The 144,179-nt window shown below is 38.4% G+C and overlaps 1 protein-coding gene across 1 annotated transcript; it reads left to right on the forward strand.

The window, feature by feature from the left end:
- Positions 1 to 398: 398 nt before the first annotated feature.
- Positions 399 to 75,999, forward strand: LOC145981042 (sortilin-related receptor-like). Its single transcript, XM_083114138.1, has 14 exons — positions 399 to 530; positions 3,496 to 3,700; positions 6,152 to 6,364; positions 22,824 to 22,969; positions 27,072 to 27,357; positions 29,169 to 29,383; positions 34,959 to 35,193; positions 36,525 to 36,638; positions 48,776 to 48,931; positions 52,094 to 52,350; positions 60,857 to 61,131; positions 64,836 to 65,026; positions 66,307 to 66,504; positions 73,846 to 75,999. Exons 2-14 carry the CDS (start codon positions 3,514 to 3,516, stop codon positions 73,905 to 73,907), a joined length of 2,535 nt encoding a protein of 844 aa, XP_082970264.1. The 5' UTR covers positions 399 to 530; positions 3,496 to 3,513; the 3' UTR covers positions 73,908 to 75,999.
- The last annotated feature ends 68,180 nt before the right edge of the window (positions 76,000 to 144,179 follow it).

Raw genomic sequence — 144,179 nt, forward strand, 5'->3', positions numbered from 1 at the left:
TCAAAACAAAGAAAAATTAATGTAAGCACTGTAAATGGAAATTATTTATGTAGCAATTTTGATTATTAAACTTTGCATTACATTAATTGTTTTATTTATATACACATTTCAAAACCGTCAGCTTTTTCTGCCAGTCCCTGTATTTAAAGAACATACTCACCACATGATGATGTAAAAAATAACTGAAATTATAATTTTTAGGATATTAAGACTCCACAAGAGTGTCACATGACATTTTTTGCTGCCTCTGTGAGACATTGATTCTTGAAAAATATCACCTGCTATCAGTGATTTAATTCCAGCCGATATTTTCTGATTGGTATTAGATCAGCCCTAATCGAAACCTTCCTAGAATCTGCATTTAAAATTCATGTGTTTTTTTTATGTTACAGTGTGACAACAAGAAATGCATCTTCAGTTCCTGGTTGTGTGATGGAGATGAGGATTGCACGGATGGTTCAGATGAAAAGAATTGCAGTTCAACCCATGCAACCACCACACAGGCCCCACCACCTGGGTATAAGCCAACTGTAAGTGCAATTAACCTCATTTAGATTTTTTATTACATCTAAGTTTTACTGGCTTGGTGGTCAGCTTTCAATCTTGCAACCTAATGTTCCTAGATTCGAGACTCAACCTGAGCATGGGTGCTCTTTATGAGTATCCTTTTAACTTCATATAATCACACTCAGTCTCATTATCATGATAAACCGTAAGTGGTAGAAAATACATATTTGATAAGTTCCAAGGATTCTTCTGCTGCTACTGATAACGATCTTGTTGAACAGCGCTTCTGGCAAGTATTTTGTTCATTCTATATAAGTATTGTAAATATTACACAATAAAAGAGTGTAATATTGATGTTTTTAATACATAGTCACCAACATTTTTAGAAAAACACATATTTTTCATTTTAAAGGAAGTTCCTTATTTACATCGCATAGTCCACGGATGTTGTTACTCTGTGTTAAAATCAAACAAATATTAGATTAAAAATACCCAGTATGTAATATAAATATCAGCTACAACAAAATAATTACTCAGGGTAGGTATTGCTGTGCAATATTGGTGCCTTTGAATATGTTGTTGAAACTGAAATAATTTGTTCATTTATAATTGGGAAAAGAGACACGGTAGTATATAAATATGGAGAAACTAGTACTCACTTTATCCATGAAACTGTTTTTTCTTCTTGGTTCTATTAGAATTGGTACAATAGAATTGTGAGAAATGCAGTGAAATCTAGTTTTATACTAAGTGAAAAAGACCACAAATCACAAATTCCTTCTCACCCTTCACCTGCCATTGCCTATGGCATTCCCAAGACTCATAGACCTGGAATGGGCATTCCGCTTTCATCTCCCTTAGCCAACATTGTGATGCACCTGGCTGAAAAAGAGATACTTTACACTCCAGAACTGCAATACATCCGATATGGAAGGTTGAGGACGACATAATAGTCATATATAAAAAGGCAGAAGAACTCAACCTTCTAGTGAACAAGCTAAATAGCATCCATCCCAGACTCAGCTTCACCGTAGAACAAGAGGAACATGGTAACATCAACTTCCTGGACATCACAATCAGCCGTGCACTTAACAAATTCATAATCACTGTCTACAGAAAACCAAATGCAGGCAACCAGTACATACATGCTCTCTCTCTAGCCACCCCCCCCCCAAACAAAAAACTATCATGTGGCTGAACATTTATTGAACAGCCTTCTCCTACTGTTGCAGAGAAGAAAATCTACGAGAAGAGATAGCCACCCGCCATTTACTGAAATAGCCCTGAAACATGGCTACACAGAGGCACAACTTTCCACTTGGTGAAGTAAAGCAGAAATACAGGTCAGGCACCCTAACCAGCCACAAGCAACCTAGCCAGAATCAACCTCCAACAACCAATATAAATGGTTTTCCTTCCCCTACCATACCACCACATCCTACCGCATATCCAAAGCCCTTCTCCCATGTGGCATCAAAGTAGCGCACAAACCCAATGCCAAAATAGCTGATAAACTAAACAAACACAAACGGTACTTCCTCTCCCCCCTTGATAACCCAGGTGCATAAGATGCAGAGTGCGAGTGCAAGGCACATTACATTGGCAGATCCATCAGATCTGTCAATGAAAGAATCCAACAGCACGTAACAGATGCAAAAAAAGTCCAACCCACTACTGGTCTTGCCAAACATCAAATACCATAGCCATAAAATTCAAAAAGTACAAGTCAAACACACTGCCCACACACTTGTAGACACCAAAATCAAGGAAACACATGCCATAATGCACTACCTGCACGAGCTAAACATCGATAGCGGACAGGGACACCACACTTGGATTCCCCTACTACAACAGCTAACACCAGGAAATAGCAGACGACAGTTAACAACAGCGCACCTAGCGGCAGCCGGAGAGCTACAAACAAAAGACACACACCAAGCAACAGTACAGCAAGTTCCAATGAGGATGGTGACAGTGGCCACTGAAATTAATAGAACCAAGAAGAAAAAACAGTTTCGTGGGTACTAGTTTCTCCGTATTTATGAAATAATTTGATGTGAATATTAAGCGATTAAATGGCACACTCTAGGGGAACCAGAAGGCCTTGTCACCGACCTCCATAATGGAGTGGTTATCACAGCATGCTACGATGCCAGGGAACCTGGGTTTCAATCTTCGCCTGGTTTTTTTTTGTGAGTGTCTCTTCAATTTGATCACTCATTCTTATCATCGCACTTAGCCAAAAGTGGCAGAAAAGTAAAGTAAAATAAACCAAATCAATCAATCAGAAGACCTTGTCAATGGCAGTGTATGTTTAGTCATCTTAAGAAGAAAATGGTGTTGTGGCTCAAGCAATTTTATTTGAATTATCGTAACTCTCTGAATCAGATTCTCAACATTTTATGTGTACATTACGTTGCTAGTACAGTGCTTGCCAACCAGAGCATCATAAAAGATAAGAGCATATAGATGTTCAACATTTCTACATTCGTGAATAATTTCTGAATTATGACATTGAACATGAGTACATCAGCGAAAAGGACCAGTTAGCTGAAAAAAATCACTTCAACATGTCCAATTTTATTTGTGGCCACTGCTCTTTATCATACACTGTTTTGAAGGAGGTGTTTAGAAGAAAACACTGCCTCTTATGGATATGAGTGATGCTACCATCTGGAGGGTAACAATACAGTCTCATATAGTTGGTGGTTTTTTGTTATGTATGGGTGTTTGTCTTTAGAATAGAGCATGGAAGTAAACAACTTTAGATGTGGAACAGTACTGCTCTTGTGTATGATGTCAGTCTTTTAGCTTCTGAAAATATGGACTCCCTAATTTTAGTTAACAGTTTTTAATACATCAGCAACCAATACCTCAACTTTTCAAACTAGGCTTTATCTAGATCATTGGTCACATGTAGTAATGACGATATTGACAGGCAGCATTATTTACGTCATTTAATTTTGGTATGCATTCCTTTCTTTCTAGAATACCTGCAACGAGTGGATGTTCATGTGCAGCAACAAGAAATGTATCCCATACTGGTGGAAATGTGACACAGTTGATGATTGTGAAGATGGTAGCGATGAAATAGGATGTGGTGATTTGCCTGTAACACCCTCAACAGCACCCCACTCGACAACTGCAGCCCCTCGGGAGACATGTCCAGAAGATCAGTTCCGGTGTTACACAGGTAGGAATAGAATTGAAAATTCGTAAGTGCAATAAACTTCTGTGTAATAATATACCATTATACCGGGTGTTTGATAAATATTTGAGGGGTTACAATAATTTATTGCAAGTAAAGTATTAAACTTATGTTAATGAAACCAGTTCAGAATGAACCAGGAACTCAAGCATTTTTTTGCACACCTACAAATGTTCAATGTGTGCACTACGGTGACACGGCACACATCGACACGATAATCTACTTCGTGCCACACTCGCATCAACTTGGGCCTGTCGATAGTGTCTATCGCTGCGATGATACGCTCCCTTAGGGCTTCGATATGACACAGCATCGGTGAGACAAATACCCTGTCTTTGATGAAACGCCACAAAAAGAAGTCACGCGGTGTAAGGTTTGGTGATCTAGGGGACCAAAACATTGCACAAAACACTGTGAGTGATGTGGGTGATTTAAGTGTCATCTAGCGGCAGGAATGTGAACTCAGATTAACAAAGCATACACGCACAGACTGTGTGCATTCCTCGATAGTTCTGGAGTGGTTTCATTGCAATAAATTTTGTAGCCCCTCAGTTATTTATGAAACACCTGGTTCTTATTTGTGAAACCTTCTGAAATTTATTAGTTTGATAATTAAACATGAAGTCCGCATATTTTTTTCATTACATTCTTGAATATATAGAAACATATCAAATGTACAAACCAAAGAGTGGAATTTACCATTTAGACAGGGCACAAAGTATAGATTCGTTAGAAATAGTTTTCAGATATATGGACCACATGAATTTTGTTACAAAAAATACAATAAATATTTGTTTTTAATCTTGTAGCGACATTTCATTCTACCTCCACATGTATGAGGGATATTTGGGAAAAAAGTTTCCCTAGTCTACCATGTGCAGAGAGTTTTATACATTCAGACACTTTTTGTACAACTTAACAAGTTTCAAGAAACCCTGTTCGTAAAACTGCTTGTCCTGTTTACGGATGAAGTTGCATACAACATCTTCCACTTCTGCTGTTGTGCTGAAACTCTTTCCTCCTAGAGCCCCCAACTGATTGTGACAAGAAGGTTGAATGTTGCTGCCGCCGTGTAGGGTGTCACATTGTCATCCAAGAGCAGAATGCCTGATGTCATAAGGCCAGGTCTCTTTCTTCGAATGGCGGTCTTCAGTCATGTGACCATCTTATACTACCTTTCAGCATTTTCATCCCTCTTGCATAGTCCACCACCCATTTGTCCTCTTCTGTTTACCTCTTCATCTACTCTTCCACTTCTCTCAATTATGCTTCCTAAATATTTGGAACTTTCCACTACTCTCAACTTTTCCATTTTCACCTTTATTCTTGGTTCATTTCTGGCTCTGGAATACATTTTTTAAAAAAGATAAGTAATTTATAAATTTTCATCTTGATTACTTCAAGTGTCCTTCCTGGCATTTTACATCCAAAAACAGGTCTTAACACAGACCACAAGATGAGATAGAGCCTTGGCCACTGATAAATAATACTCTCATTCACTCTGTTTATGTCGCACCTTTCACTATAACCACATATCTTGACGGATGCATTCCCCAAACACATGCTGCACAAAACACATGCAGATGACAGCATAGAAATGATTTTTAGTGCAACGCTAATATTGTGTTTGAATGTGAAAGAAAGGTTAATAACACTGGTCGACATTTTGAGAAAAAAGTTCCGATGTTTTCAAATCAATGGGTGTTTCTGGAAGTATTTTGAATGCTGATCACAGAATAACATCCATTTGTTCCCATCACGTCAGAATTTTTTACAATTTTACAATAAAATTCTCTTATAAAGTACTCACTTTATCCGCGAAACTGTTTTTCTTCTTCATTCTATTAATTTGAGTGGCAACTGCCACCACCCTCGTTGGAACTTGGTGTACCAATATTTCTCTTTTGTTGCGTTATGTAATAAATGTATTGTAATGGCAAATACCATAATTTGATTGTGAAAAATTCTGAAGTGATGGGAGAAAATGGATTTCATTTCTGGAAACAGCATGCTGAAATTATTCAGACACAATAGTCACCTGCAAGACATCGAAACCCATGTCGACCAGTGTAATATTTATCAAACATTATTCTTGTAGTTTGCATGAAGAACTATACTTTGTACTTACAGAAATACATAAATATACGCAAAATATGCTCCTATAGTGTGAATCTTGAACATCTAATTAGAAATCAAGGTGCTGCTTCAAAAAGAGAAATAATCTAGATTTGCATGCTATCAATAAATTGGAAAGTGGTACCGAACCAGTACTGGTAATATTTCCATGTTGTTTTTTGTTCTTACATGGTGTAAATTCAATTTTCTAAATAAATTACTATAACTACTGTTAATAAAACAGAAAATGCTTTTTTTTTCGGCACAATTAGCTATTACCAGCTGTCATAAATCTTAAATACCTCTTTTGTTTTTATATAGGAGTTTGCATCTTGGGTTCATGGGTGTGTGATGGTGTAAAGGACTGTGACGCCGGTGAAGATGAAGAAAATTGTAAGGAGTCTGTATGGTGTAACGCCGACCAATTCATGTGTCGAGAGGATGGCATTTGCATCAAATGGAACCAAGTATGTGATGGCATTAAACAGTGCCCAGATGGTTCGGATGAAGTTTCATGCAGCGTTGTCACAACAAGTAAGTAGATATGTGATGATTAACTATTAAATTTTGCTTCAGTGAAAAAGTTTATAAGCATATGGATGGCGATTGAATTTAAGAAATGTTTAGGATGCAGCTGTACAGTAAACAAATCCCTGTTCGGGATACTGCTATTTATGAAGATAAGGGGGGGTTCAAACCAGGTTTGAATCAAGTTTATAGCAGGCATGGATGTTGGTTAATTAATAGAACAGAAAAAAAAACCTGAAAGATAAATGTACCGAGATACACCAACATGGGTGAGGCAATGTTTTTGAACTCTATGACATATTTCCTACAGATCTTAGAGCAAAGTCAGGGTTCAAAATTTTCCAATTTTTCTGCTGTCACCAATGCGTCAAGGGATGTAGACTTGCTGGCATGACTGGTAATTATGATGTCTGCTCTGGTCCTCTAATGTGCCTAGATGCTGTTTTGTTTACGTCTGGGGCAGCTGCATTCCCTCTTGAGAACAGGGAATCATTGTTCTTTGTGTCCACATGGACATGTTCTGGCAGAAAGTGTTGGGACATTTAAACATTAAATTTCTGGAACGCTGTGATTAGTGATCCTCCCCTGCTCACCATCTGTATATCCAATCTTCTACCATCTGCCGAGTATGAATTTATGGTGACAAGAGCCGAATGTAGACTGGATGAATATCAGAGTTCATTGCGGGACCCCACTGTTTTCCATGTCAGAGAGTGGATTCATTAATTAATCGTATGCCTGGCTTCGTGGGAAAGAGACACGGCTGTGTCATTTTTCGGAGAGCAAAAAAAAATCTTGGGGAAGTTTGAAGCAAGACCTAGATGGTAATGGTAAATCGGTCATAAGTTTGACAATAGATTTTATTCTTCATTGTTTGGCACAGTGAACACACATAAAGTATTGTGTAGGTGAAGTTGTAGTTGCAGATTTTAGTGATTGATTAATTTCAAAGGAACACATCTTCATTAACACAGGTTATATGCATCTAGGATGGAGATGCAAGGAGCTGTAACCTATGTTAATGAAGACAGTTGTTCTTTGATAATAAATGGACCATCATTAACTCCTTAAGTGTGGAATTTGTTGAACAAGTTGCTACTGGAAAATGTAGGTTTTTCTTCTTCTTCTTTATTTTCATCTTCTTCTATTTTGTAGCAAGAGAGGAAAAAGATGAAAAAGAAGAAGATGAAAAGAAAGAAGAAGGGAAAAATTAGTTTCGTCTTGTTCACACGTCCATTGGTGCTCAATAGCAACGAGTTTTGGTCTACTTGGAATGGACATTTTAAACTTACATAGAGATCCAACACTGGTTATATGCATCTACGATGGAAATTGTGTTGAAAACCAGCTTCATAGCTCAGTGGTAGATCATTTGAATAAAATATTAAGAACCCAGGTTTAGCTGCAATTTTCACTTAAGAACCCGTATCAGCGTCACTCGAAAAAAGCATCGGACAGATGTCAAATTTTCTTCCTAGTCTTACCAATATTGATTCCATTTCCCCCTTCGAATGCAAATCCATTGCATGGTAGACCGTTTGAGACTTTACTGGTGGGAGGGTTGCTTTGTCGAAAGAAACAGAAGACAAGGTTCCCTGTCCGCTACCCCCCCCCCCCCCTACCCGCCTGGAAGGTCAGGCTCTGACCATAAAAGATCTTTCTTTTGAGCCCGCACGTTTATAACTCTGAGCCGAGAGGGTTTCTGTGACAGGACAACACTTTTTCCGAGTGTCTGAAAGAAGAAAAACACACTTTTACGAACATCGCAATACAACTTACATGTAATAGAGCCAAGGACTATTTAGGGGATTCGGGGTGTCCAGGGAGTCCGAATCTTCCGCGAGAGACTTACGAAGTACTAAAATTAAATTATGTAAATATGCTTGTTTTGTTTAGCATCTGTCGTATAATCGAGAGAGGTGTATTTCCGTCAAACTTATTGTAAGGGAAGGATTACATTGGGGTCATACAACTTTGGATGACTGTATCAAAGAAGATTTATACACACCACTAAGTAATATGCTTAAATATTAAATTAAGAGCTTTACTTTTCGTCAAATGGATCTAACATCCTTTTTTGTTATTCAATAAATATTCAATTCCTTATCTGTTTCACAATTACCTTGCCAGGTCAGTTGTTTTTATACAAATTGAAGCGATCTTAACTATTCATGAGCTAGATAATGAATACGTGCTGTTATATTCCTATTCTTATGCCATCTTTTCCCATTCATGTGATAACAATATTAATTAATATTTTAATATTATTAATTTAATATTACTGTTACTTTAACTTGTTTTTTTTTTTATTATTAGAAGAAGGTACCAACATCATAGGGGTTCGCAGACCCTCTTATAAGGGGGGGGGGGGGCAAAAACCTTGAAAATTAAGTCAGATCGGCAAAGAAAAACCTCATTTTATCTCACTGTTTTAGTTTTTTGCATTGATGTGATATATATATGTGTGTGTGTTCGCGCGCGCGAGTGTGTATATTATATATATATATATATATATATACCTAGGTATTAACATATTATTTAAATACATTACGTAATCTATTCATCCGCCCCTTAACAAACCAACAGCAAAAATTATATAGATTGTCTCTGAAATGTGAGTGCTCGTTTTCCTCCAAACCAAACTGTTATAGCAGCAACTGTCTGAATTACTTATTCGTTCTTACTTTCTTTCTGGTAATTTACAATGTATTGGAGAAAAGAGACTACGAGCGAAGCGAGCAAGAAAATTTTTCCATCCAAATTTTTGAAAGTTGAAAACAGTATTGATTTAATAGGACGCAAAAAAATTCATGGGACGGCATGGCATTCTCTTTTACAATTTTTCTCAAGAGTCATTCCATGCCAAATCAACACAGATATGTGCAATTTTTAACCTGACCATTTCCGATTTTCATGAAATTTGGGGAGTTGAAACTATGCATGGAACTTAGTAACTATGAAAATTTTTAGTCTCGTGTGTCTTGTAATTGTTAAATTATTCAAGGTCAAAGTTTGCAGAAATTGCCTTTTTTGAGCCCGCTTAGCTATACTAAATGTGCTGTAACTCCGCCACTATTTTGCCTAGGAAGCTCAAATAAAGCTTATTGTACAGGGAATTGAACATGCTTTCCAGTGATATATAACAAACCTACCTTTGGATAAAAATATAATTTTGTCACGTGACCTTGACTTTGATTTTGAATATCTCAAAACATGTCATCATCAAAAATCGTGAAAAAAATATATTTGGTCCCTCATACCATACTCTAAAACATATAAAAAAATCATTCTGGGACTGCAATGGGATCAGAAGATACAAAATAATATGTGTAACTATATGACTGATAAAAGCCCCATTACATGAACTATGAAGAGTCAAATGTCCCTTAACACTCCCTACAAAATGTGAAGGAGTTATCCTGGGTATAATTGGTCATAAAAGAAATAGGTTAGGCACAGGGAGATTTCTAGCCGTGTGTGTCAAGCGCAGGTCCGGCATATTGTTGACCGCCATATTGAATTCAACGCAAACATTTCAAAGGAAAGGGGGTGATGTGATATATCAAATGACGCTAGAATTTCACGAGAAATGAAGTGACGAAGGTTTATCCAACATATATTTAACCAGCAAAAATTTATTACTGCATGCTTGTAACCATTTTCTCCTTTTCGAGGTGTTAAAAACAAAGCATTGGAATGCTCCTAACGTGTTCGGAACTCATCGAGATCACGCTGACATCTTGGGAGGGAAAGAAGTATACGCACCATTGCATATGATTTTAATCAGCTACATTCACCAAATAGTTGAATAGTGAAGAATATTGGGAAAAGTATCTCAAACAATTACGTGACACTTCCTTTGGAATGAAAAATTCTTCAGTGACGAGGCAAATTTTTATGTTCACGGTGAAGTTAATAAAAATAATTTGCAATACCTGTGATTTGCTCAGTCGAATGGTTGTTGCTGGTAAGCTAATTATGTGGTATAATGTATGGCGAACGGAAATGGTTGGTCCATATTCAACAACGGAACCTTAAATGGTGAGGGCTTCTTGGATTTGTTAAGTGAACAGGTTTTTTCACCCTTGCTTACGGGATATGGCACTTTTCCAGAGTTTTGAAACAGGACAGTGTGTGACCACACTATGTGGACATTTTCGCAATTTCTTCATGGTAATTTTCTAGGTAGATGGATGGGCACACGGGGATCTATTAAAAGGCCTGCACATTCCCCAGATCTAACATCTTAGGAGGACTTTTACCTTCAGAAACATTTGAAGAGAATGATGCATGCACTAAAAGTCCCTGATATTGACCATCTGAGAGAAGGCATAGTTGTTGCTTGCGATGTTGTTGCACATGCTACATTGCCAAATGTTCTATGCGAGTGTGAGAGACGTCAACGAGTGTGCTCACAGGAACATTGACAACATTATAATGTATAATGTGCATATATCGTAAGTGAAAGATATGTGTATAACTTTTTGCTGGCGTAAGATACTTTGGAAAATCCTTCGTCACTTCATTTCTCGTGAAATTCTAGCCTCATTTGATATATCACATCACCCCCTTTCCTTTGAAATTTTTGAGTTGAATTTAATATGGCGGTCAACAATGTGCCGGACCTGCGCTTGAGACACACGGCTAGGGATCTCCCTATGCCTAACCTATTTCTTTTATGACCAATTATACCCAGGATAACTCCTTCACATTTTGTAGGGGGTGTTAAGGGACATTTGACTCTTCATAGTTCATGTAATGGGGCTTTTATCAGTTACATAGTTACACATATTATTTTGTATCTTCTGATCCCATTGCAGTCCCAGAATGATTTTTTGATATGTTTTATAGTATGGAATGAGGGACCAAATATATTTTTTTTCACGATTTTTGGTGATGACATGTTTTGAGATATTCAGGATCAAAGATCAAGGTCACGTGACAAAATTATATTTTTATCCAAAGGTAGGCTTGTTATATATCACTGGAAAGCATGTTCAATTCCCTGTACAATAAGGTTTATTTGAGCCTCCTAGGTAAAATAGGGGCGGAGTTACAGCAGATTTAGTATAGCTAAGCGGGCTCAAAAAGGGCAATTTATGCTAACTTTGACCTTGAATAATTTAACAATTACAAGACGCACGAAACTAAAAATTTTCATAGTTACTAAGTTTGATGCATAGTTTCAACTCTCCAAATTTCATGAAAATCGGAGATGGTCAGGTCAAAGGCTGTGTTGATTTCGCATGGAATGACTCTCAATCAGATTGTTCGGCGCCCAGGGCCAACTCCCGCTACTTCCTAGCTACGGCTCGGAAGTTGACAAGACTGCAAGAAAAGCAGGTACCCCGAGCGAAGCGAGAAAGAAAATTTTACGAAATGTATTTTTAATGTATAAAATTTAAAGTCGAGGGGACAATTGTCCCTCTGTAACCCCCTGCAAGTGATCCTGACCGTCTGGAAGAAATAATGCAAGATGGACGTGAAAACTAATTCCGTCTTGAGCATCCTTTTGTCCTGCAACTAGTAGATTCTGCTAGTCTTGCTTTCTTTTACTTCAATGATTTCCGTCCAAGGTTGGAAAAAGGCAATAGGCAATGCCCCCCTGTCCCCTTGTGGTTGCGCCATTTCCTTTTAGAGTATAATATTGTATAATAACAGCGACAATATTGCTCTCCACTAAATTTCTAGGTGAAAGTATAATAATATAGGGGCAAGGATGACCACACCTCGAAAACTAAGGTCAACCTAAAAGTATATATTTCACAAGTATAATTAGTTTTCAGTCATAGTAATTTACATTAATTATTATGTAATGGGGACGCAGGAATGCGATAATTTCAAATTCAAGTGGTGTTTTTTGAGGGGACAGCACTAGTATCAGGGTAATATGCCCCATGAAAAAAATACCTTTCTTGTCCCTTTGTGGAAAAATCTGCGAACGTCTGTGATTAGGGGGCAATCCCCGCCCCTGCGGACGCCTCTGACCAACATATATGGAATAGTTTATAACATCGAGTAGCAGGATATCTCTCCTGTATGGTGCTGTAAACTAGGGAAATAATGACGATGTTTTGTAGTAGTGCATAGCTATTCACCCTGTTGCGACACATGTGCAGAACAGGCGGAAGACATTCTTTTGTGTTTTCTGCAGTTGGTGGATTATCCTAACTGAGATGATTTTGATGTTTTTTCTTTTATTAACGTAATAAAAACGTGTCTAACAACCTAAGGCGTCATGCTTTGTGCTCCGCCTGAGGATGAATTGTATGATGAAACTGATGAACGGACACTCACAAAGAGCATCCATGCCTGGATTCGAACTCCCGGATGTGCTAACCACTTCATCACGGAGGCCAGTGCTAATGCACATGAATATCAATCCAAGTTAGCCACTTGGAATCATTGGGAAAGTCGTGTAGTTAGTAAAATGTGTACTTTTAGCATTTTGGATACAATTAAAACTATTTACAGCCAATGCATATTACTCATATTGAACCGGAACGACGAATTTGTGAATTTACTACAGGACTTTTCAAACATCCGCAGATAAGGCTAATACAGTTTCTTGTTCATATCTATCATAGTTATCCTGAAATACACGTATGTCAGTTTTCACGCAGCTTACTAGTTTCCAGATATGCTTGATTCTGTTAACTGTACATTCCTCTTATTCATAGTTGCGAACTATCTCTCCGGATCCGAGCATGCATGTGAAAAAGAACTGAATCACTCTGCCACGGGGTGCAGCTTTTCTGATTGTAGTTTCTCATTCGAGTATTTGCAATGAACATAATTGTCAGCGATGTTTTCTCAATCCTTTCATCGTTACATCGTTCTTGAAAACATCCGAGAGGCAAAAATACGACATTAAGGAATTAAAAGACTAAAGAAACTAACTCACTCTTAAATGTTAATAATTAGAAAGATTATAAGCGAACCTTCCCGCCTTGGTTAGCGGTAATAATGATGCTTTGTAATCGACGGGTCACGAGTTCGATCCACGGTTAGGGACATTTAATTAAGTGGCTCGGATTCCACTATAGGCTGTAGGTTTTGTCCCGATTAGCCTTTGTGCAACTAAACATAGCAATTTAGTGCAAAAATCAGCAAGCTTCGGCAGTTTTATTCCTTGTAAGCCTAGGTCTTCATGTTAATAAATTATTATTTATGACGTTGGAAAATAATTTATGCCGAGTGGCCAATTTCTATTCCATGGAGAAGAATCAGATGTGAAACATATATAAAACTATTGGTAGTTATTTTCACTACTAATCAAATCTGCCCAGTGCGAGAGCAGCAACTGTATCCATTGATTTATGTCAATGATATTGATAGTCAATGCTCTTGTCTCATAGTGTAGGTAAATTTGCACTGAAAATATGTTTGTTCTCTCAGTGTTACCTTCACAATACAATTGGTAACATCCTCCAACTTATAAAAATTAATTTTTAACACTCGTTCCAAAAATAGTGACATGATTTACATAGGATAATAATTGTTATCATTTAACTTCGTAGGCATCGTATTATCATCGTTTGACCCTCCAACAATCAAACAGCAATCCCACAGCCTCTGAACACATCCACCTACCAGATAGGCAGCAGAGTATCTGTAAATTTTTTTTGGCAAGTTTGGAGACTTGTGATTTAACAATTACTTAGTACGTATTAAATAATCAATGTCCGTTGTTGATTCATGCAGATCTGCAGCTGCCACCTCCAACCACGATTTTACGTACAACACGTTGTAATAATCTTGCGATCTTATAAAAGCAGGAAATGTACTTGAACATAGCAATGGCCTTGCCCTAAGGGAAGTTTTATAATGGAAAATATTACGTAAGATAGCTTCTACTTCTTTAATTTTCGATCGAAAGGCATCTACCGTACTATAATAATCTGGGGGCTACAGGGAGCTTAGATATGTTGTTGGGGTTTCATCTCCCCTAACCTCCTTGTAGCTCCGTCCCTGGCTGTATGTATTTCGTCCAATGAGTACAAGCTAGCAAAACTGAATTTCAACAAGTTTGTAGATAATTCTGCAGCTGTTCATAAAAACAGACGTACGCGTATTTTATTAGTTTCATGCTGTGGTTCATTTTCCCATTTCAGCAAAAAAGTATTCACACTCTTTGCATACGGTGAGTAAATGGGGGGAAGGGAGAAGTTGCCCCTTAATAGCCTCACTTAGAAATTTAGTGCAGAAGAATCTAATAACAGTTCTTAAACAACATTATGCTTTTATAGAAATAAAAGTAAATACTATTTTCAAACCTACGAAAGTAACTACGTAAGGAAAGGGTAGTGTATTACTTCCTATGTAATTGGACTCTCCCACTAGCAAATTTCTTATTAACACCTCCACATATTTTATTCTTTAGTTGTATTATCTGTATGTGTCTGCAGAATAAATTGCCCATATATTGCACATGAATAAATTATGTGTAGTTCTTTTGAATTTGCGGTACTAAACCACGTTTATACGTACAATAGTCTTTGAACGGCAGAGATGGAAAATAAAGCGCCAGCAGAGAACAATGGTGCCACTGAAGTTGAAATTCATCTAATAAAGTGATTTTAGGTGCGTCGGGACACACACAACCCTGTTTTGTTCCCATCAATGTAATAAAAACAGTGAGATGGAATGAAGGCTTTATTTCGTCAGCTGAACTCTTATCAAGGCCCTTGCTCCCCATAATCGGAGGATCTGAGCACACCTAAAATTCCTTATACAGAAATAGTGTTATTTGTCGTATATCCAGAAAGTTGATGGATTTGCTTTATTTTACTTCGCTTTTTGTGCCACTTTTGGCCAATTTGCGAAGAAGAGAATAAGTGATGATATGATGAAATTGATGAATGGACACTCACAAACATCCGCGGCCAAGCCGGAATTCGAACCCGGGACCCCTGACATCGTAGCGCGATGTGCTAACCACTCCCCCACGGTGGCCGGCCCCAGAAAGTTGAAAGTGAATGAAATTTCTATGGTGTGTTTTGTATGGTCATTATCAATAGTAAGTCAAAGGTAAAAGGTAAAGTGTTCTCCTGTGCATAGCACCATGCCATGAAGGCGTATAGGGGGTGTGGGGGTAACGCCCCACACTTTCTTGATCCGGTCGTGAGTGGGGGTGATGTGATCAGCATCACGCCCCTGACCGCCTTTACCTCCCAGGGTTTCCCCCACGTACCCATGTTATTCGACGCTGGGTAGGCGGCGGGGCCGCTTCCACCGTTAGAAAAGTTCCCGGATTTGAACCGGCCGGGGATCGAACCCGGGACCTTGAGCATGGTAGTCAGACGCATTACCGACTGAGCCACCGCGGCCACTATCAATAGTAAGTCTGTCATATTATTCAACTAAATAATGTCTTTGGAAAAGAAAAAACAACATATAATTAATGTATTTTATTTTAATTAAGACCTATGCCTAAAAGTATTTTTGTATATGATGACACAGAACTATCTTATGTTGTGACTTCTTTGGGTCTGACTGTAATAGATATATATATATATATATATATATATATATATATATATATATATATATATACACACACACACATATACAGGGTGTCGCAAAACTCTTTCAACAACGTTTGGGTGCTGGTAGATATCATAAAAACAAGTAACTTTTCCCTATAAAGTTTACCTCGAAAGCGCTTAGTTTCTGCGCTGTAAGTGCTTAAAATCTATCCTGTACGTATGCAACCCAACACAGCAAACGCTTGCTCTGAAATAACTACCAGGGACGCGTGGCAGGATTGCCACTAGCGTTCCTCGTTAAGAGAGACGACTTGAAAACAACAACCTGGGAGTCTTGCCTGAGCAAAATCCAAAACATTAATGATACTTGCGATGTTGTAAGAAGCATTGACAGTATTTATAAACTGACAAAGACAAATAATGGGCAGACTGAAATTCAAGATTACTCATTCTAAAATATCTCCATAATTGATTGATTGATTTGGTTTATTTTAATTCGCTTTTCTGCCACCTTTGGCTAATCGCGAAGATGAGGATGATATGATGAAATAACAAATGACACCAATATCTAGGCCAGGATTTAAACCCGAGATACCTGGCGCCGTAGCGAGCTGAGCTACATCACCACGGAGTGTTTCGTGTATCATGCGATATCAACAATTGCAAGGGAGACGTGAGATATGGGAAATCCACGAACGAACTAATGTAAACATGATGTGTTTGCTGCCTCGTTTCGAACACGCAGAGCCGCCCCCCGTGCCGGAGTGGTTTGCACATTGCGCTACGACGCCAAGGGTTCCGGGTTCGAATCCTGGCCTGGGCATGGATGTTTGTGAGTGTCCATTCATCAATTTCATCATATCATCACTCATCCCCATCTTTGCAAATTAGCCAAAAGTGGCACAAAAAGCGAAGTAAAATAAAGCAAATCAATCAATGAATGAATGAATCAATCATTAAATTAGAAGAGCATTGCAATTATTTCATTTTGAGATGAACACGATTAGCAATAACGCTAGCACAGATAGGAATAATTTTCTAATAAATAAATTGTAATAACATTACAGTCTGCGTGTTCGAGACGAGGCAGAAAACACATCATGTTTACATTTGTTCGTTCGTGGATTTCCCTATTTCACGTGTCCCTTGCAATTCTTGATATCGCATGATACACGAAACACTCCGTGGTGATGTGGTTAGCAAAGCTCGCTACGGTGTCAGGTATCTTGGGTTTAAATCCTGGCCTAGACATTGGTGTCATTTGTTATTTCATCATATCTTCCTCATCTTCACGATTAGCCAAAGGTGGCAGAAAAGCGAATTAAAATAAACCAAATCAATCAATCAATTATGGAGATATTTTAGAATGAGTAATCTTGAATTTCAGTCTGCCCATTATTTGTCTTTGTCAGTTTATAAATACTGTCAATGCTTCTTACAACATCGCAAGTATCATTAATGTTTTGGATTTTGCTCAGGCAAGACTCCCAGGTTGTTGTTTTCAAGTCATCTCTCTTAACGAGGAATGCTAGTGGCAACCCTGCCACGCGTCCCTGGTAGTTATTTCAGAGCAAGCGTTTGCTGTGTTGGGTTGCATACGTACAGGATAGATTTTAAGCGCTTATAGCGCAGAAACTAAGCGCTTTCGAGGTAAACTTTATAGGGAAAAGTTACTTGTTTTTATGATATCTACCAGCACCCAAGCGTTGTTGAAAGAGTTTTGCGACACCCTGTATATATATATATATATATATATATATATATATATATATATATATATATATATATATATATATATATATATATATATATATATATATATATATATATATATATATATATATATATACACATACATATAATTGGTGATAAAATAACGCAGTAAAGTATTAAGTAAATATATTTTATACTTACAAATCATGAAAGGAGCCAAATTCGAAATTAAGTTGAACGGACGTTCAAAATGTTTAAAAATAGCACTATTTCCATAACAGATCATCAAGTATTTTTTACCATTGACCCTCAGAAATATCTCAAACTGACAATGAACGTTCATTGAACTTATTTATGATCGACAGCTAAAAAGTCATTCATTTGCGTGGCTGGTTGATAATCCACCACCAGATAGAATTTACACAATATTTACCTAAAAACTTTGAGTAAAGTCACCTTCCCCCTAAAAAAAATCCCTTGGTAATGGACTTTCGTGTTCTCACAAAAAAAAAAGTTTAGAATTTGGCACAATTTTTCTTTTGCAGGCAAACCTTTTGTAAAGGTGTACTTGAGTCTGTGCAACCAGCCCTTCCCATTTGTGAACAAAATACTGGGGAAATCCCCCGTTCTTCACTGTTGTCATTGCACTACAACCCCATCGTGATTTAGTATTAGGATATAGCGTAGTGAAGAACTGTTTACAAGCATCGCCCAAACCATTGATTCTCCCCCAAAACCTTTCCCTGCATTCTTTTTTCTTTTCCTAGCTCTCAGCATGCGGTTTTCTTGGAAGGCCGGCCGATTGTGAAAGAAAAAAGGGCCGTGGAGGATTGTGGAGGGGAGGGGGGGGGGTTGAGCGCGAGCGGTACAGAGGGGGAAACAGCTAGCGCGACCAGCTTAGAAAAGTCGAAGTTAAAATTTACATACATTGCTCTGTACGTCGACAAACTACAGACATTCTAAAGAAAATTATGTAAGATCAGTTTCATTTCTTTTTCTGTAGAAGAACAGTTGAAGCTTTCTTGCGCTTTAGTATGTTGATTTAAGTTATTACATACAATTGGCGAGCAAGTGAATTTTACGAAATTGAGATCAGGAAAACTACGTAATAAATAATATATTTAAAAAAAGGCTGCGCGACATAACTAACTTCATATTTTATCTTTAACTCAGTAAAATTTAAATGCCACACACTTGACTGTTCGAGCACAGAAGGTCGACGCAAGAACCTATTTTTTAGGTATCGTCATCAGCGGTGATACGGGCTCCTTAAATGCAGTAGAAACTACATTATCATAAATGACGATTTAGATACTAATGTATCTAATGTCCATTTCAGGATTAGTGCAATCATTGTTGACATTGACTATTTGGAGTCATGAAGTTAGATTCTTCCAGTCGTGGCCAGTTAGAGCTGAGTTGATACTTAACCTTTAGTTTCCCAAGGTTCTCGATCGAGATACCCAAATGTAACTCTCACGGTGTCAAGCTCGTAGTTTTTATGTTATAACTTTTCTATTTTTGGCTAGAATTTCGATTTTTTTTTATATTGTTCGTAACACATGCATTTAACAGAAATGTTTCTTGCACCTTTTTTTTTTTCTTCATGAAAATGGAGGTGAAAAAGCGGGAAAAGGGACTTCTCTTTTGCATCTCTTTTCAAGGTCAAATTTTTGCCGACAAAGGAAGACTGGCTTTGTTGTTCTAAAGCAATGCTTTTCACTCCCTGTTAACTGCATTCGAAGGAAACTTGTTTATCAGTATCCGATGTCAAAATGAAAGTTTTCTGTGAGGGTGCAAGCAGGGGGTGGGGGGTAAGCATCTCGATCGAGATACCCAAATGTAACCCTCACGGTCCCAAGCATCTCAATCGAGACGCTGTGTCAAGGTCGTAGTTTTTACGTTATAACTTTTCTATTTTTGGCTAGATTTTCGATTTTTTTATATTGGTCCTAACACATGTATTTAACAGAAATGTTTCTTGCTCCTTTTTTTTTCTTCATGAAAATGGAGGTGAAAAGGCGGGAAAAGGGACTTCTCTTTTGCGTCTCTTTTCAAGGTCAAATTTTTGCCGACAAAGGAAGACTGGCTTTGTTGTTCTAAAGCAATGCTTTTCACTCCCGCCTGTTAACTGCATTCGAAGGAAACTTGTTTATCAGTATCCGATGTCAAAATGAAAGTTTTCCGTGAGGGTGCAAGCAGGGGGGGTGGGGTGGGGGTGGGGGGGGGGAAGACTGGTTCTTGAATCTGCGTTGTGAGAATGGAATTTCGAAGCGCGCTGAAGGAAAACTTTGTTTTTTTAGCACAAGTGTCCACAAGTTGCAACAGGGGTTATCCTGCATTGTCTAAAAATAGAATTTCAAGCAGCTGCAAGAATCTGCGCTCATTTTTCACTGTGTTCTAGCTTTTCGTCCGTGAATGTTGTGTGTAGGTGTCGTTTTGTGCCCAAGTGCGAAGACATTTTTTGCGTAAAGTGACAATTTTTTAAAATAATTTTTGGGGTTTTTCTCCCTTCCCCCTTTATATATATGCCAAATTTGCATAAATTTTGCATTTTGTGCATTTTTACATTTTTTTTAAGAAAAGTATTTTTGAGGGGATTTCCCCCCTTTCCCCCTCCATATGTATGCCAAATGTGCATAAATTATATATCATCTGAATCTGTGATTCATTCTGCGTACAACGGTATATCTTTCATATCTCTAGGGCATTTAGTTTCGACCATTCCTTTTGGGGGTACAACTCAAGTTACATTGGTCATATGATAATAATGCAAATATTTTTGTGTTCCTTACATGTCAGCGATAATTTCTATGTACATTTTAAACTTCTCATATCCTTTTTGTAGGGGGATGGGGGGGAGAAACCATTTTTAAAAAAAGTATTTTCAGGGGATTCCCCCCTTTCCCCCTCCATATATACGCCGAATGTGCATAAATTATATATCGTCTGAATCTGTGATTCATTCTGCGTACAATGGTATATCGTTCATATCTCCAGGGCAAATAGTCTCTGAGCTAAAGTAATTTCAAGGTACCGCTGCATTTTGAAGCTTGAATGGCATGCCGACCATTCCTTTTGGGGGTACAACTCAAGTTACATTGGTCATATGATAATAATGCAAATATTTTTGTGTTCCTTACATGTCAGCGATCATTTCCATGTGCATGTCGACACTGTCATGTACTTTTTTCTTGAGGGGAGGGTGGGAGAACCAAATTTTTTTTTCCGAAATTTTGGAATTTTGAGAGTTAGCCCCCTCCCCCCTGCCACATATACGCCAAATTTGCATAAATTTCATATAGTCTGAATCTCTGGTTCATTCCGCGTACAACGGTATATCACTCATCTCCCTAGGGCAATTATTCTCCAATCTACACTCATTTAATTGAAACTCCATTTTTCTCAAAATCGGCTCGGGACCGAGAGGCTTACCAGTGAAAATGGCCTTGGGACTCAAAAGGTTAAGTATTGGTATTAGAAAGTACCAATTGGAATTTTTTCTGGGTCATTGTGCCTCAAGGAGTCTGCAAAAACTGCTGGGTTGCACAGAAAATTTATAATTTTTATTAGGAATGGGACAGGCTAATTGGTACTCTAGTGGTATTGGTCGATATAGGCATGTCTATCGGTAAAATTACAGATTATTGTACCGATCTGATACACAGATGGTTTTCAAAATAATGGAAATACCTACGTTCACCAACACAGCATCTGTGTGGGCTGGCAACACTGATCAGTTGTGCACTGTGACCGGCATTTGTTATTGCGGTGAAGGATGGTAGTCAGTAGTATGATGAGCAGTATAGTATGTATTCGTGCATGCAATCAGCCAGACGTAGTTGAGGCAAAATTAGTGGACCTCTCTGCCTTTCAAGGAGGGCAGATTGTTGGAGCGTCGTTAGTTGTTGGCGCAAGTATACCAAAGACAGCTAGTGAGTTAGGTGTATCGAGAGCAACACAGTCCAAGGTGATGATGGGATACACAACCCATGGTAAGAGTCTTAGTGGACATACACCCATCCTCCGTGATGAGGACCACTGAACATTGATGAGGATTGTCTCAAAGAACCGTTGAGCTAATGCATCACAACTGATGTCAGAACTCAATCAGCATCTCAACTAACCTGTTTCTACACTCACGGTCCAACACAAGCTGCACAAACGGAACAATGTTGCCAGGTCATGCAGATGCCATGTTGCTGAACATAGGTGTTTCTATTATTTTGGTAACCATCTGTATATTTATAATTATCTTATAAATTAGTGCAAAATTCTGCCATTTTGTTATAATTTTTGTGGATAATCTTCATGCCCTACTTTCTGAAAAAGTAAAATTCTAAATATACTACTACTTTTGCATTTCAGTCACCTAGAAATATGCATTTATTAAGTAGGTCAATGAACCATTCTGGTTCTTCAAGTATCATTAGGGATTGTATATTGAATTGGTCGAATATTGGTTGATTGATTGATTTGGTGTTTTAAGTTCACTTTATGCACAGTACAGCTAATTGGGACTGGACCTACAATTTAAAGTGGGATCCGAACCACTTGTGCCTCCCCCGGGTATCGAACCTGGGACTCCTTGATTACAAGGCAACGACGCTACCACTGCGCCATCGGTGAGGCCCTCGAATATTGGTTATCAGTAAATTTTATATCGGTACTTTATCGGTATCGGCCAAAATTTCATATCTGCCCATCCCTAATTTTTATTATTTTTGCAACAACATTGTGGGGAGAAATGGATTTTGTGGTTAAATAAATAATTATATGATGTGAAATTATGCATACTGCAAAGTGTTATTTTTTGCAAACTATAAATTAGGGATGGGCCGATATGAAATTTTGGCTGATACCGATAAAGTACTGATATATAATTTATCGATACCAATAACCAATATTCTACTGATCCAATATAAAATTAGAAATGGTCCTTGAAGAACCTCCTTAATAAATGTGTCTTTCGAGGGGACTGCAGTGCTAATGAAATTGCATATTTAGACATTTACTGTTTTAGAAAGCAGGGTATGGAGATTATCCATAAACATTACAACAGAATGGAAGAATTTTGCACTAAATTATCAGATATTTATTGATATATCGGATCGGTAAAATAATCGGTAATTTTACCGATACACCGATATGCCTATAATGCCCGATACCGATAAAAGTACCGATTAATCCATCCCATCCCTACTATAAATTAAACTTGAACATATTGTTATCCTATACTTGAATAATTATTTAATTCTTCACAGCACCAACTACACTCCCCTGTGCACCAGGCTTCTTCTCTTGTGATGAAAGCATGTGCCTGCCAATCTCCAAGTACTGTGATGCCCATGAAGATTGTTACGATGGCACTGATGAAAAGAATTGCAATAAGACATCTCACGTGTATAAGGTAAGTGGGAAAACACCTGTGAAGGACCAAAAATAGAAATTCATTTTCTTTTTGTACTTTTAAGATAGCATTAGTAGACTGTGTGTACAAATTAGAAATGACAGGTTAATTAGTATTTTATTGTTATGAGCCAATGAAGGCATATCAGTTTACAAGTAAAATTAGTGAAATTGTGATAATTTTAACCAGTTGGATATTTCTAAAAATAGGCTGTTAATTTCTGTAAAAATTCTTCCATTTTTTAAATTTTTACTAGTAAAAGAGGTGTAATTCATATGCCCTTGTTTTGTAAAGTACATGTCCAAACCTGATCAGCAGAATATGAGTCATCATCCTCCTTTGCCGTTAGGCTGGAAACTCAATTTTTTTTGTTTTCGGCTGTCGGCTAATCGGGCCTGTCACAGCCTACACCTGAGTGGTGGGGCTGCCACCTGTGGGTTCTCAGGTACACCCTTGTTTTCTGTCAGGGTTCCAACCCCCTTAGCCTTTCTCGATCCCTCCAGACCCACAAGGTAGTGGGGGCAAACACTTTAATGGCGGTGTTTATTCACCATGTCACAAGGCTGTCGATGGGTATCTGTGGTATTTGCTGAGTATGTCCATGCCACTGGACACCCTCCACATCCTGATAGCCTTTCTGCCTCGGTCCGGTACTGCTTGTTTTCGTTTCCCCTTATTTGCAGCCCCCCCTCATATCTGAGTGAGGTTTCACTATCTGCCACCCGTCCAGTAGCTGAGGCTCGCACAGCAGAATATCAGTAAATGGGTAAATTTCATACAGTATCAGCAAAAAATTCACGTTGGTCCAGTACAAATACATTGGAACCTTGATTTTACATTTTTTAGCGGATCCAGGCAAAATAACTGAAAATTCACCACATTCAATCACTAATATATAAAAGATGATTCAAAAGATGTACCCTTATATAGCTCGACCACAAGGAAAAAAACCTTCCCTCAAAAGCGTCCGCGCATCGTCCCTGCCGTTATCGTGCTCGGTGCAGTGTTGCCAGGTCAGACTTAAAAAATCGGGAGATTGTTCCTTGGGAAACCAGAAGATCTAAAAGTAGCGGATGAACGACCTCTTGGGGGCGGCATAGGGGTGCGCACTGGGGGGGGGGGGGGGGGGGGCAAGGGGATGTCTGCAGATTTTTTCCAGCGAGGGGGAAACAATATATTTTTATCAGGCGGGTAAACGAGGCATATTAACCCGTAATAATGTTGCCCTCTCAGAAAACACTACTTGAGTTTGAAATTATCACGTTCCTACATCCCTATTATAATAATGGATGTAAATTACTGCGACTGAAATCAACTCATACGTCTGAAATAATAGGTACTTTTATGTCAACATTCATTTTCCAGAAGGGGAGGGGGTGCACTTCCTTCTGGACGTCCATGCCGCTATATAATTTTGTAGAAAATTAAGTATTTATGTATAGAATAGTATATTAAGGATAGAAAATTAAGTATTTTCAAGCAACTACGGGCGAGGGGGTGCATTATTTCCTTTGTAATTTAACTATGCCGCTTCGTACTCTAGCAAATTTCTTGTTATTAACACTCACATGCTTTATTCGTCAGTTATGCTGCCTCTATGTTGCTGCATTTAATATATAATAGACACACACACACACACATACATGTATAAAATAATTTGCCCACGCTACGAAGTCAGTGTTTCTACCTAGTAAGGCAAGGACGTTTCACTGTGTTTGTGTCACTCCTTCCATTTCATCATTTTTTCATTCATCCATATTGTCGTACTTACCCGTAGAGGCACAAAAGCGACGTAAAATAACTAAAATAGAAATAGATTTTCGGGTATAAAAATAGTAATGTTAATGTAGTAATAGTAATAAAATAATAATAATGTCCTAGCACAATGGAGTATCGTTTGGCATAATTTCACACTTCAAACAGCACTTTTCATGGCTGAGTGGAGTTCCACTCTACCTCTCCCCTCCATGTTCAAGTAAGATGAGCAGGAAATGTGTTTTTGAGCAAGCCGTTGGAGGTTCCATACCAATAGTTTATTAAGGAATTCTCCCGAGAAATCAATAGGTCTGGCAACACTAACGTGAGCCGGGCTGAAGTCTCCTTCTCCCTGTCTTTTTCCCCCACCCGCCAGCGCGATGGGGTCTGCGCAGGTTTCTTTCCTTGTGGTTCCACTATAGTAGTGAGTTTTTCAGTCACTCAGAGTTTCGATGACTATTCAAGCTTCATCAGGAAGCACATGAGAAACCATTCAGATAAAATCACATGATATTAAAGGTTAAATTTTCTGGCTAAAAAATAGAAGGATAAAAATTGGACACGTGTTAGCCTCATTCTGCACACACGAAATTACGTTAATACATTATGTCCACTCTTTGCCTTGCACTCACCCTTAATAGCATTTGAATTTACCTGAAGTATTTTTCATGTGCTTCCTGATGAAACTTGTATATTGGTCAAACACTGATTGACTGCAAAACTCACCATTATAAGGTATGCTTTCTTAATCTCCCTTTTTAAAAATCGAATTTAAAAACTGGCTGAACTAATATTGATAATGGCTTCAGCTGATACTAATTGCTGTCTGTTGTATTAATTACAATTTAATCAAGAACACCGGCAAGTACTCTTCCAAACTCGCAAGTTATTTTCTGAGGTCTAAAAACTCTTGGCAAGAGTCTAAATAATCTAGAAATATGTTAAATGCGTAATTTTTTATTAATTCGTAACGTTCCTCAATGGAACTGGGATCGAACCTGGGTGGCATACTCATTCATCACTCATCCTCAACAATGGCATTCTTGCTATTCATGGAGAGCTTAATGGTAACGTGCGAGAGGTGATAAATACACATGCAAATGGCAAAACACAACACTTGAATTTTATGCCCTCAAAGACTGGACCAGCATAATGATTAGGTATACCTGTCTCGTCTGCTTCATGAGAAGTTCTACGGTGAAGAGTTGTACTTGAGACTGTACAATGCGTAGAGAGTCTGACTTGTGACTCATACATTGTCTGACTGACAATCGTCGAACTCCTTGGCCTGGATGAGAATCGTGAAACGGACTCCCTGACAATCGTCCCACCGGCTCGTGCTGCCCAAAGCTCACTGACTGATCCTCCACCCCCTTTTGTTCCACTTATTTATTGCAATCGAATTTGCCTAGGCAATGCCGAGTCAGTAACCTGTAGCTTCTTCCTTGATTACATCTGTTTACATGTTTACCCCGTTGGTGACCCTGTTAGCCTAGGTAATGTCTGACAAGGCAGTCCTAGGTTTTGGAATTTTTCCATACTGATATTTTCCTATTATTTATGGATTGTTACGAATTTCACACCATCATTGTGTGGCAAAAATAGATCTGAATATTAAAATGGCAACTATTTTAATATTCTGATCAATGCAAACCTGTGGGTATTTTAAAGCAAAACTCTTGTGCATTCATATGTTGTAGTTGCAATAAAATGCTTATGTATTAATATAATATTAGTAATCCAAACATCTTTGTTCAAGCAAAGTGTTAATGGGTAGCAGTCATAAATTTAGTAGGGTTGTGAAATTAATCTGTACTCTATTGGTGTTGGTCGACATTAGCATATCGATTTATTGGAATTACCGATAATTTTACTGATCTGATATATCTATAAATATCTTATAATTTAGTGCAAAATTCTCCAATTTTGTTATGTAATTTTTGTGGGTAATCTCCGTGCCCTACTTTTTAAAAAAGTAAATGTCTAAATATGCATCTTCTTTTGCATTGTAGTCATCTGGTAACATTAATTTATTAAGGAGGCCAGTGAACCATTCAGATTCTTCAAGGGCCATTTGGAATTTTACATCGGATCGGTGAAATATCTGTAATCGATATTGGTAAATTTTATATTGGTACTTTATTGGTATTGGCCAAAATTTCATATTGACCCATTGCTAAAATTTAGTAAAAATACACACATATGTCACAACATGAGAAATATTGTGAATATAGTAAAATAAAGTTTCCTGTTAAAAGATGTAGTGAATATATTAAAATTGCATGAAACTTGAAAAAGGTGTGCCGTGGTTTTTAACTAATTCTGTTCTTTGTCTTGTACCTTGCAGGTGCTCCAGATGTTTGTCGATGAAAACACCATCAACTCCACTAGTATTTTGTTGTATTGGTGGATTCCTGTCCCGAAGAACATTACTCTGGAATTTTTGCCAGCGTATGCACAAGCTGATACCGAGAAATGGCACAATCACACAAAGTGGATTCATGATTCGGAGTTCAGATTCACAGATCTCAAGCCGCATACAACATACAATATGACAGTGTTTGTTAGAGTGAAGGATGGGGGCTCTGCGTTTCCTCCAGCGAAGTACGTTATTGCAGCCACAGGAGAAGGTGGTAAGTTTCTCTCGAAGGAAATGGATATTGCCACCCTTTTCTTGTGATTAGCAGAAAGTAGTGAAATCCTTACGAAAGACATTTGATGAGAACAGAAGTCTGCTCTATCACTTTTCCTAGGTTTCAGTTGGCTTCCTTCTTGTAGGCAAAGTAGGATTCACGAGTAGAAAGGCATAGTGTTTACCTTTTATTTTGCAGTGCATTACTTCTCTACACTTTCCATAAGTAGAATAGTTTGTAGCACTGTAGTGTAATTCATAACTTCTAGAATTTTTGTTCCTTTTCTTGAGTGAGAAGTAAGTGAATTTTATCATCTTTTTGCAGGTATTAACCTAAATTCATAATATTAATTTTGAGTAGGCTTAGAGGAAAGCTTCGTTATAATATTTCGTTCCTAGTTAACAATTAAATAAATTGATTTGGTTATAAATTATGGATGGATCGATACTAAATTTTTCTGATACAGACAAGAGCCGTCCGTGATGGTCTAGTCAGTATGGTGTCTGACTGCTATGTGGGAGACCCAGGTTTTATTCCTGGGGTGGGTGATCTTAGGTCGGAATTTTTCCAGCCTTGCCCCACATAAAGTGACTGGCACTCACTCAGCCTCAAATCAATGGATACCTGACGGCAACCCTGTGTGGTAAAGGCATCTGGAGTGTGGTGCTGATCACATCACCTCCAAAATGGCCTAGATCGAGAATATAGTGCCCTACCTCCACATCCCCTTAATGTGCCTTCATGGTACGGTGCTATATGCATGGGGAACTTTATCTTACCTTGCCTTACTGATAAGTACTGAGATAATATTTACCAATGCCAGCAACTAATATTTCACTCACCTGATATAAAATAGTAAGTGTTCCTTGAAGAATTTGAGTGGTCTATTCAATGTACAAAACCAGTTTATATGATCTTCATATTCAAGAAAATTATAGAATGGTAGAATTTTGTTCTGAATTTCATCCTGTTTGATTAGTAAAATTATCAACAATTTAACCAATGCATCAGTATGCCTATATCAGCTAATACTTATGGAGAACTAATTAATATGTCCCATTCCTGTTATAAATTAAATGTAAATAGAAGTGTTTTTAAAGAAAAATGAGTTAATTTGTTGAAACATTATTCAGATATGTATGATTTTCCTTCTGCTGTATACAAGTGCATTTATCTAAGCAAATCTGTTTAAAGTTTATTTACTGACGCGACACTTTCCCACATGATAATTATCCTGTGAGTTTTGCAATTCATAGAAAATTTATTAATTCTGTAAATATTTGGGAAGCCAAAATGGATTCCTTTATACAGAAATAAACTTCATATTCTGGTAACTACATAAATGTGCTATTAGAAGGGATATGTTTGTTTTGTGTAGTAAATGCATTTTTGAAATCAAATTTGGGATTATATTCACATTTTTTAAAACCAAAATGTCATTTTCTATACTGCTTTTTCACTGCTATAACTGAAGTTTTATTTTATTTACTGCTTTTGAACCTGAAATTGACTGTTTTAGTACCGAAATTTTACTTTTTTATTTACCAAAAATATGTGCCTCTATTTTAATTAATTTAATAACATTCCTGTTATTTGCTATGAAATTGAAGGTTAATCAAGTGATTGGTGTAATGCTGGTAATAATCTCTTGTGTGTAGTGTTCGATTCCCAATGGAAGCACATAGTGGTTTGGATCCCACTTTAAATTGTAGGTCCAATCCTGATTAGCCTTTCTGTGCATAAAGTGGACTTAAAACACTAACTCAACTAACTAACTCTTGTGTGTAGTGACTGTTTTGTTTTTGTTTCAGTGCCATCGCCACCATACAATGTGAGTGTAGTCCAGAAGAACTCTACGGATGTGCTTATAAGTTGGAATGCACCAGTCACCTCTAATGGCCATATTATGGATTATGTCGTATACATGACACCTCCACTTCCACCACTCCAGAAGACTCTTCATAGCGTGCAAACCACAGACATCATTAGATCAGATTTTGTACCTGGTTTAATGTATACTTTCTGGGTAAGTTCTTTTTTGTAGAGAAAGCGATGTAAACTATGTACAGAATTTTTCATCGTGTTTCTTTCTACACACTAGGTAGGGGTTCTTCCTTATATTCTAGATTACACATCTTATCAGGGTTGCTACTCACCGGGAATCCCAGGAATTCTGTGTGAATTATTTGTTCTGGGAATTATGCGTTAATTCTGCATGAATTTTTCTGTAGACGTGAAAAATTGCAACTTTTAATTCAAATCCCATTGAGTTTATACATATTTTTAGATGCCCTGACCCAAGTTTTTCAGTTTAGCTTTTATTTATATTGAGGGAGGAGATGAAAGCTGCATAGGAAATAAAACTAAATTCTCTCAATCCGTTCACTTCGTTAGTGTCCTTTGCAGAACAATCTATCTGACAGATGGAAGATTATTGCAAGATAAGATATCTTGAAGTTCATTAGGTAAATTTGATTGAGAAAATCTTTATACAATTAACAATTTTTCGTAGATTAGTATATCCCGTAAGATTTGTGACTTGTGTTTGTTGATGCATTTTGAGTGAGTATGTGAAAGGGCAAACACCACACTTTAAATTAAATATTTGAAATACATATACCGTTTAATTGAATTGAATTAAAATTTTTGGATACATTGGAATCACACAGATCCTATTTATTGTTAATATATTTTATGAGTGTGTATGTGGGTGGTGAGAGATGGTAATATGTAAGGTTGAAATAGAGAAAACATCTACTTTTACCCTTCAATTTTTGGAAAGTTTGCCTTGAAGACCAGGAATTATACAGAAGGTTGATCCGTCTATGTGTGTCCGATTTTAAACCTTTACCCCTGCTCACAGAATCGACGATCTGAATGATTCAAACGCAGGTGAAAGCCAAAGGCCTATAGCATAGCGCCAAGTTCGCGTGTGTGTGGTGTGTGCATCATGGCTCCCAAGGTGAACCGGTTTTGGGAAGGCTACGTCGTAGCACTTTTCCACACCAAGTTTTCCATGAGACAGATTCAAAAACAGTGCAGGGAAAATGGTTGTGCATTGGGCTTAACAACCATCAAGAACATAATTAATCGACATAAACACCACAACGTTCCAGCACTTCGTTCACCCACAAAGGGGAGTAGAAAGCAACCGTGTACTGCGGTGACCACCTGTAGCTCGGAAGTTGCCCCGAATGGCCCTACAGGAAAACCCTCCTATGCAACGTTTGATGGCAAGACGAGTGCACGTGGCACAGTCAACTGTGAACCGCAACCTACATTACAAATTAAAGCTCCAGATGGTGTTTAAAAGTCGTGGACCCTTCCTCACTGCAGCCCATCGGAGGGAGAGAAAGACTCACTGCAGGTGCCTCTACGAACGCCATCTATCCGGGGAAAATGGGAAGTTTGTTGCCACACTCGATGAAGCATGGATTTATCTATCCGATTGTGGCAAAATTCGAGCCGTAACGTACACCCTGCGAGATGCAAAAACCTGTCCTGACTTCATCTTTCAGTGCAAAGCAAGTTTCGCGAAGGGATTTCTGGTTGTCACGGGATATTGCCATGAAGGCAAGTTAACGATTCGGCAGGTGCCTAAAAACTGCAAAATCAACTCCGCATTTTATCAGCAACATATCCTCACACCATTTTATACAGACGATGTGCCCCGTTTGTATGGAAATGCAATAAATCAGGTCCGTGTGCATATGGATAAGGCCTCATCACAGACATATCGTTCTACACAGAGATTTCTGCAACAAATGGCGGCAGACACTGGCATCCAGGCTATTCCCTTCCAGGACATACCAGTGAAGTCAGCTGATGCCAGTCCCATGAATTTTTGCGGGTTTGGTCTATTGAAAAGAGCACTTCCATCTCGTCGTGTCACCACTGTCCGTGGCCTCTGGAAAGCATGCCAGGAGGAGTGGCTCAAGATTCCCGTTCCTGTACTTCAACGGAGCCTCCTACAATGGAAGTTACGGTGCAGGGCTATTGCCTGGACCCATGGTGCTCACATCGAGGGCAACCGCTGGTGGTCCCATGGTTTTTTCCTAAAGAAGGTGAGACGTCAAAATCGGACACACACAGATGGATCAACCTTCTGTACTTTAATTTTATCATGGTCCTAGAGTGGCCACCCTGATTACTTTGTAGCCCACATCCATTATGTATTATCTCTATTAGCAGTATTTGCTATTAGGGGAGGTTTTGGTATTTGTTGCATACTCTGAATATTCCAGAGAACTGAAAATAATGAAGATCCAAAAAATGTCAGATACTGAAAATAGTCGGTATTCCAGTTTTCAGTATATCAATATTCAGTGTTACCAATGTGTCAGATATGGGACTAGATATTTCCTGCAACATTTGTATAGCAAACTACTATTTCACAGATACCTATCATGCCATAGCCCTCAACGTAATGTCAAAGAGTTTCTTTCACCTTTTGTGTGCTTTGTAAGTAGTAAAGAAACTTTGTTGACAAATTCAAACTAGAGCTGACTGGTAATGAGTTTTTCATATCTGTTTTTTGTACTCTTGCATACTGAAATTCTAGGAATACCAAGGATAACACCCAGGTTTAAATCACAGTCTGGGCATTGGTGTTCTTTGTGAGCGTTTGTTCCTCAATTTCTTCATATCATCACTCATCCTTACCGTCGTGATTAGTCAAAAGTGACAGAATTGCGATGCTAAATGACAAAAATACAAATACAATTCAAGGATACGAGGAGTACTGAAAATGCTGTAGATAACAGAAATAGGGAAAGTAGTGCAGATAAATATTAGTTTTCAACATATCATTACATTGGTATTGCTAACACCAGAATCCTGGTATTTTAAAATACTGATATGCAGTACTCGAAAAATCTTGAGCTCTGAAAATCACCTACTGGCAATTGTGCATACTATAAGAAGCTGGGCATCACCGAATTCAAAATTTGGCTGAATCACGTGAGCGTTTCATTACGAAGTGCTTGCCAAGAGAAAGCGGGAAGAAGGGGGTGGGGGACAAAGAGTATGAAATTGTTACCGATTCTATGGAATGTTCACGACGGTGATTAAGAAAAGTCATTTACACTGTACTGCAATTTGGACTTAGAATCTTCAAAATTTTGTACATGCAAATTTAAAAAACTGCAATATTACAGCAAAACGTGACAGTTGCCAGGCTGAAATTTTCAGTGATCATGGCAACCTGGTGACCAGGATTATTTGAGCCCTGCTGATAAAAGAGTTTAGATTATTGATGTATTTTCAGCAGCAATAATAACGAAATATATGTTTGTTTTTTGAGTTTAGTTTTTGAGTTTTTGTTTTAAGTCCACTTTAGGCACAGATAGGCTAATCGGGACTGGACCTACTGTTTAAGGTGGGATTCCATGCACTATGAGCCTCCACTGGGTATCGAACTTGGAATCTCTTGATTACAACGCGATGATGTTACCACTATGCCATCTGGAAGGCAAATATATGTTGGTGGTGACCATAGTGGTGGCAAATTCTAAAATTCTCTACAATTATCCATTTTAACACATCCAATATTAAATTTTAATAGAAAGAAAAATTATGCATGTTGGTGTGATTGTCAATGTCTCATTAGAAACAAAATTAAACAGATGCTGTTTTATGATCTCATCGGAATAAAAAGGTAAAAATTAGGGATGGGACCGATTAATCGGTACTCTATCGGTATCGGCTGATATAGGCATATCGGTTTATCGGTAAAATTACCGATTATTTTACTGATCCGATATATCGATAAATATCTGATAGTTTAGTGCAAAATTCTGCCATTTTTGTTGTAATTTTTATGGAGAAAAAGTAACTGTCTAAATATGCAATTTCTCTTGCACTGCAGTCACTTTGAAACACACATTTTTTAAGGAGGTCAATGAACCTTTCAGGTTCTTCCAGGACCATTTCTAATTTTATATCGGATCGGTAGAATATCTGTTATCGGTATTGGTAAATTTTATATCGGTACTTTATCGGTATCGGCCAATATTACATATCATCCCATCCCTAGTAAAAATACTGAATGGTAAAATGTAAGTCTAGATACTGCACATCTCTAGCAACTGGAAGACAATGAGTGAATAATTATTTTTGTTGCAATGTCAATTCCATACAGAAAAGAATATCAGAGAAAATATTGAGAACTACTGGTACAGTACTTCTCATACAGGATGGAAAGTCAGCATTTGAAAAAGAGTTATAAAAAAACAAAGATCTTAAAGTCTCAGGAGTACAGTGGGATCCATGAGTATTACCATGCAAATTGTCCATCACCATGTTCGTGCACTTTATTTAACCCAATAAGAGCTTCAAGAATTAAAAGAAAACTCAAAACAAGCTATTGACAACTTCTGCACCAGCATACATAAACATCCATCGCTTAAAGACACATAGGATGTAAGAGAAAAATTAATGATAATAGTCATGGACAATTTGCCGAGCAATACTAGTGGATCCCACTGTACATCAAATTTGTGCTTACACATCTGCACTGTCTCTATGCTTGGCTCAAACTGAGGGGACATAGTTGGAGTGTGCTCTGTTCTACAGTCGATTTTTCCATCTTTCCGGAAAGCAGTTTACCACAACTGAACTCGAAGACTCTGTCACTACGTGGTTGAATATATTGGCGGCAAGAAAGTACAATGACAGTATAACAAACTGGTATCACGCTATGATAAGTGCTTGATTGTGTATGGCGAATATGTGGAAAAGTAGAGTGAGGTATGTAGTTTCTGTACCATAATTTTTTTTTGCACACATCAAAATGACAGATACTGAAAATAATTGGTATACCAGTTTTCAGTATATCAATATAGTGTTACCAATCTGTCAAATATGGGACTAGATATTTCCTGCAACATTTGTATAGCAAGCTACTATTTCACAGATACCCATCATGCCATAGCACTCAACATAATGTCAAAGAGTTTCTTTCACCTTTTGTTTGCTTTCTAAGTGGTAAAGAAACTTTGCTGCCTGGTAATGAGTTTTTCATATCTGCTTTTGATACTCTTGCATACTGAAATTCTGGAAATACCAAGGATAACATCCAGGTTTGAATCGCAGTCTAGGCATTGGTGTTCTTTTTGAGTGTTCGTTCATACCTAAATTTCTTCATATCATCACTCAACTTCATCGTCGTGATTAGCCAAAAGTGGCAGAATTGCAATGTTAAATGACAGCAAAATGTTCTTTTTTTCTGGGTGACCCTCGTACAAAGTAGAAACTAAATTTTATGTTTTACTGGGGGCTGGGATGATAACTTAAAATGCAAGAAAATGTAAAATCAGGGCAAATTTTATAATGTATAACTTTAAATGTGTAAAGTGTCAAATCCAGGAACCTAAAGTCGATTGTTGAAGCTGTAAAGAACATTGATGAAAAATGGATGCACTAAAAAAAATGTGGATGATGAGAGACCCTCTGCCATCATGAGTGAAAAGAGTACCAAATGAAAAAGAAATTCTCTCTGTTCTTTATTTTTATCTTCAAAAATATTCATATTGGTGTATCACTACTACATATATTATTATAATACTATTTGTACAAGTTCATGATGTTTCTCTTCCAACCAGGTTGTTGCCAAGAACACAAAGTATGAGAGTAATAACTCTGCTGTTGTTTACTTGGTGTTTGACGAAGATGCCTTCATAGAAGCAGTGGATGATCTGAAAGTTGTCTCCGTCAATAATGATAGCGTCACACTGTCTTGGGCTGGAAATGAAGAAGTTAGCGGATATAACATAACACCCAGAGCAGATCCTCCATACCCAAAATTAGCAACACAAGTGTACACTCAGACAAAATCACGTAAGTTCTTGTGATAGTTGTTAATTTTGTTCATTAGATTAACACATACAAACACTTTAGAAGTGTTACTTCTCTTTTTCACTGATTTAATAAATACAGATTTATTTTTGATTAGTCAGTTGTGGTTTTACATAACCAACTTACCTTTGATCTGAGTCCAAATGTCGTCAGTGGCGTGCATACAAGGTAAGCTACAGAAGCACTGCTTCGGTATGGAATTCAAATTTTGCATAATTCCCAGGATACTTAGACTCCCCAAAAGTGTCGAGAGGCATTTTTGCAGAGCCCGTGAAATACTAAAATGCCGCAAAGCAGTGGCGTGCGGTGTTTTTATCAAGGCAAGCCTGCCCCTTGATGTACTATTGTTTATTAAAAAATTATACATTCAGTGCTTCGGCTATCTAAATAGTCACCGCACGCTACTGCTTGAAGCGGAATAAAAAAAAATGTTGGCAGGTCTTCGCCATTGCCATTGTTCATCATTAGGGACATCGTTTTTGACAGAAGTATACAAAGGTTAATTCCCCACTGGCCCTAAAGTAACTCTGTTATAGTTACTGTTTACAGTTACTTTGGTCCAGATATATCTTGTATTGTGCGATATATTTCTTGCATTAATTGCAAGCACATGATCTCTTTTATAACTAATAATAATCAAGAAATAAACATTAATTTTGATAATAATTAACCCCATATAAAACTATAGAGTAATACAATTTAAGATAAACCTCTGTTGTTGAAGATGAAGATTAATATTTTAGATGTTTACTTCGCAATAAATTTTATTCTTAAAAGTTATCCATTGACTGATCCAGGATTTTTGCCAGTACCGATAAAAGTACATAGAAGTACCGATTTGATACAAAATTCAGTGACGTACTTGAATAGTTCTTACACCTTAATTGGTATTGTAACCAAGTATAGCAGTGTGCTTTTGCTTTAGGAAAGGAATGCTTTAGACATCTACTTTACAAAACAAGGAATTAGAATTATACCTTTGTATTAATCAATATAACAATAAACATCATAATTTTGAACTAAATTACAGACTATTTATAAAACAATTAGGTTGGTAAAATAATTGGCAATTTTACACTCATGATTTTATATTGAATGATACACATGGAGTTCGGATGTCCCATCCCTAGATTGAAATAAATATGAATAACGCTTTTTCGTGTATGTAAACAAGATGTTGACAGAAATAAACATCAGCACATTAATTATTTTTTTACTGTGTTTTTATTGTAACTGGTTGCAGTAGAAGGCTACAAAGCCTTAATTTTCCCATGGTAAAGATGCAATAAACATATATCCAATTTTCTTTTCAGCTGTGTCATATACTGTAAGAAACCTAGCTGGAGGAACGAAATACACCTTTGAAGTCCAAGCTGTGAAAGGCAAATATGTGGGACCTGCTAAGAATGTTACTGCCAAAACATTAGGTAAGTTTCGTGACTGTTACAGAATATTGAATTGAATTGTTGTTTTAAGTCTGCTTTATGCACAGAGAGCCTAATCGGGACTAGACCTACAGTTTAAAGTTGGATCTGAACCCTTATGTGCCTCTACCAGGTATCAAACCAAGGACTACTTGATTCCAAGGCGATGACGCCACCACTGCACCTTTGGGGAGGCCTTTTACAGAATAATACAATAAATCTTATTTTTAAACTTATTTTATTCTTGTTAACTAGACATTTTATTCTTGTTAACTAGACATTTTTTCATTTTACTTAGAAACACATTCCACCTTACATGTCTAGTCACTATGCTAATAAAATATGACTCAATGTGTACTTTCCCCCACTTTTCTGCACCCTTAAAAATAAGATTTATTGTATTATTGAATAATATACACAGCAATTATGCATGCATATTGTGACAAGCACAATAGTTACAATGTTGTGTTATGATGAGTTGTGAATTTATGAACGTACGTGTTGTGTTATGTTGAGTTATGATGAGTTTGTAATGTGAATTATGAACGTACGTGTTCCAAATTAAACAAATGACTATCGAATATAGTAAACAGTTTGTAAAAAGTTATGTACCATATCGAAGTTAAAAATACAAGAAATATTAATATTGAAATCTAGTTTTATGTTGATACAAATGTGTAGGTTTCAATAATTTGGCGACCCAGTTTCCAGGATTCGAATTAGTAAGTGTTTAGCTATGCGTTTTTCTTAATAATATAGTTAAATAATGACAGATAAAGGGAAAAGATCAACAAGAAAAGGACAAACTATTGATGAAAGCTTGATTTCTGACAATGCGGAAATCAATGTTGAAAATTTGGGTTGTTGTAAGGATCCAGATAAGAATGCTAAGTGTATAACTTGTCGTAAATGTGGAAAGTTATATCACCATAAATGTCTACAGTTAGCAGCGTTACATTCCAGTAATTCTGATACATTTGATCAGTACTTGTGCAAAGTATGTGATCCGATGTTTAGCCAGCATGGGACTGAACACAATAAAGATACTAATTTCAATGCATTATTGGAGACAATAATTCATAAAATGGATGACGTTCAGTTGCAGTTTACAGAAAGTCAGGAGCAGATGAAACAGCAGCTTACAGACAGCCAAGCGCAGATGAAACAGCAGCTTACAGACAGCGAAGAGCATATGAAACAGCAACTCACTGATCAAATGAAAAAGTTTTCTGAAAGTCAGGAGTTAATAACTGCGACTCTTTCAGAAAGTTTCAATCAGTCTCTTGTTACGTTTCGCGCTGAACTCCGAGAAGAAATAAAACAGGTGGCTGATGCTTGCAAAATAAATACTAACGCCCTTAAAAATGAGGTTAAAGAGGAATTAAGTGGTGTGCAGTCTAACATAGAATCACTTATTGCAAATACTTCTTCTCATCAGGAACATCTCGTCGAACTAACGTCACAAGCGGAAGAACAAACCTGCAATATAAGTGCTGTTAAAATTACACTAAATGAACAACAAGTATCTATTTCTCGCTTAGAAGATGAGATTGGTGTAATTAAAACTAAAATAGGGCACATTAGTAGTACAAAAGTGTTAGCTCCTGAGAATGATAATGCACCAACCGTTGATAAAATATCTGTGTCTGAAGCCAATCAAGTCGATGTCAATTCTCAAACTGCACAAATTACTCCAATAACAGCTTTAACTAGAAACCATGCTAAGAGAAAGAAGAAATTTGTTTCTTTTAAAGGCAAAAATACAAACTCAACTTCATCCGATACAGATGTAACAGATTTTGGGAGTGAAGATTCGAATACTACGCATGTAAAGCAAATGTACAAGGGCAAGAGAACGAAGAGAAGCAGATTAGTTAGGGAGCGTTATCAGGCCATCAATAATGTTAATTCTAAAAAGTGTTCAAGTACTTCTTTCACTAATTCATATGTTACACGAGATTTATGTGGTTGTGATAATTCATTACAAGGGCAATTTAACACCGGTTCTGTTCACAACTCGCCTGACAATTGCACTAGCAATGTCCATGCTTGTTTCCCGGACTGTTCAACAAATGCTACGACTACGGATTCTATTAACTGTAGCATTCATACCAATTCCTGCCCATTAACAGTTTGCAGAAATAGTTGTGTGTTAGACAATAATTCTGAACGAATTAATGCTACATATAATCGCGGCAGAGGTTTTGGTACTGCCAGAAGTAATGTACACTTCATTAGTCCGAATAATCAGGATAGCACAGTAGTAACAACAGTACCGTTTGACCCAATGACACCTCGTCTTCAGAATTCGATGACTTCGTTGAATAACCGTCCTCCACAAGCAATAGTAACTGGCTGTAATGAGACTATGCAACGCATATTAAAAGTGAGTGACTTGAACCTACTCCCAAAGTTCGGGGGAAATTTAGAGAAACAAAGTCCTAGAGACTATATTGATCAGTTAGTTTCAACATTCAATCTAATGGGAGTTCCGGAGGAATACAGGCTGAATAGTATATATAAGTGTTTTTACGGCAAGGCTTTGTTATGGTATAATTCTCATAAGAAGAGATTTTCATGTTTTCAGGATTTCGTAGGAAAGTTTTTGCATCACTATGCTTCTGAACAAGTAGTACAAGCACAATTGGCAGCTCTACGAACAAGAAAATATGATCCCAATGTTGATGAAAACTTAGCTACTTTTGCATTGAAACTCTATTCTGCCTATTCAAATTTGGAAGAAGACCCATCTGAATCTGATATGATTCAGTTAGTGTTGCGACAAATACCGAGAAATGTGTCAGAATATGTGTCATGTCATGACATACCAAGTATGGACAGACTGATATCTATTTTAGACAGAATTGATTTGGTTCATTCGGGAAAAAACAAATCTTTTAGAGTTCCAGAGGACCAGGAAGAATTTATGAGAAGAAATAAGACAACCAAATTTATGAACAACAAATCCAAACAATCATTCAATGTTGGACAAGTTTCTGTCAAAACGCAAGATTTTCGTAAGACCAGAAATTTTACATCTTCCCAAAATACCGAACCTACAACAATTGGTGGTGCAAGCAGAATTTCGAGCAACGTTCAGCAATCAAATCCATGCTCAAATCAACAGATCCAAAATACTTTACGAACGGATGAAGGCTTTTCATCTCCGAATAGTGTTCAACCAAATACACAAAGTGGTTATAACAAACGTCCAGTAAGGAACCAACGGGGTAGATGTAATTGGAACACAGTACGAAGCAACACTGAACAATCTAAACAACAATCTCAACCTTCTTTAGCCGAACCGTGGTTAAGGCCTTCGCAGAGTATGCAGGTGAATCCATATGTACCTTTACCTCAGTGGAATGCAAATAATTTAAATTCCATGGTGCAATATCCTACTCAACCCTGGATATTCTCTCCCTGGACTACACCATTTACTTCTTGCAGTACTACAGTAACTCAGCCAAGTATATATCCATCGAATAACTCTTTATGGTATGGTAATAATTCCAATTTGTTACCACAACCCGGGACTAGCAGTAACGTGACCCAAAGTCAAGTACCTTCGAGTAGTGGAGTGTGTAATTTAACAGGAACGACTGCTAATACAAGTGAACACTCATCCTTAAACATGTAAGGCAGAGTAATGAGCTCCGGTTCCTCTGTCCAGTTAATTACAAGGAGCATATTCATCACTATACTCCAACATCAATTGAAGATAATGTCAATTTTCAGAGCAACACATCTATTGTTCCCAACCATTCGGAAAAGGAAGTTCTTACTATAAACTTTGTACTCGATTGGTATGAAGCTGAACCAGAATGGGTAATGGACGATGACGGTGTTCTTGTTTCAAACCGAAGAGTTATTGTGTTGCCAGGTCAAATTTGTGATTTAACCATTAACTGTATTATTGATTGTGGGTGTCAAGCAAATTTAATGGATTATGCAACTTGGTTAAAATTGAAAACTATTATTCCTACTGCTAGATTAGATTCAGTGGATAATGTTAAATTATTTTCTTTTGCTGGTGACAAAAGATTTAGAGTTATTGGTTTTAAGAATATTAGTTTAATAATAGCTTCAGAGCACTTTCATATAGAGTTATATGTAATTAAGCAGTTACATGCTGAAGTAATATTAGGATTGCCATTTCTTTGGCGCTTCGGAGCAATAATTGATTTCAAGAAGCAAAACATCACATTATCAAGTGATAAGGGAGTTCAATCTAATTATGTCTTAGAAACGACTGACACATTCCCTTCATGTTCTCTTCAAAGTAACTTTGTAACATTTGCTAAGAATTCTGAGGAAGAAGAGGATGAAAACTACTTAGCATCAGAAACCGATCTTAAAGCTTCATTAGCTGGTAATAGTTTGTTGATTGCTACTGATGAAATGTATGATATATTTGTGAAGTTATTGTTAAGTTTCAGAATATTGTTTTCTGATAAACCAAGGCAAACTATGGTAAAGCCTCAAAACTTTTCAATTGTCCAGAAGAAAAGAGAAGAGAGCTATTGAAAGCAAACAATGTGTAACCGAAATGATTTTTGTGTATAATGTTGTGTTTATTTTCTGTAATCTCAATGAAATATTTGTGTATATTTATGAAAGTCATATATTTTGCTTCTTTGTATAAAGAGAATATGACAAAGAAATTGCCTGAATTATGTATGAATGGCATGCTTGAACGCAAATATTTGTATTGCTTTTGTGTTTGTAGAAGGCAGTTTGTAATATGCTCTCTTTATTGTAAATTTTCTTCCTGTTCGACAATTTAATGTATATTGAATAATTGTCTCACGCAGAAAATGTTTCCTAAGAGAGGGGATTATATTGTGACAAGCACAATAGTTACAATGTTGTGTTATGATGAGTTGTGAATTTATGAACGTACGTGTTGTGTTATGTTGAGTTATGATGAGTTTGTAATGTGAATTTATGAACGTACGTGTTCCAAATTAAACAAATGACTATCGAATATAGTAAACAGTTTGTAAAAAGTTATGTACCATATCGAAGTTAAAAATACAAGAAATATTAATATTGAAATCTAGTTTTATGTTGATACAAATGTGTAGGTTTCAATATTTATGAAAGCTCATGCAAGTTTAATTTTTCTTAGCACGTTAAATTATCCATTTATTTAATTATTTATTCCAAGTTTCAGATACATCTCTTGTAGTGGCCATTTTACACTGAAAACTGTAATAGATAACAAACAAAAACAAGTCAAGATGGTAAAAACAATAGAGGTAAATAAAAACATGAAAAGACATAAACAGGTAACAAACAAAAGACCTACAGATTTAGTGTTATTGACGATCTGAAACTACTTTCTGGGGAGAAAATGCCAATGTTTGTGGGTAGTTTATTATAGAACTGGGGCAGCCTGTGGAACAGAGAGCTCTGTATAAGACAAAGCCTAGTGGTAGAGTTGTGGAATAGGTTGAGCATTATAACACATATTTTTAAAGTTATTACAAGACAACGTTTCGAGAATCTTCCTAAGGTCCAAATCTTCGACTACGAAAAACTTTCCATAGCCACGTTATATTGCTGTTGTGAGTAATTTGCACATTCATAATGAATTGAGTATTTTGGGTCAATCAAGAGGGCACCCTGAAATTGAATTTTGTAAGTAGAAATTCGGATCTTAATTTTCCATTGATGATTGATGATTTTGTAGAAAAATTTCATGTCGGCCAGATCACGTCGGATCTGCAGTAACTAAATCTTCAAAGTTCTCGAGATGTCAGGTTTCAATAGATGCCGTAGAGAAGTAATTCTATGACGGACAATGTCAGTAAAGAAGCTGAGGCTGGAATCCATGTTAGAAAGATCATGCAAGTACTGAGATATTACTATTTTTAGAACACTGGATTGAATTTTCAGTTTGAACAAGGTGTCTAACAAACAGAAATTCCTTGAATTCCAGGAATTAATTGCTCAAGAATTAAGCTGGGCTTTTACAAATGTGAAAAATTAGTTGTACCGCGAATTCATTCTAAACATTTGCAACTAGAGCTTAACTTGTACTGCCGTATCAGTATTGGCAAAATTTTGGTTCTAATTAATCACGGATACTGGCTGATAATTTTCCGGAGTTTGGATGTCTCACAGGACACAAAAATGCCTTGTAACTTTTACAGAGCTTCTGTAAATTATGCAAAAATGTGTAATTTTTTTAAATTGTGCACCAACATTATGTGGCTAAAGTTGCTTTCAGAATGCTATTTTAATATTCTGATCACCTATTATGTATTTCATCAAATATTTTAAAGCAAAACTGTAAGATTGATATGGTTCAATTGCAATTGAATTAGGGCTGAGTTGATACAGATAGTACTGTATCAATATCTGAAGGCATTTGGGAATTTAACACTGATATATTGATTTACTTTATTTTACTTCGTTTTTGGGGCCTCCCTGATGGTGCAGTGGTAGCATCATCGCCTTGTAATCAAGGTGTCCCCGGTTCGATACCCGGTGGAGGCACATAGTGGTTCGGATCCCACTTTAAACTTTAGGTCCAGTTCCGATTAGCCTTACTGTGCATAAAGTGGACTTAAAACACCAATTCAATGAATCAATTACTTCGCTTTGTGCCACTTTTGGCTAATTACGAAGGTGGGGATGAGTGATGAAATTGATGGATGGACACACAAACATCCATGTCCAGGCCGCGATTCGAAACCGGGACCCCTGGCATCATGGCCACTCTGCCACGGGGGCCAATCCTATCACTGATATAGGCCGATACTTTCAAGAGTCTAGGTATCTCTCAGAGTGTGCAAAAATATCACTTACAGAGTATTGTGCAGTGTGTGTGTAAGCTTAATTACTTTTTGCAACATCATTGTGGGGACAAATGGATAATGTAATTAATAGGGTTGAGTCGATACCACTTTGAACCGATACCAATGCCGACACTCTTATCGATTCCCACCAAATACAGATACAGTCAACTCTCGATTCATCGACCTTTTACAGTTCCCGGGAAAAGGGTCGTTATTGGAATCTGCACCAATTTTCAGCTTAAACGGAGCTCAAACGGACACAAAGATGCCTAGGAGATGGTAACACCATTTATCCTGGAAGTTATACAACCTGTTATGCACAGGATGCGTGTTGTGAGAAGGAAAATAGAACATGAAAACGTTTTCACAAAAAAGAATTTAAAATAATGTTACTTTCTTTCAATTGTGCACAGTCATTGCTTTTCCAGGAAATTCTTAAAATTGTAGTTCATGAGAAACCCGTTTGCACTGAGACCTATGGAAAGGAAAACAATCTCTCGCTTATTGCAGCGCAACTCGAAGAATCTTGACACCAGTGACACCAGTCAGACTGGTGCCAGCAAAAGTCGGGAGATAATCGGGCAGAATGAATGTTGGATTTTATACGGGTTTACTGGAGCATTGTGTGTTACAAGATTAACTGGTAAGATAGATCTCTCGGAAGAAACAACACAACCTCTCTAGGCACCAGACAAAAAAAAAATAAAGGCAGGGCTGTAATTTTCGTTCTGGTTCGTCTGTGTAAAATACATCGTAAAAAAAGTCACTTTTCTTTGCTTCAACCAACTTCATTCACCCTCCTCCCCCATTCAAGGGAGCAGTCCAAACTCCTTCCTTGACTTGCATTGTAATCCAGGGTGAAAAAGAAAACGTGCAACTTGCGATCTGTTTTCACCCAATGCGTATTCTAGGACAGGTCATTAAACAGCGTCCCAGTCGATAATCATTCGGGTTTGGAATTGAATTTCCCTTTAAACTGTATATTTAGTCCCGATTAGCCCATCAGCATAAAATGAACTGAAAACAATCCTTATGAAACTACGCATTTTCACCTATCAAAATGGTATATCCTTATTTACTCTCATCTTAATCGATTTAATATTGTATTTACGAGTAGTATTCTCGATGTCAAGCACCCACCCCTCCAAACGTTTTCCCCTTGAATAATGTCTTTCCCGACATTGAACACTTTTTTTTTCTTGACATGAATGGTTCTGAAGAAAAGCTAATGCAAATTAAATTTACAGATTTGCTTATCAGAAGGTGCAGAACATGAAGTTGTTTTAACTCTTGTTTTCCTTTCTGGAGATCGAATTTCATTATCGTCAAATCAAAACAGCTTCAAAACAATAGGTTTTTCCTTCCCGCTGGATGAGTCATGGATGAGTCATCGCTGTTATCGGCAAACAAGAGCTTTCCAGATGCTAGACAAAACACTGGCACCAGCTGCATCGTAAAAACAAGGGGATCGGCTGTAAGTTCGAGCAACAGGTGGCGGAAGAGAAAAATCCCAGCATTTTAAAGATAACGCAACTGTCGAAGATGGAACTTTTAACTGCAGTGTAAAGAAGAAGTGACCCTTGCTTTACGTTTTACCATGCAACAGACAATAATACGGGCAATATTTCCTATGCAGACAACAGCATAAAAAAAAACTAAAAAAAAAACTTGAATTATGCAATTATCAACATTGCCGTGCACACCAGTGGCGGAGAATGAGCCGGGGAAAGAGGGGAGGGTCATTTTTTTATTTTTTTTACTTGTTCTATGGTTTTTGTTCGTTTTCAAGAATATATCCAGAACTGGTTGCTCCATTTTGGACGTCAGTGGAAAGGAAGAGGGGTGGGTCCTTTTCCACCCTCTCCTGTATTCAGTCCGTGTGCACACACAAGCAAGAAAATCGTGGCTGAAACAATCGGCATCGCCTCCCCCCACCCCCACGTTTGCTGACAGGAGAAGAGGGAGAAGTCAGTCAGCCAACGGAACACTTTTTTGGCAGATATTACGACATCGACACAATTAGGAAAACGTATGATGTGGAAACGGGAGTTATGATACACGTAAGATCGAAGTAAACTTTTGTGGAAACCTGGATGACAACGCATTAATCAGGTTGACGATGTTTAGTTTGCCTATGTGGTTTTGATTATCTCTAACAGTTTCGCTTTTTTATGGAGTCTTGCAGGGAACAAGGAACATGCTTTGAATGAAAGCGGTTATCGGAAGTTGTCAGCTACAAGGCCGAGAGTTGCTCACTCATGGGAACCTGCTGAACTCTAGGTCAGAGCTGGACAGATGGTCCAGACTTCGAACATTCCTGCGATCTGATCTCTCAAGGTGGTGTATTTATCGATGAAAGAGCTTGACCTGCCATACACATTGGCAAAGACTGCAAGTCCAGCAGTCATTTCGGGCTCCTCCTCCACGAGTTTTCAGCAGCTCTTAGCACAAGGAAACAAGTCAAGTCGATTTAAAATAACATCCAAGCACATTCGATCTTCTCTTCTCGTGTATCCAAGAGCAAGCATGGCAAAACAAGCCTGGCTCTATGGGTAGCAGCTGTCGGGTGCGGGATAACATTGGTGCGCTTGAGGGAGGGGAGGGCAGAGGTCAAATGCTATTGGATATCACTCATGCATGGTGTGGTGGTGTCTATTTTTAGATCAGACCCAATTGTGAGCGGTAGAGCGCTCGTAAAGGGAATGATTGGAGAAAGAAACAATGCATTTTTCGGCCGATTTCCTTCAATTTTTCAACTTTTTTTCTAATTTTTTCTAAATTTTTCACGGTTCCCAGGAAAATGGTCATTACTTCGAGAGGGTCGTTATACCCAGGGTCATAGAATCGAGAGTTGACTGTACATGAAAATTGTAATAATTAAAAGTTGTTCAAAATATTGATTAATATTAGTGTTTAAATATTACATTCTAATTTACATCAATTTACCAAAATTGTTATATTAAAATATTCAAGAATCATATAAGAATATTAAATTACATATAAATATATATATGTGTTATCACAATAAAACTACTGCAAAATATAAAGAATCTTCGACTTTTGTATAATTTCAAAGATAATTAGGCCTCGCGAAAGTGCTGTGTTGGATTTTTGCAAACCCTGTGAAATACCAAAATGGCGGAAAGTCTTGGCAGGTATCGGTAAATAATTTCAACTGATACTTTCTAATACTGATACCACTGGTATCGCCCAATACCAATGCATGGGTATTGGTATCTGCTCATCCCATGTGATTTAACCTCTTTAAGTGTGGATGGCGTATATATACGCCCTCCGCATTGTGCTGCTGTAGTGAGGAAGGTGCATATACACTGGTCAAAACAATTAGGGGAGCAAGCAAGAAATCCCAAAACCAAAGTTGGAAAGTCAAAAGTAGCAATGTATGTTGAAGAAGTAAGTATGTCCTCAAACAGTACAATTCATCTGTGATGAATCAGCATCATGAAGAGCTCTCTAGTGACACCATAAGGCACGTGGCAGAATTTGTGATATGAGGAGCAATCACGAGGTCACTTGGGAACACCGGTTGTTTGGTGCTGGCAGACCGTAAGTGCAGGTGGGATTCAGTTGAGTAGTGTTGAATAGGAACGATGGCAGAACAACACGATTTAGGGGAATCGAGCGCATGGAGAGCCATTGGGAGGATGGAAGCAGGGCAAACACAACGTGAGGTGGCTGCAGCCCTTGGTGTGTCACGCAGTGTCATTTCCAGGTTGTGGACATGATTTCAACAGACAGGTACAGTATGAAGGAGGCCTGGGCAAGGTCGCCCACGGTCAACAACAGTTAGGGAAGACCGGTTAGCATTGTCGGCTTGCAGGAATAGGCAGCAAACTGCAACTGACTTGAAACGCGACCTTGTTTTGGCAACAGGACGAAGAGTCTCGGGCCAAACTATACGAAATCGCCTGCGGGAAAGGGGTCTTTATGCAAGAAGACCAATGGTGTGTGTCCCTCTGAATGCCCAACACCGTAGGGCCCGCAGACTGTGGGCTGTGGAACATCGTGAGTGGGGACATGGAGAGTGGAGTTCAGTTCTCTTCTCGGATGAGTCGCGTTTCAGTCTCCAGTCAGATAATCGACACATTCTAATCCGGAGGGAACGTGGGACTCCCAATTATCCCGCACATGTGCGTGAAGTGTCTCAGTATGGTGGCTTAATGGCATGGGCAGGGATCAGTGTTGGTCGACGGTACTATGACAGCCTTACGGTACCGGGATGAGATCCTCAGGCCTCATGTTGTCCCAATGGCTGCAGATATAGGTGATCGTTTCAATTGTGTGGACGATAATGCCCGACCTCACCGAGCACGTCTGGTTGACGCCATGCTACGGGATGAGGGTCTCGAACGAATGGTATGGCCAGCGTCCTCCCCAGACTTGAATCCCATTGAACATGTGTGAGACACACTCGGAAGACGCATTGCTGCTCGGCCAGCGCCGCCTACAACCCTGCAACAGTTGGAAATGGCCCTTCTGGAGGAATGGGTGAATATCCCGCAGGCTGTCGTTGATAACCTTATTGGTTCCATGCAAAACAGATGTGCAGCTGTCATAGCAGTTCATGGCGACCACACGGCTTATTAGAGGTATGGATCTGTTGCGTATCTGTCCATTTCTGTTGTCTGTTCTCCTGATTTTGTGCAGTACCTTGCAGAAATCACCCCTAGAACTCTGTTGTGCTAATGACACAATAGACATGTATTGTACTGGTTGAGGACACACTCACCTAATCAAAATACATTGCTACTTTTGACTTACCAACTTTGGTTTTGGGATTTCTTGCTTGCTCCCCTAATTTTTTAACCAGTGTATATGCTTTGTTTGTTTCAACTATATTTGATTTACTGTGGCGTATATAGTCACACATACGTTTGGTTGGTGAGATAGTTCTAGCTGTAGTACAAACAAAAAATAGTAGCAAGGGAGGAAAAAGATGAAAGAGAAGAAGACTAAAAGAAAGAAGCAGAAGGGGGGCAGTTGTCCCACCTGACCCCCTCCCCTCTAGCTACAGGCCTGGGTACTTTATACTCACTTTCATGTTTGCTAACTGTTTTGAATTGTTCCAATTTTCAAGCATTGGTTTGAGTTGGAATTGGCAGTGCAAGAGTATCTGGACTAGTAAAGTAAAAAAAGATAAAGTGCTCCCCTGTGCTATGCACCATCGGTATAAATTCATGTGGTATCAACTCGGCACTAGTTAAGATACAATATCTCCTTCACTCACCCCGAGCATACCACTTATAGTGTTGGATAATGATTGTTGCTGTCATCATCATTGTTATTTATTATTGTTTCCTTGAAAATTTTCAGGAATCCCTCTTCCACCTGTGCCTGGGCTGAAGGCAGAGATATTGAAAGCACATGGCACCACAGTGAAGCTAAGCTGGGATCCTCCAAAGGACAGCAGGAAGGAGAAGTGGGCGTATGGCATCTACTATGCATTCAATGCAAAGGAACTGTTCAAAGGTATTGTGAGATATATTACTTGATTTCTCCATTAACATGCTCCAGAATCAAGTACATCAGTACATGTGAATACTTATAAGGGAGTGTCTGATAATAACATACAACTAAATATAAGATTTTCAATTGTGCCTAAATATGTACAGTGCTATGCTTTTAGAACCCATGGGGCAGCAAACTGGATGCAACACCATGTAACTGGAACCGCTAGCTATGTAATGAAATAAACTCGTACAATTACATGGACAGTTACAGTTAAAATGAGCATGTATCTTTTCACCAGAGGTGTTGGAAATGTTGTCCTCCTGCTTCCACACATATACAGCATTTTTTGAAGAAAATTTTCACTAACACGCGTCAGTTTCCCTTCTGAAATTGCTTCAGTTTCTTTCCTGATGTTTTCTTTCAATTCTTCTAATGTATGGCTTCAGGTTTAAAAGCTTGGTAGCTCACCATGCAGACGTCATGGTCATGTCTGTTTCTTCTGCAAGGCACTAGAGGGATTTTTGAAGAGTTCCAATCATGCTCCTATGTCATCTAGTTTCTCAGTAAGTCCATTTCAGCCTTCACTTCTTATCAAGGACATACCCTGTTTCCCTAAATTTGTTCAAAAGTATCCGAACACTGTCTCTGCATGGAACGGGAACATCTGGGAATTCTGCTGCAAAACGCTTTCTAACTTCCTTACAGGAATTTGTAATGATGTAAGTGTTGTACATAAAAATTTATTGTATTGTACATTTAGTGTGGCATTATTAGACTGCAGAAAAACATCTGTAATACGTAAACTAAAACAAAATACTTGTTAACAACTTAACATTTCATATACACGTGTAAACTGGGCACCAGTTATCTGGATACCGAAGCACGCACTGGCACGTCCAGTGCCAAGGTTAGCATAAAGTTGTGGGTCTAAATGCCGGTAGACATGGTCTCGGTGCCCAGCATGCTAGCCACTCCGTGGTTGACTCGACCGTGAAAAGCTCTATATAAAAAGGATACTGTTTCAATGTTCCAAGTAAGACCTTTTTCAATCAGATGCAATTTCCATAGCACTTGAAAAATCACCAGACTCCAGTGTAGAAAGCAAAATAATAGCAGCTGGTACTGACAGCAACATTCAATGGGAATCTGGCAGGTAGTCCTTGCCCCTAAAAGGGCTGTACTACTATGGAATTTATTTCAGTATTTGCATCTTTTGCGTAATCTGAACAAGAGTCCAGTTTCTTCCATCCTTCTATGCCCAGGTGAACGTTCAGTTCCCAGAAGGTATGTACATTAATGCCATCATGTGTTATGTGGAACATATTGTAGCTCAATGCTGGGCATTGAGACCGATACTGCAAAAACTGCCTGAGTGTATGAGAGTTAAAGTAAGTTTTTAGGCTTCGTTTAGGATAGGTTTCTGACCATGGTGGCATTCTCCAATAACAGTTGTTTCATGGTGGTGAGTTTTGGCAATTTTTAAACATATCACAGTGGTATGGACTGATTCCTAAGTATATTTTTAAACATATCCAAAATACATAAAGAAAGTTTATCTATACTATCAAATAGTGTTTATAAATAGCACATTGAGTATTTTACAACAGATAACATTTCACAAACTTCTCCAGCTGGAAGGAATAATACTTGTATATGACTTAGTTTGTTGAATCAGTCCCAAAGTGGTTAAGGGCCTTCCCTATGGCACAGTGGTAGCATTGTAGCCTTGTAATCAAGGAGTCCCAGGTGGAGGCATAAAGTGGTTCGGATCCCACTTTTAACTGTAGGTTCAGTCCCGATTACCCTTATTGTGCATAAAGTGGACTTAAAACACCAACTCAATAAATCAATCAAAACCAAAGTGGTTGATTGTTTGTTGTTGATTAAGTCCACAATATCTCGCACTCATGTTTTTATGCCAAACTTTTATCATTTATAAATAGATGTGACTAATGGTAACACTGTTAAGCCTTGTTTCCATGTTAATAAAACATTAAAATGCTGACAAGGTAAAATTTATTGTATAAAAATATACATTAAAAACGTAATGTTTCCACCCTCTAACAGGGTTTTCTTCAGACGAATATTCACAATTTTGCGTTGATCAGCATTTTAATGTTTTATTAGATGTGACTGTTTTGATTGTATAATTCCTTAATTTATTTGTGAGTTGTTTTGACCATATAATCTCTTATCTAATAAGTAAATAAACCTTTTTAGAGGGTGAAATAGTATGTTGGATTTCTTTTACATGTCTTGCAAAACCTGAACACATCTCTCCTTTCTTAATATACAGTATTTGAAGTGTTTCAAAGTTCTGTCTTTTCAGGACATTTACAATTTGTTTCACATGCTATAAAATTATCAATGTGCTGTTTATAAATACATAGCGAGTAGTAATACTGGGTGTACATAAAGTGTGACACATTTGAAGTATTAATAACTGATGAAGATACAAATAAACTGGTGGCAATGATAGGGAGATAAACTCAAAAAGTATTATTTTCTGTATCAGTACACTTCTATGTCACACGGAGAATGTCAAGACAATAAACGATTTCTTCCCATTTTCGGATCAGCATGCTGACATCCACAATGGCTTTGTTTATTCTGGCTTTCAGTTCATTAATGTTCCTTACTTTTGTAAGGTTCGTCGTGTTGTAACAAACACTTTCCGAAACTTGGTGATCCGATTCCTTGGCCCCCAAGGTCACCTGAGACAAACCTCATTGGATTATTTTTCCTCTGGAGATACATGGCAGACATTGTTTATCAGGCAAAAGTGATGAACATATGAACTGAAAGCCAGAATAAACAACGCAATAGCCACCATGGGTGTCAGCATGCTCACCTGAACATAGGAAAAAATCTATTATCGTCTTGACATTCTTCGTGTGACATAGAAGTGGATACAGGACATAAAAAGTTTAGAGTTAATCTATCATTGTCACCAGTTTATTTGTATCTTCAATAGTCACTGATGTATTAATAATTTAAATGTGTCAGACACTTTGTGTACACCCTGTATATTTTCCAGCACAAGGCATAAGGTATGTTTCTTGTATCAAAAATAATTCATGTTTAATTTTAGATACCATCTTGGTTTCATAATACAAGCATGTATTTGCCATTACTTAAATACAATTATATATTAAAATAAGCACTTTTCTTTTTGTACAGGACCCAAATATACAACAACAAATCTCACCTACACTGTGAAGAATTTGGAGGCTTGCGAGTCGTATGCATTTGATATTGGCATCGTGGGTCCCTTTGGCTATGGTCCTCTGGGCTCACCTAAAACCATTACCACACAGTTCCATGAGAAGGCTGCACCAAAGAACCTACAAGTGATCAAGAACCCACAAAATGAAAATTCAATGATTGTCAGTTGGACTTCATCTTGTTCTTCAATTACTAAGCCAATTAGTTATATGGTAAGTACTTCTTTAGTATATTTATCATGCCATGTTTTTCAAGTTTCCCATGCACGCAGACCTTACATCTTGTCCATTACAATAACTATTGGAGCTTTTTATTATCACAAACTAATAAAGTCATAATGAAACTTCTTATTTTTTTTTTTTCAATTTCATTTATTTTTGTGACACATTTCTACTTCTTCAGTTAATTGTGATGAACTGATTGAATGGATGAAGAGATAAACACAATGATGCAACCATGATTAAACCACGGTTTCAAACCTGGGACCTCTGTCTTCATAGCACACACACAGCCACAGGGTTGACAAACTTACAAGCATTGATTTGTGCATTATCTAATCATTGTTATCAAGATTTCACTGGCTGAATACCATGTTGTCGTATGTCCATCTGCACAAATTTTCAGTAGCGCTGATTGAAATTTGATGCATGTGAATTTTGAATACTTTGCTGAAACATTTTATTACTGCTGATAATTCATACCACTTGACATCCAGATACATCACTTTGGAATGTGATGCATTAACATGTATGGAACATGATAACATCATCTACTCATTCCTGACAAGAAATGGAGATACAACAAAATAGCATTCATCCAGTGATTTATTTATTTACTTAAAGTTTCAGATCCAGTACTGAAAGACCATTTTATACTGAAACTGCTGCAACAAGAAAAATAGAAATAACAACAACGAAACAAGGCAATACAAGATGCAAGACGAAAAAAAAGTTACATGTACATGTTAGTGATTGTCGGAAACTGTGTTCTGACAAGAAAATATCAACATTTACAGACAGGGTATTTTAGAAGTGGGGGAGCCTATAGTAAAGAGACCACTGTAGGAGAGAGAGCCTTGTAGCGTGAATGTGAAAGAGCTTTACATTGCAGGTTGGCCGTGCGGGTAGTCGTTGATGAAAGTGGTTGACAAGGAATTTGGTTTTGATTTTGCCATTAATGATTTTATTCAAAAAATTTTCATTTCTGCTAGTTCGTGACGAGTGTGTGGTGACTTGATGTTCAAAATAGACATACAGTAATATCTGTTTTATGGATGTTGTCTGAGAGAAGGTATTCTATGGCGAGCAATGGCGAGAAAAAAGCTGAGGACATTGGGCATGAAGGTACAACAACCCACACAGCACACAAATGTCCAAAAGATATCCATTGGGTATCTTTTGGATATTTGTGTCGGAAGTTCTGGATATCCTATAGATATCCAGGAATATCCAAAAGACATCAATTGGATATCTCCTGGATATCCACTTGTCTGCATATCCAGAAATGGCTATGTTTTGGACATCAAGTGGGATGTAATCTGGTCATTATGCTTGGATTTAGACTTTTTTGTACATACTTTGGATATTGTATGGACACGAAAAGTACAATTTTTGGACTAATTTTGGATCTCATCTGGATATTATTTCGATATGAAAGGACGCATGCAACAGTCAACCACCAGTGATTGTTGTTAATTGGAACTTTTTTTTATATATATATATATAATTTGCGTCGCATTGCTTCATTAGCATATCTTCAAAGTTTCAGACTGCTACTCTCATTACAGCCCATGCTGTACCACTCTGAACACCGTCACTTTAATTATAACTACCTGGTATAAGGAACGGGTTTTCCTGGTTGAGCTAAGTAGGATATACTCGATTTTAGTCTCAATTGTATTGTAGTGTTTAGTAAGACCAAATCGAAATTTTCTGATTCTAAGAAGAAAAATATTAAATCACTAAATATAACAAGTAAATAAGTTTAGAAACGCTAATGCTTCAATGCAATTATTGTTTCAATTCCAAGATAAACTATAAAAAGTGTACACAACGGGAATACTATGACCATTTTCTATGGGTGTGCGAGACAGAATTTTTTGGGTCAGGATGGGAAATTTTTTAAATCCTGACATTCGGGACGGAAAAAGTTCGCAATTTCTCGAGGACAGGAAATGTTCAAAATTTCCTGAAGATCTGGAAATCTCAAATTCTACACGTCATTTTCACTTTATGTGATTGTTTTCGCATTTCTGGTACAAAAACAAACAATTTTCGATAAGTTCCAGACATTTACAATGCAGAAAGCGTGGAGAATTAACGACTTTTAAAAATGACTATTCGGTATTTTCTGACTGCTTGGGATCCCAAAAAGTCGGGAATTCATTTCCTGAAGTCTGGATCGGGATGGGAATTTTTTTTCACGATCCCGGTCCCGACTTTTCGGGATCCCGCACACCCCTAACATTTTCTAATATTCGATACATATCCTATTTATGTTCATTGTTGGATAAAGGCCTCCCCGATGGCGCAGTGGTAGCGTCGTCACCTTGTAATCAAGAGGTCCCTGGTTCGATACCCGGTGGAGGCACATATAGTGGTTCGGATCCCACTTTAAACTGTAGGTCCAGTCCCAATTAGCCTTTTCCTTCAAAAAACAGCTCACTCACTAGCTACTCCTCTTACAATGTTATACAATAGGTGCTTCTCTGAAGGCTGCTTTTCCACTCAATGGAAGAAAGCAAATAGCATTCCTATTTTTAAATCTGGAAATGCTAAGGATACTACATGTTATAGGCCCATTTCTCTCCTTTCCACACTTGCTATTGTCTGTGAAAAAATTCTGAAAAAAAGACTTCTGAAATTCACATCCCCTTATATTAACCCAGCACAACACGGCTTCCAAATTCTTCATGCCGTACCAATCTGTCTTGTATGCAATCCTGTGCCATAAACACAATTACTAATCGTAATCAGTTAGATGTTGTTTACTTTGATCTGTCCAAAGCTTTTGATTCAGTAGATCACCATTATTTACTGCATAAATTATCTAACAGATTTAACATGACTGGAAACACGTTAAAATTAGTGAAGGACTATCTAAGAAATAGACAACAACGCGTTACACTTCCTGGAACTCATTCTAACTGGCTTCCTGTTATATCTGGTGTGCCGCAAGGAAGCGTTCTTGGCCCTCTGTTATTTGTATTATATCTGGATGATCTCACAGACCTCTTTAATTCCCCCATCTCAAGCACAATTCTAATGTTTGCCGATGATTGCAAGATTATGAAAGAAATAAAACAACCATCAGACATGCAAATTCTCCAAAATGACATTAACAGATTCTCTGAATGGTGTAAGCGATGGAAACTGTCCACAAACCCTTCTAAATGCTCTTACATAACAATTTCATTGAAACAAAACATTCTTGAAGGTAATTATACACTCACCGACCTCCCTCTAGCAAAAGAATCACAACACCGAGATCTAGGTATCCTCATAGATTCAAAACTAAATTTCGATAATCACATATCAACAATCACAAAAAGGCAATGCGTATGCTAGGCCTACTTTACAGATTCACCGAAATCAATAACCTGAAAGCACTTTCCATTTACTTCAAGACATTTGTGTCCCCCATTCTAGAATATTGTTCACCAATCTGGAACATGGCTTCCCATTCTCATACCTCCAAGATCGACAGTGTTCTCAGCTTTTTTCTCTCCATCGTTCGATATAGAGTGCCTACCCTGAGACACCTGCCTAAGAGAGATCTGCTTGTAAATCTGCATATTAATACTCCAGAAACTCATGATACATTGCAGATATGAAATTGCTATATAAGATCATAAATGGAAACTTAAGATGCAGCATCCCACTCCACAAACTCTCACTCAGAGTGCCTAGACATAAAACACGGAGCAAGGAAACTTTCCACACTACAACTCCCAGGCTCTCACTCATACAATGCTCATTATTCCATAGGCTACCGAATCAGTTCAATATAATCTCAAACCAAATAGATATATTCACTTCATATTAATTTTTTATCAGCAACATAGAAAAAATTGTACATAAGTAATGCTTTTGTGAAACTGATCTATTTACCTTGGTACTTTTGGCTTGTTTTATTTTTGTTTATTTTATGTTATCCTTTATTTTGTGTTTTTATCTTAGTCTATTGTTTTACTGTTGTTTCTTTCTGGTTTAAAATGGCTTCTCCTGTACTGGAAAAATTTCAATAAATAAATAAATAAAATTACTGTGCATAAAGTGGACTTAATCAACAAATCAATCAATCAATCATTGTTGGATTACAAGTTCTGGATTAGTTCTAGACATGTATTAGATATCCAGAATTGTATGTATTTTGGATATCCAGTTTTGGACAAGATCTGGATATGTTTTGGATATCCAGAATTGGATGTGTTTTGGATATTCAGTTTTGGAAGAGATCTGGTGACGTATTTGATATTTGGAATTGGACAATGTTTCTTACAACCAGTTCTACACACGTTTAGGCTGTGTATTAGATATCAAGAATTTGTCGAGTTTTAGATGTCCAGTTCTGGATATCCTATAGACGTCCAATGGATATGCAGAAATGGACATCCAATGGATATCCATCATATCCATGGATCTGATCTGGACATTGTGGATATCCAATGGATATCCTTGGGAGATTTGTGCTGTATAGGAATCTGTCATGTTACATTCAGTTAATTCCCGATTTACAGCCAGTAATATTAAAGTCGGTAATACTAAAGTTTTCATGGCCCCAACAAAACATGTTATAAAATTTTCACTTCATTTTAAGGTATTTCACATTGCTCCTGTGAAGGTTTCCACTGTACTTGCCGGTACTACAAAAGTACAAGACATAGAAGCATTTAGATGAAACTGTGATATAAGAATGGCCTTCATTTCATTAACATTCTTATCAGTTGCCCATAACTTTAAATCTAACAATGTTTAAATTTAATTTTATCAGTGGTGACAATAACTGTGTTGTTGCATTTTAATTTATAAACATTTAAAATATATGAACATTAGAAATTTAATTGCATCAGCTCTGGGTTAAGCTTTGTAGTATGTTGACAAAGACAGTACAGAGCGAGCACATGCAAAAGAACTTTCGGTCAAAATCCTTCAAGCACCTTTCCCTTTATCCGTTCAACTCTGTCCATAAGAAAGCACGAGGGCCTTCCCGATGGTGTAGTCGTAGCGTCGTCACCTTGTAATCATGGGGTTGCGTGTTCGATACCCGGTGGATGCACATAGTGGTTCGGATCCCACTTTAAACTGTAGATCCAGTCCTGATTACCCTTACTGTGCATAGAGTGAACTTAAAACACCAACTCAATCAATCAATCAATAAGGAAGCATGCTCTCCTATGTACCCGTCCCCTCCATGCTGGAGTACAATGCACATGAATCTCAGGTCTGCGTAGTAAATAGAGATGGACCAGTATGAAAGTTTTGCTGATACCAATTAACTAACAATGCTTTAATAGGCTTTAATAGACATTGCAATAGGCTAGAAATATCTACTTGACTTAACTACCATATACACCTTTATATTCACAGAAAATCAAAACAAGACAGAAGAATTTTGAACTAAATTACAGATATATCAGATTCATAATATCATTTCAAATTTTTCTGATACTCTGAAATGGGTAGATATTGATAAGGGTAGTGAGTAATATATCCCATCCCTATATTATACCAGGGTGGCTACTCAACGGGAATTCCTTGAATACTGGAAATTATGCTTGAATTATTTGCTCTGTGAATTTTTCATGAATTCTTCATGATGTTTTCTATGTAGACATGAAAAACTTTTATTAATCCAAATTCAATTGAATTTATACATGTTTATAAATTCCCTGCAACAAGTTTTTCACAGTTTAGTTATTATTTTATCGAGGAAGGAAAAGAAAGCTGCGTGGAAAAGACAACAGAATTCTAAATCTGTTTACTTTGTTAGTGTCATTTGCAGAACAATCTGTCTGACAGATGGAAGATAGATAAAACAGGGTTGCTATGCATCTTGAAAATCTGGAAAACAGGGAAATGTCAGGGAATTTTGCTTGTCAGGGAAAAAATCAGGGAATTTTCAAGATAGTCTGGAATTTACGTGCATTTTGGAGTCTGCGAGGTTTCTGGATTCAGTTCTTGTGATTCCACTCCAAAAAAAGATTCAGTTTAGAAACTTGTTTCTTTCGTTCTTATGATTCTCAGTCTATGCAAAATTATGGTTCGTTCGAATTTCTGTAATAAATTTTCACTTTTATAATACTAGATATTAGAAAGAATATCAAAGTAGAACTTGCAGTCCAGATATATGATTGATAAGTAAAGTACATTGACAATATGATCATAATTATCGGAAAGGTTGGTGAAGATGAGGTTATCATCTATTATTTTATAGATCTTAGTCTTGTTGGCATTTCATATAGAATTCCTATATGCAACAAAAATTTCTCCAGATGCTGTGTACTTATAAATGTAAGCAAAAAAGCAGCATTTTCTACAACACTATAAATCTGCCAGAAAATGAAAAATTGTGTACAGTTTGTGAACTTTTTCTGTTGTTTTTATATCGTGGAGATCTGTTATGGTAAAATAAGGTACTTCTGTTACCTTAGCCTGAAGGCTAGAAATATGTGATTGCAGCACCCAATACATTTGATGCCGATTGTAATTTTACATTTTACTCTTCGAATTTTCACGTGTTCTTGTGTGTGTGTAGAATGAAATTTGCTAAAAAAAGAAAGTTGTGGAAGTGAATTTTCATAATAATTAACAGATTATATACGAAAAACACAAGGTTCAAAAGCAAAAATCATGATGATAAACATGTCTGGAGAAATTTCATATTTGGACTGGAAAACCTGGAAATGTCAGGAAATTTCATAATCAAAAAATCGTAGCAACCCTTCAAAATCATCTAGACGTTGATTGGGTAAATTTGAGTTTGAAATTCTTATACAATTAAATTTTTTTCTTAATTTGTATATCCTGTAACATTTGTGACTTGTGCTTGTAGATGTATTTCTAGTGTGAGTGTGTGAAATGACACCTTAAATGGAATATGTTATAAATGCATATGCCGTTTAATTGAATTGAATTACAATTTTTGGATACATTGGAATTGCACAGACCCTTTATATTGTTAATATACGAGGCACATCCAGAAAGTAAGTTCTGATGGACTGTAAAATGAAAGATGAACATCAGAAGACAATGATTTTATTACTATAGAGTTAGTTATACATAATGCTTTTCAACATATGCACCATCCTTGTTGCATTTGTGGTAACGCAGCACCAACTTTTGTATGCCTGTGTCAAAGAATTCTGCCACCAAGGACTGGAACCGGGATGTCACACCCGTCTGCAACTCGGCTGCGCTGTCGAAACATTGTCCGGCCAGAAATTGTTTCAAGTGGAAGTTGCTGGGCATGAGGTCGGGGCTGTAGTGGGGTGGTGAAAGGTATCCCAACCATATTTCTACAGAGAAGCCTGCGTGAGCATGCTGTATGGGGACATGCGTTATCATGCAATAATGTTATTCCTGTGCTCAGCATTCCACGGCTCTTGTTCTGGATCACCCTCTGCAGTTGGCTTTCGGCAGTGATGGTGTGCCCCTGGGCAAAGAACTGGATGAGGAGGACACCCTGTCGGTCCCAGAAGACCATGCTTGACACTTTTCGGGCAGACAATGTTTGTTTGAATTCGATCTTGACGGGCGAACCGCTATGTCGCCAGTGCATGGACTGTTGCTTCGTTTCTGGCATCACGTAGGACAATGTTTCGTCCCCGGTGATGATGTGATCGAGGAACTGGTCACCTTCCTGGTGGTAACGGAGCCGGAAGGTCAAAGCGGACACTAGGTGCTTCTTCTTGTACTCTGCTGTCAGTTGTTTGGGAAACCATCGTGCACACAACTTGCGAAACTGCAGTTGCTGGGAACAGGAGATCTGTGGAAACCGACATAAGAGTTTGGACACTGTGAACCGCCGGTTCTGCAGCATTGTTTGCTGCACACTTTCTGCCAATTCAGGCGTCACCATGAACGGTCGGCCACTATGGTGTTCGTCGTGCACATTGGTGCAGCCTACTGTGAAATATCTGAACCATCTTCTGACCATTCCTTCACTCTCATGAAATTCGGTCCATACACTTCACACAACTTCTGGTGGATCTCTGATGCCGACAGCATATTAGCATGGAGAAACCTGATTACCGCCCGTACCTTGCACTTGGCGGGAGACTGTATGCGTGCAGCCATGTTTACCAAGCCACAGTTATCTCACCACTGACTCCACACAACTGCGCTCATGCCAGGTTATGGCTACGTGTTTCTCGTCCACTCCTGCGCAAGCACGTCCTGCTCTGACCTCGTGTCATCTTGAGGCACTTTCAGAACTTACTTTCTGGATGCGCCTCGTATTTGTGTGTGCATGTGTGTGCGTGGTGAGAGGCAGTAATATATATGTAACGTTGAAATAGGGAAATCATCCTTTGTACCCTTGAATTTTTGTAAAGTTCGCCTTGAAAATTGGGAATTATACTTGAATTTTATCATGGTCCCAGAGTAGCCACTCTGTATACAGTCAATAAAATGTAAAATGTGTTTACTAGTATCTAGACTAGATTTGTAGCTTTATTTTATTGAATACCTGTTCTCATTACATTTTTACTTGTATCAGATTACAGTTACTGAGCTGACACATCAGAAGACATTCTCAGTTTCATTTTTACCGAATACGGACACTCACCATAAGCATGAGTTTTTCGCACACTTTGGAGGCCAATACAAGGTTTCTGTTCGCACGTACATGAACGATTCCATCCCGACAGAATCAGTTGTGTATTTTGCTCCCCCTATTCCACCTCCACACCAGGTTGAAGTGTTTGAGCAGAATGGAAGCTATTATGTGTATTGGAAGGACAGAGATATTCCTCAGCAGTGGAAGAATATAAAGTAAGTATAAAAAATTGCACTATTTAGAATTTTGAGATAGTAATTGTTTTAGTGGATCCTGTACTTAACAAAATACAGGGTGTACATGATGTAACTCCGGGGTTTTGAATTGATGGGAAATTAAAACGAACACACCTGCACGTTTTTTGGTAATTTTGTTGCAAAGAGCAACTCGCAAAGTTTCTTACAAAAAATTACCACACTTTGTGAGCAACTTTAGTGACACGAAGAATGTCCAGCCGGTATTTCACTTCTTGCAGCAACACATCATCAGGGATGGAATCAATGGCTGCAACAATTCGGCCATGCAAAGCATTCACATTTGGCACCTTTGTTGAGTAAACTGTGTCCTTAACATACACCCAGAGGAAGAAGAGAAAGAACATTGTTTGTGGCTTGCCTGATTGAACTTCCACGGGCTGCGGACGAAAACGTCACAAACTTGTTCAACTTGGAAAAACTCAATATGCTGACCAAGGCAGAAAATGTATTTTATTTTAAAACATAAACTAAACGTTACGTTTCAACCTTCTGGCAATGTCTTCTTCAGACTCTGTACCCAGTACAAATGAAACAAGGTACAAAACAGGAAGATATATATATACACAGAAATCACTCTCCTACAGACACAAGATTATTAGAAAGCTGTTTCCTCTAGAACATTCCAGCAGGTGGCCTTCCCTTGTCAACTGTACTTTGACCTGACAGGCGATTTGGATAAACATTTCCTTTCATCTGGAAAGTGGTTCGACTCTCTATCTCACGTTATCCTCTTATCTTTTCTATCTTCATTCCTCTTCCTTCTTATCTCCTCTTTCGCTCTTGTCTTTTCCACTCTTTCTAATACCTTCCATTCTTTGTTTATCTTCAGTCCCCCATTCCAGTTCATTCTGTCTTCTTCTCCTTTCTTCTCTACTTCCTTGGCCTCCTTCCATTTTCTTACTGTGTATATATATCTTCCTGTTTTGTACCTTGTTTCATTTGTACTGGGTACAGAGTCCGAAGAAGATCTTGCTAGAAGGTTGAAACGTTATGTTTAGTTTGTTTTAAAATAAAATAAATTTTCTGCCTTGGTCAGCATATTGAGTTTTTCATATGGAAACAATTGTTAATGGTGTTATACTTGCTCAACTGTCTTGTCCTCCCCCTGGCTTCATCAACACACTCCCCAAAACTTCTGTACCATGCCCTGATGCTGTTGTCTGTTGACAGAGCTTTGTTAAAGACGAGCCGAAACTTACGCTGCACCGTAACAATTGATTTTGACTCCGCAAACCATACCACAGCGTCTGCTTTTTCTTGAGAAGATGCCATTTTCACAAAAGCAACGACAGCACTGCCGAGCATGAAGTGCAAATAAAAAGAAAACACACATGAACTTGAGCCTATATGGCACCACACACAAAAAACTGGATTGTCTTAACTTTATTTTCTGATTTTTAACATTGTGTCGTAACTTCGGAGGTTCATAGAGTACACCTTGTATGTCTCGCATAACTTATATGTAGGGACATTGATTTTTGGCAAACACTGAGAAATGTTAATTGCTGGGGGGAAAAATGTTTATGTATGTGCAGTAACATGTTCTGAACATATATTTCATCCTTTTCATATTATTAAATAATGCGAATTTGGCATAAAATGTGGTTTGTGGTCTTTTTGGCATATTTCAACACATTTTGTGCTTAAGGAATTAAAGATCCATTATTCTTGTGTTTTAGGATTAATAAATAAAATGTACCATATTTATGCATTTATAATGTGCACATTTTCTACAACTTAGTGTATGTTATACATGAAATAATTCCAACAGGTACATGAAACTTTGTGTAAATGGTAAATGTTTCCCATGATTTTTCACCTTCTATGACAACGTTTTACAACAATAATGTGGTAGTGTTCTGATGATAGATGAGTCCACACCTATTAATTGTAGCTTTCCTGCTGATGTGATTCAAACCAGTGTTCTCTGAAACAATTATTTAAGCCCATCATCCTATACATTGGAAACCTCTCTGCAGTCATCAGCTGCATTCTTTCAAAGCACAACATTAAAACGATCCACAAATCAGCACAGAAAGTCAGAAGCTGACTTCGAAACCCTAAAGATGACGGAAGACAGAAGACACCCGGGGTTTACCATATCATATGTACCTGCGGTAAAACCTACATCAGACAATGGTAGAAAATCGAACAACGCTGCAAATAACATGCCAGCTACATCAAGAATTTTCATCGGGGTTGGCAGAACATTCCATCAACAACTTCACAACCATCAAGATCATCAATAAGTCATCCGATTACTGGGACCGAATCATCAAAATCATCATTTGCCAGAAAAGTGTGTTAAAAATCTGGTGGAATGTATTGCACTATAAAAATCTGTGGTGGAGTAGCTGATATAATGGACACTGGGAATTATGTACGAGAGCTCCTGCTCTGCCTAATAGTTACTGCTTTTGCCTTTTGTGCTAGCAGTCACACATTATAGGAGCTCCAAAATTTTAGTGTAGACCTAGCTACTTCAAAGCAATAGTTGAAAGCCAGGAAACAGCATTTACGAGACTATGTGCTAACCATACATCGCCCAACTAAAGGTCTGCCAAGAGGTTTGATGGACTCTTTACTCTACAAAGTTTTTGTTTGTTTTAATTTGTGTGTGAATTCTAAGTCCCAAGACTGTAATTTGTACAATTTTCATACTCATTGCAAGAGCATAGGTGTTCTTTGTGAGTGTCCCTTCATGAATTTCATCATATCATCACTCATCCTTATCTTCGATTAACCAAAAGTGGCTAAAAAGTGAAGTAAAAATAAACCAAAGAAGTACTAGAAACTATTCGTAAATTTTTAGCGTAAAATGTTATTATTAGGGAAAGGATTTTAAGGTGTAAAATATTATTAGGGAAAGGATTTTAAGATATAAATTTTTGTTATTAGGGAAGGGCTTTTAAGGTGCAATTATGGTCGAGAAAGCGGAAAGAAGGTTCTGTTTTCAAAAATGTGCTGATAAAATGCCTTTATTCAATGCTCTCGTTTTCCGTGGCTTCTGTATATAATGTGTGCACACCGTATAGATAACTGTGGTTCTGCCGAATAGGTTTTGTTAAAGTTTGTTTTTTCTATCAGGGGTTTTGCTACATTATCTTGAGTTGAAATGATTAATTATACCATTTCATAGTTATAGAAAATGAAACTATAGAATTTTATGTAGCTGCTCAAGAAGAGTGAAAAATCATTAATTTTTCTGACCAATTTTGTTTTAAAAAAATATGAAAGTAAAGGAAGGAAAAAAGTGCTGAGGCATCAAGGAGGGATAAAAAGGTGATAAATGCGCTAATCACGAAAAGGTGCAACAAAGTGTGTTCATTTTGCTTCATTTCATGTCCTAAAATACATATATCAAAGGATCGGTATGAAAAAAGCCATATTTTTGAAAAGGTCTGCACCTTATCTGTTCCATCGTTATTATCAATTAATTTACGATAGTGAATTGAAAATGGAACCCAGTTTTCTCTTCCTGGATTGTATATATTCCAACATTTTCATTTTATTCATGTCTATTGTTATTATTAACATTGAGTTTTTAGAACTTTTGCATGAAAAATTTGGAATTGTGTTTGAATTTTTATTTTCATATTAGAGTAGACACTGATGCAGAATAAACAAACCTTCTCACTAAAATCCATACCTTCGGTTTACAGATATGAAGTTCTTGTATCAGAGGGTGAGGTTTTCAATGAAAGTGCAGCAAAGCGTTATGAAGCAAAGAGTCCACCGTTTATCCTGGACACTGTTCATCAAGGATCACTATACAAGTTTGCTGTTGCGCTTGTCACAGAAGATGGTTATCGCTCACTGCCTTCAGAAGTCATTTCCAAAGAAACAACAGCAGGTATTGTAAAAAATCTTTCATATATCAGTCAATATAGGCATAACAATGTTTTTTGGCCTGTGATAACTTTACTGATCTGATATATGTATCAATAGCATGCAATTTCATGCCAATATTACTTAGAACCTATGCTAATAGTAATACCAATAGTCTTTCTGATTCTCAGTAACATTGATGTTATAATTGTATCAATTAAAAATTCTTCACGGTAGTGATTAATTAATGTAGACACAAAATGTAATCCACACATTAGTTTATTTAACACTTATCCAGGAAATCATGCAAAATTCAAAGTTTTGCATTTATTTTGCATCAATATTACATAATATTCATGAATAATTGCAGTAGAATACTTCCATATTAAAGTTAATCACTATTCATGTTATAGAATTTTACATGTGGTTACACGAAGTGTTCTTACATATCTGCATAACAGTTTTTCATTCTATTAATTCTGGTGATCACAGTCACCGTCCACCTCGTAACTTGTAGATTTAAGTCTCTGCCTTACTATACACAATGTGGATAGTTTGTGTACAGTGTAACTTATCACATGGAAATTTGAAATCCGGCCCACCACAGGCTAGACTGCGAGGATAAAAAGAAAGCTATTTCTTTCCCCTACTACTCCGTTAAAGCCCTGTGACTATTCAATGTGTTATTTCACATTTTGTGCTTTCATTAGAAACGAAATATGCATACCCCTAGATATAACAAATACCACATGCAGAAAGTGTTCGCTAAGCATGTAGCACATGCCATAATAGACACAAAAAGCAAGGAAGCATATGCCATTACGCATTTTCCCCATGAACCAAACATTGATTTGGACAAGCGCACCATATTTGACTTCCCCTTCTTAAGAAAGTAAAACCTAAATAATAAGTTTAATCTTTGTTATGAGCAAATCGTTTCAAGTATTAGGGTTTACTTTCAATTTTCTTACACCTTTATTGTCTGCTTTTAATTTTTTACATGCTGTAATGGCACCAAATTTCACGGTATATTGTTTCACTTATTTTTCTTGAAATTACATCATTATTTTTTCTTGCTCTGAACTATAAATTGTTACAATGTTCAAGCAGTTCAGTACACTGTTCAAGTTCATTCCCGATGAGAATTAATGTCAGCATTGGTACTGAGTGCTTGAAAGTAGCCAGATTTAAAGTGTTGAATGTGATTGTATAAGGTTAATGTGCTGCCCGTTACACCCTTCTCATTTGCTTGTTGGAAATTGTTATGCGTTATTCAGAATTTGTGATTTCTATTTTGTTTTTCAGGTGCCTGGCCTCTGTTGTCCACAACCAACTTGGTCAGTGTAGTAGTTCCTGTTGTTCTAGTAGTGATAGCCCTTGCAGCAGCACTTGCCTTCTTTGTACTGAGGCACAGACGCCTGCAGAGGAGCTTCGTGTCCTTTGCCAATAGTCATTATGACACAAGGTCCGGCTCAGCAACGTTTTCGGGAGGGGAAGGCCTAGGTGAGTGTGGCTTTGTTTTGCTGTTAACATTTGATACAAAATTTCTTTTCTTTTCTTATTTCCTCAATTTGCATTTGCTAATAACATTGCGGTTACAATACACACAACCCTGCGTTAGGCATATCACTTTTTTGTAAAGTGCACAGCACGTGAGGTACACCTTTCCCCCAACCCCTTAGCTATATTTAAGGTATGAAATATATTTGGAATTATACTGCACATGCATGCTGAACGTGGGCTCCCATTTATCCAAGGGGTAAGCGCTCTTGCCTTTGGTGCTAGTGGTCCTGGGTTCGATTCCCAGTGGGAGCCCCCAAAGTTTCGGTATTGGCCCAACATCGTGAGGACAATTGGGAAGCTACTTGAAAAGAAGAATAGCGGGCTCCGGTCACGAAGCCTGAAAACAGTGGTGATGGGTTCCGATGCGCTGACACTCAATGAAAAGCCGCTCTGGCACTCAATGGCCTGCTTGGGAGACAGTTGTCCCCCACGGGCTGAAATATATAACAACCAAATCAGTGTCATGTTAACTTTCGGTCATGTGGTCACTTTCATCTTCACTTTCGTCACTAACACATACCTACGTGTCCTCACCTTCCTTACTAACCCACTTCATATAACATTTGAATGTTCTGTGTGCTCTGTCTTTCTCGCTTTGAGTTTTTCTTGTTACGTATTTAGTCCACCAAGCATGTGACTGACATTTACTTTATAATATTATGTGGCTTAGAAGTTCAACAGGACAACACAGTTGGGCTTAGAACAAGGATAAATAAGAACGTTCAGCTACACAAAAGTACCCATGTGCAGTATAGTTCACAGTGTTGCAATATCACAAAGAATATTGATGGGTACCCCACGCACCTAACGGAGGATTAATCTACAGAAGAACAATAGTGGCTTTTCACTGGCATGGTTTTCACAAGGAGAGTGGTTAGCACATCGCGCTGCGACACCAAGGGTCCCGGGTTCGAATCCCACTCGGGCATGGTTGTTTGTGAATGCCCAATTATCAATTTCATCACTCATCCCCATCTTCGCAAATTAGCCAAGAGGCACAAAATGTGAAGTAAAATAAAATATTTGGTCTAGGAATTAATTTGTGCACCTGGACAAGAGATGGCGTAACGAGCGTATCGTCCCACAGTTCCGTGTAGCCACACATGCGTTGAAAACTATCAGCATGCATCGTTCGTAGTATAGGGCAGTTGATTGACGCGTCAACAAGAGCATTTTGTAGTCAACTGAACATGGTGCAGTTCGTGCCAGATAAAGTGTTTTTGTGGGCTGTTCTGCTTCATTACTTTAACATGCAGAAAAGTGCTACCGAAAGTCATCATATTTTGGTGGAAGTGTATGGTGACCATGCGCTAGCTGAGCGAACGTGTCAGAAGTGGTGATTTCGGCCTGGAAGACCAAGAGCGACCTGGACAGCCAAAAAAATTTTGAAGACGAAGAATTGAGAGCATTGCTCGATCAGGATTCGTGTCAAACGCAGGAAGAACTTGTAGAAGCATTAGGCGTTGATCAAACAACAGTTTCCAAACACCTCAAAGCCATGGGAATGATTCAAAAGATGTCACATTGGGTTCCACATGCATTGAAAGACAGAAACGTTGAAAGACTAAAAAACATTTTCGAATTCCTGCTTCAAAGACAGAAAAGAAAGGGGTTTTTGCATCGCATTGTTACTGGCGATGAGAAGTAGATCCATTACGAGAATCCGAAACGAAAAAAGACCTGGGTGAAGCCAGGTGAACCAGGTCCATCACAACCGAAACGAGATATTCACTGTGCAAAGGTTATGCTGTGCATATGGTGGGATGTGAAAGGTGTGGTGTACTATGAGCTGCTGCAACCGGGTGAAACTATTAATGGAGAACGTTATCGACGACAATTAATGCATTTGAAGCAAGCTCTGGCCAGGAAACGACCAGAATTGGAGAACAGACATGATAAACTTATTTTTCAACATGATAACGCTCGCCCACATGTCACAAAACCTATTTAGAAAATGTCGGATGGGAAGTTTTACCCCACCTGCCGTATTCACCAGACGTTGCTCCTTCGGACTACTACTTGTTCGATTGCATGAATAACGATTTGATTGGACAGCGGTTCACTTCTTCAGAAGATATCGAAAAATGGGTCTCTGACTGGATCGCTTCAAAGGATGAGGACTTCTTTCGCCACGGAATCCGTAACTTGCCTGACAGATGGGCGAAAGTGGTGGCTCGGGATGGACAATATTTTTCTTAAGGTATTTATGTATTTTGTGTTTGAACTACAGCTTCAATGTGTGCGTAACAACCGCACGAATTAATTCCTAGACCAAATAAATAAATCAGTCAATTACAAGGAAAGTATGGAAAATAGAAAATGTTCAGCTTTTTTTCCAGCGTTTTTACTGAGTAACAATTGAAGGTCCAGATTTTGTCCTAAATGCCTATTTTGTTCCTATGAACTGTTTTGGGGCTTTCAACTTAGGAAATTTATTCAGGGTGCAACAATCAATATATGTAAATTCTAATGCCTGTGCCTATCGAGTGCCTATAAGTGCCTGAAATGCTTTATAATAGGTGTAAAGTGTGTTTTGGTTTTATCTCCCCATTAGATCTCAGCTTCACTGGTAACAAAGTTAACTCTCCATCTGTGGTAGGGATATTTTTTATCCCCCGACAACAATAATTATATTCAATACTATAATACAAATCTTACAAATCAATTTTTCATTGCAAACTTGTTCATGATGCACATGTTGTTTCCGCTTGCTAAAATGTAAATGTAGTAATAAATTTGATGGAAAAAATCATATAATGGGAAAGTCTACCCCATTGCAAAACTTATAATTTTACCTTTCCAACATTAGACTCTTGCATGAGAAGAAACTGCTGGTGAAACTGTTTTCAGAAGTTCACATATTTACAAGCCAAACACAAACCAAATCATGTGGTGCAAACAGACCTCTTGAAAACCAAGGTCTGCCAAGTGACTTTTCGTCAGGCGATGTGTAGTCTGTACATTGTGTCCCATCTGCATTTCAAGACCCAGGCTTTCAAGTAGCATCTCAATTTTTCTCATGATGCTGGGTCAACACCGTAAATTTGGAGCTCCAGCTCCCACTGGAAATTGAAGCCGGAACCACTCACACTAAATGTGAGATTGCTAACCATTAGGCTATTCGGGAATTTCATGTATTTACAGATCCCACAATTGGTTTGATATTAAAGTTGGTTTAAATGTCTGTAGATGAGAAAGTGATTAATATACGTGTTGCAAAATACAATAACAATTCATAAAATGCAGTTGAGTGAATAGTACATGCATGGGAAAGATATCTGCATGAGAAAGTGAATAGTATTATTTAAATACTTTCTGTGCACCTCCCTGATGGTATAGTGGTAACCTTTTAATGAAGGGGTCCCTTCGATACCTGTGGTCCAGATCTCACTTTAAACTGTAGGTCCAATCCAAATTAGCCTATTCATGCATAAAGTGGGTTGCAGCTGCTTCTACGTTCCTCTCGTCGGGGGTGCCGATTGGATACAGCCAGTTCCCAGCTGAGGTTGGGGGTACCGTGTGCTTCCTACTTTATTTTACAGGGGAGCCCGTGATGTCATCAGCGACCAAAGCCCTAAATAAAATTAGGTCCCTATACTCCCCCTGGTGCCTCACTGCGAGGAATGAATTGGATGTTCCCTGTCCCCCCTTTCTCTACGAGAACAGAAGTTTTGCAGGTAAATGCACGTGTATGTCGTGCAGGTAAAAGCACATGTGTGGTACAGGTAAAAGACACGTGTGTAAGTGTGCTAACAGACATTAATATATTATGTTTATAATAAAAACATAAATTGAACTGGTGAAACCTTTCCTTAACCCAGCAAGCCCTGAGAATATATTGGAGTCTGTGTTCACCGACTGTATTAAAAAAGTTAGCACCTATGGGAAGACTTTTGCCACCCTCCTAATTGCAGGGTTTAGTGTGTTGAACGCAGCCAGTAACTGTGGGTGAACGTTGCAATGTACTTTATTGTTTTTCTGACCAGTGCCTTGCTCTTTTTATGGGAAATTGCCAAGCTCAATTGAAAACATGTAAGTGTACCGAAATAATGAAAAAATATATGAATTCTTTATTCCATGTGCTTAGTGATATCTTGATGTGTTTGAATCCTTCATTCTCTATTGTTTTGGTTATTTTTATTACATCATTAGTTGAAAATTCCTGAATTCAGAGCAAATGCATTTTTATGAGGATATCAATGATCAAAAATAACATAATGCTTTTTGTTCATTTTCAAGTTCATTCTGTGCTCAGATAGACCAATTGAGGACCTACATTTTAAAGTGAATCTGAATCATTTTAAAGGAGTGAGGGGTCACTTCCACCTGGAATTGAATCTGAGACTCCTTGATTACGATGCAACGGCTTTACCGCTTTGCCATCGCTGAAGCAAAAACTAATAAATGAAAATGACATCGTGAGTTCAAGTTTAATTTTTGTGTTAAGTCTACTTTATGCACAGATAAGCTAATTGGGACTGGACCTGTAGGTTAAAGTTGCATATGAACCACCATGTGCCTCCACCGTATGTTGAACCTGGAACACTTGATTACAAGGCAACAACATTACCTCTATGCAATTAGGGAGGCCCTAAATAACATCACATCTATTAAGTAACAAGTAACAAGTTTTGCTTGTGCGAACTACTTTTTACAATTTTTATTATCACACATTGACAAAATTTAGTTCTTGAAGCTTTCCTGGTAGTGAATGATGAAGAAGTTCTCTCGTGATACCAGCCAGGTGATCTCTGGATAGGCTTCCGAGCTTTCGAGAGCTAACGTCACTCTCATCTTCAAGGATTGAAGTCGCTCGGAAGCCTATCCAGAGATCACCAGGCTGATATCCCGAGAGAACTTCTTCATCAAAATGTCTTTTTTTTTTTTCCTCTCTTTGAAGTAAGAACTGCTTGCCTTTGTATGTGCTTTATTTATTGTGTATTAACTTTTCATCTACTCTTTTCTATGTGGCAATAGGAGATTTTCTTGGTAAGCTTTCTGTGTACATTTTTCAGTATGTGGTTGTAACTAATTCTCTAGTGGAACATTATGTTAAAATAACACACAAGTAATCATGAGAAATAGAATTATTCAGTTATACTTGTAACATGTGAATTCACAGCCAAAAACTGAAATGCTCTCTATTTGTAAAGTTATTAACTCTAAGTGGATGTAGGTTTTCAAATGTGCACAGCTGCACAAGAACTTCACAGAAGAAACACTAAATATTTGGGATTTTTTAAAAATCCTCAGAGACTTCTAACTCTGTTGTAAGGGAAATTTTGATATCCCATTTTTAAAAACACACTAGTGTTAGGATAGGAAATCAAGAAAATGTTAATTTTACACAAAAATTCCTATTTGGAGAACAGAAAGAACTTCTGTGGTCCTTGCAATGAACAGAAGTGAAGATAAAATTCTAAAATGAAGAACTGATTGTGTCCTACAACCATGCCAAGTTGTGTTGATAATAGTTCAACAGTTCACCACCTAAATAATAATAACTGGATTATGCAGTGCTAAAGGAAACATGTAATAACGTGTTAGGTGACAATAAGTGCCTTAGTCTGGTAGTAAACTAAGTAAATATTGTTTTATTGTAGGTACTCTGTTGTGTCTGTGCGCAAGTCCATCTATCCGTCTGTCCCACTGTTGCAAACCATTTTTCTCACTGTGCACTAAATAGGAGCCACACAGGGGCAGACAAAAGTAAAAAAAAAAAATCCCAGAAAAGTTTAATTTTTTTTTCATTTTTCAAAAATAACTTGAAATATTATCATTTTCTTAGAGTTGTCTTTTGTGGTACATAGATTCCAGTTCTACTACATAGCCCTTGCTAGAACCAGTAGACTACTTAGGAAAAGTTGGCAACACTCCTTTTTTTTTGCTATTACATAATGTATTTTGTGATTTTAAGTGATAAATTATGGTACAATTTTCAACTAAGCATGATGTGGGTACACAAGTACATAGCAGTGCTTCATTTTCGAATATTTCTATTCACTTTGGTTTATCGTGGGGTTTCATTTTATTCAATACATTTTTTTCTTCATTTGTCACGAATGATTGACGTTTCTTATTTTGTCTTTTTTTCTGTCCTAATACAAATCTCTATGTTCTTCAAAATTCATACATTAAATGTTAGCATATATCGTGACCTTCCAATTGTATATTTTACAATTTCTTGCCTGACCCGCATTATCGTGAAAAAAATATTTTCCATGACTTTTGCTGTAATCCTCGTATTTTCCATTATTTCTATTATTTAAAATAATTCATTATAGTTATATTAGGTAGTGAGGTTAAATTTTTCCATCAGGGTGGATAAAAAATGTAAAAAATCTTTTTGATTATTTTTTTAAAATTTAAATCTTTTTTTTAATTTAAATCGATTTTTTTTATTTAAAAAAACACGCTTAAAATTGTATGGTTTTTGGTACCATACATATAGATATGTTTTTTGTAGAAAGGCTATTTCTAGTAAACGTCCCTGTAAAATATTTGAACAGTTTGATTAAAAAAGCAAATAAAAAATATGCTTAAATATACAGTTTTCTGTTTCTGATACTACACATATGAACCTAATATGGAAATGTTTGTTATTGCGTTAATATAATAATTTCAGTAGCTTTTGTTCCAGTGAAAATGAAACATTCTGGATGTAGTCTATACTTGTAACTTAAAATATTTTTATTGTCCTTGTAGCTGAATTTTGGCAAGTTTTTTAATGATAGTTTCCAAAATATCAGCTGCCATTTATATTTACAGCTTAATAATGACACTATTTACTGTTTAACATGATTAGTATTTTGTATATTATCCTACACAAAATGTTTGCTATTTTTGCCTGTACAATTTATTGAATTTTAACTCAAGATAAATTTAAATATGTTTACAGCTTACGTATTATATTTATTTTTGTATCAGCTTTACCCCATCAGTACATATGTTATGTTTCCTTTCTTAGAGCCGAATAAACACCATTAAATGGTTACAAGATTAATGTACTTTCACCAAAAGTGATTCTGGTATCTACAAGACCCTTATGTACATTATTCTATAAATTATTTGTTTAAGTTTTTAATGAAAATAATGTGATCCTTGTTAATGATTGCATGTATCAGTAGATCTGAAGCAAAGTTTTTTTCTTATATGCATGGATTTTTTTAATGATACAAATATTTAAAAGAGGTACAAGCATTTGAAAGAAAATTTATCAAATATGAAAATGATAGAGTATAATTTTGTAACCATTTTTTTTTTTTCTTCTTGTACTTACAGAGGAGGAAGATTCTCCAGTGATACGAGGTTTTTCAGATGATGAACCACTAGTAATTGCATGAGATGTAAGAAGGTCCTAAAAATGAAATGGCTGTGATTGTGGGTTTGTAAAAAAAAAAAAAAAAAAGTACATATAGTTTTCATCTAAATGTTGGAGAAAAGATGTAGATGAAGAGATGGTTTACCTTTCACAGTTTCTTTTTGAATTCTCAGTTTTACATTTTCCATCAGTTTTTTTTAATAATATGATTTTATACATTTTTTCTTATTTTAAGAAATTTCCAGGAATTATTTTACTTTTCCTCTTTTGTTCAAAAATTGATTTTTTTTTTGGTGGTCAGCAAATATAAAAGTGCATTTTCTTAATTTTTTCCCCATTTTTTTAACAGCTTTAAATTGCAAATATTTGTTTACACATTTCAAATTTGAACTCTTTATTTTGTACAGATGAATGCTTTTTTTTTGTTGTTGTGTGCATTTTGTCTGGGTTGAAATTAGCCTGTCATGTCTTCAAAACCATTACACTTGATAACTACATGGAATGATGTATTAATGTAGTAGAATGTTAAAAGATTTGGAGAGTTTGGTATGAAGCTAAGATAATATATGTGTAAGAGAAGAGTATTATTTGATTTTTTATGTGTCATAATATAACATTATAATTGTTTTGTCTGTGTTTATTTGAGCTGAGTGAAAGCACTTTTCTAATGCATTACTAAAATTCCATTATTGTTCTTTGCATCATAATATGCTACACAATGTAAATAGGACGGTTGTGATTTTTCTTGTTTGAGATAGTAATGGTGGAAATTTGCCCAGTAACTTAGATTGTGGTATTTTTTATCCGTTGCTAGCTTGTGAAATCTGGTGCTTTTTCCACCTAGAAATAATTTTTGCAAATGTTGTTCAAGCACTGCATTTTGTTTTTAAACAGTATGATGCTGCACTTATGGTGAATAATTAAAAATTCAAAAATTAATTTCATGTTACATTTATTTTATAAATGTTATCTAAAATGTAGCAAACTATTCATGTTAAAACGTCTTGCAAAAATATCAGTTTTGATCTTGCTGTTTTCATTTTAAATTTTATTTACTAATGTAAGATTTTTATCACTACGTTATAGCCAATGATCTTATTATGATACCTTTAGGTTTTTCTTACAAATAGTTGCAAGGTCTAGCTTGTTGTTTACTTATGAAAGATCTGCCAGGTGAAAATATTAATTAAAAATCTTCATTTTACTCGTATTGTTTTGCAAACAATCCTATTCATTCTTAGGCAGCTGTTCATTTTAAACTTTAAGCTGCGTAATGTTTACTTGGAGTTATCCTTAGTAAAAACATCCTGCTTGTGATGCTAAAAATTTTAGTGACATTAATTTTCATCACATTCCATACGTCTTGAACAAGACAGATATTCTTTATTCTCAATTGTTTCTCTGCATTTGCATTGTGGTTTTAAAAGCAAAATATTGCAATTTTTCCCCAGAAAATTTTTACTATACAGATGTTAGGAGAGAGAAAAAATCTTGTATTTCTATTCCTACTTATCAAAACCTTAATTTCTTTGACATTTTTCTTTAATTATGAACAAAAGAAATTACAATGGAACTTCAGTGTTATGTTCTCTGATTTTATATTTTCTCATTATACATTCAGTCCTCATGGCCAACCTTGTCCCCTGAAAAATGTAAATCTGGGGTTCTACTCTAGCAAAATATCAAAACTGTGTGAATTACTCTGCACATAATTCTGTAAGCGTGAGATATGCTTAATTGTAATACAATGTTCCTGCAGCATTTTAACAAAATGTTTGTAAAAAGGTAGTAATGAGGGCTGAAATTATGGAATAAACCTATACCTTCCACCATAAATAGATGTACAGTGTACCATGAATTGTTTTTGTATTGCAAATGCTCTGTGTGTTGTCACAAATAAGTTTGCCAGATTATACGTGTATATATATGTTGCGCACCATGTTAATTGTGTGGAAGGTTTCAAGAGAATGGACACTTTAGCATGGTAGAAGTTACTGAAAAAGAGAGCGAAAAAGTTAAGTATTCAATACCAAATATTTTGTGAATTTGCTAATAAGGTTAGCAGCACAACTTCTCAAGTAATGTACATTTTTCAATAAATGTATAAAATTTTACGTGTTTCATTTCATTTTTCAGTAAGGAATGCATATTGTAAACCTAAAAGGGATTGGTACACAGGGGAGTGGAGTAGGTTACATAATTTGTATTCATGTCTAGGTATTATTAGAATGATTAAATCAAGAAGACTTAGGTGGGCAGGCCATGTGGCACGAATGGGAACAGAAAGAAGAGTTTACAGGATTCTTGTTGAGAAACCTGATGATAAGAGACCTGGTAGGAAGGCCAAGACGAGGATGGAGGGATAACGTTGAGATGGACCTAAAGGAAGTCTGTAAGGATGGAAAGGATTGGATTGATCTTGCCCAGGATAGGGACAGATGGAAAGCTTGTGTTGCTGCAGCCATAAATGTTAGAGTAATTTTGTTAATTTACTTTGATTATTGTTGAAAAAACTTCATTCTCTTGAATATGAAGTGCAGTTGAACACTTCTCAGCATGTTAAAGCATCACAGAATGGTCTGAAAATGTAAAGGATGTTTCATTCACTGTCAACCCCTGATTTTTGCTTATAAAAGTCAAACTATTGGTCATAATGTAATGAAATTTGCTACGGACATACCTTGGTGTATGAGAAGCATGGTGACGTCACAGTGAGTGTTGGAAGTGGTTGCCATTAGCATCAATGCAATGCCTCTCCATGTTACAGAAGGTAGCCATCAACACAACAGGAGTCACAGCATCAATTTCCCGCTGAATTCTATCTTGCAGTTCCGTGATAGTCCATGGGTTGTTGAGATAGACCTTTCCGTTTGCAGTACTTGCGAACGACAAACACATGCTGTTCCACTGAGTATCGGCTCATACAGTACTGCTTTGTTACTGGACTGTGATCACGAACCACTGCTTTCAACCAAACCCAAACAAACATGAACGTCCCAACAGCAGGGCTAAGAACTCAGACTGAAAGCACGCATCCGTACGATTGGCATTTAATGGCTGAATCGCCCAAATGCATGCACATCCCCATGCAAGGACTAGAGAAACATACACCAGGTATGTCCATGGCAAATTTCATTGCATTATGACCAATAGTTTAATTTTTAAGTCAAAATCAGGGACCTAGAGTGAGTTACCCATAAAATTCAAGGAATGTGTTTTTGGGAAGTTGAATGGAACACTAAATTTATGCTGATCCTATACAGATAAATTTATTAAATTTACGAATCTACATTTTCTATGTATTTCACCTGAAAAACAGCTCATCAACTGTACTTCTTGAGAGTGATGTGATTTGTCATCATGCATTTCGTCCAACTGCTCCTTTGCTGAAGTAGCTGACTGGGTACTGTATAATGGGGGGAAATACGATTTTTATGGCCTAGGCATGGCGTATGTGAGTCTTCTGACTGGTTGAGAGGCTATGCTGCATACTACCTGGTTCACATGATTGATCACAGCCCAGAATCTTTGACATTGTAAATTGACTAGTTGTGGTAATAGGCAGAGTTTTAGGTCTTCATCAGTTACTGAACCGGTACTTTTATAGTAGGGAAGAAAGTTCTCCCCACAGACCTGGAATTTTCCACTGCAACAGCTCTTTTTGAATGACAGATCCCCAATTGGGAAGCTAAGCATAGGGGAATCTAATGTCCAGTAAATCATAATGAAATAAGTACAGGCACGGCAATCACACATAAACACAAATAAAAACGTAGCTATTAATGAACATAACACAATAACCAATAGAGATCAATCCGATCTTTCCATAGTTCTCCCATTCAAAAGAAACAAGAAAGAAACATGCACACACACAAAAAAAGGCAAGAGCACCAAACTTATAAAATCTTCCCACACAATACACAACACACACTATAAGAAAAATCAACTGATCTCAGTGTATCTGTAATTGAAAACAAAAGGGTCACATTGTCCACATATGAACCAAACTTCCTCTTCCTCGCAAACGCTGCCACTTAAGTATCCTCTCTGGGATGAAGGCTTCCTGGCAGCACCTTCCCTATTTATTCAATTGCGACATTTTTAGAGCAGGGGTTTTGTCGTTTTTGACCTATGTTATCAAACTACAGTGCTCAAAATTTTTTTTTCATGTTATGATTGCATGCGGTTTGAGTCGCAATATCCCCAAAAGGTATACAATGTTCATTATGTGAGCAATACCAGAGACAGAAACTGACATAATGCCCCAAGTGAGTTCGATATTCAGGAGATAGAGGGCAGTAGTTGCCACATGATCCCTCAGCAGATTTGAAAGCAGCCTGATGGAAGGCATTGTCCATGTCTTATCTGCACTTGTGAGTTGTAAACCGCACAGAGAGTGGGTGGAAAACTAAGGACAACATGCCTCGAGCAACTGTTTCTGCTACGGACCGCATTCGAATTGTAATGCTGCTGCAAGAGGGATATCGCCAAATGGACGTCGCTGCTCATGCTGGAGTGAGCCAAAGTGATGTTTCTCGAGTGTGGAAAAAGTTCAGGGAGACACAATCAGTTTCTGATCAACCAAGGACAGGGCAACCATGCAAAACAACACGCAGGGAAGATCGGTACATGGTGATTTTGGCACGTTGTATATCCACTGCAACTGCTACCAGTTTGTGCTAGGATCTGCGAAGGGCCTCAGGAGCGAATGCTTCCAATCAGACAGTGCGGAATCAACTACGTGAGGAAGGATTGACGTCAAGAAAACCCATACCCAAAGTTCCTCTGAAACCACACCATAAGAGAGACCGTGTAAGGTGAGCAACAATGCACAGCGAATGGAGTCTGGAACAGTGGGAGCACACGCTCTTTACAGACGAGGTCACCATCAGTTTGCACAAAGCATTAGGGTTTGGAGACGATCAGATGAGAGATTGAACGAGCCCTTCATCCAGGAATGTCGCCACCAGCATGGGGGCTCCATCATGTTTTGGGGTGAAATCATGTTTGGTCGACGACAGCCCTAATTCCTCTCCAGGGTCACATGACTGGTCTGATGTACAGAAACTCTAGTCTCGAACCCGTAGTAGCAGGTTTCTCTACAACTGTGGGGGATGGCTTCATGCTGGCGGATGATAATGCTCGACTGCATCGAGCCAGAGTGGTTCAAGAGTTCTTTGATATGCATGGCATTCGACACATGGTGTGCCCGGCATATTCCCCAGACATGAACTGTGTGGAACATGCATGGGGACACCTGAAGCGAGCAATTGTCAGGTGCGAAAATCCTCCTGTGAACAAGGTGCAATTGCGGGAGGCTGCAGGTGCTGTGGGACAGTCTTCCTCAGGAGAAGTTGAATGCTTTTATCCTTAGCATGCCCAGTCATGTTCAAGCATGCCTTCAAGCTCAAGGTGACTATACTCGGTACTGAACTCCCATCTGTTGATCCCAAGCATGCCTGCGAGCCGTAGGTACACGGTAGTGCACAGCCTTTCTTTTGTGTTTCGCATCCCACATTTTCAATCTTGTGCTTCTGGTGTGATTTTGTTTCTTCTGCATGGCTGCACCGTTTTCTTTGTTTGTATGTCTCCCCTGTACTCTTGAATATGATTCCATGTATCTAGTACAATAAAATGATCACAAACCCTGAATATGCAAAACTTATTTTGAGCGCTGTACAAAACTTTTGTTATTTTAATAATATATTTATCTGTAAACAAGCTGTTTACTAGAATTAGCTACATATATGTATTTGAAAAAAAATATATGGTAAAGCTCCCCCTGCACATTGAAACGTGCCTTGAAGGCATGTGAGGTGTTTGGTGGGGGAAGTGATAATATTCACAGTCTGGGTTATTTATGGAAGTGATGTGAATCACCTCTAACCCACTACCACAGAATAAATAGTAGAGCCCCATATAGGTGAACCCCATTGTTGGCTTACTTGAAATCGCCCTATCGACTGCACACTGTATTTTTGGCATTTGGTGAGTTGAGACCAAAACAATCCATTCTAGCTTGTTTCGTGTTTCATGGCATAATTGAATTTAGAAAGTTTCACACCTTGCGAGTCGCACACGAGAGACATGCAGATATTCGTATCCCCCTCACCCCCTCCCGGAAGACTACATGTCTTCAATTATCCTGCTAGAGCTGTGTCTGTGTCGGATACTGATGAAATTAGGAACGCCGGGCGCGTGTGTACACGATGTGGAAATACCATGTTACAATTTATAAAAGGTTTTTGTCTTCGGTATTTGAAAGGAGGGAATGTTTTTACGAGAGGTAAGTGAGCCTCAAGAAAAGTAAAGAAGATACAGATTTGACAATGCTTTTATTTTTAACATAATCTCGCTCAAATGCTACACAGTATGTTGAATATTCCTTATCTTCTAAAGAACTTTTCATGTTGGGACCATAAGATCTCCTCCACGGCTTCAATGGTGGCATCGTCGTTGGCCAACCAAACTGTGACCAGCAGTCATGGATTGTTGCCATGGCAATCACTGAGGTGTGTGCAGAAGCACTGTCCTGGTGGAAGAGGAGTCCTCTCTGGTCAGCATGCTTGGCCTCTTTCCTTGGCTTTGCACTCTTGAGACGTTCCAGTAGGTCAGAATATGCTGTCCGGTGATGGTGTGACTCCACTCAAGGGAATCAGTCAGCTCATAATGGGAAATGTTTATTTGGGATTGATCGTAGAATGGCATATGCAAATGGAAAATATCATTCCGGCGGGATATGTATCCAGCAAATCCCAAAAAAACTGATGTATATTAAAATAAATTGAAATAAAGTATAGAACTCATCCAAGGAGCCACGGTGGTCTAATCGATAGGGCGTCTAACAACCAGGCGAGAGAACCTGGTTCGATTCCCGGAATTGGTTGGAATCTTTCGGCCCTTGTCCCTGCATAAAGTGGCTCCAGGCCTCACCCAGCCTCATATCAATGGGTACCTCAAAGCAACCCTGGTGGGGGGGGGGGGGGGGCAAAGGCTGCCGGACCGTGGTCTGATCACATCGCCTCCAAAATGGTTGAAATCGAGAATGTGTGGGGCCCCACCCCTATATGTGAAATTTACATTACCTTTACCTGTGGAACTCACCCAGGATGATGATGAGGCGGGATGTAACATATATGTTGCTAATATTTCACTGTCTATTCTTGCATTCAAAAGTAAGCTTAAAGACATTCCAGCACATTTATCACTTCTAGGTGATTCACAAAGCACTTCTTCAACACTATTTAATTATGTGGATTTAGATTCAGCATTACTTGGGGAGTTCACAAGGGGATGCAAAATCAGTACTGGAAACAACGTTCACAATAACGTCAACACACTGTGACGAAAAAAAAATGGAAACTTGAACTTTGTGGTCACTTAAGTTTAGATATATCTACGAATCCCAAGCGACACTGAAGATTTATGAGAAACACGCCAATACCGCTCTCAAAATCTACCATGCACATGCACGATAATTCACATCTGAAATGTCTTGCTGTTCTTTATCAACAAAACATTTTACAATAGTTAAGCTTATTGTCTTTTGAAATCTGCAATTCAAATGTACCACGGTAAACAATGGGAAGGCAAACTGGTGACTGTGTATTCTTGTCGGCCTAGTCTTTGTCTGCATTACCCAAATCAAGAATTTTCTTTAGTTACACAATGTTTATTGAACATTGTTGCAGCTGAGATACAAAACAACCTCTTTTCTCTTTTAAATCATAGTTGCCCTCACATTTCATTTTCAATAATTCATGTTTATTTTCAAGGCATTCATTATAAAAAACGAATGTGTTTTTGAATGCTGTATATCTCCGTGCATTATTATTATTAGTAGTAGTATTGTTTCAGATCTTTGACTGACAAATTGGCCATTTTTTTTCACAGCATTTTTCATATTTCAAAAGCTGAAGGTGAAGGGGTTAAACCCCGTACCAACCCTTGTGTACTCCACTGAAATACAGCAAATAAATCAATTCTGTTGCTGGTTGTCTGCAGCTGTTCCCAGCTAACCACAATTTCTGGTGGTCCTACCCCTATCCGCAACCTGGGAATGAGCATGGTGCACATAGTTCTTCCTCTGGAAATGTTGTCAAGCCCAGGATGCTGATTCTTGCATCTTAACATTTTTAGCTGAAAGAACATAAACTTGCAGAGAAATTGCACTATCTACAATGTATATTCTGTTATTGAGTGCTTATGGGACAAGTGTGGGTGAACCTAGGTTCCTTCAGTCTTGAAGGGCAAGTCGCTTTCTCGTCCCGGTCTCGTTTCGGTAAAGCGGGCATTAAAACTTACACGAAGTGAGGAGGAAGCATCTTAAGAATAGCAAAGAATGCAAACAAGTAAAAGAAAAACAGAGAAGAGGAAGAGGAAGGGATTATCTACGAAGTGAAGTGTAAAGAATGTCAGAGTGTTTACATAGGAGAAACAAAAAAGAGGATGAAAGACAAGTTGAAAGAACATAGGGATGATGTACGACTTAAGAGAGAAAAAAATGCGATATTTAAACACACGAGAGAAAGAGGACATGACAGAGTGGGATGAGGCTAAGCAGATAGGAAGGGAGAAAAGAGTACTAGTGAGAAAATGGAAGACGATGAGGGCCAAGGAAATAGAGAAGAATGGGAAAGAAGACACAATGAACTGGAATGGGGGACTGAAGATAAACAAAGAATGGAAGAAGGTGTTAGAAAGAGTGGAAAGCACAAGAGCGAAGGAGGTGAAAAGAAGGAAGAGGAATGGAGAAAGAAAGGATAAGGAAAAAAGAGCATGAGATATGAAGTACAACCACATTCCAAATGAAAGGAAATGTTTATCTATGTCGTCTGTCAGGTGAAATAACAGTTGACAGGATAAGGCCCCATGCTGGAACTCCTGGAAAGGAATGTTCCAAAACAACGTTCTAATAATCTTGTGTCTGGAGGGAGAGAGAGAGAGAGAGAGAGAGAGAGAGAGAGAGAGAGAGAGAGAGAGTGAGTGAGTGAGTGAGAGTGTGTTTGTTTGTTTGTTTGTTTATATTTTCCTGTTTTGCACCTTATTTCATTTGTATTTGGTACATAGTCTGAAGAAGACCTTGCTAGAAGGTTGAAATGCAACATTTAGTTTTATGTTTTAAAATAAAATAAATTCTGTGTTGGTCAGCATATTGAGTTTTTGTTAAAACATAAGAACGACATGTACAATGCGTCACCGCATAAACTTTCACGGCGTATAGAGGTTATTACCGCATGCTGATTTCCTTAATAACTCAGGTTGGCACCCAGTAGAGGGCCATGAGGGGCATACCCCACTCGAACTATGATGAACATGGGGATGAATGATGATATGATGAGACTGATGAATTGACACTAACAAACATCCATGCCCAGGCCAGAATTCGAACCTGGGACCCCTGGCATCGCAGATCAATGTGCTAATCACTCCGCCATGGGGGCCGGCCAGTCGTGACTCGAAAATGTCTCATTTTTTGATTAACTCACGTTTAGACATATTCTCTATATTTTAATAATCATTCCTAACACCAAACATTTAATTTACGTATAATTATATTGTTTTCTAGACAGAATTGTCATAGTTACTAATTGGTGTTGGTATAAGAAGATTCCTTGTCGTCGTCAATCTGGGTGAAAATGTTCGAAGTCCAAAGTTGCCGTGACGTTGCAATGTTTGGAGAATCGTGCCAAACCCCTAACTCCTAATTTGAATTTTAACTTGAGAGTGATGTAATTTGTCATCAAGCATTTCGTCCAACTGCTCATTTGCTGAGGGAGCTGACTGGTAACTGTAGATTGTGTATTGGGAAGGGGAGGGGGGCGATAGAATTCTGTGGCCTAGGCATGGTATGTAAGTCTTCTGACTGATAGGCTATGCTGCGTACTACAGGGTTCACATGATTGGAGATCACAGCCAGGAATCTCTTGACATTGTAAATTGACTAGTTGTGGCAATAGGGTGAGTTTTAAGCCTTCCTACTTATTCAACTGGTGCTTTTATAGTAGGGGAGGAAAGTTCCCCACTCAGACCTGGGATTTTCCGCTGCAACGGCTCTTCTTGAACGACAGATCCCCAACTTGGAAGCTGAACATAGGGGAATCTAATGTCCAGTTAATCATAATCAAAGAAATACAAGTACACATACATGGCAATCACACATAAACACAAATAAAAACATATTAATTATTCCTTGTACGTAGGACATGGCTAGTTATTAATAAACATAACAGAAAAATCAATCCGATCTTTACATAGTTTTCCCCTTCAAAAGAAACAAGAGAGAGAGAGAGAGAGGCATGCACAACCAACCAACCAACCTACCTACCTACCTACCTACCTGAACTGTCAACATATGAGGCTCACACCACACAAAAAATAAACTTTTTTAAAAATGGTCAAGCAACCATGTTGTATGACTTCATATGGATTGACCCGAGAGGGAAAATAAACATCAAGTTATTTTAAATATATTATTGGTATAAGTCAATCTTGGAGAAGGTTTAGAAGGATGTTAAGGACAGTTTATTAATAGTCTTGGGATATTTCTGGGACACAGGGTGTTCAGTAAATAAGACTACCAAAATTAGATTTGCTTTTTTTTTATTTTAAATCAATACAAACCTCTCAAGTAAGCCATATCTGGACACGATAGCATTAATCAGCACTGTGAGAACAAGGAACAAGGATGCTACCGCATGGTTGCAAAGTGAGATTGCGCTGGTGTTGGGTAAGGTATATGCCTAGGGTGGACATAGAATGAATGTGGAGTGTAATATTAATCTCACGCAGCTTTCAGGATTGGACATCCCTGCTTAGGCAGACCTTGGTAAGGGACGTAAATAAACATTGCAATTTTTTCAATTGTACTTACCTCCCAAGTGATAAAATGGCCTATTCACCTACGTCATTTTCTGCAAATATTTAATCAAACCAGGTAAAAATCACTGCATAAATCAACGTGTTTATTAAAATATGGAAACGTCCAGAATTTCCACGCTTGATTCCCTTCAAAACGTGCGGATTTGCTGTTTGTTTTTCTATTTTGCTGATATTTCCAAGATAATCACGGATAAAATTAAGTCATCCATATTTTTCCGAATACCCTCTTATTTTTCTTGCCAACAACAGCTTTTATACCATGCTTAGAATTGACACATTGTATGTTAAACTGTTAATAAATTAGTGTATAGAAAATCTACCAAACTATGTACACTGGAACTCCATACCTCTACCACAAATTTAGTTACAACAGATTTATGCTTAAACCAGGCGCGGCTCGTGCATTATGTACCCGGGGGTTCACTGAAGTCATGTGACACATATTCAGTTTCCGCAAATAGACTTCCTTTGCCTAACAAAAGGATGGGGAGGGCTTAAAAGATTTGTCCAGAATTTTTTCATCTGGGAGTATAAGGTTTTGTAGTAGGGGTGTGCGAATAAATTTAGGGCTGAAACTACAATAAATTGTACCTTTATGAAAAAAGTGGGGTTTTGTTGGAAAATCATGGACGTCCTCAAGTAGGGGCAAGGAATATATTTTTTTTCCCGGGAGGGGAAAAAAAACACTCCTTCAGTCTGAAGTTACTGCAACGCTTTTATAATAATTACCAAAAATTACTGTGACTGAAAGTGTATATATGCGTGTAATATATAATTTTTGGTTGACATTCAATTTCCATGGGGCGGCCCCCTTTTCCCCTTCCGGATGTCCATGCCCACTGTCCTACATTTATTAGAGGGAAATAGCAACTAATGGCATGTGCATACTAGAAATCGAACCTGAGACCCTTTCATTGATACACGACAGCTTTGTTCAAATTTTGGGCTGGTCGACCAGCACACGCTTTTTTCCAGTGGACAAGGAAGTTTGTTTACGTTAATTATGTGCATTTCTATCGGTCTCATTTCTTACCTGCGCGGACAGCAACGCCTACACTGCATCAAATGACATAACCTAGGTAAAGTCCATTCCTCGCTTCACTCGCAGCATCATTTAATACTTTCCAACAAGTATCCAAGCACTTCGAAAACTAAAAAACTTGAGCCTTTGACACCGAGCGACAGCGAGTCACGTCTTCGCGTCATTCTTTCTCTTTCGTGAACCCGAAATGTTTCCACCTTTAAGGAAAAACCTCTGAATGCATGCATAAGGTATTTTGGAAATGTATCTCCTTTATTTTAATTCATCGCATCTAATTCCAGCTTCTATTTGTTTCCATTCATCCATCTCTGCCACAATCTTGCATTTATTCAAAGAAGTTCGGTGCAAAAATGATACAAGAGAAGATTGAATATGTAATGTGTGCGCTTCAAACTTGAACCCCACACAGCAACATTGGAAGGGAGGAAGCAGCGAGAACGGAGCCTTGTCCCGCGGCTTCTGCGAGAGAACGAACTGCGCATGACCGTTGGGTGGACACATAGGTTCTGCAATATCATCTTCCATGTATTTTGTCCTATTCGCTCCTCGAGCTTCTGCTCCCGCACGAAGCTTTCACAATGGCACGAGCTGTCCTGTGGGGGTTCAACTGAGGGTCTGTATCAGGGCGACCGATTCACGGTTTCTTCTTCTCAGCAAAAGAGTTCGCTGTGTTACGGACACAAATACATGACTTATTGTGTAGAAATTTTAGTGAAATAATGTGAAAATGTAAAGATATTGTTTATTGTTCATTCTCGAGGTGATTATCGTATATTACTGGGGGTTCACTGATCCTGTGCACTATAGGGCCAACCGCACCTGGCTTAAACACAAAGCTCACAGCCTCCATATTTGTCGGCCATTCTAAAGGGGAACAAGCGGGGGATTTTCGTGCATTAACTTTTAATAATCACAATGTAAGCTACTTATATACAAAAAAAATAGGTTTCTTTGTTTTATTTTGAGGTTTGAACCCAAAATCACTAGGCTATGACAGGAGAAGGAATGCACTATACTCTTTTTATATTTGTTCCATTATCCTTCTGTAATGTAGTTTATAGATATATGTTTAACACAGCTCAAGCAATAATTTTTAAGATTCTGTTCAATAAGTTGTGCAATAAGAAACCAAGGAACGAAAATTTCTAATGGTTTATAAATGTAATTAACGTTAGTATTCAAACAAAACTAAAAATGGGAATCTATCACATAAATATGATACAGTATCACACCCCACCACACCGTACGTTATAGTGTCATCATATTTCTGTTACGTTTTCTTGTAGAGTGCCACACACGTAAATTTGCCGTTGCGTAGAAACGAATTTTCGTTTCGTCTCCCTCTCTCTTAGCATCATGTGTTCTACCCTGCTCGAAAACCTTCGCTATTGTTGCCACATTGTCATTCCATTCCTGGACACACTCGCGCAAACTTCATTGAAAACAATTGAACAGCGCTCCAGCTCGCGGTTCCCACCGGTCAGCAGGGACGGCAATGTGGCAATATAGCACGGCGTAGTCGTTGCTTCTTTTATGCAGTGCATGTTCATTGGCTAGCTAGTAACTAGTGTTGCCAACTGTAATAATGAAGCACTATTTCTGTCACGGAAGGGGAAAGCAGGTAAAGTGGCGGTGAGTTTTGTTGGATTGGAAGCACCATATTTTTATTTTATACTAAGTATTTGACCGGTTTGACGTTGTGTGCGTGTATTGCGTGTGTGTATGTAAAAGTGTGTGTTTGCTAATGAACGTTAAATTCCATAATGCCTCCAGTTCTGTCGAAGTTGAAATCAAAAACCTTGCATAGCCAAGCTCGGGAAATTCTAAGCAATTCAACTCTGGCTCCGGCAGGTGTTCTTGTAGAAATTGCATAGAGGAGGCTGTCATTTTTGCTGCTTAATGCGATACATATTGTTTTCTGTGTTAAAATTGCCATGCTTTGATGGGTGACCAAGTTCATAGCAGGGCCGGCGGAAGGGGAGGGCGAACCGAGCGGCAAAATTTGAAGAGAAGAAAAAAATAAGCCTATTGAAAACTGTGATCGAGCGAGATATTCTTTTGCGCTGAATAGTATTGAAATAGCATAAGAAGTCTCATTATTTATTTTATATTTTGATGTTTTAGTTAGGAATATATTGATTTTCAATTTTCCGTTGCTGCGTAATGACCGGGGGGGGGGGGGGGTCGAAATAGAGCGGCATCTGCCGCCACCTCCCAGGGAGGCAAAATGACTAGCGCCGGCCCTGGTTCATAACAAAAGAAAAAGCCGCGCAGCTTATCGTCTAGTGGCAGTATATGTACTTGTTATTGTTGTCGAAGCCGGCATCCTTTGTAAATGTACAACAAAGGCAACCGACTGTCGCAGATCTCAGAGAGGAAATAATAATACTGTTTGAGGAGGAGTGTTATGGTGCAATTGTAGCGGTTTAACACGTTGGCATGTTATTATCTACCGTTGCAGTTCCATACCAGTGTATACGGGTTTTGGGAGTGAAAAGTTAGAACGCCACCAGTGCATTAATGCAATGAAAAATAATATATACGTATATATTTTTTTTATTTTGTTTGAAATCACTCAAATAAGGAATCGTATGAAGAAGTCTTCTTTGCAGCATTTTTGGTAATTGTACTTATGTGTTAGTTCATATTTTGCGAATTTTTAGTCCATATGTATGTAGCTACATACAAAGCCACTTGTTAGTACATATTAATCCTAGTCCTGGTATAATGCATGACGTTTAAAACTCAACGTTAGATAGATCTGAATTATCTAATTTTATTGTTGTACGTAACAGCTGTGCATCGGAGCACTGCAGCGATTTTTCTATCTGCTCCATTAGCAACACTGCTTCTTTAGTTGTTTCGCGCATCGCACGGCAGAAATAGCTGTGCTGGACTCTACTTTCATTCGTCAGTTCAAAATTTTATCCATTTTAAGCACTGAATTTATTTCTCAGACATTTTCTTTGAACAAGTATCCATCATAATTGAGTATGCATCCATCAATGAGCTGGAATGTACTTTCCATCATGAAGTTACTTAGTGATTATCACAGAAATTTGAAAAATATGCATTGCTTTTAACATTATTAACTTTGTTCCATAGCGACTTCCAGGAAAATTGCACTGTGTACAATGTATCTTCTGCTCTTGAGTAATTACCTGTTTCATAGTGACCTCCAGGAAAATTGCACTGTGTACAATGTAACATCTGCTTTTCAGTAATTAACTTTGTTTCATAGTGACTTCCAGAAAAATTGCACTGTGTACAATGTAACTTCTGCTCTTGAGTAATTAACTTTGTATCATAGTGACTTCCAGGAAAATTGCATTGTGTACAATGTACCTTCTGCTCTTGAGTATTTCGTGAGAGACAAATGTGGGTGAACCGAATTCCTCGCTACATTCACCACCCTTTGGGTTTACTAAACACTCATGACTAGGGCTAGGAATTTTATGACCTAAAAATCACCAAAATATGACAAATACAATATGCTCTTATGACCTAAAATTGTACAAAATATGCACTATAATTTAAAAAATATGCCCTTATAACTGGACTGTTTCAAACATCAATATCTAAGTGCTGAGATATTTTCACAAACGTACTATTTTTTGTTCACTTTATTGACCCTGAGTTGCAGTGCACAATGAATACTTCCTGTAAATTTTCAAATAAAAATGAAAAACATTTTGCTGTATCAAAATAAAAAAAATGATGAAGAGTAAGAACGAATCCACTGCGAAAATGACTGTATATTTCTTGAAGAAGCGAAAATATGCTGAATATGACCCAAAATCCATCAAAATATGCTCTATCATGCAGAAATGGCCAAATATGCCAAAATATGCCTTAAAAAGCACCTTAATTTAATGTTTCTTCATAATATGAATTCTATACATTCATGAAAACATCACCCTTACTAAAGAAAATATGCTAAGTCATGAAAATCCTACCCCTACTCATGACCATCTATTTCGTGAAAACTAGGAACAATGTCCTCATCCTGCATTGCTTGGGCAATTAATCTGAAGTTTACAAATTTTGTGAAAGGCCACTTCAGAATGGAATTATATTCTCCTGGCATTATTTGAAACTCAACCCCAAACCTGCTTTCGCATTCAGAGTACGCATCATCTGGGTCTATAGTCTATCGGCCAGTCAAAAATACCAAAAAGACATGATTTCCATTTCAAAGTGGTAGCTAATAGAAATGGAGGCCAATCCAATATGGCGGATGTTGACAATTGGGAAAGCTACAATAGCTCTGACACTAATAGTCCGATTTCAACATTCTTTTTTTTTTTTTTTCAAATAAAAGCTTAAGATGTGTTCTACAGGGTGGCTCAATAAGTCACTTAACACCCTCAGTACAAGGCCACTGCGGCATGGAATGTGAAAATGGCGATGACCAATCATTGCCTGGCCAAGGGGGAACCACATTGACGCCACCCACACGGTCGTCGGCCATCTTGATGTCCGCCATCTTGAATTCAACTTCAGAATTTTAAATAGGAAGGGGGTCGTGCGATATATCAAAATGGGCTAGAATTTCACGAGAAATGCAATGGTGAAGGTTTTTTAGACGTATCTTTAACCAGTAAAAAGTTATGAATGAATTCTTGTACCAATTTGCTCCTTTTCGAGGTGTTAGAAAAATGCCTTAAAATTTGTTTAGCGCATCGGTAATGCATCGAGATCAAAGTGACGTCTAGGGAGAGAAGTTCGCATGCCATTGCACACGATTTTAATCGGATACATCCATGAAGAGCTGTGCATTATAAATGGTTGTCGCGAACAATTTACAGTGTGACGCTTCCATTGAATTAAAAGTCCTTCACAGTGACAAGGCTAATGTTTATGTTCAGAAGGAAGTTCATAAACAGAATATGCGACCCTTGTCATCTGATAACTAACTTTGGACAAAAACAGGTTCATAACGTTCCCATAAGTGTTCTGGTGTTCTTCCCTATTGAAAAAACTCTGTAAAAAGTACCTTCTTCCATAAGCAAGGATGAAAAAAACTGTTTATTTAAATCCAAGTAGCCCTAAGCATTTAAGGTTCCGTTGATGGAAAATTGACTAACCAATCGTGTTCCACACAGCACGCCACACCATTAACTTACCAACACTAACCATTCAGCTTTGATCTGTCGAAAATGGGTTATCAGATAAAAAGCATCGAATATTCTGTTTATAAACTTCCTTCTGAACATAAACATTAGCCTTGTCACTGTGAAGGACTTTTAATTCAATGGAAGCGTCACACTGTAAATTGTTCGCGACAACCATTCATAATGCACAGCTCTTCATGGATGTATCCGATTAAAATAATATGCAATGGCATGCGAACGTCTCTCCCTAGACGTCACTTTGATCTCGATGCATTACCGATGCACTAAACAAATTTTAAGGCATTTTTCTAACACCTCGAAAAGGAGCAAATTGGTACAAGAATTCATTCATAACTTTTTACTGGTTAAAGATACGTCTAAAAAACCTTCACCATTGCATTTCTCGTGAAATTCTAGCCCATTTTGATATATCGCACGACCCCCTTCCTATTTAAAATTCTGAAGTTGAATTCAAGATGGCGGACATCAAGATGGCCGCCGACCGTGTGGGTGGCGTCAATGTGGTTCCCCCTTGGCCTGATAAAGATTGGTCATCGCCATTTTCACATTCCATGCCGCAGTGGCCTTGTACTGAGGGTGTTAAGTGACTTATTGAGCCACCCTGTATATTTAATATTACCTTAGGATTTTGGATTAGAGCAACCGTTTAGTAGTTAATTACGGATTAGTAAAATAAGTTTGTATTTTTTACTAATGATTTTATGTTCATTTATACATTTTCTAATAATCTAGGTATCCGAGAAGAAAGTTTTCCAAACAGAAATTGTAGAGTAAATGCTTTTCTATAATTTGACATATTACACTTGTTGTTCATGACCTAAGAATTCATACAAAACGAATGAATTATGTAGAGTGTGCATCGGATTCTTCTAGCAGGAAGTGTCCTTAGTCCTATTTGATTACACCTATTGTCACTGGTATTGACAATTGAATAGTATATTATTGTTACATACCTAGGTACATGTAATAATTTGAATTTGAACTTGATTTTTGGGTACGTCAGCACTTAAATGCTATTTTGCACCCGTCACGTTATACGGGGTCCAGCCCCTTACCTTACCTAAATTAACTGTGATGTCGTTAATTAAATATTAAAACATTCTGACAGGTTAAAAGTTGAGCTCACATAAGACATAAGGACAAAACACAGACGCCAGAGCTTCGTTAGTGCAGGATGTGCTACGTGGAAATAAGGTTCACAATTGGGTGTCCTATGTGGAAGGATCACCCCTTACACCACATACATGCCACAACATTTAATAATAATAATAATTGTTATTAGTATTGTAATTATTATTATATTATTCGCTAAGAAGCATAAAATAAGTCTTTAAGGACCTGAATGAGGAAGGCAAGAAAGTTGGACTAAAAATTAATGAGAATAGGACAAAGATACTAATCCAGTCGAGGAAAAGAAGAAACTGTGAACAGAACATGGTAATAGAAAACTTTAACATTGAAATGACCAACAACTTATCATATCTAGGTGCTAACCTCGATGTTAAAAATGAAGAAATAGCAGAAATACAAGCACGTTTTCAAACAGAAAATAAGGCCTACTTCTCGATATTACCTTTAATCAGATGTAGAGATGCCAATTGGAGAGCTCGAAAGATGTTAAACAAAAGACACTCATTCGTGGTATTGCAGTATATGGATGTGAAGCATAGACTCTCTCGGAACAAGTTGCTAACAAACTTGACTCATTTGAGCGTAAAATCCTCTATATTCAGGTCAAATGAAGGGTGGAAAATTAGATATAATGATGAGATTTACCAACTATGTATATAAGGAAGTACATCTCTTCTTATATGTATAAATAGAAAAACTAAACAGGGCTAGTCATGTAGCTAGACTGGATGAGCACCGGATCCCAAAGAAGATGCTAGGATGAAAAGTGGGGGGGGAAGAAGACCAGCAGGAAGTCCAAGGATTAGACGGGAATACAGTATCCAGGAAGATGTCCAAAAGACATAGACAGTTTTGCACATTGTTGCCGTGAGCAGAAATATTGAAAGAGAAAAATCGCATGATTTATCGGATGAATTCACAAGGGAACAATTTTTTTTGATGTTCTGTTGCATGAGATTTTTCAACTGTTTCTGAATACTTTTTCAATGCTGATTTCAAATCTGAAATTAGTTTTCTGCTACATGCTCTAGTTTTCATGCAGTTTGGAATTTATGAATTTTCGCCAAAATGGGACACCCATTGTAATATACAGTATGAGTAGCTGGAGAAGTAGGCTTACATCTGCCCTAACAGTACACTAATGAGGCCAATTTATATTTATTGTTGAGTTTATAATACCTGTTTTACTTTGTTTCAGATCTGATCATGGCTTCGTCAAGTAGGCATCCATGCGTAAATAAACCTTATGCATTCTGTTATGTATGTGGCTGCTACACACTTCTTCGTCAAAGGCGCAATATAACTTCATTTGTTCGGCGTGCCTATAAAGCCTATTTTGAAGTTCCCCTGGGTGACCAAGACAAGAAATGGGCTTCACATATGGTGTGTCATAATTGTGAGGAAATGCTTCGTGACTGGACAAAAGGAAAACAACGCGGTCTGCCTTTTGGAGTTCCCATGGTGTGGCGAGAACCCAAAGACCACATAACTTGTTGAGTTGAGTTGAGTTGGTGTTTTAAGTCCACTTTATGCACAGTAAGGCTAATCGGGACTGGACCTACAGTTTAAAGTGGGATCCGAACCACTTGTGCCTCCACCGGGTATCGAACCCGGGACCCCTTGATTACAAGGCGACGACGCTACCACTGCGCCATCGGGGAGGCCCCACCACATAACTGACTGTTATTCTTGCCTGGTAAACACATAGGGTGTCGGTAAGAAAAACAGGCATAAGATCTCCTATCCCAATATTCCCTCAGCAATTCGACCTTCTCCGCACTCTTCAGAACTCCCAGTTCCAGTTTTTAATGGTTTTGACTCATCTGAAGATGAAGGCAGTCAATATGATCAGCAAGAGCATGAGGGTAGTGATAACGAGATACAAAATATAGTTGCAGACTCTGACGACTCTGATACCAAACAGCCATCATCTCCTCAGCTGTTTAACCAATCGGAATTGAATGATTTAGTGCGTGACGTAGGGCTTTCCAAGAAAGCGGCCGAGGTATTAGCCTCCAGACTGCAGGAAAAAAACCTGCTTGGCCGCTCTGTAAAAGTTTCTTATTTTCGAAAGCGGGACCAGATTTTTGTGCAATTTTTTCAGAACACAAGCAGTTTGTTTATTGCAACCATATTCCAGGTCTTCTCAAACAATTAGCTATAACTTCGTATTGTCCAACAGAATGGCGTTTATTTGTGGACAGCTCAAAGCGCAGTCTCAAGTGTGTTCTCTTGCACAATGGCAATGTATATGGAGCGGTGCCAATTGGTCACTCAGTACATTTGCGAGAAGAACATAATGACATCAAAGTGATCATTAACTTACTCAGATATCATGAGCACAACTGGATCATTTGCGTGGACTTGAAAATGGTGAACTTTCTCCTGGGTCACCAGAGAGGCTTCACGAAGTTCCCATGCTATCTCTGTATGTGGGACAGTCGAGCTCGGGAGGAACACTGGGTACAGAAGGAGTGGCCCATCCGTCAAACTCTAGAAGCAGGCATGCCCAGTATTGTGAATGGTCCAATTGTCAGTAGAGAGAAAATTGTTTTCCCCCACTCCACATCAAGCTCGACTTGATGAAACAGTTCGTGAAGGCGTTAATGGTGATTGTTTACAACACATAGTTTCTGCATTTCCTACTTTCTCCTTTGAGAAGATCAAAGCTGGTGTGTTCGATGGACCTAACATTCGTGCCCTTGTACGTGATGAAGTATTTTTCAGGAGGGAGAAGGCAGCATGGCTGTCTTTTGTGGCAGTTATTGAAAACTTTCTTGGTAACAAAAAGGCAGATAACTATGAGTTTCTTGTTAGCAGAATACTGTTGGCATTTCGTGATCTTGGGTGCAACATGAGCGTGAAGCTCCATTTCCTGAATAGTCGCCTTGATCAATTCCCCGACAACCTAGGTGCTATTAGTGATGAAAAGGGTGAGCGCTTCCATCGAGACATCATGACGATGGAGCAGAGATATCAAGGGCGATGGGATAAACATATGTTGACAGACTACTGCTGGAGCATCAAACGAGATTGCTCTCAGGACATCCACAAACGCCATAGCTACAAGCGAAAATTCCTGCCTGATTAGAACAAATTTGAACTTTGCCTCATAATAGATGTTACATGTTAATGTACAGTGAAAAGCATTAGTTCATAGTTATATTTGATTATAATAGAAAAATGTTCAAAATTCGACTATTAGCAATACTGATTTTACACCACAAAAGTGATTTGTAAAACTGTAATGCATATTTTCGTACACTTACATGTTTTTGTGAATACATCTTTGCAAATACAATTGTATATGCTTAATTTTACGACAGCGTGGCCATACGTTCCACAGACATACCATGTCATTATGCGTGAGGCGTCAAAATTTCGCAAAAAAAATGAAAATGTTGAATTATAAAAAATCTGGAGCTTACAGAGAAAAACCAACTTCAGATTTGAATTCAACACACTAAAATTAGATAAGGACAAGTGCTGGTATCAATGCAACAAAAATTTTGTTCCCCAGTGTAGCGACTGCAACATTTCATCGCATGTGTCGAGCCAAGTTTACTAATATTAAGTCCTTAAGAAGACTAGAAGCAGATGCTTTATTCTCCCGTTTGTTTTCTGATAGCTGAGAAAAGCTTGATACGGAGAGATGAATCCATCGTATACATCAAGAGTTGTGTTGTTTCTTGGCCATACCACCCTCCTTGAACTATGTCATTTTCGAATGTAATCTTATAGAAAACCTCTGGAGATAATATTGAGAATTTTTCAGATTTTACAAGAATTTCGATTTCGTCCTTGCATAACTTAATTGGGTTTGTCGTGAAGAGGGGAAAGTTCCAGAAGTCTACAGTCTGGAATATTGATTAGTTTTAGTTTTATAACCATTGATGATAGGCTACCACGCTTCCCGGTTTAGTCAGGACAGTAAAGGAGCTGACTGGGGACTGTAGATGGTATATTGGGGGGGGGAAGAATTCTATGGCCTAGGCATGGTATGTAAGTCTTCTGACTGTTTGAGAGGCTATGCTGCGTACTACAGGGTTCACATGATTGGAGATCACAGCTAGGAATCTCTTGACATTGTAAATCGACTAGTTGTGGCAATAGGGTGAGTTTTAAGCCTTCGTAGTTATTCAAACGGCGCTTTTATAGTAGGGGAGGAAAGTTCTCCCCTCAGACCTGGGACTTTCCACTGCTACGGATCTTTTTGAACGACAGTTCCCAACTGGGAAGCTAAGAATAGGTGAATCTAATGTCTAGTAAATCATAATCAAACAAGTACATGTACACATACATGGCAATCACACATAAACACAAATAAAAACATATTAATTATTCAATTTACGTAGGAAATGGCTAGCTATTAATGAACATAACCCAAAAGCCAATAGAGATCAATCCGATATTTTCATAGTTCTCCCCTTCAGAAAGAACAAGAAAAAGACGTGCACTAAAAGGAAGGAAACAAGAACATCATACTAAAAAGTCTTGCCACACAATAAGAAGAATCAACTGATCTCAGTGTATATGTAATTGGAAAAAAATCCATATTTTCCACATGTCCACAGATGAACCAAACTTACTTTTCCTTGCAAAGGCCGCCACTTGTGATGAAGGCATCCTGGCAGCATCTTCCCTCTTTATTCAATTGCGACATCTTTAGAGCAGGGGTTTGTCGTTTTCGGCCTACCTTATTATTTATCGAACTACAAAACTCTGGTAATTTTAATAATATATTTATCTGTAAACAAGCTGTTTACTAGAATTAGTTACACGTATTTGAAAAATGGAAAAGCTAGTCCCTGCACATTGCAACGTGCCTTCAAGGTATGTGAGGGGTGGGGGCAGTGATGAATGTAAGGACCCCCTTACATATTCAAAGTCCCCCACCCACAGAAAAATAGCAGAGTTCCGTATAGGTGAACCCTATTGTTGGCCCACTTCAAATCGCCCTATCGACTGCACACTGTATTTTTGGCATTTGGCGAGTTGAGACCAAAACAATCCATTCTAGATTGTTTCGTGGAGTAATTGAATTTAGAAAGTTCCTCACCTTGCGAGTCGCACACGAGACACATGCAGATATTCATAGCCTCCTCAGCCCCTCCCCGAAGACCACATTTCTTCAATTATCCTGCTAGAGCTGTGTCTGTGTCGGGTCCTCAAGAGATTAGGAACGTCGACCGTGTGTAAACGACGTGGAAACACCATGTTACAGTTCATAAAAGGTTTTTGTCTTCGGAATTTGAAAGCATGGAATGTTTTTACGAAAGGTAAGTGAGCCTCAAGAAAACCAAAGAAGATACACATTTGACAGTGCTTTTATTTTTAACGTAATCTTTCTCAATGACTACACACTATGTTGAAGTGTCTTTATCTTCTAAAGAACTCTTCATGTTTGGACTACGGCTTCAATGGCGACATCGTCGTTGGCCAACTAAACTGAAACCCGCAGTCATAGATTGTTGCCATGGCAATCACTGGGGTGCGTGCAGGAGCACTGTCCTGGTGGAAGAGGACTCCTCTGCTCAGCATGCTTGGCCTGTTTCCTTGGCTTTGCACTCTGGGACGTTCCTTAGGTCAGAATAAACTCTCCGGTGATGGTGTGACTCCACCCAAGGGAATCAATCAGCTCATAATGGGAAACCTAGCGAATCCCAAAAGACTGATGCCATCAACTTCCCGGTTGACGGGATGACCTTGGCCTTCTTCAGTGTGAAAGATGATGGCTGCTTTCATTCTTCTTTTCTTTCCGGCTGATAGTGGTGGGACCACCGCTCATCCATAGTAATGAATCGAGCAAGAAACTTGTCCACATCTGCTTCAAAGAATTCCAAATTGTTCCTTGACATCTTCTGCCGAGCGTGCATCTACTCAGGAGGCAAAAGATGTGGGACCCATCGAGCAGAAAGTTCGAGAAGGCAAGCTCTTTCTTCAACATGCAGTTGACTCGCTCCTATGAGATATCTGCTCTGTTTGCTACCTGACGTGTTGACAATTCGTGATCTTGGATGACGAAGTCCAAAACAGGCCATTGTTTCTTTGGTGATGGTAGTTACTTGTCTCCCGGACCTCACTGTCACTCTTCAACTGTTGTACCAAGCGCTTGACTGTGGCATATCAAGGGGCATTGTCATGTAATCTTTTGAGGATATCTTGATGAATTTCTGATGGTGACGTTCCTTTCAGGTGAAGGTATTTGATCACCGCGCGATAATCCAATTTTTCCATTTGCAACAAATCGCTGCACTTTCTTCAATTCAAAACTCTGCAATTAAAAAACGAGAAACGTTAGAAATATGAGCATGGAATATGATACTAATGAAGGGTGCTGCTATCATAAATGCAATTTCGTTTGCTAGATACCAATTTTCTTTGTTAGGTTCAAAACCTTTCAAGCACCCATTGTACATGAGAAAAATACGCCATAGTCATCTACGTCACAATCTACGAAACCGAAGCATCTGATAGATGTGTCTTTGTATGTTACCTCTTATTGTACAAGAATAACAAAACTTTAAATATCTAAGGTTGAAGCTATTTTTAATATTTTGAATTGAAAACAAAACCGGCTTAAAAGCAGCAAGCGCAAACTACAGTGCAAATACACTTTAATCACGTACGTTTCTAGTGCCCCTTATACAAAACCATATACTACTTGGTTAGTCTTCAGACATGGAAACTGGAATGTAACAATTAAGTTTGGATTTGGTAAGAACAGTTACTGAATAACTTAAACGTGTCTGCGTGGAATATACAAGCAACTTTAATATAAAAAACTACTTCTGTTTTTACATTCGAACTGCATTACTTCATTTTCGTTATATATATATATATATATATATATATATATATATATATATATATATATATATATATATATATATATATATATATATATTAGATTCTACTACAAAACGTAACAAAACTTACTTTAACTTCCTGCATTCCTTCATCTGGGAGCCTTCATGGGTGCATAATTAGACGCAGATTCCTGACCTTAATGTGTGTATACATTCTTTTTTCCCTTTAGCCATATTGCCGCGAACTGGAGTTCCACTCTCTGTAGGTTCCTCAGCCGTAGATGTTTTGGTGAGTCAATTGCTCACCCACCCTAAATCCCTTGAGGGGCCCCCTGGCCCCCCTTTAGAGACCATCAGTTCCCTCTGGGAGGAAAACCAACACCGAGAAGGAGGTCCTGGCCAATGGGAGACTTCCAGGTCAGAGGGGACGTGGGGTAACTCCGTCTTCCACCCTGCTTCCAACCAGATCCCTCCCGCCACTTGGGGTTGGATCCCCCGGGTTCCCAGACGCTGTATCGGATGGTGCAGTGGTGGAGCGCCCAGAGGAGGACCCGCCGTGGCCAGCGCTGCAAGGGGCGAGAGAGGCTAACACCAAGGAAGGATATGAAAGGCTACAGTAGTAATAGAATTCAGAAAGGAAAGTACTAATAGAACAAAGGACGGAAAGTACTAATAGTGTAAAGAGCAGAAAGTTCTAATAGAATAAATAACAGAAAGTACAAATAGAGCAGAGAAGTAAGGGAGCAATTGAGGGAAATATGGTGACTCGAGCCTCCTGCTGGCAGTCGAAGAGCACCTTAATGACAAAACATTCCGCTTCACAGTGATATGATCCATATTTTTATGTGACGTCATCAGTAGAAAATATGTCACTAATGTATTTATTTTTGTAAAAGAAAGAGTAATTTCTTTGTTATTATAGTTATTATATGTAATAACGCACCTGGTTTGTAATGTATATCTTTTGTTTAATGTTTATTGTATTTTATGCTTTGTTATAAGTAGTTTAATGTATCTTCATGTTTGCAAGAGTGCACTATACGAATTTGCATTTCTAAAGATGTATAGATGTCAGTTTTGTTGATAGTATCCTTTTGTAGATAGGGAGTGATTCATCTGTACTTTAATCTGTGTTCTCGAAAAGAGTATAAAAGCGAGGATATCGCGTAAGAAATCATCACACTTTCGCCACGGATCGTCGAAGCTTTTAAACTTAAAAAGAACTCCTCGGTGTTGTGCATACATCCTGGTATGGTAGTTCGGGGCGCAAGCTAGGCCTATGTGAACATAGGTACGCCGATAGCCATGCATTGATGATATGCACAATACTGCAACCATTCTAAGTTAAATAATAAAGTTAGCCTAAAGATTAATTTGGAAATAAAAGGCTAAAGAGCAAATATTGGCTCGGTTATCATTGCATATCTCTTGGTGTGGTAGTTCGGGGCGCAAGCTAGGTCTATGTGATCATAGGCTTGCCGATAGCCACGCATTGAGTTTTATGCGTTTTAATTGAGTCAATTCATCGACCAAGCGAAATCCTCGCTTTCATCTCAAGTATATTTGCATTATAATTGCAATGAATAAAGAATAAAACCTTTCAGTTTATATATACTGCAATAAGGTGATTTTATTTCTCTGTGCTGTGAATATTGTCTTTGCCTAACACTACCCCTGTACCTGAGAGGAGTCTGTGTACTTCACCGAGTCTCATCGTTCACCGCTGAGTATTATTAAGTTAATATTAATAGTATAATAATACGACGCATCTAAATAATTGTAAAACCGGAACGTGTCAAGTGGCAGCTCAACGTGTTGGCTCGATTTTGTAGTGTACAAGGGCAAGACAATTGTTTAAAGTTGAGATTAATTGTGCAAGAGCACTGAACTTTCATATTTATTGAAAAGCACAGAGTTATTTTGTTTCGATATGGACAAGAAGCATTTGCGTAGCGCAAATAAAAATCTCACTTCGAGTTCAGGACTTAATGTTCCCGATTGTTGTCGGGACATTGATAAAGATAAAACCACATTTGTGTGCAAGAAATGTACAAAGCTTCTACATTTTGAATGTTGTGGCTTAGATATTCGAACTGAAAGCCACGATGCTACCGATTTGGTTTGTAAAGATTGTGAATCATTGTCTACGGATAGTTCATCTGATCCATTAAATATGTTTAAAGCATTAAAAGACATGATTGAAGGAATTAGCAAGCAACAAGTCGAAAGTATGGAAAAATTACAGACTGATATTAAACAGCAAGCTGATTCCATTAATAACTTGAAGGCCGATATTAGCAATGATATTAGTAAACAGTCTGAAGCACTGAAAGCTGATATTAAACAGCAAGCTGATTCCATTACCAGCTTGAAGGCCGATATCTGCAAACAGTCTGAAACATTGCAGGCTGATATGTGTAAACAGTCTGAAGCACTGAAGGCTGATATCTGCAAACAGTCTGAAACATTGCAGGCTGATATGTGCAAACAGTCTGAAGCACTGAAGGCTGATATCTGCAGACAATCTGACATATTAAAGGAAGATATCCTCAGACAATGTGCGTTGCTAAAGGATGATATCGGTAAGCAGCACGATGAATCTATAAAAGTATTAAGAGCTGAAATAGGCGAGATGGCCTGTGAGATTCAACAACTGAAGTCTGAGAACGAGGAAACTAGGGCTCGATTCTCTGAAGAAATCAGGCAGGCTAGAGAGATAGACTTTGATGACTTCCGGCGCAGCTTGGCAGCCGATGTAAATAAAGCCACGGAAAATGTTCGCACAGATGTGGAGGATATTAACTCGAGATTCACTGGAGAGTGCAATAGGATTATCGAAAAACAGCTGACAATAGAACAGATGTTGGCCGAGGCCGAGACTGACAAAATACAGTTCCGGGCTGAGGTCCAAGAAAATATTAGTCAGATTTCAGTAGTTGTGTCTCAAAGAAGCAAGGACGTTGAGGAAATAAAAACTCAAGTAGAACAACTTACGAATCAGTTAGAGACCATGCACGTTACCCGCCAAACGGAAACAGAAACTGGATCTCGAACAGCTGGTTATCCGTCTGCAGTTGCTGAGAGTGCAGCGTTGCCAACCATGAACATTGAACTAAATGAAGCGATGGACAGAGCCGGTGGAGAGAGAACTAAAGAAGACAAACAAGTCTGTCGCCCACGAGTTACTGCTGATTCAAGAGCTAATGAAGTGGCGTCTGCTGTTCCACCTACCTTTAGTCTTTCGGGCGATGACAGAGGTTACAGAGAGCGTGAATCTCGCAGGGCCCGGCACAGTCTTTATGAAGAAAGGACAAAGAGGAAACGTCTAGAAAGGAAGAAAGGTCGCAGTTCCTCCTCTTCCAGCACCACATCTGACTCTCAGTATCAAGCAAAAATCAGGAAGCGAACACGAAGGCATGGAAATTCAAGGAGCGGGCCAGATGAGTCGCCGCCAAGAACTCAGCGATCAGCAATGACTGGAACTCCAAGGATGGCAGACCTTAATTCCTTGTCGAAGTTCAAGGGAGACCTGGAAGCCCAGAATGCTGAGCAATACTTAAAAGAACTTAATATCAATTTTGATTTAATGCAGATTCCATACGAATACCGATTGGAAATTATTCCTCGGCTTTTCAAGGGCCAGGCTGAGCATTGGTTTCGAGCAAACCAGTTAGAGTTCAAGTCCTATTCTGATTTCTGCCGTCGTTTTCGCAAACAATATGCTTCAGAAGAGGCCAAAGAGAGGCAGCTGACAGCAGTGAGATCTCGCCGATACTTAAAGCAGTCCGGTATGAGCATGGAGGAATATGCCTGGTCTATTTACTCAGCCTACCGCAATCTGTCTGCCCATTACATAGAACCTGAGATTGTGAATTTAATCATCTCCCAACTTCCATATAGAGCTCGCAGTCTGAGTCTAGCTAATTCTCCTCAAACTGTACGGCAGCTAGCCGACTTTCTGAAAAGGTTTGAGGTGCTTGAGGAACAGGACAGTTGGAAGCCTGTGTGGAGTAGGGAAGGTGCAGGCCAGGGAAATGCTCCCAGACAAAATAGAATTGGAAACCAACAACCCAGAGTCAGACAAGTTATGCAGAACCGGAGGAATGGATATTCCAATTACAACAGGCGGCGTAATCCTCCGAGAAGGGATGGCAGGAACAACTACGCACGTGGGCCGCGTCGTTCCAGATCTGATCCAGAAGAACATTCCCGTGACTCTTCACGTAACGCCTCTGAACCCAGTAACTTCAGAGCGACGGCGCCTCCGTTTGAACCTTCTGCTTCACGTTTGACGAACGAGCAACGTCAAAGCGTCGACATGACAAGAGACTTTTGTTGGGCACCATCGACTAGTGCTAATCCGAGTGGTATGCAGTCGGATTTAGCCAGTCGCCCAACGTGAATTCTTCGTTCCCGATCACGGTTGGGCTAAAATCTTGGACTTCTCTGGGAACAGATGACAGCGTTATAAATAGTGAAGACAATCATCTTTTTGTTGTGCTGACTCTCAATGAAGGAGAACAAAGTTTTGATAGAGCACTACAACAGGCAGTTAGAAAGGAAAATTTACCCAGGGCTCCATTAATTAAAGCAACTGTAGCAGGCGTAGATTTTATTTGTGTTCTGGACACTGGCAGCGAATGTAATCTCATGAGCTACGCCATTTGGAAGAAGATTAAAGAGAAGCTGCCGTCATTGCAGTTACAACCATGTCCAGATGTTAGGCTGACTGATTTCACTGGGAGAAACAAAACTAGAGTTGTGGGATGTAGACAAGTATATCTAGAGATTGCTGGAAGAAATTTATTGGAGGACATGTTTGTCTTGAAAGGTCTCGAAGCTGACTTTATTTTGGGCTACCCATTCCTCACAAAATATGAAGCAGGAATTGACCTACAGCGCGAGAAGTTATCCCTCACCGTAGACGGAGTTCCGGTAGAGCAGGACCTCGTGAATAATGGATCTTCGACAGGGACGTATGTAAGAAAAGTCCGTGAAGATTCCCATGTCGATCAGTGGACGGCTAGTCCTGACGACATTCTTCAGAAGGTCAATGCGAATGAGATTTTATGCGAAAGGGGTAGAAGCCAATTGAAAGAAGTCTTATTGAAGCATAGAGATGTATTTTCCGAGAGACCAGGTACTATTAAAAACTTCCAGTGTGAGATTGAACTCACCACCACAAAACCAGTGTATCGATCTCCATATCCCATACCCATAGCAAAAAGGAAACTCCTGGAGGAAGAATTAGAAAAGTGGAGACAATGGGGTGTTATAATGCCTTGTAATTCCCCTTACTTGAACCCTTTAATTGTAGTCGACAAGCCTGACGGTACAGTACGCCCTTGCATTGACTTCAGAAATTTGAATAAAATTGTACGTGTTCCACGAAATTCAGTTGAGCCCATTTCGGATGCCTTACAAAAATTTAAAGGTGCTCGTTATTTTACAAATCTGGATCTGGCTTCTGGATATTTACAGATCCTTGTAAAAGCTGACTGCCAACCATGTACTGCCTTCTCCTATAAAGGACGTCAATGGATGTTTGCTCGAATGCCTTTTGGTATCTCTAGTGCTGTGTCAATTTTCATAGCTGCCATGCATGCTGTATTTGGTCCTGAAACAGAAGAGTATCTAACCCAATATATGGATGACTTGCTGATTTTCGACAAAGAACTCTCCAAGCATCTCGAACATCTGGACGAAGTGTTGCAGCGACTCCAAGAAGTGGGGATGACTGTAAAGCTGCGAAAGTGTGAATTTGTAAAAAAGGAAATCACCTACTTGGGTCACGTTGTTTCTGGAGATGCGATCAAAATCCAACCAGACAAAAATTCAGCCGTTAAGCTATTTCCTAAATCTAAAACTAGAAAGGATGTTCGGAAATTTCTTGGCCTCGCCAACTGGAGGCGGAAGTTCATTGAAAATTTTGCGGCTAAATCTGAACCGCTCACCAAGCTGTTAGGTAAAAATCAACGTTGGATTTGGCGAGACGAGGAAGAACAAAGTTTCCAGCTACTGAAGAATGAACTTGTAAGAGATGCTGAATTAGCACAGCCTGATTTTGAACAGGAATTCTGTATCCAATGCGATGCTTCTGGGAAAGGATTGAGTAGTATTCTTTTCCAAATGGATGGTGAAGAGAGAAAGGTCATTCAGTATGCAAGCCGAAAACTGAAGGAGAACGAACGCCATTACTCCATCCATGAGTTAGAATGTTTGGCCATAATCTTTGGAGTTGAGAAGTATGCTGTTTATTTGAAAGGTAGACCCTTCACTATTTACAGTGATCATAAAGGGTTGGTATGGTTACAAGACGCCCGTAACTGGAACAGTCGTTTGACTCGCTGGTCTCTAAAACTCCAACAGTACCAGTATAAAATAGTATACGTCTCTGGTCGCCAGAACGATCTGGCAGATATTTTATCTCGGTATCCTGCTGATGATATACCCCAGATTCATCCTGAAAATAGCCAGCAGACATTCAGAATAAACTACCTGTGGGCCGAAAGAGGAGAAATAAATGACGTCGACAAGTGGAGAGAGGCACAATCTGAAGATGAATTCTGCAAAAATTTACTCCAATCTCTAAATTCTCAGGAACCTAACCTCAGATTGCATCGTTCCTATCGCATTCAAGAAGGAATTTTATTTAAGAGAGGATCAGACAATCAGTCCCTTTGGAAATTGTGTGTTCCGGTGGTAATGAAGCAACCTCTCTTGAAAGTAATTCATGATGAAGCTGGACATTTTGGAGTATCCAAGACATTGAAGCGACTTGCAGTACGATACTTCTGGAAAGGCATGAAGGATGACGTGATACAGTACATCCGAGATTGTGAAATTTGTGCCCAGAGTAAACCAGACAAATTGGGGATACTCAAGGAGACCCTTCATATCAGTCCCAAGCAACCTCATGAGATGCTTTCTCTGGACTTGATTGGGAAGCTTCCTCGTTCTAATGGATACGAGTACATCTTGAGCCTTATTGATGTGGGTACACGTGTTGTCTCCGCATATGCTTTACGGACTGCCAGCACCACAGAAATTATAAATACGCTTCAGAGAGGATATTTTGCTCACTATCCAAACGTTACGTTTACCTTGAGCGACAGAGGAGCTCAATTTACCTCTAAGCAGTGGAAAGAATTTACCAAAAGCCGTGGTATCCATCATGTTTGCACAACAGCTTACAATCCAAAGGGGAACATGGTAGAACGAGCAAATCAAGAGATAGTCAGATTACTTCGTTTATTTTGTTATCGAGAACATCAGACTTGGTCGCGATACATATCAAAAGTTGTTTGGTTAATTAATTATTCTATTTCCGAAACTACTGGATATTCGCCTGCTGAACTATTCTTCAATCATCCTATACCCAGAGAGATCCTAACACATTTCAATTGGCCCGAACGGGAAGAAGCCCAACCGGATTGGAAGTCCAAATTATTCTTAGCCCAAGTCAGGGAGAAGAAGAAGCTGTCGAAAGATTTAAAACAGAAGGGAAACGCCAAGACAGTGACAGTTGGAGACTTCGTGATGGTTAAAAACCATTCCTTAAGCTCCTCACTAGATAGGACCATTCAAAAGTTATTTATGTTGTGGATAGGACCTTATATAGTGGACAAAGTGGAAAATAATGTTGTGACATTGCTAATTCCAAGGACTAAAGAATTATATGATAAGGTTAACTTGGATAACCTAAAACTAGTGCGTTTTTCGGAGGATAAAAAGAAAGACTTTGTACTTTAAAACTAAGTTTCCTCCAGGTAGATAACTTCCTTCCTGAAACTTAGTTTTCGAAAGGAAGGGGCAGATGATATGATCCATATTTTTATGTGACGTCATCAGTAGAAAATATGTCACTAATGTATTTATTTTTGTAAAAGAAAGAGTAATTTCTTTGTTATTATAGTTATTATATGTAATAACGCACCTGGTTTGTAATGTATATCTTTTGTTTAATGTTTATTGTATTTTATGCTTTGTTATAAGTAGTTTAATGTATCTTCATGTTTGCAAGAGTGCACTATACGAATTTGCATTTCTAAAGATGTATAGATGTCAGTTTTGTTGATAGTATCCTTTTGTAGATAGGGAGTGATTCATCTGTACTTTAATCTGTGTTCTCGAAAAGAGTATAAAAGCGAGGATATCGCGTAAGAAATCATCACACTTTCGCCACGGATCGTCGAAGCTTTTAAACTTAAAAAGAACTCCTCGGTGTTGTGCATACATCCTGGTATGGTAGTTCGGGGCGCAAGCTAGGCCTATGTGAACATAGGTACGCCGATAGCCATGCATTGATGATATGCACAATACTGCAACCATTCTAAGTTAAATAATAAAGTTAGCCTAAAGATTAATTTGGAAATAAAAGGCTAAAGAGCAAATATTGGCTCGGTTATCATTGCATATCTCTTGGTGTGGTAGTTCGGGGCGCAAGCTAGGTCTATGTGATCATAGGCTTGCCGATAGCCACGCATTGAGTTTTATGCGTTTTAATTGAGTCAATTCATCGACCAAGCGAAATCCTCGCTTTCATCTCAAGTATATTTGCATTATAATTGCAATGAATAAAGAATAAAACCTTTCAGTTTATATATACTGCAATAAGGTGATTTTATTTCTCTGTGCTGTGAATATTGTCTTTGCCTAACACTACCCCTGTACCTGAGAGGAGTCTGTGTACTTCACCGAGTCTCATCGTTCACCGCTGAGTATTATTAAGTTAATATTAATAGTATAATAATACGACGCATCTAAATAATTGTAAAACCGGAACGTGTCAACAGAAGCAGTGGTAACATCTAAACTCCCTCGCGTACTCTTACAGCAAATTTGGACCTAACTCTTTGTCATTGTTCTTAGCCTCTTGTTACGACTGATCGTCCCTAACCACGAATAGGTACTGGAAAGAATCAGGGTAGAAAGCCATGTACGCCTACAGGAGGAGAATACCTATGTGAACTTCGAATTGACACAAGCAGGACCTATCAAGCCAAACATTCTGATCTGAAGCAAAGGAAAAAATGAACTCTATCATATATGTTAACCTAAATGTTGTGAAAAGCTATATAATAACATTGTATACTACGTGTAAAAAATGCGGTGGCGGAGTGGTTAGCGAAGCGATTCACGAAGCCAAAGATCCTATGTACGAATCCTGGTAAGGACATGAATACCTGATTCTGTTAACCTTATCATCTGTTATATTACTGAACGCGTAATAACCGAGAAAAGTTGCCTAAGAAAATAACGTACATTGAATTGACTGTTTTGATAGTGACGCCATGAGTCACTGGGGGAATAAGTGGAAGTGATTAAAAAATACAAAAGAGAACGAACTTCGTGGATGCGATAGGAGACAGTATACAAGCAACTCTTCCCCTACGGCGTAGAAGCGGAATGTTTCCTACCATACCTAAAAACAAAAGAAGATGGAGAATGATTAAAGCGGCGGGTGGTGGGTCCGAATTAGGTTCAGAGCTAGTAGCAAAATGCTACTAGCTCGTCACCTATAAGGGTCAGTCAGTGGAAAACAGGACACCTCGTATATCTGGACGTGTAGATGCCACGGCATCACGAAACTCCTGCTGCTACTGGTAGGGGGTCCCTTTGTCACCCGGTAGATGGCAGTCGAGTCGCACGCCTGTGTGAAACAGTGCGAATGCGAGTCGTGTCAAGTGCAGACGTGCAGAGACTTGCTGCTCGCACATCGTGGAGGCCAGTAAGGAAGAGCAGTGGTCAGTCTTGCGTTTGCTGGTGGCGGAAGGCGCTAGTACACATGACATTCACCGTCGAATGACGTTGGTGTATGAGGAGCATTGTTCATCTCTGTCGCGGGTGAAGGAGTGGAGTCGGAGGTTCATTCGAGAAGGAAGAACGTCACTGCAAGATTACCAACAACCTGGACCATACTGTCAATGTTGTCAGAGACATGTTACTGAGATTTCGGTGGGAAATACTGCACCACCCACCTTACAATCCTGACATGTCCCCGTGCGATTATGCTATCTTTGGTGAGCTGAAACGGGCACTGCAAAGTCGCCGGTTGAACTAGGACAATGAGGTGAAGGATGCAGTGAGTGATTGGTTGTTGCAGCCACCGTCTACCTTCTACATGGATGCCACTTTCCTACTGCCAGGACGTTGAAACAAATGCTTCAACGTTTATGGGGATTACTTTAAAGGTGAAAACATAGTTTCATAGTTATACAGGATGGTATTTTTCCATTGAATGACGTTATACATATAAATAAACACTTCATATGCACATGCTCTTCAAAATGAGAATTTAAGAGGTTTAAACCCGTGTGGAGTTCCCGGTCTCCTCAGGTGAGGGTAGAGGAAAGCTCACAAGATATACTTGGTACTGGGCAATCAAGATACCTAGGACGGACCAAGATTAGGACTACTGCCTTCTAGTTAGTAAAGGGATCTACAAAGGCTAGGGTAAGAGAACCCAGAAAACAAATCACATGGCCTCCAGGTCGGGGGATTGGGGTTGAGTGTTAAGCGTAAGGCTGACACCCTTGTTTGTAAAATTGCAACTCGTTGAGAAGCAAATAAAGGAGCCTTGGAAGGATGGATTTTTAAGAAGAGGACCAGGAAAGACAAGGAATATGAGAAAGATCAAGAAAGAGAGAACAATCAACATTGCAACCAAAAATGTACGCACTCTTAGGAACACTTAGAGTTGTTAAACAACAAACTGAGGGATATATAATTGACATTATGGGAGTTCAAGAAACAAGTTGGAAAGGGCAGGATACCTGTAAGTCAGGAAACCACATAGTGTTTAATAGTGACGGAAACGGAAAGGAATACGGGACAGGTATCATTGTAGATAGGAATATGAATAATGCTGTTCTCAATTTCACACCGATCAACTAGTCAATGTGCACCAAGAGGGATAAAGGAAAAATGTTTAACATCACAGTAATCTGTGCATATGCACCAAATGAAGAAGCTGAACATCAGATCAAAGATGAGTTTTACGATAAATTGGAGTATATTTATGATACAGCACCACAACATAATGCAAAACTATTAACAGGAGATGTAAATGCGAAAATAAGAAAACAAGAAATATTCAGAAAAATAATTGGCAAACAAAAATTACACAGTGATAGTAATGACAATGGTCTGAGCTTAAGATACTTTGCTGTAAGCCAAAGAATGGCAGTTGAAAGTACTCCGTTGCAAAGAAAAAAAAAACATTAAGAAGGAAACATGGATCTCATCAGACGGAACTACAAGACACCGAATAGGCCACGTGGTAATAGATGATAGACATTGTTCAGATGTAATAGATGTCAGTAGCTGCAGAGGTGCAGATTGCGGACACTTTTTAGAAGGAATTAATTACAGACAAAAATATTGCTTGTTATAGAAATAACAAAGGATTCAAGCAAGAAATATATGATACATCAAAAAAGTAATAAAATATGAAATATATAGAGCAAGATGTAAAGAGACATTAAAGAAGATATTGGAACAGAAATATGAGGAATGGCATAAATCTGATGTAGATCAAAAATGGAAAACAATAAGAGACAGCTTTTAAAATACGACAGAAAATGTACTTTGTAAGAAAAATCAAAAAGAAGAGAAGAATGGTGGAATGAGAAATGTGATATTGCCTTAAGAGAAAGAAATGAAGCAAGGATGAAAATAATAAACAGAAACACAAGGGGAAGTAGAGAAATGTTCAAGGAGAAGAGAAGACTGGCAGATGAATTATGCAGAAGAGACAGAAGAGAATATGAAAAGCAAAAAAAAAAAAAAAAAAAATAGCAGAGATAGAAGACACATGGAAAACGACAAAAAGCAGAGAGTACTTCTGAATGCTGAAAAGAGGAAAGAATGGATTACAAATCAGGGTTTCCTTCTGCAAAGCTAAAGAGGGCAATCTAATAAGAAACAAGGAAGGCATACTAAATAGATGGGCAGAGTATTTTAGTGAACTGTTGAATTAAGATAATGATGAAAAAGAGAATTAGGATATGGAAAATAGTGATGAAGAAACAAGCCTGACGGTAGAAGAGAAAAGAAATGAAGGACTCAGATGAATGATAACTGATCAGACCCATTTCGATAAGAGAGGCTAAAGATGCAATTGGAGAACTAAGGTACAATAAAACCCCAGAAGACTAGGATATAAACGCTGAACTGCTGAAGGCATGAAGGAAAAACCTTATTGGTACAAATTGGAAGAACTACAAACAAATATGGGAAGAAGAGAAAATGTCAAAACAATGGGGAGGAGGGATCATATTCCCAACAGATAAAAGTGAAGTTTAAACGCTATATGAAAACTACAGAGGAATTACACTTCTCAATATGGCATATAAAGACCTTAGTGAAAAGGGATGAAGAGGTGTTAAGAAGATGGCAAAGGAAGATCTTGAGAAGATTTTTTTGGAGCAGGGAGAGTGAACGAAACCTGGAAGTTACGAACAAACAAAGAAATACAAGAACTGCATAATTATCAAGACATTTTAACAGAGATTAAGTGTGGACAATTAGATGGTTAGGGCATGTATAGCGAATAGAAGATTGCAGATTGCCCAAGAAGGTATTAAGCAGGGGACCAGGTAGAAGACCTTGGAAACGATAGCTCGACCTGAGAAGACTTGGAGTCCGGAGATGGAGGACGAAGGCAACGGATAGAGACGACTTGAGGCTGGTTGTGAAGGAGGCCAAGGCCCTACATGGACTGCAGCACGATGGAGTAAGTAAGTAAGTGAGAGCATTAGAGATCAATCATAATGTGCATTTACTTCGTTAATGTTATCTGATAATACTTTAAATGTTAAAAAAAAAAACATGAAACTCAGTGCCAGAAGGGCCAGATTTAGAGTGAAAATATACATAGGTTAACTTAGGGTAAATCGGATTACAGGGTGAATAGGGACAGTTTTGAAATTCTCTCTCCGTAAACAAGGCGAGACAAACTGAAGGATATGTTTCAATCTGGCAGTGAAGTTTGGAACTTCTTGCATCTAGTGAACGTAGAAACCACCAGCGAGTAGTGTATTTGAAACTGCCAAGAAGTACAAGTACAGGCTATACTCGTGTTAATGGAAAGTTGAGAAGTAAAACTGTGTTTTAAAAATGCCTATGTGAATTTTAAGTGTTTTACTGTACTATATCCTATATTTTAAAGAACATTTCTGCGTAACATGGTATTTAGTTGTAGAAGTAGTGATGATCTTTCCCTTAACTTTTGTTGCCGTTACATCCAACTGATAAACAGAAAATTGTTGCGCTTTAGGGGATTAGGCTCAACACTATATGAAGCTGTATTCCACCAATAGTAATGTTTAAAGTATAGAAAACCTCCCATAATTTTCTGTTTCCCCAATGAATCGTTGACAACTTTTGGACCCACCACGTTTCATGAATTCTGTTTGATTCTTTTTGATGGACATGCGACACACAAGAACCTAAATACATTGAAGTTGTATGAGAAGAAATACCTCCACATGAAATGTCTACCAAGCAATGTGACACATCGACTACAGCCTTTGGACTTTCCTTCTCCGAGTTCAAAACTTCATATGCAATACAAGAGGGTAAGAAAAACAAATATATTATCTTTAAAAGCATTTGTAACGCAGCATGGCTGATGGTAGCAACTCCAGCGATTGCAGAAAATGGTGTATGTCCCATATGTGTTCATCCTCTCATTGAACAGTCTGCAGTAGTTTATAATATGAACTAGTCATAAATGTTGTTTGTTCTCTCTTACAGTGCTTCAGTATGTGTACGATGAAAGTTGCTGGAACCGCATTCTTTCATTCTAGTTCTGGCCATTCAAGCACAGAGTTTCATGTTGTTTAACTTTTATAATATTAACAGATAACTTTACCGTAGTAAATGTACATTATGATAATTGATCTCTAAGCCTCTGAAGTTCTCAATTTAAGGAACATGTGCATTTAAGTATTTTCTTATAATTCAGTGGAAAAAAAGACCACTCCTCTGTTCAACTATTAAACTATGTGCTCACCTTAAAAGCATTCTCTGTAGATGTTCAGACATTTGTCCTACCGTCCTGGCAGTAGGTCAGTGGTAGAAGGTGGCCGGTTGCTGCTAGAACCAATCATTCCCTACATCGTTCAATTCAGCGTCCAAGTTGAACCGGCAACTACGCAGTGCCCATTTCAGTTCCCAAAAAATGGTACCATCACACGGGGACATGTCCGGATTGTAAGATGGGTGGCCGAGTATTTCCCACCGAAATCTGAGCAACAGATTCCGGACAACATTAGCCGTGTGACCAGGTAGTGGATCGTCCTGAATTGACGTTCTTCCTTCACGCAGGAACCACCGACTCCACTCCGTTAACAACGACTGAGATAAACAATGCTCCTCATCCACCATCGTCGAATGACGGTAGCGTATAGGGAACATTGTTCATCTTTTTCGCGGCTGTTGAAGCTGGTGAAGGAGGTTCCTTCGCGAAGGAAGAACGTCACTGTAGGACGACCACAAGCTGGACCATACAGCCAATGTTGTCAAGGAACCTGTTACTCAGATTTCGGTGGGAAACACTACAGCACCCACCTCGCAATCCAATCCGGACATGTTCCCGTCCAATTTTGCCATCTCTCGTGAGCTGAGATGGGCACTGCGTGGTTGCCGGTTCAACTTGGACGCTAGGTGAAGTATGCAGTGAGTGATTGGTTGTTGCAGCAACCCCCCACCTTCTACAGGGCTGCCACTAACTTCCTGCCAGGAAAGTGGGAAAAATGCCTCAACGTCTACGGGGATAACATTTAAGGTGAGCACATAGTTTCACAGTTATATAGGCGTTTTCACTGACTGGCCCTTATATATTATATATAAACACTTCATATACACATGTTCCTTAATTGAGAATTTGAGAGTCTTAAATATAAATCATGATGTACAATTAATACGGTAAAGTTATCTGCTAATCAAGTAATCTGGGATGCATTCGGACGCTCCACTGTGATCCAGAATGCGAAAAAAGGCGGCAAAAATGGAAATGTTGACTTTTCGGTAAAGGGATAAAACATTACCACTTCTGTAAACAACAAAATGGGGCATGAAACTGCAGTAGTTGTATTTGCTATAATATAAACTCGAGAAATGATGAGCCCCCCTCAGGCAGATTTGTCTACACTTAAAACAAGCTCAACATGCCCATATGAGCTTTTTGCTCAAGTGTGGAACCCTGTCTAATCCAAGATTTTTGTAAAAATGCCCTCGGGAATTTCCTGTGAAATGATGAGCCCTCTCAGATTGATTTGCCCACAATTACAAAAGTTGCATCAGCCAGATTTTTGTCCATAAGCTTGTTAAAAATATGCCTTTTTTGATTTTGTTTTGGATACACTTGAAATTAAGCCAAAAACCCACACCCACCCACACATATTTACTTCCGGTTTAAGTTCAATTGGATACCAGGTTCAATTTGTTTATCTAATATTAAAGCAATGTAATATGCAGAGACCCTCTAGAATTGCTCTGTGACCCTCTCATTTCTTACATCATAAACATATGATTTTTCACCTATAAGAATAACACTACATATAGTGTCATCGGGGAGTGTATCATGGAATTCACAGATAATTTTAATGTTTGTCTTGTCATTAACCACAACTTGTTTCCTTTTTGAAGTGTTGATGACAAACATGGGTCTCTGTGCTTTGAATTCATCTGGTGTGTAATACATGTCAGTATTGCCAGTAGTGACCCTTTTGTATGCTGAAAATGCTTCATATAATTTAAGGAAATCATCCTTGGACATGTCTAAATTATAATTTTCTCTAGGAAATACCTCATTTCTGCCATTTTTAAGATATATGTTTTTGATGTTGCAGCTATCAAATTTACTTGAATTTTTTCCTGATTATTGTGTCTTCCAGTCTGAAACAGTACCACCACAAAATCCGGCATGTCATATTGTATACTGGAGAATGAATTTGTAGCATCAAACTCATAATAGGTACCAGTGGCAGGCTTCTGTACACATTGATATGTATAAAATTGTAAAGGAATCTGTGGATTTTTTAGGATATCAGCTTTGTATTTAAGAGCATAACTGGCTTCATATTCAACAACTGGGATTCTTAGCTCCATAGTCTGAATAATGCACTTGCCCTCATCAGGTAGGGTATTAGGCAGAGCTTCCCCTGTAGAGTTTAATGCACTGTACCTCATCAAAGCATTATTATCATTGGCAGCTCTGCTAAATGTAATTTTTAAACCACCCTTCCACATAATATCTTTGTAATCTGAGAAGAATCCTGGCAACAGGCGCATGGGGAACAGCACTGTGTGGCTTTTAGATATTATTTTATCACCAGCCTCAAATCCACCTATTTTGTAGTAAGAAGCCTCGGTTTTGGATAATTTTAGTGTGGCCAAAGCTGTGGAGGTTATACCTGGATAATCCACTCTGTTTATAACAACACCATGTTTTCTGATCTCAATTTCAGAGAACAGATGTGGCACAAAATTATCTACCAATTTTATATTTGAATTTGCCGGATAATCTGTACCATCGAGTTTTACAACATCAAATTTGATGTATAGATCTGCTCTGTGGGGGTGTATAAAGCCATCCCCTACATCAAGATCAACCTCAATTTCTGTGTTGGGTTGATTTAAATTTGCAAATGTCCTCCTGTTTGGGGGGAATGATTGTAGCTCATAACTCTCAATATTTTCCATTTTTTTCTTGTATGTATTTTTATTTAAATATTAATCTCTATGATAGCAGTTGTTGTGGCTCTAGCAAAATCAACTAATTCTTCTTTCTCATTAGTGACCATAAACTCAATATTATCTATTCTATTATGACACACAGGAAAATATAATGTTGGGGATGGATTGTAGATGATGGGCTCCATAAATTCAGAGTTAGGTTTTGTTCCGCAACACTCCACCCTTACCCGGGCCGCTTCTGGCAGGAAAAACCCAAATAAACAACTAAATAGGCTCGTTAGTCCTGGGTTCCCATCCCGTTCCTCACCAGAGCGCTCAGAACCAAAGAATCAATCACAGGCAAGAACTTACTGAAATTAATGTTGCAAGGTGATTGCTGAAAACTCGCAGAAATGGGCTTTATACATTTATTTACAATTTAACAAAACAAGGCTCGGATTCTTCCAATAATTCTCTAAGTTACATTATTTACATTCCTCTAACGTGAGCCCCACGGCAGAACTGCCAAGTGGAAAGCTGAGCATCGGCAGAACTGCCTCGGGATGCTTTTTCTCAAGGGAGGCCACTGGAGCCCGAAGATCACTCTCCCTTCTGCTATCCAGTTCAAAAACACACTCTCCCTGTCCTCTGACACAGGCCATATTTATACTTCCTCCCGCGTCGCATGGGGGAGGGCTGAAAGTTCAAACCTTATTGGCTCTTATAAGCTACACAGAACCATGGAAGAAACCCAAGCATACAAATTCATACACAATCACAAAAAAGAAACAAAAAAAACAAATACTGTTTGTAACAGTATTATACTCCCCTCACCGAAAAAAAAAAGGTTTACCCCAGGTAAGTCTGAGTGTCCAATGTCCTGGTGAGGTTTGCCTGAAAGAAAAAACACTAACACCGTCCACTTCACTACACTTCACTGACTTTACACTTTCCGGAATAAGTCTCTCCGAATGTTCCTCACTGCATCCGGTGATCTCTGGAACCGGTGACATCCTAATTCATCGTCGTGAAGTCCATTTCCAGGTGTGGGCTGTTTGACATCCATGGCAAGGACGTCCTCTTCCATCCTGCTTCCTTCTTGTGAGGTTCTGGGATCGAACCTCTTCCCATCCACTCCTAGGCTAGGAGTAATATCCAGCACGTGAATTCGCGCCACTTCTCTGTTTAATTACTACAGAAAGTACAACACTCGCGAGTAAATATGCCTCCGAATAAAAAGAAACTTTTAACTAATGGAGATTTCATTTAGAACTGTCCCTTTAAAGAAACTAATTTGTAAGGGATCGGCAAAGGAGAAAAGACTGGTTTGTTATGGTCTACCCAGCTGTTTCCCCCGAAACTCCGTGTGGTGTCTCTGGGTCAGCTGACCGTTCTTCCCGGCGCCTTTCGTTTCCACCAGAAACCGTACGTCACGCTTCGGGCATCTTTTCACCTGGTTGTTCACTGCTAATGCGATCGAATCCAAGTTTTCTGACCACTTGCTGTGCTCCGTGCAAAACTTGGCTATCGCTCTCTCATCTGCTTGTGGGCGGTATGGAGTAATGTAAACGGGTTTGCAGTTGATGGTTTTCAGTACTTGACGAAACAGGCGGCTACGAAACACACTTTGATTGTCACTGGTAAACTTCGATGGAAAACCGTAAAGATGACAATATTTCAATAATGCATTGGAAATTGTCCTAGCTGTCACTGTTGTCAAGGGTTCCAAGAATATGTGTTTCGTAAAAGAATCTTCAATGAGAAATACGTAGCGATAACGCCCCTTAGAACTGGTCGGAAATGGTCCAATCAAATCTCCGTACAATTTCACTCCTGGGCGTGGCTGATTGCGACTTCTCATGAATCCCATCTTTTTACAAGAATCTGGATTGTATCTCAAACAGGTGAGGCATGATCTGCAGTAATCTCTAACATCAGAGTAAACATTTTTCCACGTAAACTGTTCCAAAATCTTGAACAGTGTCCTAGCTGCTCCTGGATGTGCGGCGTGAACTTCGTTATGGGATATTCGCAGCACTTCCGGTTTCAACGAATCCGGTGTCCAAATCTTTTGCTGCTGTCCAAACACGGGAAACATCCCCTTCCCTTCCTCTATGTTTCTGTAGAGAATCCCATCTTCATCCAGGTAAGAAGTGCTCAGATGAAAATCGAAAACTTTCCTGTTCAATTTCTCATCCAATTGAACTTCCTCTCCCTTAAGGCACGCAATTAACAAAGACAAATATGGGTCCTTTCGTTGCTCTCTTGCCCATAATCGCTTATCTTCCAAGTTAATATTGCCGGTTGTTATTTCATTTACTTCCAACTTCTTTGCATTAGGTTCTATTGCTGATTGAGTGCAACTGTTGATTTCGCCACGAGGCTCAGGTGTTACATCACCAAGGAGTTCAACAGAAGCGGTGTCAGGGTGGTCTCTCAAAAGACGCTTGAAGAAAGCAGAGCAATACAATTCTTCATCTTCGCTGTTCCGTCCATCATCCGAAGTAGCAAGTGACATTACATCCTCCTTAATGTCCACTAAGGTTACTTTCTCTTGTTCCGTTCTCTGCGCAGCCGAAGTACCGGGACTCGAACCAGAGTCCTCTCTTCCCAGGCAAGTAGGCTTCTTTCTCCTCCTTTTTTCCTGGAACTTACTGAATTTCTCATTCGCATCATTCAGGTCGCTAATCGGAATATGATCTTCTTTTTCTTTCCTCGCCGATAACCTTTTCTTTTTCCTGACTTTTTCGGCTCTGGGGGTTTGCAACACTTCTTTGTCGCGGTTCTCTTCTACGTGAATGACAGTGGAAGACAGGAGGTTACTAGTTTTCTTCTCTTTCTTCCCAATTGTGTCAAAAGGAATAATATCGTCCCTTTCATTCAGAAAAGCCCAACCGTTCAACGCGGGTGCAATTAAAATCTTCGCCCTCGCCATAAAACTTCTACCGGCGATCAGGTCATGCTGGGGATTCTCCAAAACAAAGAATTTCTCTCGGACCCGTTGACCATAGAAAGTAACATTAAAAAAGACATGTCCCACAGTTGTTGTTTTCCCTTCAGCTAACTGCACATTCAGTTTGCTATGACGTAATTTCGCCCCCTTTCTTTCCAATTTCCGAAATAAAGACAAACTCATGCAGGATATATTAGCCCCGGTATCCATATACATAGGGATCTGAATTCCTTTTATTTCTCCAAAAACGAAAGGTTCCTGATTTTTACTATTTGACATCTTTATTGTCGAATTACAGGCGCGTCTCACTGCCACGCCCTGTCCATGACGTTCTCTTGACTCTGGAACATTATCTTTCCTTGCAACTTTGTGAAAGCTTGCCAGATGTGCAGTTGATTGACAAACGTAACACTTGCGTCCTTTGCCAGACATTCTTGGGTGGTCAGTAGTCGCTTTTGTCTCCCTCGAAACAGCAGGGGGTTCCTTCCCTAACCTAGAATATTTCCCAGGATCGAGCAGACATAACAGATCATCCCCGGCGGCGCTACTCGCCCCTCTAACGGCCACCATTCCCTCGGACTGAGGAGGTGTGGCGCCTCTCAAGGCAAAGTTAATGATTTCCTGTTCTGTCTCATACTGAGGAAAAGTAGCGTTTTCCAACATCTCTCCCTGCAGATTCAAAGCATACGCGTGAAGCTCTTTCATGCTGTTGAAATTCTGACATCTTAATCTCTCACGATACACAGGGTTACATTTACGCCGAATAAAATTAACCTTCTCTTCGACTGTAGTGGTGGATTTTACCCTCTCGAACCATCTATCTATCTTGCGAATATAGACTGCCAATGACTCGCTCTTTAGCTGAAAGCGAGAATCCAAGAATCGCTCTAATTCCCGTTCGTGATCCAACCCATGAAAATTCTTGAGCAACAAATCCCTGAATTGCACATATCCTTCAAACGGGCTTGCAAAATGAAAGAATTCCTTCGCCTCTCCTTTCAACGCTAACGGAAGATGATAAAGCAATAATTCCTCTTCATTTATGCCCAAAAGATCCCTGTATGCATCCAGTTCATCCAAAAAGCTATAAACTTCCATCCCTTTTGTTTCCCCATTAAAAGTCGGTAACTGAACTCTAATGTCGTCTGGAAGAATCCTCGGCCTGTTTGTTACTGTAGCATTGTTTTCTGTACCCATTGTTCGCGTCGAACTCGTTTCCCCATTAACGGATGACAACGCAGCCTGAGCCCTTGTCAGCATTTCGACCCTTTTCAGTTTCCCTTTCTTTGCCTGTGTCCTTTCACACAAAAAATCCAAGGACGAGACCCCAATAATTCTCTGTTCCGCAACACTGCACCCTTACCCGGGCCGCTTCTGGCAGGAAAAACCCAAATAAACAACTAAATAGGCTCGTTAGTCCTGGGTTCCCATCCCGTTCCTCACCAGAGCGCTCAGAACCAAAGAATCAATCACAGGCAAGAACTTACTGAAATTAATGTTGCAAGGTGATTGCTGAAAACTCGCAGAAATGGGCTTTATACATTTATTTACAATTTAACAAAACAAGGCTCGGATTCTTCCAATAATTCTCTAAGTTACATTATTTACATTCCTCTAACGTGAGCCCCACGGCAGAACTGCCAAGTGGAAAGCTGAGCATCGGCAGAACTGCCTCGGGATGCTTTTTCTCAAGGGAGGCCACTGGAGTCCGAAGATCACTCTCCCTTCTGCTATCCAGTTCAAAAACACACTCTCCCTGTCCTCTGACACAGGCCATATTTATACTTCCTCCCGCGTTGCATGGGGGAGGGCTGAAAGTTCAAACCTTATTGGCTCTTATAAGCTACACAGAACCATGGAAGAAACCCAAGCATACAAATTCATACACAATCACAAAAAAGAAACAAAAAAAACAAATACTGTTTGTAACAGTTTGAATGTTGCAATGATCCCAGTTTGTTTGTGAGTGCCTATGCCATTTGATTTGGTGATCATACTTTCGGCCACATTACAGTGAATATTCAGAGTCTCTATGGCTAAGAATTTAGGTATATTAATAGCAGTGTGTTTGATGGCTGGTTCAAGTTTTGTGTTGTTCTCAAAACCTAACAGCTCTCCTATAGTACCCAGATCCACTGTTTCTGTAGCAGATACAATCTCTACTCTGTGAGTGACAGAATTTTGAGTTAAAACTATACCTCTGGGTAATTGAGCATTTAGAGTAGATAGATTATACTGCCCTGGAGTGATGACAATTTTTTGATCCCCTACTGCAATTGTGTTGTTGTGGTGTGTAATATTAGGGATCAAGTACATGCCATAAAATGCTCTGAGAGCTATTGTTTTGGGATATACTATATCATCATGTAATCTGAGCTTCAATATTGAATTTTGGCTGGTGAGATGGAATACCCCCATGATGTTTCAGATACCACAGGGCTTTTTGAAAATTTTCAATTGATGGTTTATTTATTTGAGACATATATCTAAGAACAGATAAACACAAATGTCCACAATTAACATCTTTGAAGTTTTGAACACGGGCATTATTGTAATAAAGATTAGTTGATTTTAGATATTTTACTAAATTTTCAGGTGGAACACCTCCAAATGAATCAAACACAAATGCCTCATCTTTTAAATATTTAAGATAACAGATCCAGTGAGTGCCCTGATTTTTGTACTTATCCAAATTAACAATGCCACACTCTTTGTTGAGTGGTTGTTCTGGTAAAGAATCAGACATGTACACACCTCTAAAATTTTTGATGCCCAGTGGCTTGATTAAAGCTTCAATATCTTGGTTTGTAAGCGGCTCTTGTTTTTTTTAAACTTATTCATGGCTCTCTTAACACCTTTGCCTTGTTTCTCCATGGCCAGGTTATGGCGCCTCTGCTCATCTAATTCTGCCCTATTCTTCTTGGCATCTATTACTGTTTTTGCTATGGCAGCTGATCCCCCAGCCAAGCTCCCAACAGCCCCGAGAGCAGCTAAGATGGCCGGGATAGTAAATATAAATCCCCCCACATGTGATTTTTTTCTAGATTGTTGTAATTTTTTTAATTGGGGGGTACTAAGTAATAATTTCATACCATGGCCCTTGGCAATACAAGAGCTTTTTTTCTTGCACTGCTTTTTGGTTAAAAGGCTATCAATAGTTTTAAGAGATTTAAGACCTGCATAAGGTATATGATACATAACACCCTTGGCCTTCATTGTAGGTTTATTATATATATATTCACAACCCCCACCCCAGTTTTTGTTTGGTGTTCATAGCTATGGTGGTCCCCAATGCTGCTATTCTTTCACTTAAACAAGCATCTTTGCTTACAAATCTACCAAATGCAGCCTCTTCTAATTTCTTGTCTGCAACATGTCTCTTGTCAAGATCAGAATGTGTGTTGTATGCTATGTCATGGTCTCTACAAGCAGCATCTAGGGGATTAACACCAGGATCACCTCTGTTTAATCTATGGTCCAATTTTGTGCCTGGACCACAATACTGATAGCCTGGAATATGTAGTTCAAATGGCAGCTTGTTTATAATATCATTAACCAACCCCCGACCCTCAGAAATATTCCAAAATTTGGGTGGTAGAGTATTAATAATTTTTATAAGATATCCAATCCCCTTAGTGTCATTCACTATAAAATTAGACAATTTTGTGCTTATCATGTCGATAATTCCAACCTTTTCATTGTAAAAATTGTGGTTCCCAGCATTTTCCTCCCCAGCTATCACCAATAACCTATCTACAAGTTTCCTGACATCATCAACCCACACAAATTCTTTAGGCAGGGTGTTGTATTGTTTGATTCCACTACCTGTCTTGATCTGTGACCATATGGGCTTGATTAAGTTGTTGTATTTTGCTCCACTGCTAGACTTGACTCTTTTTTGTGTGGGATCATTGTTCTGGTATAGAGCATCTGATTTTATTAATATTTCTTTGTAATACTCATAATCTTGATCTGTATAGCTGCCAGGCCTTTTCCTAGTCATCAGTTCCCACAATCCAGGTGTTCCGGGATACTTAACAAAAGCACCTTTTTCTCCAAGACGAGATTCTGAATATACAATCAGATCATCTCCCATAAATGTTACTCTGAAATTGACAATTCTATGTATGATGCTACCATCACGCTCTGTGTCAGCATATAAGCCAAAGACCTCATCTTTGTTGTCTTTAGGTGTGCTTAAATATTTTTGAGCAAGAAGACCCAATTCAATAGGATCCTGAGTAGCTTCAATTCTTCGAGGACCAACAGGACTAGGTGTATGAATACTGGAAAGTGGGGTGAATGGATAATCTAATATGTTTCTTGCAGCTACAGGTACAAGCTCTGTGATCAAATTTTGATTTTGCTCTGTAACAGTTTTGATATTTTTACCTAATTCACCAATAGCGTCAATAATAGGCTGTTCTGTGCGCTTGTGTTGCTCATAAAAACCTCGGTTCTCTGATTTCCATCCTTTAAATCTTTTTACAAGATAATCTCTTAACTTAAGATCATCAATGATTGGCCTTTTCATGTTTATTTATATATGTTTCAATGTGTAGAAAATTGTTATTTTTATTTCTGTATTTGCCACTATTGGGTTTTCTTGTCATATCAATTCTGACAAACCCATAACTGTCCTGGTTCCAGCACCTACTGCAAAACTTGGAAAAATCATTGTAGCTCAGGTCCACTCCTACATATTCATCATGTATGTGTTTGAGGTTGGTATGGTCTTGATGAAACACACATATAAAATTGCTGTTGTCTCGGATCAGCTGCTTCGGAATTTTAGAAAAAGTCTGTGCCAGGTAGAAGCAATCAATGTTTTTGTGCCGGCCCTGTCTAAAGAAATTTGTAACCTTGTTTTGATTATCCAGTATAATGTCATCAAACACAACAACAGAATTATCGAGACATGCATGGAGTGTCTTAACATCTGGTTCAAAAGTGGCTATATCCAATCCATCATATAGTTTCATCAGCTGCTGATATTTTAATTGTTCCAAGCTCTTAGAGAAGACATACAAGTGCCTGTTTTTCCAGTCTAACCAGTTGGGTGCCAATAAAAAATTATCAATCATTAGTGTAGTTTTACCACAAGCAGATGGCCCAACAATAAGACACCTAATATTATCAGGCAGCAACATTCCATTTCTCTTATTCTGTTGTTCAGGTTCTGGCAGCCTCTTTATAACATCCCAGGTGTTCATATTATCACTTTGTTTGCATCGATCCAGCTGTTTTCCGGATGACCTAGCCATTTCACAAGTAACTTGTTGCCTTTTCTGCGGATGATTTTTTCTATGAGATATGTGTCAGGCTGTTTAGTTTTGCTGAGCTCTTCTTCATAAAACCTGCCTTTGAGAATTTCTCCTCGGTGGTCTTTTATTATATATGTGTTAAGGGTCCCAGGTTTAACTTGAACCACTGTAAATAATTCAGTGCTCCAGTTTCTTGTAAAGCCTCTTTTGAATAAGTGCTTATATTTGCTGATTCTTACTTGATCACCCACCCTGTATTTGGCTTTTCTTGTTGTTGGCTGGTATCTAGGATAATAAACAGTGCTGATCAATTTTTGCTCATCAGATGAAGTTACTTCAGAGGGTTTCATGTTGATTGTGGAATGGACCGAGTTGTTATATTTATGTAGAAGTTCTGGAAGAATATTAATCCATTTATAATTACCTTGAAGTGTAAATTGTTTATACATAAGATTTTTTAAGGTTCTGTTGAATCTCTCTAAAATTGAGGCCTTGAGATCACTGTAACTCGAGTAATGTTGTATTGACTGGCTTTTAATAAATTGTTGGAACACAGAATTATAAAATTCTTTGCCATTATCTGTTTGCAAATAGCGCGGTGATCTTCCACTCTGATTGATGATTGTCCTGAAGGCTTCTGTAACACATGCTCCAGTCTTGGATTTGAGTGGCACAGCCCAGGCAAATTTTGAAAATGTATCTATGATAGTGAGTAGATATTTGAAGCCCTTGTTGATCTTGTCTAAGTTTTTCAGCTGTCCACTTGCCATCTCAATCAAGTCGCTCTGCCATAAATCATCTATGCCCTTTGTGACTACTGGCAGTCTCTTATAATTATGTCTGGCTTGTCTGTGTAATTCATCAACAATAATTTGTCTAGACATAATATGTAAACAAGAATATTGCAACTATAGAGTATTCAGCAGCTGATACTACAGGATTTTCTAAATATAATTTGTCCCCTATTTGTATTTTAAATTCCAGAGAGCCATCATCTTCAACATATGCTGTTTCTAATGTATTGGGATCTGTAAAATCCTCCAATTCTACACTGGTGATTTTTGGTTTATTATCAGCATTTGTTATTGATAAGGTGGGGTAGTGGTGTGCCTGTGATTGAAGCCAATATTTGATCTTGATTGGTCTAAGTGTGCCCCCAACAAAAAACTGGTAATAGAATTGTGCAGGGGACAGCATATATATTTTGCCTCCTGGTGTAAATGGTGAATCATATTCTTTGTTGGGGATGCTGTACAATTCAAGAATTACTGTATGTTTAGGATTTTCAATTATGCCTGTTATTTCTTTTTCTGCTGTAAGCAATCTACTTGTTACAGATTCAAGGTGCTCATTGATGGTCCTAACAACATCATCATGGCCTGGCTTGATTTTTATGTCCACAACAAGTTTCTTGTATTGTTGCACAATTTCTTGTAGCTGGGTGGCAAAAACAGACAGAGCATTTGCTTGATTGGATTCCATGGTCCCTAGCTGTTGCTTGATATTAGCTACACAATTTGCTGTAAATTTTCAACAACTGCCAATTTTGAATTTTGAGCAGTAAGATCATGGACCTGTCTTCTGATATCCTCAAACAGGGCATGCAGTTCATTAATATGTTGATTAGTTGGAAGAGTGGCCACTGTCTGAGTAAGTTGTTTGATCTCTGCCTGGATATTCTTGATATCTTCTGATTTCAATATGCGATTCACAGCTCTCTTAATATTTTTAAGTTCCTGTGATGTAGCCAGATTTGACACAGTATTTTGCAAAGATTCAAGTGCCAATTTCACATTATTTAATTCAGAAGCATCAGCCACACTTTGCATAGCATTTTGGAGCAGGGCTATATCTGCCTGAGTAGGTGTTGATTGTTGTAAAGTTTCGAGCTTTGTTTGGATATCATCAATCAAGTGATGAAAATGAGATAGCTCAGATTCAGTGTTGAGGTTTTCAAGCTTTGTGATCTGTTGCTGGACACTGATGAGTGTGTCTACAATACCGGGCAGGCGGGATTCTAGAGTTTCTTGTAAATTTGCCAAATCACTTTGCACTGCTGCTATTGTACCTTCAAGATGGGTTATGGTACTTTGAATTTTTCCAAAATCTTCATATGTTTCAAGTTGCAGCTTAATATTGGCTACACTGCGAGTTATTGCACTCAAAGCATCAGAAGATGGCAAGTTGTTCATAAAATTTTCAAGTGTCTCAATTTTTTCTTTAACCTCGGCTATGGCATTGTTCAAGGGGTCCAGATTAGGAATCTCCAGTGACTGAATCTGTTCTTTTAGAGTGGAAATTACTAGATCAAAATCTTCTTGTGATTTTATGCTTTTGACAATTGTTTGGAGCTGTGCCTGGACATTATTTATTTGCTCTTCCAATTGTTGTTTCAATTGCTCAGAGTTGGTGGCCTGGATCTTAAATTTGGCTTGAAGAGCTGCTACAGCCTCTTCTAAACTTTGAAAATTATCCAATGTGGCCAGGTCAGTATATTTCTGAAGCAATAATTTGAGTTCAGAATCAATTTTAAGAAGAGGGTCCATGCATTGTGATTGCAAATTTGTAATTTCTAGTTGAAGGCTGGTATTGAGTGTGGTTTGTAAAGCTTGTAAATCACTTCTTAATTTCTTGACTCTGACATCAAGCATCAAAATCTCATCACTGTGATCTTCATGTCTTGTATGGCCAAATATATCATTAGGCATTTTTGTTTTAGTGGTTATTTATTATTGAATATCTAATTCTTAATTCTATAAAAAAGGGTATAAGCTTGTCATAGGATCCCGGGACTTCAATATATAAGCAGTCACCAGCAGAAACAGTATAAACAGTGCCAGAAATCATGTTTGAGTGCTTAATTCTGTAAATATTTCTCCCTACTGAAATTTTGACATTACCCTCAGGGGTTGTAATAAATTGCAATTGACCACCTACAGGTAATTGGTAATGATTTAAATTATTGTTAAATATGTACAATGTTTTACCTGTTTCATCATCAACATCTGTAAGTATGCTGTTCAGATGAATAATTAACAAACCACTCAGTTTAGATATTATATCAGAAGAGGGTGCTGGTGTTGGCAGGTCCATAATAGCCTGTTTTTTGAACCCAAATAAGTTCATAGGCATGTTTATTTATTTCAAATCATGCTCTGTAATTGGGCATTGATTGCCATTTTTCAAATAACAATGACCTCATGGTAGAGTATGTATGCCACATGATAAAATGCATCTCTTATCATCATGTGGGTCCAGAGCCACTTTTCTTACAATATTTGTAGTCAACAAGTGATCCACACTCTGGATTCCGCATTCTGATGTTCTGATTAAATTCTGGGATTTGAGACAATCTTCATAATCTTTAAATTCAAGCTCTTGGTCTACAGTTACTCTGCCAATGCCCTTGGCCTTTTTGGCAACAACACCGCTACATGTTTCAAAACTGTACATCTTGGCACTTAACCCAGCAAATGCCACAATAACATCACCAAGTGTCTCATCTTTTAACTTGCCAGGCACCTTTTTGTTGTGGGGTTGAATTCTTGTATGTTCACTGCTATCAAAATATTCAAGCAATTCAGGCTGTGACATATCTTGATAAACATCTTCTGTCTGAATATCAAGAATAAAACTATCTGTATCCATGTATATCAGTTTTACACGATCCTTATAAAAAGGCTTCAACACATCATAATACAATTTTAACATGTGTAATTTGGCCAATTCCAATATCACAGCCCCTACATAAATAGGCTTATCAAACTTAATCTTTGTTTTTTTCATGTTGAAAAGTGCCATATTTTCATCATAAATTCTTCTGGAGTTGAAATTAGGCTTTGCAATCAATTTTTTGCTCAGGCTGGGGTCAGTAATTATTTTAACATCAGTATGTTTTCTGACATTTTCAATAGTTTTGCCATACACAGAATTGACCATCAATTTAAACAAAGTCTTATCAAATTGGCTCATTGCAGATGTTCGAAGCTCTGTGTTTGTATCAATATATGGCTTCAACCATCTTGAGTGCCTGAACCTCAAAACTTTTCCAATTTTGGTCACTTGAACACCATGTTTCATCAGGAACTGGAGGTTTTTATAATATAAGACATAACCCTGTTTTGGCTCCAGAGTCATCATCAATTTCTTCTGTTTAGAGCCAGGTGAGCACTTAACCTCAGGAATTGGGGGCAGATCAGAAAATATGTTGTGTAAATTATCTGGAATTGTCAGATCAACCTCTAAGAAGAGGCCATAGTCACTGTCATCAAAATCCTTAAGATCTTCAATATTGAAATCTTCAACCCACTCAAGCCCTGCATATGGCAGTTTATCCATCATAGCATAACCATAGAGGCTGTTGGCATCTACATACAGTATATAATTTGATGGCCGTGCTGGATCATAATCAGGAATATATTTGTTATTTGCTCTGGCATATCTCTGAGAACATTGCACCATCCCTCCTCTTATACATTGTTCCATAAACAGATACATGTCTTGATCTTGGATCAGATCCAATTGCATTTTAGTGTTTAAAAACATTGCAGACCATGCTAGCCCCGGAGCACTGTAAAAATACATTGGATCCAGTTTATAATTTTGCATGGAAGATTTTCTGAATGCCTGAAGTATATCAGCTAAGAGAGTGACATCAAGTTTTAAATAAGCCATGTGATAATCACCAAATGTCTGGCATTTTAAATTGTTCCACATCAACTGGGCATGGTGATAATCATCATCAGTAATTCCAGATCCTCTGATTTTGCTGTAAAATGCTTGTTGCGGTGGCAGAGCACACTCATCAAATTTAGAAAAATCTGTAACATAGTCATATGGATATACACCCTTCCGCCTAATTAATTTCATGTCCTGATTTGGAAACAAAGCACATGTGATTTTGAATTGATCATCAGATAATTGATTGGCCAGTGTAGCCAGGCTAGCCGATAAAATTCTGTATGAATCAAGAAATCTTAAGTGAATAGGAACACCATTAACTTTAATTATTTTGCTAATAGCAATATATTTCTCATCATTTTCAGCTAAAATATTTAAATTCTGCTTGTCAAACCCCTCGTACCTGATCAAATGATGAAAATCATAATTGGATGCTCCATGGCAAAATATAGAGGGACAAATTTTGGTCTCTGGATCTTAATATTACAGTTATTACACAGTGCCATTAAGAATTTACCATCTGTATGAGAATGGTGTTTCACCTTGATATTTGTATCTGAAAATTCAGAATCACATACCGGGCATTTTTCTGCATTGTTGAAATCTTCAAACTGTTTCTCTGTTAAAGGCAACATAGGTTTTGATTTTAATAAGATATTAGATGCTATGTCACGGCACTCATTTTCTATTCTATGTGCAAATTTTTTGATGGCATCTGGTCCCATGTATGAATCTTTTTTACTAACAACACCATCCTGTACAACAACATAATAAAAACTAGAAGGTTGATGTAGCTGGTATGGTGTAATTGAAGATTCATCAGGATCTGGGCTACATAATGCAAGGGGTTTGAGGTTTGATTCAAAATCACAGACTATATATGCTGGGTGTTCCAACAAGGCTTCAAATTTTTTGAATTTGCAATTTTCACTTGGATTGGGCATGAGCATATGAACAGGTTTATGGTTGCCACAGTATTTCAGATGCTCAATTAACTTGTTTTTAGCAATTTCTGTGTTACATTCAGAAACCTTATTTACCATTTTCCTGCCATCAAATACAGTTAAACATCTTCTGCACAACTTGAATATTGTCTTAGATTTGTCTAGTTGTTTTCTGACTAAAGCTTCAAGATTATGTATCAGAGTGTAATGATATGTGCCATCCCCTTCAATTAAAAGCAGATCAATCGGAACAGCAGAATCATCATCAAATGTACTGATTCTGAGAGGTGCTATCAAGCAATTGCCACGGCCAGTGGAACAAATAAATACATTAATAGATAATTGTTTACCATTAATATCCCTGGCCTTTTTTTCAAATTTATCAATATTCTGAACAGACATTGGATATTCTAAACCCTCCATTGCTTCATCAAAATTCTGTTCATATTGTTTATAATAACTTATTCTCTGAGGATTTCTTGAAACTGGAAACAAAGCAGCTAAAATACACCACAAAAAGCATTTCTGGTCGGTATTTTCTATGTTAACCACGGCTCTTTTTTTTTTAATATTGGCAGGTAATGGCAGATATGTAGATCCTTGTAATGGGTTGAATTCAGAAATATTAATATATAACTTGTGTGGAGATCCGCTTAGGCTCCATCCAGACTCTTTTGCTGCAAATTCAGTGTGTTTAATATTTAATTGATCTATCAACCTGCTTATTATTTTGTCTGAATTTGTATTTGAATATACCGGTACAGTTTCTGTTATGTGGGGTTGTATAAATTTTGTGCCATTTGGTTTCTTATATTGTGTAAATAATTTGAGGGACAGTTTATAAGAGCCATTTTGTGCATTTAGAATTGCCTGCACATCAGGATTTATACTGTTCAAAAAATTCGTAATGCCACATCTTGGCTCTGATTCAAAACAGTGATCCCTAAGTTCGCCATTAAAACTGCTATGGATAGGTTCATAGCGTGGCTGCTTTGCTGCTCTAGCATTAAGAGGTGCTTCATGCTTCCTTTTCAGACCAGATGTAGATGGTTGTGGGGGCAATGTTGATGACTGTGCAGATCAAGTACCTTTATGTTTATATGTGAAATATTCCATGCTATATTTTCTATGGCATTTAGGGCATATTTTAGTGGGAGTTCTGCATTTGTCTAGAACACAATTCCATTGGTGCCTGGCCCAATTGGGGCTGGATATATTTTTATTACACTGATTGCAATATTTTTGATTTGGCATTTTTGTTGTTGGTTTATTATATAAAATTTCCTGGGGTTCAATTCAAAATTTTGCACTTAATATATATATATATATTGTTCAGCTGTGTGCTTTGTATATTATTAATTTTTATCCTCGGTTTATTATATAAATTTTTTTTGTGTTTTAAATCAAAACTCTATGCTTATTATGACAGGTTGTAAAGCTAATAGCCTACAAGTGGAAAAAGAGAATAAATATTGATCTACACTGACCTAGCACAAATACCTGCACAGACATGCATGTCCTAGAAAGGCAATGACCTTACACTGTGTTATGTATTGATTTTTGTATAACAGGCTGGGACAGATATAAGCCTGACTCTAAATATGAGTGGATTACAACAAACAAGCTGGATGTAACAAATATCAGATTTTTTATACAAAATATAAGCCCTTTTGTTCAATATATCAGAAATTGAATAATAAGAAATATTATATATTAAACCAAACAGGCCTGTAGTATGAAAAGCACTGTAACAACACATCTGTACTCCTCAGCCACTCTCACAATACTGGCTGATATGTAATGCAAAATCTCTTTATATACCCTAAGCCAGTCCGAGAAGAAAAAAACAGGAATTTCCCGTGAATTTTGTTTTTACGGGAAATTCCCGAGGGCTTTTTTTACGGGAAATTCCCGAGGGGTCATATTTTTCACGGGAATTTCCCGAGAGCTTTTATTAAAATTATCTGGCTGATGCAATTTTGTTTGCACGCAAAGCTTCAATACTCCGAAATTGTACACATTAATCACTTTGATCTAAACACTGACGCAGAGGAGAATCACTTGAAACATGCAAAGCAAAAGTTCAATGCTACCGTGTCGGGAATTGTGCACATTAATCACTTTGATCTCAATACCATAAATACTGAGAATCAATCAATATGAAACATGCAAACATATGATGTAAGAAATGAGAGAGTTACAGAGCAATTCTAGAAAGTCTCTGCATATTACATTGTTTTAATATTAGATAAACAAATTGAACCTGGTATCCAATTGAACTTAAACCGGAAGTAAATATGTGTGGGTGGGTATGGGTTTTAGCTTAATTTCAAGTGTATCCAAAACAAAATCAAAAAAGGCATATTTTTAACAAGCTTATGGACAAAAATCTGGCTGATGCAACTTTTGTAATTGTGGGCAAATCAATCTGAGAGGGCTCATCATTTCACAGGAAATTCCCGAGGGCATTTTTACAAAAATCTTGGATTAGACAGGGTTCCACACTTGAGCAAAAAGCTCATATGGGCATGTTGAGCTTGTTTTAAGTGTAGACAAATCTGCCTGAGGGGGGCTCATCATTTCTCGAGTTTATATTATAGCAAATACAACTACTAACTGCCATAATGTTTTTTCTCTAAATTTATTATTTGTTCTTGCTTTTGGGCCTCAAAATGGCGGTAAGTAAAAATGGAATTTTCGGACTATATTTTGTACTTATTTTTAAGACTTGTTGTAGCAATTATTTTTTCGCCGGACAATATAATTGTGCTAGGTAGACTCACAACTTCGCAGTAATGCATAGAAAAAGAACACATATTTGAATTACAATAAAATATAATGTTTTTATTTGTCACTTGAAAATATAAAAGTTACCTTGAGTTAACATAGGTTTCGCCGTTATTTCCCGAGGCGATTTCTAAAGCAAATTATACCTTAAAGTATTGTGAAAAAGGAACGCCAGAAACGTTTTGCTACTTTTTGCTATTTTTGACAAATTTAGCTTATTTGTGAACGTGTGTTCCGTTGTTAATGGGTCAGCTGGCAACCATGAATCAAACGTGGTCACGTGTGCACGCGCTAGGGCAATAGGTCGTCTCCGATTTCGCTATCAGCTGATGCTTAATACATAGAAGTAGTGCAGCGTAACAGAAATTTATTCAAACATCCCCAACAACCCCTAACACCTCCCAAAATCTTCAACAACAAAATCCCTAAAATTTTTTCCAAAGACTCGGCTATGTAAATATTACCCAGAAGCAATATCACTTCGTAAATCCGAGTTATAATTACATTACCGCATTTGATTAACAATATCTTTATTGGTTAAACTAATTGTATTAATTATGAACATCTCTATTGTATTTGACAATTGATACAAAGGAGAGAAAATATCATGTTTAAATACCAAGCTGAAACGCAGGAGCTCACGTGTGGGTGAAATTTACACAGGCGATGTTTCTACGGCCCTGTGAAGACAACTAACGAAGCCTCATAGCTGATTCAAGGTCATGACATTCGAAAGTGTTTACTGGAAAGGTACTGAGAAGGGTCGCCTCAGGCACACTCATTGGTAAAGATGAAATAAATATTTCAAAATCTTTAGGGTCATTTTTACCCAATCATGTGTCCTTGCGGGTTAATGGTAATGGTGTGTCATAGAAATAAACGAAACATTATTGCTGAAAAATCTGAAGATAGAAATTAACAGATTAATCATTTCTTTCATTCGTGTTAGATTCTATTAATTTTAAAAATATCGCTTAAGATTGTGTTAAGACCTTTAGTGTTGAAGTGTCGCGGTTCTGCAGCAAAGTATTTTAAGGATATGAAAACTGTTACCGAAAAGAAGATAATTATCTTAAAAATTATTTCAGTTCACTTTTTAAAAAAAATATATTTGTAGTTGCATTTTCTTCACTCTATGCAATCTGAAAAGCAGATTATCAGTTTTGAAGAAAGTAGCGACAGAAATAATAAAAATCATTTTAATCCTTATTTTCATTATTTTTGTTATTAGTTGATCTATTTCTGGAAACGTATTTTGGTTTCCAAGTGAAATGTTTAATTTTACTGTGGTTTCAAGTGTGTATTGAAATAGGTCAAAATTATACTTTTTGTATAAAAATCAAAATAATCAATCTCGTGTGAATTCTGTTGTTCCAAAGTGTGTAAAATTGTGTTCCTTAAAATTGGAAATCTTACACATTTGCAGTGATTTATGGGGTCAAATAGCGAGCTCCTGATTTTTGCCAATTTTTTTCGCATTCCGGATCACTGTGCGCTGGGGTGAATTCGGAGAAGAGTGTATCTTCTCCTTTGTGGAGCCTGCAATATTGCACTAGTGTGTTGTGAGTTCCTGCATTGTCGCTTGTGGTATTGCTCAGTTATATGTAACTGATAACCTTAACTTGTTCAACTTGTGCACGTGTGAGACTTGTATCAAGTTATAAGAGGATATACATTGTTGTCCTTAATAGCGGAAACTTTCGGCCGTACCCGACAAATAATGGGAATCAGGAATTTTTGTCCTAAGAACGTGTCAACAATGACGGTGTGAGGACAGTTCTGTGACAGTGTTAGCTGTCTTCATTTGCAAGTTGACTTGTAGCAGCAGTCGAAGTAACAGACCGTGCTTCATCGGCGTCAATTCGGACAATGCTGCATGTGTACAGATAAGAAGTTGGAGGACAGAATTATGGAAACTATGATAAGAGAGACTTGGAGAATGCCACAAGAGAAAAATCAATACACAACAGAGAAAGTAGTCAGCAGTGATGAATGAGAAATGCAAGATCAACAACAGAGAGAGAGAGAGAGAGGGAGATGGAACATGTGAGAAACCTGCAATCATGTTCTAGAAGAGAATGATGTGTTTGTACCAGTACGTTATACATACACAGATAACAAAGAAGAGCAAACGCAAAAATATGTTGGTGTTGTAACTGGTGGAGCAGCAAGAAATGTTTATGTGAAATTTCTTTGTCCTTATAATAACAGTGAAGAGGCTTTGTGTTTCCTACCGTAGATGACGAGTATTCCATTGGAAAAGATGAAATCATGGAGATTCTTCAAAAGCCGGAAGAGAAGATAGGAGAGAGGAAAATTCAAATTTGGATATGATATTCTGAGACTTTGTACGGGAAGCATGCTTTAAGAAAGAACAATGAAGCAGAAAATGATGTGATTGGGATTGTCTTGTTTAATATGCCGATTATGTATTTGGATATTTTATCGATGCATGTATTATTTTGTCTCTATGCAGCCCTTTACGTTTTTAAAAACTCATTTTTGTGTAAGAAATCAACTATAGAATGGTACAAATTCAGACAAACTGTTTGTACAATTGTTCATCAGAAATCACCCCAAATCTTCGGAAATCATATTTGTTTTTATAAAATTTGAAGTATGTTCATTCATGGAATGTTTTCTTAGTTGTGTTCCTCATAAATATGCCCCACAACGCACAACAATGGTCCGTGCTCAAAAGCTTGTTTCATATACTTATCAGAAACTCTCCAAAGCGTCCGAATTCAACCCAGGCTACGGTAGGTTAAAAGTTAAACAACAGGAAACTCAGTGCTAGAAGGGCCAGATTTAGAATGAACAGCTAAATAGGGTAACTTAGGCATACGGGATACAAGGCGAATAGGGTCACTTTTGATATTCTCTTTCCCTACACGAAACCAAACGAACTCCAGGAAATGTTTCGATCTGGCATCTAGTGAACGTAGAAACTACCAGGGAGTAGTGTATTTGAAACTACCAAAACTACATAATATACTCATGTTAGAGGAAAGTAGAGAAGAAAAACTGTGTTTTAAAAATGACTATATGTATTTATTAGTGTTTTACTGTACTATATCCGATATTCTAAACACGATTTGTGCGTAACATGGTATTTGGTTGTCGTAGAAGAACACATGATATTTTCCTTCATTTGGTCGCCGTTACATCCAACTGATGAACAATAAATTGTTGCACTTTGGGGGATTAGGCTCAACACTATATGTGGCTGTATTCCACCAATACTAATATTTAAAGTAAAGAAAACCACCCATAATTTTCTGTCTCCAAAGCTTCGTTGACAACTTTCGGACCCACCACGTTTCCTGAATTCTGTTTGGTTGTTTTGGACGGACATGCGACACACAAAACCTAAATACGTAGATGTGTTATGAGACGAAAGACATACACATGATATGTCTACCAATCCATATGACACATCGACTACAGTTTTTGGACTTTCCTTCTCCGAGTTCTATAACTTCATACGCAATACAAGAGGGTGAGAAAAACAAATACATTAACTTTAAAAGCATTTCGAAGACAGCATTTCTGTTGGTAGCAACTCCAGCGATCGCAGAAAATGGTTTACGTCCCATATGTGTAACGAGGCGTGTTTGGAAAGTAAAGCAAAAGGGATATATATCTAAGGAAAAATATCGTCTAAATCTAAAGTTGATTTAGAGGTGATCAACGTAAAAGGCTATATTAGAGCCTGGTGTTATTAATAATGGCTGTGAGAGGTATATTTGTACGATATGTAAGACTTAAGTTGACTACACGGACAGTAAACTTGATCCTTAGTCTTTCCAGAAACGTTAATCAGACAGTGCTGCGCTGAGTCTTCTAAGAGTCACGTGTGCAGGAAATGGGTGCGGCGATAAAAAATCCTGCTAAATGCGTAATGCGGGTTGTGATATGATTTCTCCGACGCGTGACTCACAAGACAAGTCTTTACAATTTACATACGTTAAAATAAGAAAAAAAGGTCGTAGTTAATAATATGGAATATGTTATACTGGTGCTGATGCTGTTTGCTCTCTTCCAGTGCATCAGCATGTGTACGATGAAATTTGCTGGAGTCGTATTTCTTATTCTAAATCTGTCCCTTCAAGCACTGAGAATCATATTGTTTCACTTTTATGGTATTAACAGATAACTTTACCGTAGTAAATGTACATTATGATAATTGTCTCTATACCTCTCAAATTCTCAATTAAGGAACATGTGCATATGAAGTGTTTATTTATAACGTATAGTCAGTGGAAAACCCTGTATAACTATGAAACTAATTGCTCACCTTAAAAGTAATCCTAGTAGACATTGAGGATTTTGTCCCACCGTCCTGGCTGTAGGTCAGTGAGAGCCCTATAGAAGTTGGGCAGTTGCTGCAACAACCAGTCACTCACTGTATCCTCCAATTCAGCGTCCAAGTTGAACCAGCAACAGCGTAGTGCTCGATGGAGCTCATCAAAGATAGAATAATCGCACGGAGACATATCCGGATTATAAGGTGAGTGCTGGAGCATTTCCAACACAAATCTGAGCAACAGGTTCCGGACAACATTGGCCGTATGGTCCAGATCGTGGATCGTCCTGAACTGACGTTCTTCCTTCGCGAAGGAACCTCCGACTCCACTCTGTTACCAGCGACTGAGATAAAGAATGCTCCTCATCCACCACCGTCGAATGACGGCAGTATATGGGGAACATTGTTCATCTTTGTCGCGGATGAAGTAGCGGGTGAAGGAGGTTCCTTCGCGAAGGAAGAACGTCACTGAAGGACGATCCACCATCTAGACTATACGGCCAATATTGTCCGGGACCTGTTACTCAGATTTCGGTGTGAAGTACTCTAGCACCCAACTTACAATCCAGACATGTCCCCGTACGATTATGCCAACTTTGGTGAGCTGAAACGGGAACTGCTGCAATATCGCCGGTTCAAATTGGACACTGAGGTGAAGGGTGCAGTAAGTGACTGGTTATTGCAGCAACCGCCAGTCTTGTACAGGCCTACCACTGACCTACTGCCAGGATGTCAGGACAAATACCTCAACGTCTACGGGGATTACATTTAAGGTGAGCACATAGTTTCATAGTTATACAGGGTCTTCCACTGACTGTACGTTATAAATTAACACCATATGCACATGTTCCTTAATTGTGAATTTGAGAGGCTTAAACATCAATAATGATGTACATTTACTACGGTAAAGTTATCTCCTAATCACATAATCTCGGGTGCATTCGGACGCTGGGGTTAATTCGGACAATAGTGTATCTCCTCCTGCAACATTGCACCAGTGTGTTGTGAATTCCTGCATTGTCGCTTGTTGCATTGTTGAGTTATGTATAACTGATAACCTTCAGTTGTTGAACTTGTGTACGTGTGTCAATGTACGCGTGAGACTTGTCTGAAGTTAACAGAGAATTTACATTGTTGTCCTTAATAGCGGAAACTTTCGGCCGTACCTGACAAATAATGGAATCAGGAATATTTGTCAAAATAACGTGTCAACAATGGAGATGTGAGGACAGTTCTGTGATAGTGTAAGCTGTATCCATTTGCAAGTGGGCTTGTAGCAGCAGTCGAAGTGACAGACCGTGCTTCATCGGCGTCAATTCGGACAATGTGTACAGATAAGAAGTTGGAGGACAGAATTATGGAAACTATGATAAGAAAGATTTGGAGAATGCCACAAGAGATGTGAAGACTGAAAAATCAATACACAACAGAGAAAGTAGGCAGCAGTGATGAATCTAAAATGCAAGATCAACAAAAGAGAGAGACAGGAAGAGGGATCATGCCAGAAACCTGCAATCCTGTTCTAGAAGAGGATATGATGTGTTTGTAACAGTGCGTTATACATACACAGATAACAAAAAAGAGCAAACGCAAAAATATGTTGAGGTTGTAACTGCTGGAGCAGCAAGAAATGTTTATGGGAAATTTCTGTCATTATAATAACAGTAGAAAAGTATTTGTGTTTCCTGCCGTAGTAGGGCCTCCCCGATAGCGCAGTGGTAGCGTCGTCGCCTTGTAATCAAGGGGTCACGGGTTCGATACCCGGTGGAGGCACAAGTGGTTCGGATCCCACTTTAAACTGTAGGTCCAGTCCCGATTAGCCTTACTGTGCATAAAGTGGACTTAAAACAACAAATCAACCAACCAACCAATCCTACCGTAGAAGATGAGAATTCCATTGAGAAGATCAAATCATGGAGATTCTTAAAAAGCCGGAAGAGAATAGAGGAAAATTCAGATCTGGATATAATATTCTGTAATGTGATAGTGATTGTCTTGATTAATATGCAGATTATATAATGGATGGTTGTATCTATTCATGTATTTTGTCTCTATGTAGCCCTTTGCGTTTTCAAAAACGAATTTTTGTTTCAGAAATCTCCCGTAGAATGGTGAAAATTCAGACAAACTGTTTGTACAATTGTTTGTCCGAAATCATCCCAAAACGTGGGGTGACTTCGGACATCAGATATGTTTTAATAAAGTTTGATGTATGTTCATTCATGAAATATTTTATCTTTAGTTGTGTTCCTCATAAATATACCCCACAATGCAATAGCGTAAGAATTGTCCATGCTCAAGAGCTTGTATGGTATACTTATTAAAAAGTCACCAAAGCGTCCGAATTTACTCCAGATTACAGTACTTTAAAAGTTAAACATCATGAAACTCAGTTCTAGAAAGACCAGATTTAGAATGAGAAGATACATAGGGTAACTTAGGGTCAATCGGATTAAAGAGTGAATAGGGTCACTTTTGATATTCTTGATATTCTCTCTCCTTACACAAAACCAAACGAACTGATGGAAATGTTTCGATCTGGCAGTGAAGTTTGGAACTTCTAGCATCTAGTGAACGTAGAAACTACCAGGGAGTAGTGTATTTGAAACTGTCAAGAAGGACAGAAAATACTCCTGTTAAAGGAAAGTAGAGAAGAAAAACTGGGTTTTAAAAATGCCTATGTGTATTTATTAGTGTTGTACCTACTATATGCGATATTTTAAAGATCATTTGTGCTTAACATGGTGTTTAGTTGTCGTAGAAGAAGACATGATATTTCCATTATTTTTTGTCGCTATTACAGTGATTCCAACTGATGAACAGATAATTGTTCCGGGGATTAGGCTCAAACCATACGTGGCCGTATTCCACAAATAGTAATGGTTAAAGGAAACGATGGCGCAGTGGTAGCGTCGTCACCTTGTAATCAAGGAGACCCGGGTTCGATATCCGTTGGAGGCACATAGTGGTTCGGATCCCACTTTAAACTGTAGATCCAGTCCCGATTAGCCTTACTGTTCATAACGTGGATTAAAATACCAACTCAATCATTAAATCAATGGTTAAAGGAAAGAACGCCATCCATAATTTTCTGACTGTTTCCCCAAATGCTTCTTTGACAACTTCCTGACCCAACACGTTTCCTGAATCCTGTTTGATTCTTTTGGATGTACGCGTACATGCGCCACACAGGAACCTAAATACATCGAAATTGTATGAGAAGAACGACATATACATGATGTGCCTACCAAGCCATATGACACATCGACCACAGCCTTTGGATTTTTCGTTTTTCAAGCCTCCAAATCACATATTTCTCAGAGTGGATTAACTGTAAGCTACATGAGGGTCTGAGAAAAACAAATACATTAACTTTGGATGCAACTACAGCATTCGCAGAAAATGGTTTGCGTCCCATATGTGTTTATCCTCTGATGAAACAGAGTCTGTCTGAAGAACCACAGGTGTGCTCAAGGAAGAAGAAAGTTTATTTATTTATTTTTATTTAACAAGAATATGTACGAACAAAGAAAAATCCTACTCTCTGAACATAAGGTTTGAATTGGAAATTAGATATTAATATTGCCTATTTCAATGTTAGATAACTGACCCATGTAACCCTCATATGTGACCCGATTCACACAAAACTCTTAAGGGTGAATAGGATCATGCAGAGTTCTAATCTAAATGCTGTGGGCAGAAGATAAGTGAACTTAAAAAAAGATTAGTTGCTGGCAGTTTTAGTTCAAGGATCTATTTATAACTATATAGGTATAGAAGAACGCGGCGTGTTTGAAAAGTAAAGACGAAAGGGATATATATTTGAGAGAAAATATGTAAGACATAAGTTGACAACACTGACAGTAAACTTGTAGTATTTATCGTAGTATATGTACATTATGGTAATTGATCTCTAAGCCTCTTAAATTCTCAATTTAAGGAACATGTTCATTTAAGTGTTTGTTTATAATGCATAAGGGTTATTAAGTGGGGGAAAAAAACACACTGTACAACTATGAAACCATGTGCTCATCTTACGTAAAAGCAATCTCTGTAGACGCTCAGACATTTGTCCTACCGTCCTGGCAATAGGTCAGTGGAAGCCCTGTAGAAGGTGGGCGGTAGCTACAACAACCAGTCTCTCACTGCATGTTTCACCTCAATGTCCAAGTTGAACCGGCAAACATGCAGTCCCGACTAAGACCTGCAAAGATGGCATGATCACACGGGGACATGTCCGGGTTATAAGGTAGGTGATGGAATGTTTCACACCGAAATCTGAGCAACAGGTAACGGACAACATTGCCTTTATGTCCAGGTAGTGGATCGTACTGCAGTGACGCTCTTCCTTCGCGAATGAACGTCCGACTCCACTCCCTCACCCGCGACCTAGATAAACAATGATCCCCATACATCGCCGTCATCGACGGTGAATGTCTCGCGTACTAGCGCCTTCCGTCACCAGAAAACGCACGACTGCTCGATGCTCTTCCTTACTGACTTCCACGATATGCTGGACGGCAAGTCTTTGCACATCTGCACTTCGCACGGTTCACATTCGCACTGCTTCACACATGCGTGCGACTCGACTGCCATCTACCGGGCGACAACGGATTCCCCTTCGTGTGGCAGCAAGAGTTTCGTGGTGCTGTGGCATCTACATGTCGAGATACGAGGTGGCCTGTTTTCCAATGACTGACCCTTATAATTCGGACCACCAGCCGCCGCTGCCTCCCCCACCCCTCACGGCACCAACTGCGACGAGTCCCTCCCCGAGCGACAGCACCATCACACCACCCGACACGGCGTCCAGGTACCCAGAGGATCCACCCCCCGTGGCACATGAGGGTGGAAGTGTGGAGTTTTCACCAACGAGTGCTTTTCAGCAGCCACTGGCGCCTACGTCCCCACCGACATGGATTACGTCGCCCACTGGCCATTCACCCCTCCGCAGTGCTGGTTCTCCCCCGCGTAGGCCTGGATTCCATGAAGCCCATTTTGTCTTGTGGGCCGTGTCCGAATCTGCAGGTGCAACCCTCGCTCGAAGTTGGAATTCCTATACTCTGTCCCGGGAATCTCTGGAGCAAGCGAACGACAACAAGTCTCTGCGCAAGTAGTGACTCGCTCTCTCCCATTCTCTACCGTCATGGGAGGCCTTGGTCAACACACAGAATATAGTTAGGGGATGTTTTCCAGTCTAGGGAGGGTCGTATGGATTTGCCTGGAGACAATGAAGCAAGTTTGGAATGCTTGAGCAAATTATCTCAGCCGAGTGGATGCTTCCCTCGGATTTTCTTAACTGGAGGAATAGCATCCCCCGTGTTCCCCTCACTTCGAGCTCTAGGTGCAACACTCCTAAGCACCTTACTACCCGTCGAATTCCCTTACCGTTCTTCTCTGAATCAGCGTCGCAAGCAGAGTTTGAGAGGACAGGAGTAATGTGCGACAAGTGCACCCTTAATAAGACTTTTAATGCTCTCCCCGAAATAGGCAATAGTTAGGCTGGATAGTCCAATCAACTAACCGATTCTCTAACTATACACTGGTAATAAAAACAGACAATCTGCCTCCGATAGCGAATTGCTATCGACAAGTGCACCCTTGAGTGTGCGGTTGACGTCTAAACTTCCACCTGGCGGGAGAAAGCGGCAACAGTGCTGTTCTTTAGCAGTTAAATGAGGACGCATTGAACGGTAGGGGAAAGCGACGGGAAACAAAACGGATTCGAACACAGATTTAAGTATTGGGTCTAATGTGAGGGCGTAGAAGAAACGGGGTGTCTTACCAATTAAATAAATTCCTTTCTAGAGTGCATATTTGAGACAAGCCTATTTTTGTTGTGGACCTTTCTTGATTTTCGCTAATGGACACATCGACCGGTGTCGTCCTTCTCGATGTACACCCTTCCCCCACCCCCTTCTGGCCACGAGCCATAATCCTCCCACGGGGCGATAAGTCGGGTGGTGGCTCCTGCGTTTCGAGAGGCAAATGGTTGCAAACTAACTCAGCGTCCACCACCTTCAAACCAGTGGCGTGCTCAGGGTTTTTGGAGGGGAGGGGTTACATAATCACTCTTAGTATTCATATTTCATTTTGTAATCCTCTCCTCCCTTTAGCGTTTTTTTTTAAATACTAGGCCAAAAGGAGGGTAATAACCCCTACCAACTCCCCTTGGGCACGCCACTGTTATGCAGGAAGATTCTTGCTTCCGAACATGGAAGATCCATTCTGACTGGCTGGTATTTGACAGCGTTTCGCCTCTTTGTTAAGAAAACTCCTCTGTGGGAAGGGCGGTGGATCAAACAGCAAAGTGGATCTCCCTATTTTTGCCGCTTCCACCAAACTCTATTTTGCTGCCCCGTGGGGTTGACCCAGGACTTAAACCGAGTTTTAAGCCAAAACAAGCTCCATGGAACCCAGTGCCTTGTGGGAACTGTAGGTCTCACCCTCCCCTGCCCTTCCCTTTCCCCCTAAAGCTGAGGAGACCCTTAGAAAATGGAACCCAAATTTTTCCCCTCTGGCCAAACAGGTCATTCATCGAGGGCGGGTTTTCTTATTATTAAAGGCATAAATCTTTTATTTTTTTTACGTCTAATTGAACCTGAAAGTAAGAAGTATTAAGTTTAGTCTCGTTTCATGGAATACTATAATAAACAATATAACTTCACCAGTGGCGTAATGTTTAATGCTTTGTTAATAGCATTTAAGGGCAACAGAGATTGCGAACATACGTTGGGAATAGAATAAAGTATTTTTAATCCACTTCCAGTGTACGTATGAGAATGAAGGTAAACATGCATCCTTTCATGGCTCCTATTCTCGGGAGACCACAGTCGGCCATTGAAACACCCAGAGTGGGAAATCGCTGAAGTCTGGTGGCGGGAATAGAATCTTAATGCACACGCATGCGCGCCCTCAGCAAAATAATGTTTACATTCCTTGAACTAAATAAGGGAGAAATTATTAAAGATGACGTGATTAGACTTGCATTTGAAGCTGCAATACCTATGTTGCGCATGTGTGAGAGCATAGAGGCCTTCTTTTGTTTTTAGTCCCGTCACAGCCTGCCAAGCGGTAGTCATTAGTAGGGAACGGATTTTTAGGTGCTAAAAAGAGGGATTTAGAGCATTATAATCTCCATTTTAGGACTTGTAGGTGCTTATAATAAATTAATAGGCATAATTATTAATTCATAATATTTTTATGAAATACCTGGTTTTAGATAAATTTGTAGGCAAAAGTTAGTGCAATCAACACTATTCGCTGATTATAAAAAATTACAATTTGTCCATCTGCTTTTCAATGTTTTCCGTGCTGAAGATCTTCCAGTCATCCGTGAATGGGCGCTTGTACAGTCACGAACACTTCTGGGTTGCAATAATCCCAATAACTTTCAACGTGATCGTTACAATTTAGAAGTGTTCATGGAGAACCTTTTCTCTGCAGCGCAGAAAGATATTGGTGCAAAAAACAACAACAAAAAAACCCTTCATAAATGGAACTGCTGCTGATTCCCAAGGCAGGTTTGTACCTCCCGGAGCCGTAGTGGTAACGTCGTCGCCTTGTAACGAAGAGATCGCAGGTTCGATATCCGTTGGAGGCTCCGAGGTTTGGATCACACTTTAAACTGTAGCTCAAGTCCCGAACAGTCTATCTGTGCATAAAGTGTGCTAAAAAAA

Source organism: Lepisma saccharinum, chromosome 28, assembly GCF_977018435.1.
Source record: "Lepisma saccharinum chromosome 28, izLepSacc3.1, whole genome shotgun sequence".
In the NCBI taxonomy this organism is placed as follows: domain Eukaryota; kingdom Metazoa; phylum Arthropoda; class Insecta; order Zygentoma; family Lepismatidae; genus Lepisma; species Lepisma saccharinum.

Excerpts from the sequence above, each read along its gene's own strand:
- LOC145981042 (XM_083114138.1), top strand. The coding sequence starts at position 3,514 with ATGTTCATGTGCAGCAACAAGAAATGTATCCCATACTGGTGGAAATGT. Across the intron at positions 29,384-34,958 it reads GTTTAATGTATACTTTCTGG|GTTGTTGCCAAGAACACAAA; the intron begins GTAAGTTCTTTT and ends TCTTCCAACCAG. Across the intron at positions 52,351-60,856 it reads CTAAGCCAATTAGTTATATG|ATTACAGTTACTGAGCTGAC; the intron begins GTAAGTACTTCT and ends TACTTGTATCAG.